The 134999-nt window shown below is 59.7% G+C and overlaps 7 protein-coding genes across 13 annotated transcripts; 4 read left to right on the forward strand and 3 right to left on the reverse strand.

Moving 5' to 3' along the window:
- Window positions 1–9132: 9132 nt before the first annotated feature.
- Window positions 9133–68413, forward strand: HDAC7 (histone deacetylase 7). 4 transcript variants are annotated; one of them, XM_071418907.1, is made up of 25 exons: window positions 9133–9542; window positions 53245–53435; window positions 54776–54866; window positions 55550–55661; window positions 55748–55863; window positions 56399–56521; window positions 57076–57185; window positions 57471–57587; window positions 58025–58223; window positions 58806–59014; window positions 59730–59939; window positions 60779–60989; window positions 61388–61521; window positions 61977–62097; window positions 62234–62283; window positions 63190–63297; window positions 63667–63722; window positions 63868–63955; window positions 64162–64281; window positions 64783–64880; window positions 65059–65177; window positions 65400–65533; window positions 65655–65739; window positions 65952–66090; window positions 66331–68413. In XM_071418907.1, exons 1-25 carry the CDS (start codon window positions 9524–9526, stop codon window positions 66374–66376), a joined length of 3006 nt encoding a protein of 1001 aa, XP_071275008.1. In that variant the 5' UTR covers window positions 9133–9523; the 3' UTR covers window positions 66377–68413. The 4 variants fall into 4 exon arrangements, with proteins under 4 accessions (XP_071275008.1, XP_071275009.1, XP_071275007.1 ...); XM_071418908.1 differs by lacking the exon at window positions 9133–9542 and adding an exon at window positions 26014–26125; XM_071418906.1 differs by lacking the exon at window positions 9133–9542 and adding an exon at window positions 33710–34160.
- LOC139585889 (twist-related protein 2-like) lies at window positions 67972–73889 on the reverse strand. The gene is made up of 2 exons (XM_071418910.1): window positions 72583–73889; window positions 67972–69175 (listed from the first exon to the last, which is right to left on the reverse strand). Exon 1 carries the CDS (start codon window positions 73059–73061, stop codon window positions 72588–72590), a length of 474 nt encoding a protein of 157 aa, XP_071275011.1. The 5' UTR covers window positions 73062–73889; the 3' UTR covers window positions 67972–69175; window positions 72583–72587.
- SLC48A1 (solute carrier family 48 member 1) lies at window positions 67972–87685 on the reverse strand. Of its 3 annotated transcripts, none has more exons than XM_071418914.1 (4): window positions 87371–87685; window positions 82895–83062; window positions 81346–81495; window positions 67972–69175 (listed from the first exon to the last, which is right to left on the reverse strand). In XM_071418914.1, the coding sequence occupies exons 1-3, from the start codon at window positions 87507–87509 to the stop codon at window positions 81359–81361; spliced, it is 444 nt and encodes a 147-aa protein (XP_071275015.1). In that variant the 5' UTR covers window positions 87510–87685; the 3' UTR covers window positions 67972–69175; window positions 81346–81358. The 3 variants fall into 3 exon arrangements, with proteins under 3 accessions (XP_071275015.1, XP_071275014.1, XP_071275013.1); XM_071418913.1 differs by lacking the exon at window positions 67972–69175 and adding an exon at window positions 74037–74431; XM_071418912.1 differs by lacking the exon at window positions 67972–69175 and having other exon boundaries at window positions 80083–81495.
- LOC139585886 (uncharacterized) lies at window positions 87508–91631 on the forward strand. The gene is made up of 4 exons (XM_071418905.1): window positions 87508–88059; window positions 89233–89360; window positions 90039–90151; window positions 91161–91631. The coding sequence occupies exons 1-3, from the start codon at window positions 87508–87510 to the stop codon at window positions 90076–90078; spliced, it is 720 nt and encodes a 239-aa protein (XP_071275006.1). The 3' UTR covers window positions 90079–90151; window positions 91161–91631.
- Window positions 91632–95064: 3433 nt separating this feature from the next.
- RAPGEF3 (Rap guanine nucleotide exchange factor 3) lies at window positions 95065–106923 on the forward strand. 2 transcript variants are annotated; one of them, XM_071418865.1, is made up of 27 exons: window positions 95065–95382; window positions 99307–99360; window positions 99580–99686; window positions 99760–99881; window positions 99955–100129; window positions 100303–100387; window positions 100627–100687; window positions 100800–100876; window positions 101123–101269; window positions 101359–101468; window positions 101777–101868; window positions 102728–102806; window positions 102981–103131; window positions 103239–103321; window positions 103685–103724; window positions 103843–103924; window positions 104014–104160; window positions 104251–104348; window positions 104483–104608; window positions 104928–105109; window positions 105187–105277; window positions 105555–105605; window positions 105766–105853; window positions 105933–105997; window positions 106167–106221; window positions 106339–106410; window positions 106788–106923. In XM_071418865.1, the coding sequence occupies exons 1-27, from the start codon at window positions 95164–95166 to the stop codon at window positions 106904–106906; spliced, it is 2778 nt and encodes a 925-aa protein (XP_071274966.1). In that variant the 5' UTR covers window positions 95065–95163; the 3' UTR covers window positions 106907–106923. The 2 variants fall into 2 exon arrangements, with proteins under 2 accessions (XP_071274966.1, XP_071274967.1); XM_071418866.1 differs by having other exon boundaries at window positions 101780–101868.
- A 2263-nt stretch (window positions 106924–109186) lies between these two features.
- On the forward strand, window positions 109187–117117 carry ENDOU (endonuclease, poly(U) specific). Its single transcript, XM_071418874.1, has 9 exons — window positions 109187–109244; window positions 112897–113031; window positions 113142–113177; window positions 113739–113910; window positions 113998–114197; window positions 115330–115443; window positions 115793–115899; window positions 116184–116326; window positions 116916–117117. Exons 1-9 carry the CDS (start codon window positions 109187–109189, stop codon window positions 117028–117030), a joined length of 1080 nt encoding a protein of 359 aa, XP_071274975.1. The 3' UTR covers window positions 117031–117117.
- Window positions 117118–129124: 12007 nt separating this feature from the next.
- Window positions 129125–132046, reverse strand: NEUROD4 (neuronal differentiation 4). The gene is made up of 2 exons (XM_071418871.1): window positions 131893–132046; window positions 129125–130542 (listed from the first exon to the last, which is right to left on the reverse strand). The coding sequence occupies exon 2, from the start codon at window positions 130540–130542 to the stop codon at window positions 129550–129552; it is 993 nt and encodes a 330-aa protein (XP_071274972.1). The 5' UTR covers window positions 131893–132046; the 3' UTR covers window positions 129125–129549.
- Window positions 132047–134999: the final 2953 nt, after the last annotated feature.

Genomic DNA, 134999 nt, shown 5'->3' on the forward strand with positions numbered 1-134999 from the left:
CATCCGGAGCTGGAGCTCAGCAGCCAAGCAGAATTTCCTTTGAGCTGCAGATAAGCAGATCCTGGTGATAGGGAGGCCCTGCTCAAGCTGCCCCTGGGCTTCCAGCTTTGAGAAAAGCCTCGAGGGCTGAAGGGGAAGGAAGTGTTTAATGCTGTGGAAATAGGAGATGAAGAGAAAAACAACACCCAGGGATGCATCGGCCTTAAACACATTCCCTGAGTGGCCCAGGGTGGGCATCCCAAAGCAGCCACGGGAGCTGGCAAATGCTTTCTAAGCTGTGTTTGGTGAGAATTCCTCAGGAACTGGCAACAAAGAGTCAGCTCATTGTGCAGGAAGCCTCAATCAGCCGTGGAGAAAGCGGATCACATATTGAAAAATCAAGTTGTCTTTGTGAACAACATGAATGGTCAGATTACAGAAAGCAAATCCCTGAAAAAAACCCCAACCAATTCCAGGCTCTTCACTGAAGGCTCAGAGCGCAGCTGAGTGCTGAGACATGAAACGTGTCAGGGCATGCACAGCATCGCTTCTTAGAAATCACAGCTCCTCTCAGCATCAGCAGAATTTAAAAATGTAATCATTTCCACCTCCAGAGAGCAGAGGGAAATGGCACCCAGTGTTATCAGAAAGATGGAGCAGGATAGCAGAGTTGTGGTCAAACCCAGCAGAAGATACTTTCAGTCAGACTGGCCTTTGAAAGAAAATCTTAGAAAAATCGATAGCAAATCAAGCTCAGCAAAAACCAATAGCAAATCAAGGCCAAACAGACCAAGGACTTCTGGAGAATACTCCCTGATTTCACAGATCCATATGTGCCCCAGCAACACAAACTAATGGAGGGCAGAGAAACCAGAGAAACGTGGGCAGAAAATTGCACCATGGTTGCAAATGCAAAGATTGGAGGGAAAAAAATGTGATCCAAGGATCCCAGGGAACGGGAGAGAGACTGAGTGTGGAAAACTCTCATTTTGGGACCACCTGCCTGAGCAGCTGATGACTGGGCAGAATATCCAGGAGCAGACTTGGTCAGAGAGAGGCAGAGCAGGACAAGGATCTGCAGCTCAGGGACCTTGAATCCCAGGTCCTGCTGTGCCCTGGTGGGATGGGAGCTCCTCATGGAGGGTCCCTGGTGATGGGCGTCACCCCATAGAGGGGACAGAGGGACAGCCGCGTCCCCATGCCGGGGAAGGTGTCGCAGCTCTGCCCACGCCTTCCAGGAGCTGCCTCCAGATGGTGCTCCAGCCAATTCTGTGGGATTTGAAAGGATTAAATTGTGCCACGGGTGGCTTTTCTGGGCTCAGCAGTAGGGAAGGAGGGTGGCCCGTGCTGAGCTCTTGCAGGGAGCCTTCGGCTGCCTCTGCCAAGCTCTTCCTCGCTGTGAGCAGCTCCTCATTCCCAGCTCATGCACTGGGAGCCCCCGAGGCTGGCCAGGAATGAGTCACAAACACGGTCCCTGTAGGAAAAGAGAATTATGGATTCATAACCTTGACTGTTCTGGCTAGGAAAGGTTTATTTGTGCAGTTTGCTTTATAAATAACCCAGAAAGCTGCAGCTTTGTTTTTCATGGTCTCAGACCCAGCGTGTGGAGGAACCTCATCCAAGCCCTGCTCTGGGAGTCCTGGCCAGGCAGAGCAGTCCCTGTGTTTGTTTAATGACTCAGAATGCAAAACTCACCATGAGATAAGGCCCAGCAGTGGGGTCAGTGACTCTGTGGCTGTGGGGACAGCACTGAGGACCCTCCTGGCCCTGGGGTCTCACCAATTATCCTCCATCCCTTCTGGGGATCCCACAGAGCCTCCTCATGGCCCTCACTGTGTTGTATCTTGAGGAGAAAAGGGTTAAAAAGAAACTGGAACGATTTAGTGGAGAAGGGAAAGATTTGAGGTCAAAGAGCAAAATGTTCCCAGAGGGATTCACGAGGAAACCTGTGGAGTCACCAAAGAGAGGACTCCAGGGAGAAACTGAAATCCTGAGAGGGAAATGAGCCCTGTAGAGGCAAGGTTAAGCCTGGCATTTGAAATCTGTCAGCTGGGATGATGCTGTAGCAATCCCGTTCAGCAGGGGTGAGGGACCAGGGGTGTTGTACCAGGAAAATCATTGCTGGCCAGGCTGGGGGAGGCCTGGCTGCCTGGCACAGGCAGGCAGAGATGCCACAGCCAGAGGGGAGCCACTCCTGAGTGCTGCCCCACAGAAAGCTCCTTGCTGCTCCATTCCAGCCCTGGAAACGGGACAATCCCCTGTGTTCCTGTGCAGGTGGCTGGGGACAGAGAGCAGCATCAATGAGGAGTTTTTCATTTTGTGGGATTGTTTCCATCTCTCCACCACACAGTGTTGTTCTCCCTTTCACAGGAACAGCTCCAGCTGCTTTTTTTTATCACAGGACCTGAGTGCAGGAAAGGGGCAAAGACTCCAAGGATGATGCTGAGAGGTCTGGCAGGGATGAGCCAGGGTCTGACAGGAGAGTGCAGAGCCTGCTGGTGAGCAGCTGATGAGCCTGGAAACCCTGCCAGCCTCAGGCACTGAGAGCTTTGCAAAGTGAGTGGAAAAAAGGCAGGGAGTGAATAGAAAGGCCGTGCTCAGCACTTGGGGGATGTTCAGCCTCTTTCTCCCATTGCAAAGGGCCCTTCCCCAGGTGGTTTTGCCTTCCCTCATCCTGATTTGCAGAGCGCTCAGGATTCCAACAAATCTGTAAAACTGGATCCTTCCCTCGCCCGGCCCACTCTTCCTTCAGCCCTTATCTGCCCTTACCTGTCTCCACTAGGTCGCTTTAAAAGTCCCAGACACTTCCTTCCTTTGTTTGTCTTGGCCTGAAAGGGAAATGTCTTGTGTGTCAAAGGTTTAGTGCAAATTCCTGTCCAAGCTCTTTACTACCTCTGGCCTTGGTAAATCAAACTCCTTCTCCCAACTGGGGATTTGCAGAGTGAATCAAATTCTCTCCCCACATTCCCCCTCTCCTGTCTGCACAGGGCATTGAGATGGAGCAGCAAAACAAGGGGTTAAATCCCTCCAGGCTGCTGCAAGTTTGGGATGGAAAAGAAGTTCTGGGTTTCAAATGTGTTTGCACAGAGCCGGAGTTTCTCAAGGGCTGTGCCACTGTCACGGCTCTCCTTTCTCTTTAGGAAAATCACCTGGGCTCAGAGACCCAAAGCAGGACAGGGGGCACAGACTTGCTGAGCACTGCCCCACTCTGAGGAAGGATTTCTCCATGGAAAGGGTGGCCAGGCCTTGGCAGGGGCTGCCCAGGGGGGTTTGGAGTGCCCATCCCTGGAGGTGTCCAAGAAAGGCCTGGAGGTGGCACTCAGGGTTCTGGGGCAGTGATAAGGTGGGCACTGGGCACAGGTTGGGTGGGCTCTGGGAGGGTGACAAGGTGGGCATTGGGCACAGGTTGGGTGGGCTCTGGGGTGGTGATAAGGTGGGAATTGGGCACAGGATGGGTGGGCTCTGGGGTGGTGACAAGGTGGGCACTGGGGACAGGTTGGGTGGGCTCTGGGCTGGTGATAAGGTGGGGATTGGGGACAGGTTGGGTAGGCTCTGGGCTGGTCACAAGGTGGGCATTGGGCACAGGTTGGGTGGGCTCTGGGAGGGTGACAAGGTGGGCATTGGGCACAGGTTGGGTGGGCCCTGGGGTGGTCACAGGGTGGGGATTTGGCACAGGTTGGGTGGGCTCTGGGGTGGTGATAAGGTGGGGATTGGGCACAGGTTGGACTCAATGCTCCCTCAGAGTTTTTCCAGCCTCAGGGATTCTGGAATTCTGTGACCTCAGTGCTCTTTCCCCAGGGCACACAGAGGGACACTGACAGTTCCTGCCACCCTGGAAGAGTGAAAACCACGGTGAGCCTGAGATGGGAGAGGGAATCTGATCTCCCACTTCCATCCCAGCCCTTTGCCCGCGCTTGGCTGGGAAGCAAAGGAGGAGCTGTCCCTGGGAGGAGCACTGGAGGCAGCAGGTGCAGAAGCAGAGCGCGGGGCTGGGGCTGCCAGGGAGGGCTGGGCTGGGTCACCACAAGCAGGAGCTGCTTCAGTTGGGAGCCCCTTCCTCTGCAGATGAGCACCTTGATGTCAGCTCCCCGCGCTCCCGTGCGGTCGCTCACACCTGACTGCGGCAGGGCCGGGGCTGGCAGCTGCTGAAACCACAGCCTGGGGGAAGCCAGCTCCCCGAGAGAGCAGCCTGTGCTGCAGCAAAACAACCCCTGCCAGCCCTTCCCACCCCGAGCCCCTGGGCAAACAGGAAACTGCTGCAAGGGTGCGAGGGCGAGGGTGCAGGCCCCAGGAATGGACCCCCAGCCCCAGCTGTGAGCGATTTCCAGGTCAGCACTGGGGTTTGCCTGCCCAGCTGATGCACTGGCATCCCAAGCCAAAGCAGGGCATGAGCTGGGCACTGGCATTGCCTCCCCTGAGCTCTGCCTCCAGAGGAAACGTTAAACTGCTGCAGCACCTGCCCCAGCAGTGCCTCAGGTGCTGGTGCTGCCGTTAGAGGCACCAGGAAAACTGGGGAAGAGCCAAGAGATGGGTTCAGCCCTGGTTTCCTCTATGCCAGGGCCACTCTGCCTGCTAGCAGGGCTTCAGAGCGAGTCACGTTCCCTTTCCTGCCCCACAATGCCCCTTCCAGCTCTGAGCTCCTCCAGGAATGTGGAATAAATCAGAATCCTAGAATAGTTTGGGTTGGAGGGGACTTCAAGCCCATCTCGTTCCATGTCCCTGCCATGGACAGGGACAGCCCCACCTTGCCTGGTTTACCCCTCTCTGACAGCTCCAAAATGAACCACGATGAGGAAGAGCAGCCTCTGCTGCTGCTGCTCTGTGCCAGGATCTGAGGCTGGAGGGGGCAGGAAGAGAACTCTGATCTCAGCAAGGCACCTCCAGGTTTCTCCACCTCTGTTTTTCCATCCTGGTCCTGTCCTGCACTCCCTCAGCACACGAGAATGCTCAGAGTGTTTCACCACCACTGCTCAAAGCTTTCCATTGTTGAAATTCCCAAAACCTCCCCGGAGCTCCCTTGGTTCAGCACCTGCCTGTTGGTGACATTTAATCCATCTGTGGTGATTTGGGACTGTCACAAAGGCACAGCAGGACCTTGTTGATGGCAATGCAAGAGCAAACAGCCTCTTCTGTGGCTGCTCCTGCTGAGCCCAGCCCGAGATGCTCCTGGCCCTGGCACTCACAGGCTGTGGCAGGAGCCAAGAGCCACCACGGGACACAGGGGGGATGATGGATTGCAAAAGTGGCCGGGAAATTTCTCATACATTTCCTGCAAGGTTTGAAGTCAGTCCTCCCTGTATGACACCTCATCCCTCCTCTTCACAGCTGCTTCTCATTTTCCAACCATAGTCTTCCTGTTTTGTTAGCTTTTTATTTATTTTTTATTTTTAAATCATTTTTTGGGAAGGTGGGGGTCTGTGTTTAACAGCTGCACACAATTCCCCCCCGGCCATGCCTGCACCCATCACTAAATATAGCCTCAGACAGGCCAAACAAATGAGCAGGGCTGGGGTTAATAATCATAAAATGGAGTTCAGCTGTCTCTGAACTGTGATTTACTGGGACCCAGGCCAGGCAAGATCCTCCTCACGCCCTCGCTGCAGAGTCCTCCACAGGGACCAGCCCCTTCAAAAGGGGAGAAATGGTTGGAAATGCCTTTTCTGCAGCTGGAACTCGAGATGGGAAATGGCTCAAGCAGATTTGCTGCTGGGTGAGGTCTCCGGGGCGGTGCTGGGCTGGATGCTGCTGATGCCTCCTCCATCCTTGGAAGCTCAGAGCTGGGAGAACAGGTGAGTTTAACCTGCCTGTGCTCCCCTCTGGGGCTCCTGAATGAACAGTGGAACATCCCTGAACCAGGAATCTGTGCCAGGCTTCTCCAGTCACTGAGCGCATCCCACTGGGGTCAGAGGTGTGAGGGGCAGGGATGTCTCATATCCAAAACCTTCTTGGTGTTTGTCACACGGACAGAGACTGGGGACACTGAGCCCTTTTCTGAGCAGCTGGGGCACCCTGAGAGTCCCCCTGGGGTTGGTCACTGTGTTCTCTGCTCAATGCCAACCTTGGTGTGCAGCACCTGCAGAGTTTAAATTGTGCCCCAACTCCCAGCAAAGGCTGGGCCAGGCTGCTGCCTGCAGAGCCTCAAGCAGGGGCACAGGGCAGGGCTGTTTGAGGGGCTGGGCCGCCCCAGTTCTGCCCCTTGGGTGCCCTGAGCACCCTCCCTGCAGTGGCTGGCAGGAGGCCACGGTGCCACACGTGTGGCACTGCCACCTCTGCCCCAGACACGCACAGGGCCTGGGTCTCTCCCAAGTGACCTCCCTGCTCCTCAGGGTATTTTTAGCCACCGTTTCTTGCAGCCATAACTCTTCCCCTCCTGCAGAAACAAACCTGCTCCTTCCCTGCCTTCTATGGAGAGATGTGGCTGCAGGCAGCTCCCCTTCCCTGCCTGGGCCATCTGCTGCCCACGCTGCTGCTGCAGCCCTCAGCCACGGCTGCTCTGCTTTGTGTCTGGGCGCTGCTGGCAGCTCCCTTCTCCCCGGGCTGGGAGGGGATCTCAGGGCTCTGGGAGCCAAAGCTGGGCTCTTGTCAGCACCTGGGGTGGGTCTGAGCAGGCTCAGGACCCTGGGGCACAGCAGCACAGCTTGGTCCTTGTGCCTGGACTGGGAGGGAGGAGGCCCTGAAGGAGATGATGGGCATCGGGGTTTTCAGCAAAGCTCAAACTGTTACCCAAAGGTTTTCCAAACTCCATCTGCCCCTTTATGCTCCTAAACACCATCTGGGACCTGCTGTGGCCTCGTTGGTGACAGAAATAACAGCCTGGATTTTCCACCTGCTGACCACAGAACGGTTTGGGTTGGAAGGGACCTGAAGGCCCATCCAGTCCCACCCCTGCCATGGGCAGGAACACCTCCCACCTTCCCAGATGAGCTCTCCTGGTCTCTTCACCTTTGAAACACAAAGATTTCCATCTTTCACCCTCTTTCTTCCTCCTGGGAGACTTTGGTCAGCCACCTTAATTAGCCAGGATTGCCTCACTTCCTCAGGTCTGGAAATGTCTCTTTGTTGAGCAGGGCAGTGTCTCTTATCTGCTCCTGGCCTTTGAGCAGCTCTGCTTTTGGCAGCTCCTGCCTCTCCTTACACCTAACGTGCAGATGATGCAAAGGTCCAAGTAGGCAAAAGTTTGGAGCTCATTACAGGAGCTGCCTCAGCCCTGGAGAGGAGTGACCCTGTCCTGGGCACTCAGTCCAGCGTGGCTGGTGGCCAAACTCCCTCCTCAGCACATCTTGCCCATGGCCACTGCCTTTCCTCTCAGATCTTTCCCTGGGATCCTTATTTTATCTTTTTTTTCCCTCCTGTTTCAGAATATCAGGTTCTTTTATCTGAGAACAGTGGCATAAAAATGCCATGAACAATTTTGGTCACCCGTGGGACTTCTGCAGGGCTGGCATCACTTGGTTTTTAGAGGTGGGAGGAGGATGACCACGGTCCTTCTTTCCCACTGCCATTGTTCCCGTTGGCATGAAAGGATAATTAGTGCTTGGGCTGGAATTTGCCAGGACAGGTTGACTGTGATTCTCCAGGCCAGGAGCAGGGCAGGGAGCCCAGCTCCTCTCCCGGGAGAGTTTCTGTGCTCTCTGCACAAAGCAGGGCAGCCTCAGCGGATGAGGTGGAGTCTGTCCCTCTGCAAGGCTCCCGGGAGGATCCTCCTGGCTGCTGGAGATTTTCCTTCCCTCACACAAAACCTGCAGCCAGCCCCACATGAGGCCAAGGCTGTTGTTGGACAGGGCTGGGTGAGGCAGGAAGAGCATCACCGTCTCCTCCTGGGGCTGAACCCCGAAGGTCCTTGAGCAAGGTGAGGCCTACACCCTTGGGAAGGTTTTGGGGGCAGGAATTCCAGGTGGAAGGAGCCACCTCCTGGAAGGGCTCAGGCTTGCAAGCACGGCAGGACAGTCCCTCGGCTTCCTCCCCTCTCTCCTGCTTTCCTTTGGGCACTCATCATCCTCACGAGCTCTTCCCATTTGTGCTCCCACCGTGAGAGCAAAGCTCAGAGTCTGGTCCCAACTCCCATCAGATCCAGCAGATGTTGCTGTGCCCCTGTCCCTCAGCATTTCAGATCTGATGCTGCTGTGTCCCTGTCCCTCAGCATTTCAGATCTGATGCTGCTGTGTCCCTGTCCCTCAGCATTTCAGATCTGATGCTGCTGTGCCCCTGTCCCTCAGCATTTCAGATCCAGCAGATGCTGCTGTGTCCCTGTCCCTCAGCATTTCAGATCTGATGCTGCTGTGTCCCTGTCCCTCAGCATTTCAGATCTGATGCTGCTGTGCCCCTGTCCCTCAGCATTCCTGCAGGCTCAGAATGCTGTCTGGAAGAAGCTGGGCCGAGATTTTGCTGTCTTGGGTGGAAGTTCCCATCTTGGGCCAAACCCCAGGACTATCAGATGAGGAAACAGCACTTTTCTGACCCCCAAATCCCAAAGCTCATGTTTGGGAAGCTGAGTTTCAGGAGCTGAGGTCTGTCCCTGCCTGTGCCCTGGGATGGGGCTTGGAACAACGTGATTTAATGGAAGGTGTCCCTGCCCAGGGCAGGGGTGGAACAAGCTGAGCTTTAAGGCCCCTTCCAACCCAAACCATTCCGGGATTGTGTGTCTGGACGCTTTTATTTCTCTCATTTCCCACCTGCTCTCTCAGGCTGCCCCGTTTCCCTTCGTTTCTCACCGAACAGCACAATTTCCCTTCCCACTGGGACCGGGAGCGCTGGGTTAAAGCCGCCGTCATCGGGTGTCAGCGCTGCACAGCCACTTAACCCTCTCCGCGATGGGAAAAACAAAAGGAAGAAGAGGAAGAACCGAATTCTGTGCCGGTGACACTTTCTCCCGGCCAGCAAACAAAAGTTTTACGAGCTGAACCCTCTGGATGCTGCATTCCAGCTTGGTAACATTTCGGTAACACATTGCAAACGTTTGACTCATAGAAACTTGGACGGCTGCAGCCGGGGGAGGGGGAAGAGCGTCACATTCCCATTCCCGGGCAGGGTTTGGTTGTCGGATTTTTTTTTTTTTTTTTTTAAAGAACTGAAACTTCTCTCTGTTTAATGAAAAAAAAAAAAAAGTGTTTGAGCCTGACGATTTCCACCGGTGCTCTCATTGTGTTTGGGAGTGAGGGGCTGGGGGGGAGGGCTCTGCTGCCAAGGGAGGGACCCGGGGCAGCTGAACTCGCTTTTCTTCTGCAAGTTTTTTTTTCTTTCTTTCTTTCTTTTTTTTTTTTTCTTTCTTTTTTTTTTTTTTTTTTTTTTCTCTCTCCCTCTGTGTTCCCAGGGCAGGGTTGGCTTTCTAGGTTTGATAAAGCATTTCCTTCCATTGTCATTCTATACGGCCTCTGGGCCCTGCGCTCAGTCCCTCCCCTTTGCCGTCCCCTCTCTTTCTCTCTCTCTCTCTCTCTCTCTCTCTTCCTGAACTTTAGTGAATCTTGAGATATAAAGAAAGCAGCTGCCTCCCTTAAGCACAGCTTGAACAATGAGACCTCCTCTCCAAGGGCTTTAACTCCTCTGGATGCAAGGACAAAGCCAGGGTGAGTAGCCGCCGGTGCCTCTGCCGGTCCCGCACCGGCCGCTCCCGGTGTCCGTTCCCGGTGTCTGTGCCCGGCTCCGGAGGGATCAGGTAGCCCTGGAGCAGATGCTGCGAGTGTGAACCCCCCAGACCCAGCCACCACGGCCCGGGGGAGCGCTGGCGCTGTCCCCACGGCCGCTGTCCCCATGGATGCTGTTCCCAGCCAGCTCCTGCCGGAGAGGCTTTGCCGCCCGGCCGTGCCCCGGGATTTGGGTCACCCCGGGCTCCCCGCCGAGCGAGACCGGGCAGAACCTGGCTCTGGGCAAGGTGGGAGGAATCGTGACCTCAAAGGCAAAGAAAAACAAACATGATGCAATCAGGCGTGACTGAGCCGCCCTGCGGGAGGAAGATCTTCCCCGGGGGATGCTGCACTGGGATGTGGGAATCGCCGAAGGGGAGACACCTCGGGCTTCCTGCGGCTTCTGGGCGTGCAGAAGGAGGGCAGGGGCGCAGCGTGTGCCGCGGGGGTCTGGCTTTGCCCTGGGGGTCCGCTTGGATCATTTCATGCGCCAAAAAGCAGGAGGCGGAATCGGGCAGAGCTCGGCGCAGCCTGGCGCGTGTTAATTAAGGGGATTCGGGTCAAGCGATGAAGCTGCTGCTGGATGGGCATCTCCAGGATGGGATCCCACCCTTTACCCTCCCTGGAAGCTGTAACTGGTTCACACGGGGCCTGTGGTGGGCTGGTGGATGGCACAGCCCGAGCGGGATGAGCCCCGGGCTGAAGAGGGAATCTCGTGCGGCCAAACACAGCCCAGATGTTGTTATCTGGTGGCCCCCCCTGCCCCTCAGTTTCTCCTCTTCATCCCGTGTTCCTCCAGTGTCTGCTGGCTGGGATAAAACATGATTCACAGGATCCTGGGCCTCGTAAACAGGGAATGATCAAACAAGGCATAAAAGAACATTTTTATTGCTCGTTAGGGCTTCACTAAGACCGTCTGGGGCTCTGTGTCGGTTCAGGTAGCTGCTGGAGCACAGCGTGTTCTTGTAGTACAAATGCAAAACTTCTCCCGTGTTCTGCAGCACAAAACTGCTCAAAACACGACTGGAAGTTCTTTAGGGGCCCTGCAGAGCTCGTGGTTTGTGCAAAGTCCTTCGAGAGCCTGTGCAGTTCATCGTGGGGCAACTCAGAGTGGGTTTGATAGAGTTTTGAGTTTTTTCCTCCATAAAATCCCATTTCTGGTTTAACTGGAACCAGCTCCTTCTCCCCCAGGGCAGCTGTGTTTGTTTGTCTCACTTGTTCTTGATCTCAGCTAAATCCAGCAATTTTGGGCAGCTCTCTGGTTTCTCAGACAATGGACAAGGTGTTGTGGGATTTAAGGTGAGTGTGCCAGGTTGACCTTAAATCCCATGGACTAAGCTGAAGGACGTGGATAAAATTGGGCTTTAAAGTAGAATGAGGTGGGTGAAATGAGCGTGTCCAGGTTTGTCACTGAACAGAGCTCAGGTCTGTGGCTGGAGGAACCCTCCAAACCCCTTGTGCTTCTGCTGGGATGGGCATTTCTGATGCTTGGACCTCGGGTGCTGTCCCTGCCAGGCTCCCCATCCCTGGGAACACTTGGGGTCCCACCTGGGGAAGCTTCTTGGCATCTTGAAGGACCACAGGGATTTTGTCGCTCCCTTCCCGTGGTGAAGCTGAGCTTGGGGTTGTCACAGGTGGGTGGGAAATGGAGACAAAGCACTTGGAAATGCCCACCTGGAGTGGGGTTGAGGTGATAGGAGGTGTCTGACCTGCACAGGGACAGGAGGCCACAGCTGGACTCGATGGTCTTGGGGCTCTTTTCCAACCTAAATCATTCCATGACCCTATTTCCATCTGCCCCTCGGTCTGTCTCTTCTGGACAGACACAGCCTTGTGTTTGCATCATCAGGACGATGCACTTTAAATAAATTTTAATTAGGCTTGGCTAATTCATCAGGAAGTTTACTTTCAAAGCAAATAAAACCAGTGAGCAGCCATAGAGCCAGGAAACAGGTAAGGTTATTTATTGCCCGAACAAACCAGGCGGGTAAGGCAACAAAAATCGTGTCTGAGCTCAGCCTTTAGTGGTGGTGGCTGCACCTGATGGTTCTCAGATCACCAGCAAACTACTAAATAATGAGGTTTTGTGTGGTGGCCACACAGAAAGACCCTCGTGGCCACACGCATTCCCCCATCCTTGGAATTGGCTGTGCAGGACATGGCGGGGCCGACGGTGACTCTGGAATAGTTATTGCCTCAGTCTGGAGCTGGATCTGCTTTGCTGTTGTTTTGGCATCTTTCAAATGCAGAACTCACGGGAGAAGAATTCCTCGTGCCTGTAAAACCCATCCTGGGACAAACCTACAGCAGAGCCAGGTGGGATTTGAGGGGCTGCCCTTGCACCCCTGGGTTGAGGGGGGAGCAGGAGGAGATGGAGCCTCAGGGGGCACCAGGTGCTGCTTGGGGGATGGAGAGATGCGAACACAATCCCAGCACAGCCTTGGCTTTTCCATGTCTGTCTTTCTGTGCTCACTTCCATGCTGGGAGGGCAGTTTTTCCAGCCAGACCAGATTTGGAAAAGCTCAGAGCACTGGACACATGGGGAATGAGCAACGCTGGAGCTTTGGGGCTCGGCCTGGGGGACCACAGGATGGACACAGGGATGGATGGATGGGTGGATGGATGGATGGATGGATGGATGGATGGATGGACACGGAGGTGGATAATCCATGGATCCATGGATGGATGGGTGGATGGACATGGGGATGGATCCACGGATGGACAGACAGACGTGCTTCTTCCCCAAACCCAAGAGCTGGACCCCCTTCCCCATCCCTGCAGTGGCATCCCAGCCTGGAGGTGCCGGTCCCTCCCGCTGCCCGGGGAGGGGAGCCAGGGCCTTTCCAAGGTTACAAACTTCTTATTTTTGGATGCGTTTCCCTGCGCTGGAGCCGGCCCAGGCTGGAGCTGTTGAAGTTTTCGGTCCTTTGTTTGTTTAATTGAAGTGCTGTTTGTTTTTGATCACGGGCATGAGATAGGCGCTTCCTCTGCAGGCAGGAAGCAGTGATTTCCTGTTCTGTCCCCGGCCAACTCTCACTGCGCAGGAAACCTCGCTCTGCTGAGTGGCCACTTTTCGTGCAACATTTTTGGAAGGTTTTACGTGGTGTTGTTTTGGTTTTTTTCTCTTTTTCTTTCTTCTTTTTTTCCCTCTCTTCCCCTGTGAGCGGCGCTGGCGGTGTTGGGACTCTGGGAAGGACGTGTGGAGGGCCTGGAGTCAGCACTCAGCAGGCTGGGGATGCTGTTTGATGAAAATGGGTCCATTTAGCCTCAGATCTTTGGTTCTGTTGAGAAGTTGGTTGGTTCACCTTGAAGTGAACCTTTTTTTGTTGTGTTTTTTGGGGGGGGGCACTGCCCAGGAAGGTGTGTCTGTCCCACATCATTCAAACCAATTCCCTGATGGAGTCACATGGAGCCTCAGGGCAGGACGAGGAGTTAAACCACACCTGGGTCACCCCTGCCAGCTTTACCTGCTTGTGTCCTTGCTGTGCTGGAGGACCTTTAGGCAGAATTGGGGTTGTTCATCCTGGAGAAGAGATGATTTAGGATGACCTTTAGGATGTTGTGGCCTTCCAGTCCCTGAAGGAGCTGCAGGAGTGATGGAGAAAGACCTGGACAGGGGAGGATGGCTTTAAATAGTCAGAGGGGATTTTGGGAAGGAATTCCTCCCTGTAAGGGCTGGTAAAGCCCTGGCACAGAACGTGGCTGCCCCATCCCTGGGAGTGTTCAAAGCCAGGTTGGACAGGGCTTGGAGCAACCTGGGATGATGGGAGGTGTCCCTGCCCATAGCAGGGATGGAATGGGGTGGTTTTTAAGGAACCTTCCACTCACATGCCCAGGTCAGTCCCACAGACCATCCGAGAGGAGTCAGGGACAGGGTTTGAGCCGAGGTCCCACACCTGTGGAGGTGTTTCTGGGGTGGAAAAGGGACACTCAGGTTTTCCTGTGGAATCCCAGAGAGGCGGAGCCGCCGCTCCTTGGCAGCTCCCAGCGCACAGGGATGTCGTTACTCAGCGATGTTGTTACTCAGGGATGCTTTACTCAGCGATGTTGTTACTCAGGGATGTTTTACTCAGCGTGTTTATCCTCCAGCAGCAAACCCAGACAGGCTCTCACTCAGCACCCTGCCCAGAGGTGAAGTGCTGCAGTATCAGATGGCTCCAGCCACAGGAAGCCCGGACAGACAGGACAGACAGACAGACACTGCAGCACGAGAGCCATGGGAGCCCCAGGGCAGCAGATGTGACCACGAGCAGAAAGAACTTCTCTGCCCGAGGTTTTAATTGTCTGGCAGTTGTAAAGGGGCTCCCCTGTGGGGAGGGGGTTTGTAAGGGGAAAAGCAGCGGCTGCAGGAACAAAGCAGGGAGGGGAAAGGCTGGGGAAGGGGGAGCAGAGCTGCTCACAGCCCCCAAATCCTGCAAATGCCCCACATGGAGAGGGGATGGTGAGGAGAGAGGATGGTCAGGAGATGAGACAGTCAGGAGAGGGGATGGTCAGGAGAGGGGATGGTCAGGAGAGGAGCTGGTCAGAGGGTTTAGGCAGAGTTGTGCAAGAGCAGCTGGCTGGGGCCGTTTGGCTGCAGGAGGATGAAAGGGCTGGGGATGCACAGAGGGAGGGCTGGGAGCTGCAGGAGCAGGGAGAGGGCAGGACGCTCCCGGCCGCAGCTGCTCCAGCCCCGCAGCAGTTGGGCCACCATTTGTGCTCGGAGCCATCCAAGGAAAACTTTGCTCGGGCCGCTCTCACGCAGCCCCAGCCCTGTGCAAGCGTGTCCCCCACCAGCTGAGCCCCCTCCCCTGCCCCATTCCTGGAGAGCTCCCCGTTCCCAAGGCCCCTCCGGATCACTGCACGTCGCTGACATCAGCGCCGGTTGCCATGGAAAAGCCAGGTTGTCCAAAACACGACCCCTTGGCCTGATCCCATGTGTGTCAGGAAATGAAGGTTTTATGGCCCATCTCTGCAGTGGAGCAGAAAGAGCCGGGCAGGAACCGCAGCCCCGGCACCGGCAGAGCCCCCCCGGTCACGACTGCTGGTCTGGGACTCCTGCCCGAGGGGACACGGGACCTGCGGCAGGGGCACTGCCTGGTTTGTGCCTCCTGAGCCACCTCCGGTCTCTGAGATTGCTGCTGGGGGCTGGAACACCCCCAGGAGAGGCAACCTCCCCCTTAAATTCCTCCCGGTGAGGGTGGGCACAGGGTGGGCACAGGGTGGGCACTCCCTTCTCTGGGTGCAGGGTGCCCAGGGAAGCTGGGGCTGCCTCAGGATCCCTGGCAGTGCCCAAGGCCAGGTTGGACAGGACTTGAGGCCACCTGGGACAGTGGAAGGTGTCCCTGTCCAGGGCAGGGGGTGAAATGGGAGCTTTAGGGTCCCTTCCAACCCAACCCATGCTGTGACTTTGTGCATTCTGGGGAGAGGCAGAGAATGGGAGGAAAGGTCCCCAGGGGCTCACACTGGAGCAGTGGGAGCACAAAACTCTGCTCACACCTGAGCTGGGGGCTGACACTGCCTTTGGAGGGACTGTGATGTGCAGGGAGGGAGAATCCAAAAATATTTGGGAGTCCTGGCCACAGAGATTTTCCTAAAGCTGTCCCAGAAGTGATGGAGCCAAAGGCCTCACAGACCTTTGGTGTGAGGGCTTTGGGAGGGAAACCTCAGGTGTGATCCCATGGCAGGGAGGGGATGCTGCTGTTCCAGGCAGCCTTTGTTTGGCCACGGTCAGATTTGGGGGATGTGCTCGGAAATGAGAATTTGGTGTTTGGTTTTGCACACCCTGTGTGGGGCACAGGGAGTGCTGGGCATGGCAAGTGCCTGCAGGGCTTGTCCTGGTCTGGCTTTGGCTGAAAATTCGGCAGTGGCGTGGCTGGGTCACCCCAGTGAGTGGCACCAGGAGCCAGCTCGGGCTCCAGAGCGGGGCTGGCAGTGCCACCCTCCTGTCCCCGCGGTGCCAACCGACCCTCGCCCCGCTGCAGCCTCCCCCCCTTGCCGTGGGTGTTTTGGGGTTAAAAATAGACTCCAGATTTCGGTTGGTAGAGGCGGAGGCAGGGAGCAGGAGCTGTTTATCAGTGCCAGGGTTTCCCCTGAGACGCTGAAATGACTCAGATAAGAGATGGGCACAACGTGCACGTCCTCCCCGAGCTGGTGCCAGGGCTGAGGTGTCCTGGATGTCCCAGTCCTTGTGGATGCTCCATGGAACCCTTGTTCCTGCCAGACTGGGATGCTCTGCAGCATCCTCCCCTCAGCCCCTTTTGGAAATGTTGCTCTCTGCTGTTAATCCTGGCCCAGCCACAGAGCCATGGAAAGGTTTGGGTTGGAAGGGGCCTTAAAGCCCATCCTGTCCCACCCCTGCCATGGGCAGGGACCATCCCGTGTCTTGGACCTTCCCTTCCAGCATCCCAGGCTGCTCCAAGCCCTGTCCAACCTGGGCTGGAGCTTTCTGATGCTCTGGAGCCCTTTTCCCACAGTGTCAGTGCATTCAAAAGCAGCAGCTGGGGTCTGAATCAGCCAAATCAGAATCAATCAGCCAAACCTCGTTTTTCACAGGGGGTGGCACAGGCACTGCTGGGCCCTGCAGGGTTTTTTATTCCCTAACTGTTCATACATCTCTTAAACCACGTTAGCCCCCTAGCTAGTCCACACACTAACTTTATAATTTAACCTAATGTTATCTCATCATTTTAAGTATTTTTCAGAGTTCCAAGAAAAAATATTTAAACTTCATTGGAAGCCTTCTCCGAGGAGGAGGAGGAGGGAGCTGCAGGGTGTGGGCAGCATGCCCTGGGCAGCATCCTGAGCACCCCAGGCTGCTCAGTGCCTCGGGCAGGGCAGGGCAGTGGGGCTGGGTGCTGCCAGCTCATCCTGGGCACATTTTCAGGGGTGCTGAACCCCTCTCTCCACACCCCAGGCTGGCCAATGCCTCGGGCAGGGCAGGGTTGTGGGGCTGGGTGCTGCCAGCTCATCCTGGGCACATTTTCGGGGGTGCTGAACCCCCTCTCCTGCTCAGCAGCAGCAGCAGCAGTTTCCTGTTTGACTCACACCTGACACAAGCTGGGGCCTCTCGCGCTGGGGAGCGACTGAATGGGGCTGTTTACAATTAGAGAACGTGGGATTCCCAGAAAGAGGCTCAGACCGGACGTCCTGAAGCGAAATACCCCGGGCGTCAGCAGCTAAAAATACCCGCGGCAGAGCCGTCCCCGATCCCGATCCCGCCGCGCTCCGGCCGCTCGGACCCGGGGGCACAGCAAACAAAATTCCAGCTGTTCACCCCCCCCCCCGGGGCACAGCAAACAAAATTCCAGCTTTTCATCCTCCCCCTGGGGCACAGCACCCAAATTCCAGCTCTTCATCCTCCGCATGGGGCACAGCACCCAAATTCCAGCTCTTCATCCTCTTCCCTGGGGCACAGCACCCAAATTCCAGCTGTTCAGCCCCCCCCTGGGGCACAGCACCCAAATTCCAGCTCTCCATCCCCCCCCTGGGGCACAGCACCCAAATTCCAGCTCTCCATCTCCCCCCAGGGCCTTTTTTTGGCAGAACTTGGTGCTCTCCATGCTGGTGGATGCCCCTTGCAGGGATTTCTCTTGGTTCCTGTGTTATTTGTGGGAGGGGGGCAGTAAGGCAAGGGTTAAAGTGTGAATAATCAGAGTTTCAGCCAGAAGTGGCGGATGGGAATCAGTTCAGCTCGGATGGGAATCGGTTCAGCTCTTTGGAGGGTTGGGGTGGGTGGGAGGTGAGGCAGGAGCAGCTGCTCAGGGACAGGGACAGGGACTTGGCTGGGCAGCTCTGGAGCCCACAGGTGGGCACGTGTGGTCATGGCCAGCACCAGGGAGGCTGAAATTCCCCAGGACCTGAATCAGAGCTGGGGTAGGGAAAGGTGCTGAAGGCAGAGAATCACAGAACCACAGGATGGTTTGATTTGGGAGGAAGCCTAAAGCTCACCCAGTGAGATTTAGGGTAGGGACACCTTCCCCTGTCCCTGGGTGCTCCAAGCCCTGTCCAGCCTGGCCTTGGACACTTCAGGAATGGAGCAGCCACAGATTCTCCGTGCCAGGGCCCTGCCACTCTCATATGCAGGAATTTCTTTCAAATATTTCAGTTTGGTCGCTGGTGCTTGGTGCAGGGCTCAGAAAGGGACCAGGCTCAGCCTGAGCTGAGCTTTGCTGCCGCCCCAGCCCAGAGCTGGGCCCTGCTGCTTTTGTGCCTCTGCCCAATGCTCACGGGCTGGAGTAAGAGACAAAAGATGGGTGAGAGCAAAAGGGCACAGAAAGAATCCTCCAGAGCCGGCCCTGCAGCCCAGTGACCCCTTCCTGACAGAGATTTTGGAAGGCAGAGCTCCCGTTAAGGCACTTATGCAATAGGTTGTTACCAGAGGAAGTTTCTCTTTAACCCCAGGCAGTTGGTGGTTGATTTATGTCCTGCAGCTTTAGATTTTCTAGGTTGCAGTGGTGTTGCATAAGAAGATAATTTGACCCTGCATTTCTTAAAAGTTTTTTTTTTTTGGGGGGGGGGGATTGTCTCTTTCATCTGCCTCTCATGTACCTGGAGATGTAAAATGAAGGACAATTCTATGGCTTGTCTTCATATGAGAGTGAATCCCTGAGTCTTCTCAGAGGTGGGGTTGGATTTGGGTGTTTCTTCACACCAGGACCGGACACTTTTCCTCGTGAGTTTTATGCCCAGAATAAGAGCAGCTCCACTCTGTTTGTGCCTTCAATTTCTCCTGCTCTCTTCATGCACCAGGTTACTTTTGCTCTTAGGCAATAAACACAGCAGTGGGGAATGCTCCAGGAATGGGATGTGGGGATGGACTGCAGGGACAATTTGGAACCATCTCAGCTCATGGAGAGATCAGCCCTGGACTTAATGGCCCTTGGAAGCCCTTCTAGTGCAGGTCTTTGCTAGGGCAGAGCTGTCCCTGAGTGGGAGTGAATTCATTTCATGGCAGGGGAGACAGACGGGTCCTGTGCCTCGTGGCAGCTCCCCTTGGGCTCTCTCCTGATTTGCCATTTGCCTTTAACCTAAACTAAAAGTCATTTAGACTGAAAGCACACATTAGTGTTTGTGAACAGAAGGGCAATTTCAGGGAGAAAACCAATTTCCACCGGCGTGGTGGGGGACATTGTCTGAACCACGGGGTCCTGCCAGCAGAAGGACCAGCCCAGGTTCTCCTCCTCCAGCAAGGAGAGTTGGGACGATTCCTGCTCTTTTCCAGCCTCCCCTGGTGGCCTTGAGGAAACCCTTTGCACTCACCCTTGCAGAACTGGGGGCACAGTGACCCCTTTCTCCTTCCTTATCTCAGGAATCTGAACCATTCCTGGTCCTGGTGGTGTCTGTGGGAAATCTGAGCTGAATTTCTCGAACTGAGGGATTTTTCCCATCCTGGGTGAGTGTGGGTGGCTCCAAGGCTGCTCCAATTTTAGCCTCCACACACCACCCAGATGTTAAACTGGGCATCTTCTGCATCTGCTCCCGGGACATTCATTGTCCGGGAGTCCCCGGGTGGCCGATTGTGCCAGCGGGAGCTTTCATGGAAACAGCCCATTTTTTTCTGTGGCAGCTCCAAGTGTTTGCAAAAAGCTGGTAGAGCCCCAGGAGCTTCTGGCAGCTTCATTTTATTTTGAAACCATTCAGTCCCCAGCTGGGTGCGAGAGTAAAACGAAAGGATGCGAGATAAAGGCGCCGGTGCAGCGAGCGAGGGCAGCCCGTCATTCTGAAACCAGGCATGGAAACTGTGCCGAGGAGAAAAGCTCGAGAGCAGGGCTTGGCCCCCTCACCACACACACCCCGCGCACGCCAGAGAGTGCCTCTGCCTGGGGACAGGCACGTGTGGCCACGGGACAGCGACGGGAGCCTCGAGGGCAGTGGTGCCTCTGACCGGGCCCATGAGCGGCGACAACAAAGGTACCGAAAATGACCCGTCCTGTCCTGCTCCCCTCATCCAACCCATCCCTTGTGCCCAGGTAGGCCTGGGGAGTCCTCTCCAGGCTCCCCTTGTCCAATCCACCTCTTGTGTCCTGATGTGTTTGGGGAGTCCTGTCCAGCTCCCCTCATCCAACCCATCTCTTGTGTCCAGGTGTCTCTGGGAAGTTCTCTCCAGTCTCCCCTCGTCCAACCCACCTCATGTGTTCAGGTGTCTCTTCATCCTCTGCCTTCTCCTGAGCATCTCTGTCCCCTGCTCTCCATCACTGCCAGGGGGTTTGGGCACCTCCAGGCCTGAGCTGCTCTGGAGGCCCAGGAGATGTGGAGGTGGAGGGCAGTGAATGGTTTGGAGAAGAGGAGGTTCTGGTGGGTTTTTGGGGTGGTTTTTGTTCCCTTTGCTGCTTGCCCAAGGGCCTGGGTGGCCTTTGCCAGGGGACAGGGGCACTGTGCCCGGGGCTCCCACACTGGGGCACCCAGACCATGCCCTGTCCAGAGCACACAGGGATTTTAGGGACCTTCATTGTAGGAAGTTTGGGTTGGAAGGGACCTCAAAGATTGCCCAGTTCCGCCTGCCATGGACCCGTTGTGTCCGGTCTGTACCACGGTGTCCCTGCTCTTGCCTGCACAGCCCGGTGTCCCCGTCCCCTCTGGTGACAGCCCAGCCTCTGGCGTTTCAGGCAGCTCTGAGGTGCTCTGAGGGACAGTGAAGGGCTGGCTGTGGAGATCTGGGTGACACCAGGGAGGGGATGGGTGGCAGGGCAGGTGCCTGCTGCTCGTTGTCACCGCTGGTTTCTCACCACACGGACCTGGGGGCACAGCACCCAAATTCCAGCCTGTGACAGCCTCCTCACCCAGCTCCCCTCACCCACTGGAGCCAGGACATGGGGGGCATCCCTGCTTCCTTCGTCCCAAGGCTTTTCCAGCTTGTGTCCCTTCTCTTGCCACCTCCTGGCACTTCCTGGCTCTCTTTCTGTGGGCGGGTTGGGAAATGGGTTGAGAAGTGCAGCTCCCAACACCACAGCTCGGGGAGGGATGCTGTGATGGAAGAATTTGTTGAGTTTTGTCCTATCTCAAAAGTGCTGAAACTGGTGAAACGCTCCCACACCCCCTCCTGGGAATTTCCAGCTAAACCCAACTGGTTTTGGTTCTCTGGACTGTTGAGAAAGCTGAGCTCAGGCTCGGGGGCCCTGGCTCAGAAACCAGGATGGGAACTGGAGATTTGGCACCTTAGAGCTGAGTCCTGTGACCTGCAGACCTCTGCCTGCAGATGCCTGTGAGCTTTGGAGGATTGGCTTGGCAGCACAGCTCTGCTTTGAGCACCTCAACCCCTGTTTGAGGGACAGAGAGGGAAGGACACAGCCCAAGAACTGAGCCTGTCCTGGGATGCTCAGGGGGAGAAAGGGGAGGCACTTCATAGACTGTGACAGGAAAACTTTCAAACCCAGGGCTCCTCCAGCTGCTTCTAGGCTGAGAAAACACCTCCAGGGCTGTTCTCAACAGCTGGGAACAGCAGCAGATGGGAGCCTGATGGTGGCCAGCAATTAGTGCAAATTAGGGTCAATCACAGCCTTTGGAGGAGCAGAAGAGGTGCAGCCAAATCTCTGCTCTTTCCTCCCCTTTCCTCCTGTTTCAAAGTGCAGCAGGGACCTGGGGGGGACTCTGGAGGTGGCTGAGGAGGTTGTGCCACACCTGGGGCGTGCCAGTCTCTGCTGCCAGCATGCCCAGCAGCCCAGAGCAGTGCCCAGAGCGTGCCAGACGCTTTTGTTCCTTCTCCTGGTGTTCAGAAAAACAGAGTTTTGCCGGTTATTCTTCCCTTCTCTGGCTGCAAACCCTCTGGGCTTTAAACAAAGGGAAATAAACAATTCCCAGTGACATTTGCAAAGCTTCTACAGCCCGTCGCAGTGAAACTGTTTGGTCTGAGATTCTCTAAAGAAAAAAGTGAGGAAGAGGAGGGAGTGGTCCACGTGCAGGTGTGATGGATTTGCCATGTGGGAACTGGTTTTAGGTTGTATTAAAAAGGCACAAATCTATAAAAACCCAGTAAAAGCCCTGTCCAACCTGGCCTTGGGATCCAGGGGCAGCCCCAGCTTCTCTGAGCAGCCCTCAGCACCCTCACAGGGAGGAATTTCTCCCTAATAACCCATCTAAATCTTCTCCCTGTGATTGCCCCTGTCCTGTCCCTCCCTGCCCTCGGGAAAAGCCTCTCCGAGTCGGGCTGTGCCTTGCTGAGGGTGCAGAGAGGAGCCCACCAGGTTCTTCTGTGCCTGCAAACCCCACCGGGGATGCCTTGGGGGGGATTTGGTACCCCGTCATCAGGGAAACCTTAATTAAAGGCTCATTAAAGGCCACCGAGTCCCGGCCGGGGCCGGGAGGGGGCGCGGGGCCGCCCGGGCTCGGCGCAGAAACTTTGAGTCACTCGCGGGGTGTTTTGGAGCGAAATTCGGAGCCGCCGCGGCCCCTTCCCGGCCCATTGTTGTGGTTTGACAATCACATTTTCCTGTTTTTAAAGCAAATGTTTTTCTCTACCCCGGGGACGTAACCGAAGCCCCGCAAGCGCCGCGGGGGAAGGAGAGCGGGGGGCTCCGGACCCTGAGGGAGCCCGGGGGGCTCCGGACCCTGAGGGAGCCCGGGGGGCTCCGGACCCTGAGGGAGCCGGGGGGGACCCGGATGTGGAGAGGACCCGGGGGGCTCCGGACCCTGAGGGAGCCCGGGGGGCTCCGGGCTTTGAGAGACCCCGGGGTCTCCTGACCCAGGACGAGCCCCCCGCCCCCCGGCATCGCCCCTTCCCTCCCATCTCCGTTCTCTTTGTGCAACGGTGGCAGCAGGAGGGTGAAGGAGGCAGAAGTGTGCTTATTTTTATTTTTTACTCTTTTTTTTTTTTTTTTTTTTGAAATTGACGGTTCCTCTTTGCAGCGCTGTGGTTTCACGCCCTGCTGTGGCTGCAGGACATGGGGGTATTTTTGTAGGTCTTATTCAAGGAGTGTCTATTTAAAACAAACTTTTGGGTGGCTGAGCACATGTTACCCCTCAGTTCAAAGCAGAGGACGGGGCTCGTGGGGAAATTGGGTGGTTGGTGGCAGCCCCCCAGAGCCACTTGGGCTGTCTGAGGATGCTGGAGGTCTCCAAGTCCCCACAGAGGATGGACCCACTGTGGCATGGGTGGAGGTGGGCCAAGACAAGGAGAAAACCCATTTATTATTCAAGTTCCTGTATGCAGGGTGTCTGCACGCTCCCAGATTTGCATTGAAATAGGAATAATTTGACTTTTACTGAATGAAAGTTGTGAAGTTCTAATGCTGAGTGGTGGCCCTGCAGTCGTGCCCAGTGTTTCCAGGCCAGATGCAGCTGGGACTAAAAACCACCAGGAGTGGGCTTATGCTTGTCCAGCGTGGCCAGGACCTGCTCAATGCTGCTTTAGCCCCATTTCCTTCTCTCAGAGCTGTGCTGAGCCCCTGGGATGTGACACAAACCTTTGGTGCTCAGGAGCTGAGTGTCTCCTCCCGTGTGTTGCCCAACACAGGGTGTGAGCTGTTCCTCTCCTTTCCTACATCAGCAAATAAAAAAGGCACCAAGCTCTCTTGTGCCCCAATCAGCAACTCACCCACCTGCCTGCCATCCCATCCCATCCCATCCCATCCCATCCCATCCCATCCCATCCCATCCCATCCCATCCCATCCCATCCCACCCCATCCCACTGCTGAGCCTGGCAGGATCAGCAGCTTGGCCTCCAAGCATCCCAAATCCTGCCTGTGCCCCCCATGGCTGGCTCATCTCCTGGCACATCCTTGTGCCTCCTGCCCTTTGGGAGGCCAGGCCAACCCTGCAGACATCACCAGCCTTGTCCTTGTCTTTCCCAGCTCTCTGCCTCGCTGCATGGCTCAGGAGCAGAGCAAAGCAGAGAAATGGTTTAGGTGGGAAACCACCACCCTTTGCCACCCATTTCCCCCTCCTGGCAGCCCCAGACCTTCTCCTGACCCTTGTCCACCCCTTCCATCAGGGCTGAGCTCTGGGGGTGCTGTGGGAGCCCCCCTGTTTGCCCTGGGCTGGCTCTGGGAGCCCGGAGGAGCCCGGGCAGCCTGGAGCGCCTTTGTCTGCCCCGCCGACGGTCGGAGGGTTGCACAACGTGTGGGGGTGAAGCACATCCATCTCCACGGATCCAAATAACCCCTTCCTTTCTTCCTTTCTTTCTTTTCTTTCCCAACCGGCAGCGGGTTCTGCAATATCCCCTGCCCGGCACAGCAGAGCCCCGCCTGGCCGGCCCCGGGAGGGAGGAGGGACTCCAGAAAGGGAAGCGGTGCCTCCTTTTCCAGGCTAAAAATACCAGCCGTGCTTCCAAAATAATCTCGGTTCGATGATCTCCATTGCCCCCCGGGGCTGCTGAAATTCCCCAGTAATTCAGCCTGAGCTCCTCACCCCGATGGAGGAAGGTCTCAGTGGGATCTGTTTGCTCCTGGAGGCAGGTTTGGCTCTTGGTGTTCGCAGAATTTTTGAATGGGATTTCAGTGGGATTGATGGGAGAAGCCAGGCTGCTGCTCCTTCTACTGCTTCTAGTTCAAGATGGGATTGGGAAAAATTCACAGATTTTGAAGTTGTATACAGGGACCAGGAAAACTCTGGTTTTCCAGCCCATCCCAAATCTGATCTGTTAATTTGTAGGGGAAAACCACAAGTTTCCTCCAGGCTGTGCTGGGGTAGATTTCCATGGGTTGTGGTGTGGTTTTTGGGGGTGCCCTGTGCAGAGACAGCGGCTGGACTCGATGATCTATGTGTCTCCCTTCCCACTCAGGCTGTTCCGTGGTTCCTTTCCATGACTCTGCACCAGAATTGAATGATCTGCAGGAATTCTGGGGCTGGCTGAGCCCAGCTTGCCCTTCCTGATGAGTTTGAGCCTTTGGAATGATGAATTTAAGGGAATTCAGGGCACTGGACAGCAGAAAGAGCTCAGTGGGGAGGGTGAATCCCCTTCTCCAGCTGCTGTTTGTGGAATAGTCCCCACTCTCACCTCTTGTTGGCTCCACTCAGTAATATGCAAATTTATGCAGAGCAGGGCCCACTGGGACTGAGTTGTGAAGTTATTGACGGGTCTCAGAATGAGGTGTTAGTCACAAAAACCTTGTCAGGGCAATTTGGGTGTTGCTGGGGCTCTGCAGGGACCAGGGCTGAGACTTCTGCTCTGGTGCTATTTTCCAAATCAGAGAGGCATTAAGCGTAACCTCGGTAATTCTGAATTATTTAAAAAGCTGCTGTCACTGCTCTGGACTGAACTGCCAGGTGCTGTTTGAGGGCTGTGCCTCTCCTCACCTGAGGTTTCACTGTGGATCAGCGAGGCTTTGGAAATGAAAGGGAAGGAAAGGCTGGTCTTGAAGAGAACAGACATAAATTAAAGTGAAAGAGAAAGCCCTGGAGGTGGGTGAGATGCACCCTGGAACCTCCCAGCTTCAGCAGGTGCCGAAAATAACCACTCTGTAAGCAGGGTTACGAATGTGCCAGCCCGTGAGCTCGATGTGTAACTTCCCAGAGCTGTTTTGGTATCACAAAAGCGAGCAAAATAACTCAGCAAAAGCACATCCCTGCCCACCCGTGTTTCGGTGCCGTCTCACTGCACCCAGTGACCCCAGAGACTCCGGGGCTGCAGCTGAGCAGGGCTCCTCACCCCGGCACTGGGCAGGGCTTTGCTCTGCGTCCGAAATGATTTCTTCCTTGGAAAAGAGAAGTGTGATTCCGTGGTTGGAGAATCCCCCCGCGCTTTGGGGTTCCTGGAAAAGCAGCTGTTCCCCCGCCGGCAGCGCGGGAACCTCGGGGTCTCGCTGTGCTTTTGGGCAGGATTTGAAGCCCGTGAGCACAGGCACCTCCCTCCTTGGCTCTGAACTTGGTTCTGTTTCTTTCTTTGTGGTGCTCGGCGCCCCTGGTCACTGTGTGGGGATGTTCCGGTGTCCTCTGCTCAGCTCATCCCGGGGGATGCTCCTGCCTGTCCTGGGCTCAGCTCAGCTCATCCCGGGGGATGCTCCTGCCTGTCCTGGGCTCAGCTCAGCTCATCCCGGGGGATGCTCCCTCTCTCCTGCCCCGGCTCATCCCCACCCGCCCCGGTGCGGTGGGAGCTGCCCCGTCCCGGTCCCCCGGGGGATGGAGGAGCCCGGGCAGGGAGCAGACACCTGGAACGGGCAGGTGCCAGGTGGAAGCGCTCGGCTCCAACTCAGTGCCCGGAGCTCTCCCCAGGCTCGGCCGTTCTGCCGCCCCTCTCCCCGCACTTTGGTGGCTCCGCCACCGGGATGAACGGGCTCGGGGTCAAGTTTGGCATCCAGCGACCCGCGCTCGGCCGCGATTCGCGCTGTCCGGGTCTCTGCAGCCGCTGGAAGTCGCCGCTCCCGGTCCCTCGTGTCGCGGAGCTCCGACCCGGAACGCGCCGCCCGCCCCCGGCCCGTCCGGTCCCGGCCCGTCCCGGGGGCGGAGCGGCGCCGCCCGCAGCTCCCGCCGGGGCCGCCCCGCTCCGCCCGCCCGGTTCCGGAGCGGCGGCGCAGGTGGAGCCGGAGCCCGCGGAGTCCCCGCGCGGCCCGGCCGGGGCCGCCCCCGCCCAAGGACGCTCCGGCATCGCCTCGGCTGCCGCCGCCAGCACAAGGTAGGCACCGGGACACCGGGACACGGGGGCACCGGGACACCGGGACAAGGGGACACCGGGACACGGGGGCACCGGGACGAGGGGACACCGGGACACCGGGACACCGGGACACCGGGACACGGGGGCACCGGGACAAGGGGACACCGGGACACCAGGGCGGCGGCCAGGGGCAGTCCCGGGTCTGTCATCCCCGGAGGTTGTGGGGTCCCCGTCCCCTCTCCGCATCCCGGCTCGGCTCCGTTCCCGCAGGAGGGAGCAGCCCCCGCTCCGCTCGCCCCTCCCCAGGTGTTTCGCCCCCTGCTCCCGCAGCCCCCGGGGCTGGCAGGCTCCTGGGAGCGGGGCGGGCTGGGCGAGGAGCGCCCATCCCGGGGGTGTCCAGTCCCGGCAGTGCCTGCCCGGGGTCTGCAGCTCCAGCTGGGGTGGCGGTGACCCCGTACCGAGGGACAGCTCTGGCAGGGCTGTCACAGGGACCGGCGGTGCTGCGCCGGTGCCGGGGGATGGCGACTCGCAGAGCAGCTGATGCAGCCCGTGTCCCCTGGAATGTGTGCGTGTGGCTGCGGGGCTCGGCCAGGACCGGCTGCCAGAGCTGAGGGAGGGAGCTCGGGCTCACGAGGCCCGCGGACCCGCGGCTGCCTTGGAGAGCGAGCGCTCAGATGTGGCAAAGCCGAGCCTGTGGTTTGCTGGAATGTTTTTGTGCTGATCCGGTTGCCTTTCCCTTCGGAAGGGCCGGCGGCGCGTGGAGGGAGTGCGAGGGCAGAGGAGCAGCAGCAGCACTGCTGGGCTTGCATTTGCTGCGAGGGCACCTCCCTCTCTCCAAACACCTTGTGGGAAAAGGATGTGCGCTGGGAAAAGAGCCGTGGATGCCCCAGATACCCCGGATCCGTCTGCCAGTGCCACGAGCCAGTGCAGCCCACAGATCTGTGCACCGTCCAGGGTTTGCCCCGTGCTGGCAACCCCTGGGCTCCCAGACAGCAGCTTCCCACACCTTTCTCCACGGCAGAGGTGTTATCTGTGCTCCGGAGGCTTTGCTGAGTAATGGGACGTTGGGAGGCTCCTGCGGAGGAGGTGTGGGATGTGCTGGACACGGCTGGGCCGGGAGAGGTGAGGCGTCGCTCACGGCACAGGCAGGGAAGCGAGTGGCCGCAGGGTTTGGATTCTGCCGTGGCGTTTGCAGACAGGATGAGCTGTGAGTGGTCCTGCCCCGGGTTTGTTCCAGCAGACAGGGCCCCGGGAGGCCGGGGAGCGTGGGCCCCGCTCCGAGGGCCCGGATGCAGTGCCTCTGAGCAGATGTTTGCAGAGGGTTCCAGCCTGAAATCTCAGCCTTTCTCAGCGGATCTCAGGCGCTTCCTGGTTTGCAGCGAGGGTCGGAGGATTTCAGCACTTCCTACTCTCTGCCTGGTGTGAGCAGGAAGTGGGAGCATGAAAATGGCAGCAGAGGCTCTGGCAGTGGGGCTGGAAGCTCAGCAGGGAGCGTGTGGGGTGGTTACACCTGTCCTGAGCAGGGTCCTGAACCCTTCAGGCGTGTCCTTTGGGAAGGGCCAGGTCCCAGTGTCAGGGCTGGTCCCACAGTGAGTCCCATCCTGCAGCTCAGGGATGGAGCTGAGCGTGGACGGGCACACGGGAGCGTGTCTTTTCCTGCAGTTATTAAATGGCTTCATTGGGAACCTCCCCGGGGCAGGGAGAGGCTTTGGCTGGTGCTGGCTGCTGTGCTGGGCTGCTCTGAGCTGGCAGGGGCGTTTCAGAGCGACACCGAGTTCTCTGTGGAGCAGCAAAGGGAGGAACTCCACATCCTCCTGCCACTGGGGGCCTGGATTTGAGTTGAGAGATGGGGAATTTGGGTGGCTGGAGCACGAGTGGCTGGCCCTGGCTTCTGTGTTCACATTTGGCTGGATGGGAATTGGAGTCGAGGCCCAGCTTCCATCAGGGGTTGGAGGCTGGTGGCTCAGAGTCCTCTGAGGCTCTGGGGATGTGAGTGGCCACATCAATGGATTTGGGACTCTTGATGCCAAAAAGTTCCCCCACCGTGGGACACTGGGATAGGAACAATTCTGGGGAAGCTGAAAGGCAGTGCTGCAAAACTCTGAACCATTTAGAAACCGTTGAAAGAAAAATGAGGTTTGAAAACGTCAGTTGTAAGGAGACCTTGTGTGTTTGGAGTCTGTGGCTCAGATTTTCAGGCTTTTTCCTGTTCCAGCAGTGGGACACAATGGCATACGTGCTTTTTCAGTGAGTCTGGGAAATCCTGCAATCATGGATTTAACAGCTGGGACCTTGAGGAGGGGAAAAAACAAACAAGTGTGTTGGCAAGGCTCTGAAACCAGGCAGCTCCTTCTGCCCCGCTGCCCGACTCCAGCAGGGGAGGTGGCGAATCTCCTCTTCCATCTCTGGTTCAAACATCAAACCTGAGTTGTTCTGATCTGATTTATTAGCTTTTGATCTCCATCCAGCCCCGTCGCTGCTCTCCGGGACAGCTCAGGAGGGAGGTGAGTCAGTGCTGGAGCTGGAGCTGCCGACTCCTCGCCGTGTCTGCCTCATCCCCTTGCTATGCTCCCCGAGGGCAGGAATGCATCCGTCCCGTTCAGGCTCTGCCGGCTCCCCATTAACAGCTTCCCTGCTGACTCGGGTGTCCCTGCCGAGGCGGGGAGGGGACACACAGGGGACACACGGCCACCACGGCAGCGTGTCCTGCCCGTCCCGAGTGGGTGCCAGGCTGGGGCTGCTGCCCTGTGAGTGCGGCTCCTGCCTGGCACGGCCGGTCCTGCTCTGCGGCTCCGAGTGCCCTAAAAACACCTCAGGGAGCCCTGCTGGGAGCAGCCCCGCGATGTTTTCCTGCCTTTGTTGGTGCCCTCACACACGGGGTTTGTTTCTGGTCACCCCACGCCCGCCTCCTTGGAGCGGCTGCTCTGCTCCAGGTGCCCTTCCCGAAGAGCAGGGTTTGTTGGGGACAATTCTGTCACTCGGGGAAGGTCTGAATTGGCACATTTGCTGTTTGATGTGATGGAGCCACGAAGCTTCCGAGGGGGTGGCCAGAGTTCAGGGATGTGCAGCGCTGGTAAATGTTCACTTTTCAACACAAAAACCCCGGGTCTCGTTAAGCCGAGCCAAGCCAAGGAAATTTAGGAGAGCAGCTCTGGCCTGCAGACTGCAGGCGAGGGATTTGTTTTCTTTCTGTGTCCTGGAGAGCTCTGTCTTCCCCTGAAGCTGCCTTCCTTCCCGATATAGCAGCAGTTGCTAACTCTGAATGAATGTGCTGAATTCCGGGTCCGGCCGCTTGCCTTGGAGCTTGGGCAGAGCCAGGAGGCCTGGGTGGCACTGGGTGGCACTGTCCCAGCCTCCTGCCACTCTATAAATAGCCAACAGAGCCCAAGTGCCCGTTGGAGAGAGTTTGGAGCTTTCCCAGGCTCACCGTGGAGGCGGCTCAGCGTCGCTGAGGTGGCAGAGCCGGGGGTGCACACGTCCCTGTGTCCCTGTCACTGTCCCTGTCACCGTGTCTCTGTCACTGTCCCTGTCACCATGTCCCTGTCACTGTCCCTGTCACTGTGTCCCTGTCACCGTGTGGTGCCTCTTGGGCAACACCCGAGGATGCTGAGGAAAGAGCCTTGAGTCAGCGCCACGCTGTCACCCAGGGAGGCCCCCAGCAGGGAGGGGACATCCTAAGGGTGGGACTGCATGGAGGTCCCGGCCCCACGGAGGGGCTGGAGTGGGGCAGTGGCCTCACATCTGACCCCTGCACACATCCAGCCCAGCTTTGGGCTTGTTTGTGATCCCTGCACAAATCCAGCCCAGCTTTGGGTTTGTTTGTGATCCTTGCACACATCCAGGGCTTGTTTGTGATCCCTGCACACATCCAGCCCAGCTTTGGGTTTGTCTGTGATCCCTGCACACATCCAGCCCAGCTTTGGGTTTGTTTGTGATCCTTGCACACATCCAGCCCAGCTTTGGGTTTGTTTGTGATCCTTGCACACATCCAGCCCAGCTTTGGGTTTGTTTGTGATCCCTGCACATATCCAGGGCTTGTTTGTGATCCCTGCACACATCCAGCCCAGCTTTGTTGGTTTCTTTCACCTAAAACTTCAGTCTCAAGGCCAGGTGTGGTGTGTGGTTGCTGGAAGGAGAATTAGGATGGTGTTAATGGGCTTTTCCCTGGCTGCCCTGCCCCTCAGCACAGTGACAAACCACCCTGACACCCGCATCCATCGGGTTTTGTCCCGTGAGCTGTTGGTACCCAGGAGCAGGAACGGTGCCAGAGGGAGAACTGGCTCTTCCACGGGGCTGCATTGCAGAGCTGGATCAAAACATGGCTCACAGCAGGGCCAAACAAACCCTGCTGAGCTGGGCACGCTCTGCCCTGTGCTGGAAGGTGGCACCAAAGGCAGGGAACAGGAGGGCAGAGGTGCAGGAGCTGGGGGAAGAGCTGAGAGCTGGGGGTGGCTCATGCTGCTCTCCTTGTTTCTCCTCATGGAGAGAATTTTGGTGTGTGTGGGGTGAACCTGTCAGTGGTGCTGGTCCAGAGCATCCTCCCAGTGTTTCCCTGGGTCCTCCCGTGTTTCACCTGGGTCATGTGCTGCTCTGAAAGATCTCAGCATGCCCAAGGAGCCTCTGGAGCATCCTGCAGCCCTGGAGGTGCCCTGGAGCTCAGCTCCAGAGAGGCGCAAGCAGGGCAGTTCTCCCGGGAGGAGCAGCTCCCTGGTGCTGCTGGAAGGAGTCGGGATGTGGTGCTGGGGTCAGCGCTCTGGGGGTGTTCTGGAGCCTTCAGGGAGGGAGGATCTGCCACGGGAGGAGGATCGGCCACGGAAGGAGGATCTCTCATGGAAGGAGGATCTCCCGTGGAAGGAGGATCTCTTACAGAAGGATCTCCTATGGGAGGAGGATTTCTTAGGGAGGATCTCCCACAGAAGGAGGATCTCTCATGGAAGGGGAATCTCTTACAGAAGGAGGATCTCTCATGGAAGGAGGATCTCTCATGGAAGGAGGATCTCCCATGGAAGGAGGATCTCCCATGGACAGAGGATCTCTTACAGAGGGAGGATCTCTTACAGAGGGAGGGGAAAGCTGCTGATGCTGAGGCTGCTTTTTCATCAGCTGCTCTTGCGTAAGGGGAGCCCTGGGCAGCACAGAAAATGTGGAGAACTTCCTGGCACTGCTGGAGACAAAGCCAGGATCGCTCTCTCAGTTTCTTTCCTCCTTTATGCTTTCCTGAACTTCAAGGCTTATGTAAATTGCCCAGGTTTGCCCAGGGCTCGATGCACTGATGATAACTTTCATTTGTAGCCTGGGGGTGCAACTTCCACATGAAAATTGTCTCTTCTGCCCCTGCCTTGGCCTCTTTGCCCCATCCAGCTGCCTTCAGCAGCTCTGGGGAGGCTGCTGGAAGCAGCTCAGGGTTATCCTCAGTGGCTGCAGGGTGGAATATTCACAGCAGAGCTGGCTCTGAGGTGGGCTCTGTCCCTTCTCCCATGCCCCTTGCCTTGCTCACCCCCGGGTTTTGCCATGTCCTTCCTCTCACCTGTGTGTCACCCTGGCCTCTGTGTCCTGCTCTGGGGGCCTGGCACTGGCTCCTTGCTGTCCCATGATGGAGGCACCACAAAATTCTGATCATTTGCAGTATGCATTGTTTGGCTTCCCAGGTGTTTGTTCTGTTCATTACCCAACTCACAGATTATTGCAATCAAAATTGAGTTTTAGAGAGAAACCTAAGTTAAGTGAAGAACCTTTAAACGCAATAACTCTTCACTGATGGCTCTGGCAAAAGTCACAAATCAGTCGTAACTTGGTTGAACCAATAAAACTAATGCTTAAGAGTCAGATGTTCCAATAATAGGAGAATCTCCTCAAATTGTTGAGCTTGCTGCTGCAGTTCAGGCTTTTCAGCTCTTTCCACAACCTCTTAATTTAATCCCAGATTCTGCTAATGTAGTTGAGAGATTAGAAAAGTCAATTTTAGAAGATGTTAGCAATGACACTTTGTACCCTTAGCTTTCATGTCTTTATGCAACTTTGCAATCTAGAGCTCATCCATATTTCGTTTCTCACATCAGAGAAACAAAACAGCCTTTTCCATCTTCCAGGCCTGCACCCAGCCCTCTCTGCAGAGGTGGGCGCAGAGCTCAGGTGGCAGCGTCCCGGGGAGGGTCCCCATGCCAGGGGACAGTCCCTGCCATGGCTGCCTTTGCCCGGGCCCTGTCACCTGCTGGCACGGGGACAGCAGTGCTGGGATAATGGAACTGCACGTTCAGCAGGCCTGTGCCTTGTGGTGCTTATTCAGCCTTTGGGAGCTGGGTTTAACTGGAAGGCCTGAATTGGCTGTCGCTGTCTGGGTGAGGGATGGAATCAGAGGTGCCCCTGTTCCCCCCGTGCCCTGGGGAAGTTTTGAGGGTGTTTTTAGAGCAGACTGTTTGGGGGATTCAGTTATTTCATAGAATTTTGGGGCGGTTTGGGTTGGGAGGTGCCTTAAAGCATCCAGTGCCACCCCTGCCATGGGCAGGGACAACTTCCCCGGTCCCAGGGTGCTCCAAACCCCATCCAGCCTGGCCTTGGACACTTCCAGGGATGCAGGGCAACCCCAGTTTCTCTGGGCACCCTGGGCCACAGCCTCGCCACACTCCCAGGCAGGAATTTCTTCCTGATTAGCACTGTAGACTCTGTCAGTCTGGCTGGTGACTTACTCCTGACAAAAACCTAGGAAAAAGCACATTTCTGGGATGTGAGTGAGCTGGCAGAGTGCAGTGGCATCACGAGGGATGGACACACTGTGAACTGGCAGGGACTGGTTTCAGGCGCTGAGTTTGATCTCCACAAACTGCAGCTTGTGTGGTTGTTTTCCCGGTATCTAAGGATTCAGAGATCTCCCAGAGCTGCCATTGAAATTTCCCTGCATTAATCTTGATGCTGGTTATGAACCAGGACCAGATCTTTCCACCCCACATCTGGTGGCTGGGTGCAATCCCAGCCCTTCCTTCCAGGGGTGAGCTGAGCCAGGAGCTTGAAGGGCTGCTTGGGCAGAGCTGAGCTTTGGGCTTTGGGCTTTGGGATTTGGGATCTGAGCTTTGGGCTTTGGGATTTGGGCTTTGGGGGTGCTCTGGGTGCCTCAGCCCTGTCGGCTCCCTTTGAGGCTCCTTTGGCCACAGCAGCACCTCTGCAATTCCTGCTCCGTGGAGGTGCCTGGGCAGGCTGAACCTGTGGCAGCAGGCTCGGCTCGACGTGGGCTCGGGGTGGTTTGTGCTGGGGTTTGGCCTCATCCCAGTGCGGAGAAGCCGCGGCCACACTGGGCTGCAGCCCTGCACTTCCCTCTGGGCTCGGCCCTGGGGATGCTCGGGGGGCTTTGGGGTTGGGGACAGCCCAAAGGGGTCCCGGTGCTGCCCCTTGGGGGGACAGGGGTGGCCTGGGGGCTGTCACAGCTGTGGCCTCCCCCTGCACGGATGCTCCCATCAGCCCTACCTGCTGCGACCCGGCTCTGTCTCGGCGAGGTGAGAGTTGTTGTGCAGAGTTTCCTCTTTTATATCCTCTTATGTCACGCAGCCCCGGCGGCTGAGCTGCCCGAAATAGCTGCCAATCCCGGGAGGTTTCACTTCAAGGTCTCTATTCTTGGCTCGCCGGCGTTTCTCAGTCATGAGCTCAGGGAGCGCGGCGTGAGGAGCAGCAGGCAGTGCCATGCAGGGATCCTGCCTCTGGCCCGGGGCGGCTCTGAGGGGACAGGGTGGGCACAGCCCCGCTGGGCAGCTCTGAGGGGACAGGGTGGGCACAGCCCCGCTGGGCAGCTCTGAGGGACCCCGGCTGGCTGGGGATGCACTGAGCCCTGAGGAGCCGCTCTGGGACGGGATGAGTCAGTTCTGAGCGGCTGCTCCACCGCCCCGGCTGTGTCTGACCCAGCTGAGCACGGCTCAGACGCTCTCCCTGCTGCTGAGGATGGGCTGGGCGGCAGGCATGGAGCAGAAGTGAACGGGGGATGCGGAGCTGTGGCTTCCCAGGAGCGGAACTCGCTGGATGTTCTCAGGCTGGGAGATCTGCACCACGCTGGTGATGTTCAGCCCGTCCTGTAAGTGCCTCTCCCATCCCTGGGTGTTTGTTCCTTCCCTGCACGGCTGTGAGCCCTGGCGGGGCTGGGGGAAGGTGTGAAGGGAGCATCCCTCAGGATGCTCAGGGATGGGGAACAAGGCTGGGCTTGCTCCTGGGCCTGGGGTGGAGCTGCTGCCAGTGTCTGGTGGGCACAGCCACCAGCGGGGCCAGCCCAGGGCACTGGGGGTTGATGTCCCATCTCGGGTTGTTCTGCAGCCTTGGAGCCACGGGAGGGGAGCCACAGCATCGGTCCCAGCTGCAGCAGCAGGCACAGGACAGGCTCCTCTGTCTGTCAGCCGCATTTTCTGGCTGTTTCAGAGCAAACTCAGGAGTTGCCCACCAGCTCTGCTCAGATCTGTTGAAGGCACTGCCTGAGGGGATGCAGGAGTTGTGCTTCCCCAGGACTTTGGCTGGTTTTGAGGGTGCTTCTTGGGAGGAACCTCATTTTCCAGACTTCCTTTCAATTCCTTTAACACTTTCAAGCTCTCCTGCCTGCCTCCAGCCTTGCTGCATTAGGTGCATTTCCACCCCAGACCAGGTCATGCCCAGCTTGGGGCACAGCCAGCATCCTGCCCCTGGGGCACTTATGGCACAGGGGAGGAAAGGAAAAAGCCCTTTGAGGGTGGGGAAGGTGCTGTGGTGGCTTTGGCTGAGCTCTGGGAGGTGCTTGGGGCTCTGTACGTGGGGTTGCTGGGGAGGGAGTGTTGTGTTCCGAGTTCGCATCCTGCCTCCGCTGCGGGGAGCGGTCACGTGCGCGCGCGAGGCCTTTGTCCTGCGCCTCGCTGCTTTTTTTAAAATTTATTTTTAGGTGCTCTCTGGCTTCCTCTTCCTCCTGCGCCGCGCTGCACTCCCTCTTTCTAGCTCCCTCTTCTAGGATTGCTTTTTTGAACAGTCAGTTCCTCCTTAGAGCCATTTTTGCAGGCCTTTGTCTGCGCTTGGGAGCCGGCCCAGCTTGGCGTTAGCAGCTGCTGGCTCCTCTGGGTAAGCAAGAACAAATAAAGGTTTACACTGAATGAATCATTTGAGCCTTATCTGTCCTTCCCAGTCGGGACAGCTGTGCAACTCCTGCTGCAGTGCCTGGAGGGCACGGAGGCTCCTCAGAAAGCTCCTCCTGCCACTGGCCAGCCCTCACGGGTTTGTGCTGCTGATCCCAGGGCTGCCTCAGCCAATCCTTCCTATCTCCAAGCTCCATTCCATGCTTGGTTGGGAAGCTCCACTCTGTTCTGGCTCCTTTTCCAGGAGGACTTGCTCTGTTCTGGTTCCTTTTCCAGGAGGACTTGCTCCACTTGGCTGCTTTGGGCTCGCGGGTGCTTTGGGTGGTTTGGTCGCTGGGTGAAAATGCAGAAGCATCATGGTGGGATCCATGTCATGGTGGGATCCTTGTGGTGGTGGGATCTTGATGGTGGTGGGATCTTCATGGTGGTGGGATCCATGTCATGGTGGGATCTTGGTCGTGGTGGGATCCTCATCCTGGTGGAATCCTGGTCGTGGTGAGATCCTGGTTGTGGTGGGATCCTCATGCTGGTGGAATCCTCATGCTGGTGGAATCCTCATCCTGGTGGGATCCTCATCCTGGTGGGATCCTCGTGGTGGATGAGTTTGAAGGCAGACAGGGTGTGTGGCGATGAGCTCCTGGCATCCCCCTGGGTGTGGGACACGGTGTGGCACTCAGAGCGTGGCTTCGCTGGTTTCAGAGGCAGGATTTGCAGATAAGTGGCTGTAGTTTAATAACAAGTAACAAATGTTTAATAACAAACGTGGGAGGAGGGAGGGGACAAAGGCAGACAAAGCCCTGGGCTCGTGCCTGGGAAGTTTGGATCTGACACCAAGGTGAGGAGTTGACCAGAGCTCGTGTTGGACCCTGGGCATGGAGGGTTCCTGAGGATGCCCTGGCAGCCAGCAGGGGCCTGGATCCATCACCCCTTCCCCTCCCCTGGCAGCCCAGAGTGCCCCGTGCCGGGCTGAGCAAACAGAGCCTGCACAGCCCCACCAGGCTGGGGTGGAACCTGCTTTTCTCCTATGGCAGAGCAGCTCTCAGCCTTTTACCACGAGTGTGCCCAGCCAGGGCTTGGCTTCTCTGCCCTTAACTCATTTTTTAGCCATTAGGTGGGCAAAAGTCCTGCTGGGTTTGTCCAGGCAGTGTTTGTGGAGCTGTGGGGTGGGCTGCGTTGTGAAACCTCATCTCCTGTGGTGGGTCCATCCCAGGCCATGCAGGGATGCTGAATCCCCCCGTCCCCACCAGCTGCAGGCTCCACAAAGTGAGCAGGAATAATTCACCTGGATTAAACCACCGATCTTCCCTCTCCTTCCAAGGCTCTGCCGCTGTAAACAGCCGCGGGCTGGGGTAGGTGAGTGGAGGCAGCCAAGGCCTCGTGTCCACAAATGACTAAATCCTGCCTGAAAAGTCAAAGTATGAAAACATTATTTTTTGGGTTTGGCTGAGCCTCACGGATTGCTGGGATCGAGCCACCTTGGCTGCCTCTGGACACTGCCTGCAGCTCTGCCCACCTTGCAGCCAGAGAGGAGGGTGGAGGAAGGCTGGCCAGGGCATGGGGGGGTCTGGCAGGGATTTGAGGGTGCCAGTTGTCACCTGAGGGCTGGGTCAGGAGCCTGGCCAGGCCCTGAGGTGGGTCTGTCACCCTGGGCTTTGAGCACAAGCAGGGCTGGACCTGCCTCTCTGCATCCCTGCTCCCAAATTGCTTCTTCTTCCTGTGCTCGCATCTCTGGCTGCCCGGGCTGGGGAATTTCCTGCTGCTGGGATGGATGATGCTGATGTGGGGCTTTGGGTAATGCTGATGTGGGGCTTTGGATGACACCAATGTGGGACTTTGGATGACATTGATGTGGGCTTTGATAACACTGATGTGGGACTTTGGATGACACCAGTGTGGGGCTTTGCATAACACTGATGTGGGACTTTGGATGACACCGTTGTGGGGCTTTGGATGACACCAATGTGGGGCTTTGGATGACACTGATATGGGACTTTGCCTCCCATCGCAGCCTCCCGGGGCAAGCCAAGCTCATTCCCAGCTCCTTGGGCTCTCACAGCTCTGACCCACTGGCAGGGCCAGTGCCTGGCTGGATCCCTGGTGGTTTGTGGGTGGATCCCTGGTTTGGGATCCCTGCACTGTTCCCAGGTGCCCGGAGCCGCTGGCACAGGACTGGCAGCCGCCAGCCCCCGGTGCAGAGCCAGGCCCAGCGGTGAGACGCTGGTATGTGAGATGTAAACTCAATCCCAAAGTTTAGATTACAGCCCTGTGAAAAACATCAGCTCCCCTAAATGGAGCCCAGATGGTGGCGGAAGCCTCGAAGCCGAGGGCCAGGAATTGCAAGAACCGTGTGAGCAAAGGGCCCGGGGCCGTGGGGGAGGAGAGGGAGGGAGCTTGGGTTAAGGCATGGAGGGTCAGCTCCTAAACCAGGCTGGCTCCTCAGAGCTGGGGTTACAGCATCCAGGGTCATCTCCTAAACCAGGCTGGTTCCTTGGAGCTGGGGTTACAGCATCCAGGGTCAGCTCCTAAACCAGGCTGGCTCCTCAGGGCTGGGGTTACAGCATCCAGGGTCAGCTCCTAAACCAGGCTGGCTCCTCAGGGCTGGGGTTACAGCATCCAGGGTCATCTCCTAAACCAGGCTGGCTCCTCGGAGCTGGGGTTATGTAGGGACACAGGGCACCTGCAGGGACACAGGGCACCTGCAGGGACACAGGGCACCTGGGACACCTCCAAAATCCCTGCAGGACTGAACTTCTGCTGACTCTGTGCTTTTGGGTGGTGCCAGAAAGCACCAGGTGGGAGTGAGGAAATGGGACACTGGGTGGGAGTGAGGAAATGGGACATTGGGTGGGAGTGAGGACCGGTGACTTTGATGTTCTTAATGCAGTGTCAGCACTGCACTCCCCACTTGAGAAAGGCTGAAAAAGCTGCAGGAAGGAGGCCCTGCCTGGCAGGGAGAGGCGATGGTGAAGCCCAGGCTGGTTGGTTGGGCAGAGCACACTCGAGGCCTCGGCTCCTGTGGCGGCTGAAGCAGAGCAGGAGGTGCTGCAGGCAGGGGCTGAGCTGTGGTTTGTGCGTTGGCCTCGTCCCTCCTGCGTGAACCATCCCGGTGACGCCACATCTGATCAGGGCTTGTGTCAAATCACAGCTCAGGGAGTCCCTGGAGCAGCATTGCAGCTGCCTCTGGCCCTGGCCAGGGCTCCACGAGTCTCGGTTGCCGTTCCTGCGGGTTCCTTGGCCGCCTCCCTGTTTGTGCTGCGAGCTGTGGATCTCTATCAGTGCCGATGACGAACCCCTGAACGCGAGCAGGGAGCTGGGAGGGTTTGAATTGTTTTTGCCTTGGTGGGACCTTGCTGTCAGAGCTGGATCCTCGGGGTGCCTGCCCGCTTTAGTCACAGCACCGAGCCTGGGTGGAGGCTCTGTCCCAGCTGGGGCTGGGCTGGGCCAGCCCTGGGGACCAGGGATGGGGCCGGGCTGGGGGAGGTGGGTGCTGGCATGGGGGGACATCAGCTCCAGCACAGCCCAACCAGCCCAGCCCCTCACAGACGTGTCTGGGACACGGTGCCAGGAGAGCCCAGAGGGCGCAGGGCGTGCCTGGGAGGGGCGCAGGGTGTAGGACGGGGTGCTGGCACATCTGGAGGTGGGACAGAGAAACTTGCAGAAGGATTTGTGGGCTCAGCCTGGTTGGAGCTGGGGCGTGTGCTGGATCTGCACGAATCCCTGCGTCCTCCCTGCTCCTCCTGGGTCTCCTGGCTTGCAGGGGGAGCCGGAGCAGATCCTTGCAGGGCCCCGCCACATTCCCTCTGTCCACGTGGCTTCTGTGGTCATCCCCTCGCAGCAGCTCTTGCACATTCCTGACCCTGGGAATGAGGGATGAGGCTTGGCTGGAGCTCTCCCACTGTCCAGCCAGCCTGACCCCGCAGCCCAGCTCAGGGCAGAGGTTCCCATCCCCATGCTGGGATCTTTCTGCATCCCATGGATCTCCCCAGTCATGGGGACACCCCAAAGCAAGACCTGTGGTATGAGCAAAGCTCCCAAAGTGCCGTCTCACCACAAAACCTGGTGGTTCTTATTTTGTCAGATTACCCAAATTAACAGCAGGAACACTGACTTAGGTTGATTTCATGGCAGGGAGGAGGAATCCCACCCCACAGGTCTGGCTGGGAACTGGGGCTTTCGTGCAGGACAAAAAGAGCTCCGTGAGGCAAAGGCTGAGCAGGGAATTGAGTTTGGGGCTGGGTCGGTGGATTTGAGCCTGGATGGGGCAGGGGGGGCTCCGGGGAGGGTTTGTGCAGCCTGTGCTGCTGCTGGCTCGGGCTCCAGCTCTGGCAGGGCTGGGCTGAGAGGAGCAGCCAAACAGCTGGAGAGAGAGGAGGTGCAGCTCCGGGAGCCAGGCTGTGGGAGCTGATTGCTCTGGGAAGATTCAAATGTGTTTTATCTCGCTGCAATCGTGGCCCCTCGCTCCAGACCCCTCCGAGGCAGGAATTCACCCAGGCACTGCCCCACGTCTGCAGCAGCCACAGGGTCTGCAGGAGCAGCCACAGCCCCTCCAGAGCCCCCTCCTTGGTGTCACCACCCAAAATCCCAAAAACCCACCGGGGCTGGGGGAGGGATGATGATGGAGGAGGGGTGGAGGAGGGTTCCCTGGATGGAAACCATTCCTGTGCTTCCATGTTTTCCACCCGTCCACAGCAAAACCTCTCCCCTTGCAGGGGTTTCAGCATCACTCAGCCCTTTCTCTGCTCATCCCTGTTTGCTGCCATTCCAACCCTTAGGGCCGAGCTTGGGCTCCCCATTTTCCCTCCAGCAGTCCCTTCCACATCCCACACAGGATTTTTTCTGTAGGGTTGCAGGAGCCCTGGCAGTGGGATGGCAAAGCAGAGCTCCCTGCCAGGCTCTGAGGGTGGATAGACCAGCTTTTCTCCTTCCCTTATCACCCTGAGCTTGGCTGCACGGCTGCCCACCACGAAAGGCCTTTCCAGTTCTCGGCAGCAAGGGGAGAATCGTGGAATTGTTAAGGTGGGAAGAGACCTCCAAAATCATCAGGTTCAGCCTCTGAAGGGTTGGAATGGCTGCAGAGGTTGGCAGCAAACAGCAAGGTTGACTGATGCTGAAGGGGAAAGGTTTTTCTGTGGAGGGGTGGAAAGTATGGAAGCACAGGATTGGTTTCCATCCAGGGAACCCTCCTCCACCCCTCCTCCATCTCCCAGCCCTGGGGGCTTTTCAGGATCTTGGGGGAAGAGTTTGGGTTTGGTTTTGCAGAGGGGCTGAGAGGAGCCCTGGGGTGCTCAAAACCAGCGAGGTTTTAGGAGGAGATTTACAGAGCAAACTGAAATTGTTCTTCTTGCCTCCGCTTCCGTGGTGTGCCTTAAATCTTCTTGAGAAGGTTTTTAATTGGAGCACGCCACGCTAAAGGAATAGTCCCAGGTGTGAGTGGAGTCTGTCCCAGTTTAGCTGGAAATGTTCAGCAAGCTGGTGAAGTTCTGCCAAATTCTCAGGGGGCATTTGGAAAATGCTCCCAGGGATGCACAGGGTGGGATTTTTGGGCTGTCTGTGCAGGGCCAGGGCTTGGACTGGATGATCCTTGTGGGTCCCTTCCCACTCAGAATATTCTGTGATTCTGTGATTCTATGAAAACATTTGTTCCTGAAATTGGAGTCATTCCTGGGATTGCAACACCCAGGCTGTGTTTCCAATTAATCTGCTGAAGTCGTCATGTATTTCCAAGTGCATTGGCTCAGCAGAGAGAAATCTGGCACTGGCTGGGGGCTGAAATGCCAGCTGGGATGTGCAGGGAATGAGATGAGGGAATGGCCCCCGGGGCTGGCCCAGGGCACCTGGCTGGGATCAGCGAGGGGCTCTGCTGGAGGGGGGACCGGGGCAGAGCAGGCTCCTCCTGGGAATGGAGCTGCCTGCAATTGCTGTGGAGTCCCTGCCGTGTTTTTCCTGACCACTTCTGTTTCTGGGTGTGTGTTTTGTTGTGGGGAGGAGGGGAGGGGGTGCAGTGAGCTCTGCTCTGTGCGCTCCCTGCCCCACATCCTGGGGGGGGCTCGGTGGGGATGTTTGGGGTGGTGGGGTGGCCTCTGCAGCCCAGCTCCTCCCAGGCCTGCCGGGGCTGCTCCTGCAGGGTTGCTCTGGGAGGGAGCCATCCCTGGGGTGCTGTGGGGCAGTTTTGGGGTCAGTGCTGGGGTTTGGAGCCAGCTTGGTTTGGGATCCGGGGTCTTTTAGCTGCACCCCCACATCGGAGCCGTGCCCAGACACCCCTGGCCGTGCATTTCCCCTCCCTTGCAGCAGCTGGATGTGACCCTGCCGCATTCCTCTCCTCTCCCCAGGGATTTGCTGAGGAACAAGGCTGGATCTGGAGCCGGGTCCCAGCTGGGTGGGAGCGGCCCCAGCGCTGAGCACAAACACTCACGGAAAGGAAAGGCCGGGATTGCGTAGAAATCTTCCTTGTCCAAAAAAACGAGGTTCAGGCTGAGGGCCCCCTCCCTCTGGAGCCAGCAGGGAAAGGGATGGGAGCAGGGAATGGGGATGGGAATAGGGAAAGGGAGCAGGGAAAAGGGAGCAGGGAAAGGGATGGGAGCAGGGAAAAGGGGACGGGAATAGGGAAAGGGAGCAGGGAAAGGGATGGGAGCAGAGAAAAGGGAGCAGGGAAAGGGGATGGGAGCAGGGAAGGGGGATTGGGACAGGGAAAAGGGATGGGAGCAGGGAAAAGAAATGGGAGAAGAGAAAAGGGATGGGAGAAGGGAAAAAGGAAAGGGGATCCAGGAGTAGGGAAAGGGGGATAGGAGTAGGGAGCCTGGATAGGGCAGGGAGGGCTCCGGAGAGGGTTTGTGCAGCCTGGATGGGGCAGGGAAAGGGATGGGAGAAGGGAAGGGGTCAGGAGTAGAAAAGGGGGAAGGGAGCAGGGGAGGGGTCGGGGAGGGCTCAGGGCGTCTCCTGCTCCGGGGTCAGGGTTGGCTCTTCCCTTTCTGTGAGCTGCCTTTGGAACGGGGACGTGCCAGCCGCTGGGAGCTTTGGGAAGCAGAGCAGGGATGGGGTTTTCCTGCTGCAGCGCCTCCCTGGGAGCTGGGAAGCGCTGACGGGGACGGTGGTGACAGGACCACTCCCAAACTGGATCGGGGCCGTTCCCATCTGCGAGGGCAGCGCTGGGGCAGCGCTGGGAGTGCCGTGCAAGCCCGAGCACCCTCCTCGAGCCTGAAATCCCGAACAAAACCCCGGGGAAGCCGGGACAGGAGGGGGAAGGCGAGTTTTCCATGGATGTTTAGCGCTGCAGTGAGTCAACATCACGAATTTCGGGATTCTGTTCAAACTTCCCAAGTTCCCCAGTCCCGAAATAGAGCTGTCCCCTGTGCCTGGGTTTGAAGAGGTCCCTGCTGTGTCGTTTTCCAGCAGGGAGGATGTGATCTTTCTATATTTGCTTGCAGGACAATAATACTGATGGTTTCTATTTTTAACCCGTCAGCAAGGCAGAAATGCACTTGGGAATGTTCGGGGAGCAGAGCAGCCCTGGCCCAGCAGCCCAGAGAGGGCCTGGCCCCACTTTTGGGCCGGTAAAGAGGGGCCAGGCTGTGCTGGGATGGTCCCCCTGCTCCGGGGGACTCTGGGGGCGGTGGCAGGAGCAGGGACAAGTGGCATCATCCATCCTCTCATTTCCCTCCCTCTGGAAGCGTGGCTGTGGCCACAGCTCTGTGCTGCTCATCCAGGTATCGCTGCTCCTGAAACCCCAGCTCTAAAACCACCTCAGACCTTGAAAATATGTCTGGTTTTGGAGTGTTTTAAAAGAAAAACAGCTTCTGTCACCACCTTGATCATGTAGAAGGGCTGCAAGTGATAACTTGCTCTCCCCGAGCCCTCAGAAATGGGAGGTGAATACCAAAACCGGCACCGACTTGAGTGGCAACCCCAAATTTGGGGGCTGATTGGTGGCTTGGAGCCGTTCTGCTCCTGCCACCCTGCCCTGCTCAGCTGCCGTCAGCAGCGTCCTCGGCAGGCCGGGCTTGCGTGGGTCCTCGCAGGCTTTTCCAGCTGCTGACGTGAGCCGGAGCAGCTGAACTCGCGCACCTCCCATCTGGAGGGGAAAACAGGGATTTAGGGCGGCACCCGCTCCCCGGGGGCTCCAGTTCACCCTCAGGGCTGGGGCTGGAGAAAGCATCTTCTGCCGTCTGGGTGTCCTGGGTTTCTCCCTGCAGTGGAGAACCCTGCCAGGCCTTTGGGGTGGGCTCTGTGCTGCCGTGAAGCGGCTGAGGCCGAGCAGCGACCGCGGCGGATTTCGCACCGAAATCCGAAATCCCCGCCTTGCGCGGGGTCCTGGGTGAAGGTGGATGGGGCAGTTTGGGTTTGGGGCCGCTCCTTTGGGGGCTCTGGCTCTGCCGTGGGGGGCTGCAGCTGCTGGGCCGCTCCTGGCCGGACAATGGGCGGAAGAAGCCGGGCCCTGCGCGGCTCCCGCGGCCGCTCCCGCTGCTCCCGGGCTATTTCCATCACATTGTCCCCGTGCAGGAAGGATGTCTCCAGCCTGCTTCCTCTGTGCCTCAAAGGGATGTGGGGCGGGCAGGGAGAGCAGGGGATTTGTTGTGCAAGAGGCACAATCCTGCTCCTCGAAGCTCCTCTGCCTGAGGAGGGAGGGGAAGGTCTCATCTTGCTCCGCAGTGGAGAAATACGGTCACGAAAGGGGGTTCTGGCTTTTGGGGATGTGTTAAGTGTGGGCAGGGCTCAGATGGTGACAAAGGAATGCTGCAAAGCCCCCCCTGGGTTTTTGCACAGCTCCCGCTGCTGTGGTGGGGCAGAGTTGAGGCTCCTTGCTGCGGCAGAGGAGGCCGAGCTCCAGCGTGCCAGGAAGTGAAAGTAGAATTAATTAAGACGGGAAATGATCCTAATTTGTTCTGGCTAAGTCCCTTTAGCAGCAGTGAGCCCCAAGTATCTGAAGCAAGGCTCTCTGTCGGGGCATGGCCCTGCCTCAGAGGTGGCTGTGATGGATCTCTGGGGTTTGTCTGGGGGGCAGAGCCTTTCCTGGGGCTCTTGGTGCTTCCTGCAGGAGCCAGACTGGGAAATGCCCATCTCTGCCTGGCCTGGATCACCCTGGGACAGCCCCAGGAGTCCAAACCCAGCTCTCACATGTGCTGGCATCCAGTCTGCCCTGGGACAGCTCCAGCTGATTTTTCCATGGGGGAGCAGAAAGCTTTAGGGATCCCTTTTGGCTTTTTCCCTTGTCCCAGAGTGGATGGGGATGGAGCGGGGCTGTTTTACCCCGGGAGTCCCCGGGACTCCCTCCCCACCCCACCCCAGAGCTTTGTGACAAAGCCCAGGGTCAGGACCAGCCCCTGTGACCTGCCAGGAACACCAGGAGCTCGTGGATTTCGCTGCTGACAGGAGGTGTCCAGCGCTGCCAGGGCGATGGAGCAACATCCTGGCGGCATCGAGGGAAAATCTTGGATGGGCTGCGGCCTCCTGGGGGCCCCTGGGGCTTGGGGTGATGTTCTGGGGCTTGGGGTGATGTTCTGTGTGGTTTAAAGCTCCCCAGTGTGTGTTCTGGGTGTGTCCTGGCCCTTTTGGGGTCCCCAGGGGAGGAGGGATGGCGTGGAAGGAGGAGGGGATTGGGCACTTCTGCTCTCCCTTCTCCCAGGTTTGGGGCTGTGGAGGGGCAGCAGTTCTGTAACCAGCTTCCAAGTGATGCTGGAGGAGCTGCTGCAATGAAATCCCACTTCAGGCTGGCGTGGAAGCTTTTCCCTGTGGTTTTAAAATCCCAGCAAGAGCAGGGGAGCAGCTTCCTTAGAGTTTATCCCGTTCCATGTTCCTGTTTGCAAAGGGGAGAGGGTCTGGTGCTCCCCTCCGGGCCAGGGGGGCTGGAATGGGCACCCCTGGGAGCAGCAGGAGGGCTGGAATCGGGGCTGGACCCTGATTCACCTCAGCACTTCCACCTGCTGCTGCTGCCCGCTGCTGGCACCTGCCCGAGCCCACGCAAAACCTCCCTGTTTATTTTGTCTAAAAGCAAAATATCCCCCAGAGGGGCGGGGCGGGGAGGGGAGGGATGCCCGCTGCGCCTTAATTGCACTTAATGAGCCTGATGAGGCCGGCTGCCAGCGAGGGCTTTGCCAGGGCTCGATCTGCCCGTGAGAACTGCAAGGGAGCGGCGGCGGCCGCGCCCGGGACCGCCCGCACCGGGGATCCGGGAGCTCCCGGGGCCGGGGGCCGCTCTTCCCGCAGCCCCGGCGGCCACGGGGACCCCGCGGGGCTGCGGGGACACGATGCCATCCGCGGGTGAGTGTGCCGGGCGGCTGGGGGGCTGGAGCAGGCGGGTTTGGTGTGAGGGGCACCTGGAGCATCTCCTGCCCGGGGCGGGGTCCGTGGGCTGGAGCTGGGGGTGGGCCCGGTTCTTTGGGTGCCAGGTGGGCTTTAAGGGCCTGGATGTGTTTGGGGTTCTGCTGGGCTGACGCCAGCTCTGATCCCGAGAGGTCTGAGGGCTCAATCCCCGCCATGAGCACTGATTCCTGGGTGTCCGAGTCATTGCTCCTCTGCTGGGCTCACAGGGAGTTTCTCTGCTGGTTCTTTTTCCTTTTCCCCCATCTCTGGACAGTTCAGCAGCAGCAGCAGCTCCTCTTGCTGGGTTAAAGCCCCAGGGCAGCGTTGCTCCACGCATGTGGAGCGCTCACACACCCACCTGCACCCTCAGTCCTGCTGGCCTCCTCCAAGGCTTCTCTTCGGGACTCCAGGTGCTCCTGGCGTTCCCTCCCACCACGAATCCTGCCTGCTTCTCTCCTGTAGCTTCTCCATCCCGGATGGAATTCCCAGCATCTCCCCACAGCTTCCTGCAAGCCCCAGCACCAAGCCAGGTTTGTCTCAGGGTGGCTGTCCCCGCTGTCCCCACTGTCCCTGCTGTCCCTGCTGTCCCTGCTGTCCCCGCTGTCCCCACTGTCCCCACTGTCCCTCCTGTCCCCACTGTCCCCACTGTCCCTGCTGTCCCCACTCTCCCTCCTGTCCCCGCTGTCCCCAGGGTGTGGCTCCTCAGATCCAGGCGGGTTTCATCCTCCTCTGCACTGAGGATTTGACACCTGCACCTTTCCCAGCCTCGCTGATGCCAGCCCTGAGCTTTCCCAGCTCCTTCCCCAGCAGCCAGGGAGGGGAGGCAGCGCCCGCCGGGCCCGTGGGGAAGGGCACCCCAAGTGTGTTTGTGCAGGAAACTGAAAATGCTGTGGCTTCCTCCCTGTGACAGAAATAACTCAGGCTGGGCCCCAGGTCTGCCCTGGGGAGCTCCTCGGTGGCTCCTCAGATGCCCGAGGGTCAGCACGGGGCAGGTTTGGGCTGAGCCCCAGCTGGGCCCTGCCTGCTGGAGGTTGAGCAGTGCAGGGGTTGCTCAGGGAGTTGAGTTTGTGCCTCTTTCCCTTTGTTCCCGTGGAGCTGGGGCTGCCCGTGCTTCTCCCAGCTCCTTCTGCTTCTCCTGAGCCTCGGGTTTTTTTCTTAAATTTCCTTTTCTGCCCTCCAACCCAGCCCTGGACTTTGTCCAGCGTTTGCCAAAGGGATTTCCTTCCTGCGGCTCTAATTAGCGGGCAGGTCGCCTTGAGTAGCCACTTGCCGGGTGTGGGTATTGAGTGATTCCAGCTTTTTTTTGTCTCGGCGTTTCCAGATCAAGCACGAAGCCGCTCCGGGCCGCGCTGAGCCTTCCCCGGGGGGTTGTGACTCAAGCCGGGCTCTTGCAGCAGCAATTTAAAGCATAAATCAGTGCCGTGCCGGCAGCCCCGGGCTCCAGCCGGTGCCCGAGCAGCTCCCGGTGGATGCCCCGGGGAGGGAGGAGCCGCCGAGCCCTCCTCACAAACCGGTCGGGAGCGCTTGGGTAACCCAGGAGAGAGAGCTGCTGCAATCCTTTGATCTCTGCTCCTCTTCCCTTGGCATCCTCCCGGGCTGATGTCACCTTCCCTGGGTCCTGGGAGCGCAGGGCTGCGTCCCGGGGCATCTTCGACCTGCTGGGAGAGCAGGGACCAGGAGAGCACAGAGCTCATCCTGCAGGGAGAACGGGGAACAGGAGAGCACAGAGCTCATCCTGCCCAGAGAACAGGGACCAGAAGAGCACGGAGCTCATCCTGCCCAGAGAACAGGGACCAGGTGAGCAGGGAGCTCATCCTGCCCAGAGAACAGGGACCAGGGAGCTCATCCTGCCCAGAGAACGGAGCTCATCCCACCAGGAGTGGGGCCAGAGCCTCTCCCAGAGCGGGCAGGAGGTGATGCCGAGCTCTGGGCAGTGCTGGTGTCCCTTGCTGGGAGCCTGGGGAGGAAGATGAGGCTGATGGAGGGCCCTGGGTGTTCCAGCTTGGCCAGAGCTGGGGGTTTGCCAGCCCAGAGGTGCTGCCTGTGTCCCAGTCCATCCCTGCCAGGAGGTGCTGCAGCTTTTTTCACCCAGGAACCCCTCAAGGAGAGGAGCTGGGCGGTGTGGAGGAGCAGCAGCTCCCCAGGGGGTGTTTGCTGCAGGGAAAGGCCCCGCAGGAGCATCAGGAGGGGCAGATTTGCCTCCCCACCGGTCCAGGGCGATGTTTGGGGCTCCCCAGAGGAGTTTGGGGCTCCCCAGAGTCGGGAGGAGCCGGCAGATCCCAGCTGGGCTGGGTGAGGGATCCAGCGGGGTGGGATGTGCTCTGGGGCAGGTTTCTCTTCTGGGAAAGGAGGATTTTCCCCAGATCTGGTGAGTTTCTGTGATTTGAGGCTGCCTTGGCCCCCTTCAGCAGAGCCCCTTGGCCGCGGCATTCCCGGTGCTCCTCAGGAAGCCGCGGTGGCTGCGAGGTTTCCTGGGGACACCTCTCCCTCCTCTCCCTCCTCCGCTCTCTGGGATGGGCTGGGTGACCCGTGGGGGTGGGAGGGGGCAGGAAATGACTGCCAGAGGTTTCCAGCTGTGCCAGGGCTGCGGTGGGGATGGAGCCACTCGCCGGCCCTGCTCTGCCCTGGCCCGGCTGCGGCTGCAGGAGATGAGTGAGCCCTTTGATCCCCCCTGCTCCCTGGGGCTGCCCACGCTCAAACCACATTTTGTGGGACCCGTGAGGCAGCTCCATCCTGCCTGTGCCCAGAATTTCCTGTGGTTTAGTACCTGGAGATCCCTAAGATCTCAAATTTAGGCCCAAAAGCTTTTGCTGGGGGATTTTGCCTCAGCACGTTTAGGGTTGGGTGCTCTGAAGGCTTTCAAAGCTCATCCCTGTACCCAGGGAGCTCCTGCAAATCCCTCCAGCTCCTCTGGGAGCAGGAAGGAACAGGAGAGAAGTTGTTTGGGCAGTGCCTGAGGTGAAGCTCGTGTCCATGTCAGGTTTGGGGTAACTCTGGATGTGGAACTACCTTGGGATCCTCTCACCACCCTCGCCCTGGGGGCAAAACCCTTCCAGGGCTGATGGACTTGAGAGCATGTGGAAAACCTGCCTTGGAACACAGACCTGGCTCACCTCCAGGAGGGTCTGATTTAGCCCTGAGGAGCTCCCTGTGCCTGGCCCAGGAATCCTGCCCTGGGTGCTGCGGGAGCAGCGGGGTCCCCTCGGGTGGGATGGGAACAGCAGAACCGGGATCTGGGCTGGAGCAGGGAGTGTTGAAACCAGCAGCACACCCAGGCCCAAAGGTGTTTCCTCCCTGTCCCTGGACTCTGGACCAGCCCTGAGGTTTTTGGGTCTTGGGGCCATGAGTTTCAAAAGGAAATGTGCACATTTGTGGGGAGAAAGTTCCAGAGAGGGCTATTAAATGTCTGACTCAAAGGTCACGAGCTGCAAATAACCAGGGAGAGCAATCAGAGGAAGCATCTCGCCCTGATCTGCCTCCCAGGCCTGATGTGCAGCTCGTTTCTAGGCTCCAGCAGGGAAAATTCCCATTTTTGTGCTTGGAATGCCTAAATAACCACTCTGCTCACAGGTGCACGGCATGGTTGGGTGTGTGGCTGAACCCTGGTTTGTGCCTTTGGTTGTGGGAAAGGTTTTGTGCTGCTCTGGTGACTTTGCCAAACTTTAATCATCGTCTGTCTCAATTTTTTAATTTATTTTTTAAATTTTTTTTTCTGGAAACTTTCTGCGGAAGGAAGTTTACAAGAATCAGAGCAGAAAAATTTGGGTTTACCCTGGTGGAAAAACTCTCAGGGGGCTTTTTCTTGGAGCAGCATCAGCCTCGTCTCGTTGTGGAGCAGGAATTTGCTGTCTGGTGGGGAGGGGAGGGATCCACCCACATCTGGCTGAGGCGTAAAGCCCCTGAAACTCCCACTCCATGAGCTCCAGAAAGAGTTATCACAACTTGGCACCCGGCTGCTCCAAACATTACATCTGCCCTGAGCATCATCTGCTCCCTTATGGCTCCTGCGGGACGTGGCCGGAGCTCTCTCCACGCGGGGACAGCTGAGGGGGTGCAGGGCTCTCCCTGGAGCTGCCATCCCTGGAGCTGCCATCCCTGGAGCTGCCACCCTCAGATCTCCCATCTCTGGAGCTCCCACCCTTAGAACTCCCACCCCTGGAGCTCCCACCCCTGGAGCTCCCACCCTCAGATCTCCCACCCCTGGAACTCCCACCCTTGGAGCTCCCATCCCTGGAGCTCCCACCCCCGGATCTCTGTGCTAAGGAGAGGAAGGAGGAAAATGCCCCAAGCACTGGGATTTTGTGGGATCCTGCAAGGAAACCCTTCAGGGACACACAGGATGGAGGTAGGGGGACAAAGGGAGATGTGGGCACCTGTGGGGGGTCCCCAGTGTCCCCCCAGAAGTGGGGCTGGGTGGGTTTGGTGATTTTCTCTCGTTGTTCTGGGGAGCAGGGTTTGGTCCCTAATCAAAGCCAGCGCCCCAGGGCCCAGCAGGGATAAAAGAGGCACCCCAGCTCCAGGATTTCCTATTTCTTGAGTTCTCCCTTTGTGATCTTCGTGTTCTTTCAACACGGTCCTTTTGGTGTGGTTTCTTATTTAAGTGTTTTTAATTTGAGCTCCCTCCCTCCAGCTCATTCCTTCTCCTCGTGCAGGGCTCTGGAGAAGACCTTTTCCCTTTTATTAGAGAGGAATGTTTTTAATCACCCGCATTCTTCAACCCGCCTGAACTCTGAACCTTTCACAGCAGATCAGCATAAGATGGGAAAGGCTTTTATAAAAGAAGATGGTTTATTAAAAAAAAAAACCAAAAAAACCCAGCCTGGATTTAACTGCTGCTCCACCTCAGAGCGAGCTGTGGGCAGGCAGGGGTGAGAGCAGGGATGAGGGCAGGGATAAATAGAGATGCAGGTGGGGATAAATAGGGATACAGGTGGGGATAAATAGAGATGCAGGTGGGGATAAATAGGGATGCAGGTGGGGATAAATAGAGATGCAGGTGGGGATAAATAGAGATGCAGGTGGGGATAAACAGGGATACAGGTGGGGATAAACAGGGATACAGGTGGGCATGAGGGCAGGGATAAACAGGGATGAGGGCAGGGATAAATAGAGATACAGGTGGGGATAAACAGGGATACAGATGAGGATAAACAGGGATGAAGGCAGGGAGAGACTGGGATAAATAGGGATACAGGCAGGGATGCACAGAGCAGCAGAGCTGGGATGCCACTGCTTTGCTCCTCAATAACCTCCCTGCCCTGCTTTGTTTGCCTCTTTGCTTTATTTCCCCCTTATGTAAGCCCAGCTCTGTTGACGGCTGATTTGCCTCTTTAAAAACAATCAGGAAATGCCATAGCAAAGATTTCTGTGCCGGATTTTTTTTTCTTTTCCGGGATGGCTGGCTGGGAGCAGCGTGGTGGTGTCCCGAGCGACAGCAGCCCTGCGCTGCCACCGCCAGCCTGGGGAACGCGCTGCCACCAAAGTCCCCCTGTCCCAGAGCTCCTCAGGGAGGTGCTGCAGGGCAAAGTGGGGCTCCCCTCCCTCCCTGGCTGTCCCGTGGCCCCTCGGCCGCGTTCCCTGCTCCGTGCTGTGCTGGCAGCCTGGAAAATGCTGGTAAGGAGTGCTGGTAACGGGGCTGGAGCACAGAGCCCTCATTCATGGCCAGGCGCTGCAGGGAGACTCCGTGTCACAGCCTCCCCTTCCCATGGAGGATCCACGGGCTGGAGCCGCAGCTGCTGGCCCAGGGCTGGTTTGTGTGATGGGCTCCTGGCCCCGCGGCTTTGTGGTCCCAAACTGGGCGTCCTGGTCACAAATTGTGTATCCCGGTCCCAAACTGTGATCCCAGTCCTAAACTGGGCATCCTGGTCACAAACTGGGTATCCCAGTCCCAAACTGGGCATCCTGGTCACAAATTGTGTATCCCAGTCCCAAACTGTGATCCCAGTCCCAAACTGAGTGCCCGTCCCAAACTGTGATTCTGATACCAAACTGTGCATCCCAGTCCCAAACTGGGCATCCCGGTCCCAAACTGGGCATCCTGATCCCAAACTGTGATCCCTGTCCCAAACCATGCATCCCCGTCCCAAACTGTGATCCTGGTCCAAACTGGGCATCCCAGTCCCAAATTGTGCATCCCCATCCCAAATTGTGCATCCCAGTCCCAGCCAGGTGTCCTGGTGCTGGTGGCCTCTGAGGGTCCAGGCTGGGTTGGGGACAGGGACAAACCCCCAGGAGCCTCGGTGGGACTTCACTTTTGGCTTTTTTGGGGCGGGGGGAAGGGGAGGAGCCGAGGGCTTGGCCGCCAGCCCCTGGATCATGTGGGAGGGGGTTGTTTACTGTAACTCCTGGCCCAGGGCCCGGCAGCAAACCCCAAATGAGTTCAAGCTGCACAGGGAGGTCACAAACAGCTCCTGGGGCAGGAGGGGCTTTGCCAGGGGGGTCCGGAGCTGAGGGCTCTGGAGCATCCCTGAGGAGGTGCCAGTGCAGGGCTCTCACACCCACATGGGGACAGTGGCTCCTGCCCAGAGCCCGGCTTTCCCTCCCAGTGCCACCAGCCTGGGTCCCTCTCACGCTGCCCTGGCACCCAGCATGGGACGTTTTGTGTTTCCAAGCTCTGGAAAACTGCCCTGAGTTTGGTGGCCTCATCCTGGCCAGGAGCATCAGGGCTGGGACACCAGGGTCACCCCAGGGCACTGCCAGGCCAGGCTCTGCTCCCAGGGTGCCTTTTCTCATCCCAGCCTCTCTGAAAATGCACTCAGGCATCCCCAGCACGGGGTGGGCAGAGCTGGGGGCCGTGGTAGGAGCAGGGTCCACGCAGCCTCTTCTGCAGAGCCTCTTGGCCCTGGGGATGCTCCACAGCTTTTTCCTGGCTCCAGGCGAGTGCTGAGGAGTTGTTTTGTTTTTCTGGCTGCTGCCCGGCCTCCCTCTCTCCCCCAGCAGCCCCCATCCCTCCCTGCTCCGCTTCCGCCGCCTCGCCGTTTGTTTTTGTAGGGACTGAAGCAAATGATGCAGAGAGAGATTCCCGGAGCTTCCCCTGGGCTCTGCTCCCTCCTGGGGGTGTCTGGAGCAGCCCCTCCTTCACCTGGGCTGCCCCAAGCCCGTCCCACCCCTTTCTGCACGCCCCAAATCCCTTCCTACCCTTTTTTTCCCCGAAAATCTCTTCCCACCCCTTTTCAGGTGTGTAACTGGCACTGTTTTGGGGTGTAACAGATGATTTCACGTGTGTAACTGGTACTGTTTTGGGTGTGTAATGAACAATTTCAGGTGTGTAACTGGCACTGTTTTGGGGTGTAACTGGCACTGTTTTGGGGTATAACATATGATTTCAGGTGTGTAACTGGAACTGTTTTGGGGTATAACAGATGATTTCAGGTGTGTAACTGGCACTGTTTTGGGGTGTAACTGGCACTGTTTTGGGGATGTAACAGATGATTTCAGGTGTGTAACTGGCACTGTTTTGGGCTATAACAGACGCTTTCAGGTGTGTAACTGGCACTGTGTTGGTGCCCCCATGGGGCACTGCTTTGGTTTCACCCCTCGGGGAGCCTGTGCAGGGAACACCTTCACTCCAGAGCCCTTCTCCTCCAGCACGATGCCAGGGGGAGGCACCTGCAGCACCCTGGATCCTCCCCAGAGGAGTGACCCTTGCAGGAACCTCCTTCCCCAGCTGCCCGGGGAGGGAGGCTCTGCAGGCAGAGGATGCTCCGTGGCCGGTCCCCCTGGCTGGCAGGGCAGCCCCGTGCCTGACCCGTGTCCCTTTGTGTGTCCCCGCAGCTGCCGTGAGCCCGTGCCCCTCCCCGCGGGTGCCCCAGGCCGTCCCCATGGACCTGCGCATCGGGCAGCGCCTGCTCAAGCCCCAGGACACGGCGCTGCTGGCCCTGAAGCAGCAGCAGCTGCAGCACCAGCTCTTCCTGGCCAGCCTGCACCAGCAGCAAGTGGAGCAGCTCGCCCACCAGCACGTCAGGGTATGGGATGGGGCAGGGGGGGCACGCACCCCGCTCCTGGCAGGGTTTGGGGCGGGATTGAGCATCTTGGAGGGGCAATTTTGCCCCCAGAGTGCACAGCAGTACCAGAATCAGGGCTGGCTTTTGAGTTCCCCTTCTCTGGGCAGGGATTCAGAGGAAAAGGCTGGAAATCCCACTGCCAAAATAACATTCCCAGGCGAATTCCTGCTTTTCCCCGAGCTGGAACATCTGGAGGGGTTTCCAGCCAGCACAGGGACCTCAGTGACGCAAGGAGGCTGCTTGGGGAGGCAGGTGGAGGGCTTGTGTCTCAATTCCAGGCCGAATTCCAGGGCTGGAGCTCCAGGGTGGCTGCAGGGGATCCCTGCGGGCCGGGGCTGTCCCTCCCTGGCCACTTGGCTTTTCTGGGAGGTGGCACCGAGCTCCGGTGCCACCCGCAGCCCCTGCCCCGAGCAGGAATTCACTGCCAGGTTTCACTGGCACGAGAATCCAGCGGGATTTGGCAGGGATGGCTCCTCCGGGAGGCTTCAGAGGGAGGCAGGCAGGAGGACACGTCCAGGGAGTTGTGACCATGCCCAGGGAGCTGTGACCACATCCAAGGAGTTCTGACCATGCCCAGGGAGCTGTGACCACATCTGAGGAGTTGTGACCACATCCAGGGACTTGTGACCATCTTCAGGACTGAAATCCCCCCCTGCCTGTCCCCAGGGCTGCTCCAGGCTCAGGCCAGGAGTCAGTTCCATGGATCAGCTGAGATTTCCCTCCTATCATAGATTACTTTTTTCCCCTTCTGTGCTCCACAAAGATTTTTATTTTTTGCCGCGTTGCAACACGGCAGACATGCCCAAACACCCTGAGAGGAGGCAGCAAGTGGGAGCAGACAGGTTTTGACTTTTACAATGTCCCCAGGGAGAGCAAAGCGTCCCTGGAGACCAAAACGTGTCAGGTTTGTTGTGATGGAACAACTTCACACGTTCCAGTGAGCCAGAGTGACACAAGGGACTGTCCCAGACTGCTCTGTCCCCGTGTCCCCCTGCCTGGGGCCAGGGAGGGGGTCACAGGACTCAGGCAGGGCTGAAGGGGGGGTTATGGGGTCCTGTGCCCATGTCCCTGTCCCACAGGTGGCCATGAAGGGGTCAGAAGGCTCTCAGAGGGGGGTTATGGGGTCCTGTGCCCATGTCCCTGTCCCACAGGTGACCATGGAGGGGTCACAGGGCTCTGAGGGGAGTTGAGGGGGGTTATGGGGTCCTGTGCCCATGTCCCTGTCCCACAGGTGACCATGGAGGGGTCACAGGGCTCTGAGGGGGGTTATGGGGTCCTGTGCCCATGTCCCTGTCCCACAGGTGGCCATGGAGTCCCCGCACCGTGAGGCTGAGCCGGGCCAGCAGGAGCAGGAGCTGCGCCAGATCCTCAACAAGGACAAGAGCAAGAGGAGTAAGGGGGGCTCAGGGGAGGGGGCTCGGGGGGTTCTGCCCTTAGCCAGACCAAGCTCTGCTAAGGGGGAAAGGGGTGGAGAGCATCCACAGAGCGGGGCTGCAACCCCTCTGGGACCCCTGGGCTGGCTTACAGACCCCATTCAGGTGACAGAGCCCGGTGGGACCCCCAGACCAGGTTTTCAGGCCCCCCAGATTGAGCTTTCAGACCCACAGACTGGGTTTACAGACTCTCAGATTGGGTTTTCAGACCCCAGTCTGGGTTTGCAGCCCCCAGTCTGGGTTTTCAGACCCCAATCTGGGTCTCAGCCCCTGCCAGCCGCGGTCTCCCGGCGCCCTCTGGTGCCGGCGCTGGAGGAGCCGCCGGGGGCTCGCTCCCGATTTTGGGACGCGCAGGGCTCCACATCGCACCTAATTAATGATTTATCAGTTAATTAACTGGCGCTCGGAGGTGCTGAATACCGGCACAGGTCCGCAGAGTGTCCCTGCTGTTAGCACAGAGCATTCCTGCTGGGACAGACAGACGGGGAACGGGGCGGGAGCAGAGCCAGCTGTGATGGGGGCAGAGCCAGCTGTGCCCCTCGGGGGTCCCCGAGCCCTGGGGTCGGGGTCCTGCCCACGGGGACCCTTCAGAGCAGCTCTGAGCCCCGTGGGGTCACCGTGGTCACTGTGGTCACCGTGCAGGTGCCGTGGCCAGCACGGTGGTGAAGCAGAAGTTGGCCGAGGTCATCCTGAAGAAGCAGCAGGCGGCTCTGGAGAGGACCAGCAATCCCCCCACTGCAACCCTGCCCTACAGGTAAAGCAGCTGCCCCCAAAAGGACCTGCCCCTGCCCCAGACCTGCCCAGGGGCAGCTGGGAAGGGGCTCTGGCTTCTCCCCGCAGGTCTCTGGAGCCCCTGGAGCCCGAGGGTCCCTCCCCTGCCATGCTCAGCACGTTCCTGTCCCCCGTGCCCAGCACGTCTCTCGACACCCCCGAGCACTTCCCACTGCGGAAAACAGGTATGGCCTTGGGGATGTCCCTGTGTCCCTCATGGCCTTGGGAATGTCCCCGTGTCCCTCATGGCCTTGGGAATGTCCCCATGTCCCTCATGGCCTTGGGGATGTCCCCATGGCCCTCAAAGCCTTGGGAATGTCCCCGTGTCCCTCATGGCTTTGGGGATGTCCCTGTGTCCCCTCATGGCCTTGGGAATGTCCCCGTGTCCCTCAAAGCCTTGGGAATGTCCCTGTGTCCCTCAAAGCCTTGGGAATGTTCCCATGTCCCTCAAGGCCTCAGGGATGTCCCCGTGGCCCTCATGGCCTTGGGAATGTCCCCATGTCCCTCATGGCCTAGGAATGTCCCCATGTCCCTCAAAGGCCTTGGGGATGTCCCTGTGTCCCTCATGGCCTCGGGAATGTCCTCACATCCCTCAAGGCCTCAGGGATGTCCCCGTGTCCCTAAAGACCCCTGGGGTTGTCCCGGTGTCCCCGGCTGGAGCTGGCACTGGCCCCACAGAGCCCACCCAGGTGTGGCCAGCACTGACCCCTGTCCCCGCAGCGTCCGAGCCCAACCTGAAGGTTCGGTGCAAGCCCAGGAAGTGCCTGGAGCGGCGCAAGAACCCCCTGACCCGCAAGGAGAGCGCCCCCCCCTCGCTGAAGAGGCGCCCGCCCGACGCCATCGGTGAGGCCTGGACGGGCTCGGGGGGACCCCGGGGCTGGGCTGGGCTGGGACAGCTCCTGTGTCACCCCTGCTTGGGGACAGTGACACCAGGCTTTGGTGTGTCCTCCCCAGGGGACAGCTCCAGCTCCTGTGTCACCCCTGCTTGGGGACAGTGACACCAGGCTTTGGTGTGTCCTCCCCAGGGGCTGGGCTGGGATGGTTTGGGATTGGGGAGCCTGGAGGTGCTGGTGTGGGATGGGAGGTGCTGGTGTGGGATTTGGGAGCCTGGAGGTGCTGATGTGGGACTGGGGAGCCTGGAGGTGCTGCTGTGGGACTGGGGAGCCTGGAGGTGCTGCTGTGGGATTTGGGAGCCTGGAGGTGCTGCAGCTGCTCCTCCTGCTGCTTTTGGGGCCCAGGCTGGACCTGCAGGGCTGGAATTGCCCCAGGTCTGGTGTGGAGGGTTCCCACCATGGAGTGCTGCCTTCCGAGGGGGATTCAGCCCCAGAAGGGTGGGGAGCAGTGGTTGGAGGGGCTGAGGGGGGCTGTGCCCTCACCCCATGTCCTTTCCCCCCCAGACTCGTCCCCCAGCAGCAGCAGCACCCCCGTGTCGGGCTGCAGCTCTCCCAACGACAGCCTGCCCGCCGAGCACGCCGCGCTGCCCGCTGCCCCAGGCGGGGCCCACGAGGTCAGCCCGGGGGCTTTGGGGGCCCCTCTGGGCTCAGGGGGCCCAGCCCTGAACCCCCTGCCCAAGGGTGGGCTGCCCTGGGGTGTCCTGGGATGCCCTGGGATGCCCTGGCATTCCCTGCTCCGGGATGCTCTCCCCAGCCCAGCACCTCTCCCACACCCACCCTCCTCCAGGGTGCATTTCCCCTCTGCTGTCCTGTCCCGTGGGCGTCCCCAGGCTGTCCCCATGTCCCTGTCGCTGGTCCCTGGCTGGGAGCAGGGCTCTGATGGCTCCTGTTTGCTGCAGACACCGCTGGCCCAGCGGCTGCTGATGCAGGAGAGCTCCCTGGCCCAGTTTGCCCTGCAGAGCGCGGCCTCCCTGCCGGCCATCACCCTGGGGCTGCCGGCCACCACCGGCGCCAGGGTAGGTGCCCAGCTCCGACCCCAGCACTGCCTCCCTTCCCTTGGCGTTTGGGGCTCCTGGTGCTGCCCATGGGCACGGTGGGGACAATCCTGTGCCCTCCCGGTGCCATGTCCCTGTGTCTGTCACTGTCCTTGTCTCTGTCCCCTGTCTCCATCCCTGTCCTTTTCCCCATCCCCGTCCCTGTCCCTGCCCCATCTCTGCCCCATCCCTGTCCCATCACTGTCCCTGTCCCCACAGGGTGACACCGAGCGCCGGGCGCTGCCCAGCCTGGCTCACCGTGTCCTGGTGCTCCCATTGCTGTCCCTGTCCCATCCTGTCCCTGTCCCTGTCCCCACAGGGTGACACCGAGCGCCGGGCGCTGCCCAGCCTGGCTCACCGTGTCCTGGTGCTCCCATTGCTGTCCCTGTCCCATCCTGTCCCTGTCCCTGTCCCCACAGGGTGACACCGAGCGCCGGGCGCTGCCCAGCCTGGCTCACCGTGTCCCGGTGCTCAATGGGCCGGTGCTCCCGGGCTCGCACCCGCCCGTCTTCATCCCGGCCAGCCTGGAGCAGCACGAGGCCGGCAGCGCCCTGTCCCCCCGGCTGCAGCCCGTCATCATCCTCGAGCCCTCGGTCACCCACGCGCCGCTGGTGGCAGGTCAGTGTCTACGTGGGGATGTGGGGACAGGGACAGGACAGTGGCAGGGACAGTGACAGTGGCACCCAGGCTGGGAATAGATTGGTTTGGTTAACAAACTGCTCACAACAGGATTACTTTCACGTGGGAACTGCAAAATGCTGGCTTGAAGAAATGACTTCTAAAATCAGCCAGAGAAGACCTGATTTTGAGAGGCCTTTCTTGATAATTTTTATATTTAGTAACATTTTTATTAATTATTATTTTATATTATTATTTGTATATCATTATATTATAATATAAATATAGTATAATATAAAATATAGTACAATATAAATAAAATAATATGATACCTTTATATTATTAATATTTTGCTATAATATATATTATATATATTTATATATATAAATATAGATTATATATATTTTCATATAAATAAATATATTATTGCTATTTATATTAATTTATTACATATTATTTTATTATTTTTATTTTTTAAAAATGTATTTAATTTTTAAAAAATATATTTGACACCTTTACATTTTCTAACCTTACTGCAACCCCTCACTGTGCCCGCCTGCCGTGTCCCTGCTGTCCCTGCAGTGCCAGGCCTGGGGGCTGTCCCCTTCTCCTTCGCCCCGTCCCTGGTGCCCGCGGAGCGCCTGGCACTGCCCGGCCAGCACAAACCGCTGGGCAGGACCCGCTCGGAGCCGCTCCCGCCCAGCCCCAGGGCCGTGCAGCAGCACCTGCTCTTCCAGCAGCACCACGCCCACTTCCTCGAGAGGCTCAAGCAGCAAACGCACCTGGGCAAGGTGAGACCTGCGGGGCAAAGAGAACGGAAATGTGGGGGAAAAATTCATTGATCTGTCTTCTTATCTAATTGCAAAATACTGCTTAAACCTGGGAAGAAGGAGGTAAAGAAGAAGGATTAGCTTCTGCCTTAAAAGTTCAATTTTATTTTATATATATAATATATAACACATAATATATATTATATAGTGTATAGTATATAGTATATAGTATATAGTATAGGTAATATATAGTATATATTATATATTACATATTACATATTATATAATATATATTACATATTATAGTTTATATATTATAGGTAATATATAATATATGTTATATATCGCATATCATGCATTATATATTACATATTACATACAATATATAATATATAGTTTATATATATTAATAATACATAATACAGCTATCTTTTAAAACTTGTTTTTAGTTTCATTTTTCTCTCAACAACACCTGTCTTATTCTATAACATTTCTAAGTCAGTATTTTTTTTATCATACATAAAAATATATATAAGTTTATATATACACACATACATATATATACATACACACACACGCACATGTATATATATATATGATTATATACATTATATACAAATATATATAAAATTATATATATTATATACAAATATGTCCTCTGTGAGCGTTTGTTAGACTTGAGGAATTTCCTAGCCATGTGTTTTTCACGGCTCTGGTCGCTGTCCCCCGGCTGCAGCGCATGGCCAAGTCCAGCGAGAAGCCCCGGCTGCGGCAGATCCCGTCCTCGGAGGACATGGAGGCCGAGGGGACCCTCCCGGAGGCCGCGGCCGAGGCTGCGGACCCCGGCAGGGCCCGGGTGGAGCCGCCCCGGCCCGGCAGCAGCGGGAAGGAGCCCGAGAGGACGCAGAAGATGGGGCAGCCCCAGGAGGAGCTGGTCCTGCAGCAGGTACGGCAGGGAGGGGAGCGCTGGGGACCCGGGACCGGACTGTGCCTGCTTGCACAGTCCTCACTGGGACAGGGGCAGAGCTGCGGCCACCGCTGGTGGCAGCACAGCCGGGTTTTGTCCCCGAATTGCCGGGTTTTGTCCCCAGATTGCTGGAACTTCGTGCTCACCTTGCCAGGCATCCCCGAATTGCCGGGCTTTGTCCCCAAATTGCCGGGCTTTGTCCCCAGATCGCCGGGCTTTGTCCCCGAATTGCTGGAACTTTGTACTCCCCTTGCCAGGCATCACCCCCGAATTGCCGGGCTTTGTCCCTGAATTGCTGGAATTTTGTGCTCAAGTTTTGGGCTTTGTCCCCGAATTGCCGGGCTTTGTCCCTAAATTGCCGAAACTTTGTGCTCACCTTGCTGGGCATCGTCCCGAATTGCCGGGTTTTGTCCCCAAATTGCCGAAACTTTGTGCTCACCTTGCTGGGCTTTGTCCCCGAATTGCCGGGTTTTGTCCCCAAATTGCCGGCTCTGTCCCATCGCTGCTGTCACTGCCAGGCTGATCCGGCAGGGAGCAGCAGATGCCGGGAGAGGCTTTCCTGCTTGTCCTGCCTGTCCTGCTTATCCTGTCCTGCTTTGTCCTGCTTGTCCTGTCCTGCTTGTCGTGCTTTGTCCCGTCCCATCCTGTCCCATTTTGCCCTGTCCTGCTTGTCCTGTCCCATCCTGTCCTGTCCTGTCCCAGCTCCGAGCCCGGAGCAGCCGCTGGATCCGCTCAGGACACGCCAAGCAGGGCTCTGTCCCCTGTCCCCCGTGCTGGGGACACCGACCCCTGTCCCCTGACGCTGTCCTTGTCCCCAGGCCCTCCTGTGGGACTCCTTCCAGCGGGTGCAGCAGCAGCTCCTCAAGCGCCAGCCCTTGGCCGACCCCCCCGTGCTCCCCCCCGGCCACCGGCCCCTGTCCCGGGCCCAGTCGTCCCCGGCCACGGCCACCGGGTCCCTCCCTGCCCAGGACACCAAGGCGCTGGCCCTGCCCGTGCAGGAGCAGCCGCCCAAGCCGCACTTCACCACAGGTACGGTCACACCTGCGGGGCTGTCACCGCTGGGCAGGGACAGGAGGGGACCTGGGGGTGTCCTGGGGTGGCTCCACATTGATCCCGGTCAGTCCTGGACCTGGGAGTGCCAGGAGAGAGCCAGGGGGGGCCCCTTCTCCTTATCTTGGGGGGCTTTTCCAGGCAGGGTTTGCCCACCTGGGCCCTGGCTGCATTCCTGGGGTTTGGGGCAGAATCTCCCGTGGTTTGGGGGCAGAATCTCCCGTGGTTTGGGGGCAGAATCTCCCGTGGTTTGGGGGCAGAATCTCCCATGGTTGGGGGCAGGATCTCCCGTGGTTTGGGAGGGATTTTGGTCACTATTTGGGGTCTCGAAGCCCCTGCAGAGGAGCTGAGGGAGCAGCTCTGGCGGTGCCTGGCAGGGCTGGTTTATGACTCGGTGATGCTGAAGCACCAGTGCTCCTGTGGGGACAACAGCAACCACCCCGAGCACGCGGGCAGGATCCAGAGCATCTGGTCCCGGCTGCAGGAGCGGGGCCTGCGCAGCCGCTGCGAGGTGAGCTGGGAGGGCTGGGCTCTCCTCCATCCCTCCTGATCCCATTCAGTCCCTCCTGATCCCATTCAGTCCCTCCTGATCCCATCCCGTCCCTCCTGATCCCATCCCATCCCTCCTGATCCCATCCCACCCCTCCTGATCCCACCCCACCCCTCCCAATCCCATCCCTCCTCCCCCAGTTTGTCACCATGTCCTTGGCTCGTTCCCTGCTCTGCCCATCTCCCTCTGGGATTTGGGCTCTGCTGAATGCTGGGCACAGGGAAGAGCTGATCCCCCCAGACCAATGAGTTTTACCAGGCCCAGCCTAACAAAACCCAGCTCTGGGCTGCCTCTGGCTCCCTGCCTGCAGTTTGGGGGTGCTCAGCCCTGGGGGTCCTGCCACGGCTGCAGGGGGACAGCAGGACAGGGTTGGGGGATCCCCTGCGTGTCCCCCCGGTGACAGCCGTGTCCCCCAGTGCCTGCGGGGCCGCAAGGCCACCCTGGAGGAGCTGCAGTGCGTGCACAGCGAGCGCCACGTGCTGCTCTACGGCACCAACCCCCTCAACCGCCTCAAACTGGACAACGGCAAGCTGGCAGGTGGGTGCCCTCCCTGGCACCTGTCCCTGGCCCTGGGGATGGCTCCCAGCAGCTCCCCTGGGTGCTGGGCACAGCCTGGCCCCACCCTGCTCCTGCCTGCCCAGCCCTGAGGCCCCGCTGGCCCCTCTCTCCACAGGGATCCTGTCCCAGAGGACGTTTGTGATGCTGCCCTGTGGAGGGGTGGGGGTGAGTGTTCCATCCCTGAGCCGGGTTTTGGGGTCACTGCTCCATTCCTGATCTGGGTTTTGGGGTGTGGGGACACTGTCGAATCCCTGCTCTGGGTTTTGGGGTCCCTGCTGAATCCCTGCTCTGGGTTTTGGGGTCCCTGCTGAATCCCTGCTCTGGGTTTTGGGGTCCCTGCTCCACCCTGCTCTGCCCTTTGGTAGGGCTGTTCCTTTTTGGCCCCTCAGGATCTCAGGGCAGCTCCCAAAGCCCCTGGGCTGCCTGGGTGGGGGTGTTTGATGGAGCTGTTGGATCAGAGCAGCCCGGGGTCCTTGGGGGTGTCTGAGGATCCCACTCTGCAAGGGGATCCTGGATCCAGAGCCCCTGAGGGGCTGGCAGGAGGGGGGTCCCCATGAGGGAGGGCAGCAGTGACACAGGGACAGCAGCTCATCCCTTCTGAGGCCTCTCCACTCCCAGCTTTCCCTCCTGGTTTCTCTGCATTCACTGCCTTCTCCTCTCCTCCTGTCCCTGTCCCTGTCCTGTCTCTCTCTTTCAGGAAGGGGCTCCCTCGGTGCCTTCCTGCTGCCTCTTCTGGTTCTGCTCCTCTCCCTGCCCGCTGTGCTGGGCACCAGCTCTGCTTTCCCTGCTCTGCCTCTTTCCCTGCTCTGTTCCTGGGTGCCCCCCTGGGCACGGGGAGCTCTCACCTGGCCCCCAGCAGAAGAGATTTTTGACTTTGTCCGGCTCTGACGCGGTGCTGATGTTTGGTTAAACACTAAAATGAGATAAACCAGGTAAAGGAGGGCGCTGGGCAGGGAGGAGAGAGTGGGGTGGCCAATGTCACCCTCGGCTGGCACAGGACACCAACCCCTGCTGGGTGAGGCTGCTGTCCCCATGTGCTGTGTCCCCCTGTGACCCGTGTCCCCTCTGCAGGTGGACAGTGACACCATCTGGAACGAGCTGCACTCGTCCAACGCCGCGCGCTGGGCCGCGGGCAGTGTCACCGAGCTGGCCTTCAAGGTGGCCACCAGGGAGCTGAAGGTAGGGGGGGCCTGGGCGGTCCCAGGGCTGTGTCCCCCATGGTTTGGGGTCCCAGGGCTGTGTCACCCCATGGTTTGGGTCCCAGGGCTGTGTCCCTCCATGGCTGGGGGTTCCTGAGTGGTGTCACCCCATGGTTTGGGGGTCCCAGGGCTGTGTCACCCCACAGCTGGGCTGTGTCACCCCATGGCCAGGAGTCCCTGAGTGGTGTCACCCCATGGTTTGGGGTCCCAGGGCTGTGTCACCCCATGGCCAGGAGTCCCTGAGTGAGGTCCCCCCACATCCAGGGGTCCCAGGGCTGTGTGACACTGGGGACAGGGGCTGTGTCCCCCTGGGGTGGCAGCTCTGACCTGGCCCCTGCTCTGTCCCCAGAACGGCTTTGCTGTGGTGCGGCCGCCCGGACACCACGCGGATCCATCCACGGCCATGTAAGGCCCCTCCCTCCCTGAGGCACCCGGGGAGCCCCAAAAGCAGCTCCAGGGCTCAAAACCACCCCAAAACCCCCCCTGGGAGCCACCCCTGCCCAGGGGGAGCTCGGGAAGGGCCCGAGGTGACTCCCACCCCTCTTCCCAGGGGATTCTGCTTCTTTAACTCGGTGGCCATCGCTGCCAGGCAGCTGCAGCAGAAGGGGAAGCTCAGCAAGATCCTCATCGTGGACTGGGTGAGTCCCCCCCGTCCCCAGGATGTCCCCAGGGCCAGTTCCTGCTCCAGCTGTTGTGGGATTGTGGCTGGAACCCCTCAGTGCGCTCAGGACTGGGGAGCAGGAGCAGATCCTGACCTGGGGGACCCAGCCCCGCCTGCTTTGGGCTCTGTGAGGTTCTGGAGCCGCCCAGCAGCTGCCAAAATCCTCTCTGGGTGTCCCTGCAGGACGTTCACCACGGCAACGGGACCCAGCAGATTTTCTACAGGGACCCCGAGGTTCTCTACATCTCCCTGCACCGCCACGACGACGGCAACTTCTTCCCGGGCAGCGGGGCTGCCGACGAGGTGGGAGGGGACAGAGGGGACAGCTGGACACAGCTGGACACAGCTGGACACAGCTGGACATGGGCTGAGCGGGGACAGGGCCCTGGGGGCTCCTTTCCCACCCCTGACCCTGCCTGGGCCGCCCAGCACGGGGATGGAGATGGATGGGAAGGCAGGAAAATCCCGGGGTCCTGACCCCGCTGTGGCACCGGGCAGGGGGGACAGGACCCCCAAACACCATCCCATGGCACAGGACAGAGGGCTGGGAGCCCCAAACACCCTCCCATGGCACAGGACAGAGGGCTGGGACCCCCAAACACCATCCCATGGCACAGGACAGAGGGCTGGGAGCCCCAAACACCCTCCCATGGCACAGGACAGAGGGCTGGGAGCCCCAAACACCCTCCCATGGCACAGAACAGAGGGCTGGGAGCCCCAAACACCATCCCATGGCACAGGACAGAGGGCTGGGACCCCCACCTGGCTCCCCCAGAGCCTCACCCTGTCCTTGCTCCCTCCCAGGTGGGCGCTGGCCCCGGCGAGGGCTTCAACGTCAACGTGGCCTGGGCTGGAGGGCTTGACCCCCCCATGGGGGACCCTGAGTACCTGGCTGCCTTCAGGTAATGTCCCCATGCCCGTGTGCCATGCTCTGGGTGGGGCTGACCCCGTTCCTCATCCCCCGTGTGGGGCTGACCCCACTCCCCATCCCCTTTTCCCCCCATGTGGGGCTGACCCCATTTCCCATCCCCTTTTCCCCCCATGTGGGGCTGACCCCATTTCCGGTCCCCTTTCCCCCAGGACCGTGGTGATGCCCATTGCCCACGAGTTCTGCCCCGACGTGGTGCTGGTGTCGGCCGGATTCGACGCAGCCGAGGGCCACCCGCCCCCCCTGGGGGGCTACAAAGTCTCTGCCAAGTGTAAGGAGGTGGCTCAGGGTGGGCTGGGACCCCCTTGGGGTCAGGTGTCCCCCCTTGGGGTGGGGTGTCCCCCTCCCACCCAGGCTGGGACCCCCGGGAAGGGGCAGCCACTCCTGGGGGAGCCATGGGAGATTTTGGGGTTGGGTTTGGGCAGGGGGAGGTGACATTCCTGGTGTCCCACAGGTTTGGGCAGGGGGAGGTGACACTCCTGGTGTCCCACAGGTTTTGGCTACATGACCAAGCAGCTGATGAGCCTGGCAGGGGGGGCCGTGGTGCTGGCACTGGAGGGGGGGCACGACCTCACGGCCATTTGTGACGCGTCCGAGGCCTGCGTGTCCGCCCTGCTGGGCCACGAGGTGAGAGCCAGGCTGGACTGGCACTGACCCTGTGCCACTGCCCTGGCCTGGGCACAGCCCCCCATGAACCTCCCATGTCCCCCAGTGCCACCACCCTCCATGTCCCCCGTGTCCCCCACAGCCGGAGCCACTCCCCGAGGACAGCCTGAGGCAGAAGCCCAACGCCAACGCCGTGCGCTCCCTGGAGGCCGTGATCCAGGTCCAGAGTGAGTGGAAACCTGGGACACCCCTGTCCTGGGACACCCCTGTCCTGGGACACCCCTAACCTGGGTTATCCCTAACCTGGGTTATCCCTGTCCGGAGCCACCCCTAACCTGGGACACCCTGTCCCGGGCTATCCTTATCCTGTATCCCTGTCCCTGGCTATCCTGGGCTATCCCTGTCCCGGTGTCCCCAGCCCCGCTGTCCCCTCCCACAGGTAGATACTGGGTGGCCGTGCAGCGCTTCGCCTCCAAGCTGGGCTGCTCCTTCCTCGAGGCTCAGCACCACGAGGCCGACGAGGTGGAGACGGTCACGGCCCTGGCGTCGCTCTCGGTGGCCGTGATGGTGGAGAAGAGGTGACATTCCTGGGACTACCCTGTGCCAGGGGGGTGGCAGCAGGGCAGGGCAGTGTCCCCACCCTGGATGAGGCTCTGGGCTCCTGGGAGCCCCGTGCTGGGCTCATCCCAAATGGAAACCCAACCAAACCCTCCTGCCTGGGGGTGGGGGTGTCAGCCCTGCCAGCAGCGTCCCCTCCTGTCCCCTCCCTGTGTCACAGCCGTGGGATGTGGCCCCTCATGTGTCCGGTTCCCTCGCAGGGCACAGGAGGAGCCCATGGAGCAGGAGGAGCCCATGAACCAGTGACGCTTGGGGACATTCCCGGCGTGGCCGGAGCCCCCGAAGATCCCGATCCCGTTCGTCCCCCTCGCTCCCGAGGCCCTGGGTGGGCCTGGACTCCTGGAAGGGACATTCCCACATCCAACAGGACGGGAGCACGGAGAGCCCCGAGCCTGGACTGTGCCCAAAGCACCCCCCCCCCCCCCCAATTTTGGGACCCCTCGAGGGGGTGAAGCCCCCCCAGCCCTGCGGCACTGACCCCCCCATCCCGGGACCCTCCTCAGCGGGAAGGGCCGGACGTTGGGATGGACGCTCAGACCACCCTGGGGACAGCTCCCAGAGCCCAGGAGGAGCATCCTGGGGTTTGCTCCAGGGGATGGGATCCCTGTGCCCTCTCCAGAGGGTCCCTGGCTCCTCTCACCCTGCTGGGGCACAGGGACAGAGTGGCAGGGACAGGGCTGGCAGCTCGGAAGCGTCCCCAGGAAAGTTTAGGGCATCCCAAGGAAGGTTTGGAGGTCCTCAAGGAAGGTTTGGGGCACCCCAAGGAAGATATGGAGCACCCCAAGGAAGATTTGGAGCATCCCAAGGAAAGTTTGGAGCTCCCCAAGGAAGATTTGGAGCATCCCAAGGAAAGTTTGGCGCTTCCCAAGGAAGATTTGGATCCTCCCAAGGAATGTCTGGAGCCCCCCAAGGAATGTCTGGAGCCCCCCAAGGAAGATCTGGAGCCCCCCAAGGAATGTCTGGAGTCCCCCCAGCGAGGACAGAGCGGGGCCGGGTGCGGGCAGTGCCCGGGGGTCCCCCCTGCCCTCGCTGCCCCCTGCCCCAGTTTGCACTATGGACCCTGCCAGCCCTGATGTGAACCCCACTCCTCTTCCTGGGGGAATTTTGGGTGCCTCGAGCCCCTTCCAGCCCCCCGAGGCCCTGGCTGGGTGGGGGTCCAGCCCCTGAGCCCCTCCCCAGCCCAGGCTCCCCAATTCCCACTGGGGATCCCCCAGGGATGCCCAAACCCCCTCGGTCCTGTCCCCATCCCTGTCCCTGACCTGGGGTGACAGGGGCAGATCCAGAGCCTCCAACCCGAGGCTTCCACCCCAATTTCCCCTTTCCCATTTCCCCAAAAGCCTTCCCTGCACCCTGAGGGGCCCCAGGAGCAGGCCCTGTCCCGGGGCTCTGGGGACAGAGGGGACACAGCCCTGGGGACAGAGGGGACACAGCCCGGGCTGAGCTGGGCGTGGGGAAGCTCCGGCCGCGGTGGCGGGAGGAGATTTTGTATAAAAACAAAACAAAACAAAACAAAAAAAAAGAAATTTTAAAAGAAAAAAGAGGAATCAAAACCCTTGGTGTGGCTCAGGGTGGGGGTCCTTGGGTGGAGGGGGGTGGAGGGACCTCCCAAGCTCCATCCTGCTGGAATTTACCAGGAGGAATCCACCATGCACAGGATGATGTTTTCCTCATTTTAAGGGTTTTTGGCTCATTTTAAAGTTTTTTTTTTTTTTTCATTTAAAATGCAGGGATTTTTTTTTAACAAACAAGATGCACCAAAATACTTGAAAATATTCTTTTAAAAATATATTTCACCTTTAAAAAAAAAAAATTGGTTGGAAGCTGGAGTCTCACTCCACAGATAAGTTTTTGCCCTTTATTTTTCAAGCACAATTTATTATTTTTTGAAAGAAGATTTTAAGTTCTGAAGCCGATTTTGTTTCTCAGCTGTAAAATCCTTCCCATGAGGCACCGAACGAAGCCACCACAGCCTTGTTTTTAACAGAACTCTGATTTTTTTTAAGCACCTCCAGGTTTTTTTGAAGGCTGCAGTCGACTCCCCAGAGCAGGGAATCCACTCCCACTGCACATAAAAATTGGGAATTGGGTAGGAAAAGTCACTCTGGGCCTTCCCGTGGCTCCTCCGTGGATTCTCTGGTGCGCCCCAAACCTGATCACAACTGGAATTCCTCTCCCATGGAATATTTGGGGGCTCAGGTCTGTTGCAGCCTCCCTGGAAGGGATTTCCCCCCCTCTTTTTTCTGCTGTAACAGGCAAAAAAACTGATTTTTTTTTTTCCTTATTCCAATAAAAGCGGCCCAGCCGAGGGAGGTGCAGGGGGGAGCCGGCAGCACCATTCCCTAGGGAAAACAAGGATTGAACCCTGGAAAATTCCCCTTGGGCTTTATTGGGGTCATTTTGGACACCCCAAAATCTCCATCGTCCTTTCCCCACACCCCCAAAAGATCCCAAACCCGTTCACAGAGTTCCCAAAACGGCTCCAAAATCCCAAAATTCCCAACGGCTCCGTCTCCAGCTTTGATAAATCCCGAGGAATTGGGAGCTTCCACCGGGGCTTTGATGAGGCCCATCCGTGGGGCAGGGGGTGCCTGGGGGGTTCAGCAGCCCCCAGATCCCCCCAAATCCTCATCATCCATGGGAACACAATCCATGGGATCGTCCCGGCGTGGAGCCTCCGGAGCGGGATGAAAGTGGGGGGACCCCCGAGGTCCTTGGGGGGCTCCAGCCCTTCCCCTTCTCCTCATCCTGGAGGAATTTTCCTGCTCGAGGCAGCTCCAGGAAGGGCTCGGCTTCCCAGCGGTCCCGCAGGAGGAAATTGGGATCTGGGGGTTCCTTACCTGCGAGCCCACAATAAATCACAGCCCTGAGTTCCTCCAGAGCATCTGAACCGACTCAAACCTGCTCCTGCTGCGGCTCCCTCGGGCTCATCCCTAAAGTTTTTGGGGTCCCTGGGGCTGTCAGGGGTTTGGGGGTCATTCCCTCCTCTCTCCAGGGAGGTTCCTGTGGAGTTTTGGGTGCTGGAGCTGCTTCCATCGAGGCGGAGACCTGGGGGGAGACAGTGGGGTCAGGCTGGGCTCAGCTTCCCAAAATCCTACAAATCCATGCCCTGGAGCCAGCAGGTTTATTCCATCCCCTCCCACTTTGTCTCTGGCTTTTTCCTCCTCACCGAGAGCTTCCCCTCTCTGGAGAGGAGCCTGGGAAGGGATAAATCAAATCCTCCAGGAATTCGGCCCCGGGAAGGGCTGAGGATAGAGGGGAAAATCCCCCAAAGGCCGAGGTGTGAGCCCTTGGAATGGGTGATGGGCACATCCAGGGGCTCGAGCACAATGAGCAGCCAAAATTCCAGAGTCATGGCCAGGCAGGACCATCCCAACCCAGCCCATGGGAAAATGGATCAGCTCCCTGAGCCCAGCGAGCTCTGATCCCAAGAAAACCCCTCCGGTGGGATTTTGGGAGCCTCTGGAGGGTTGGAGAAGGTTTAACACCCAAAACCCTCCCGGGGGGACTCCAGGGCTGCCCGAGGGCTGTGGGAGCTTTGGGAGGAGCCCAGCGCTGCAGGATTTGGGATGGAGAAGCTCATGGAGCTCCCTCCTCGCCCTCCCTCGGCATCCCCGCCCCAGGAACGGGGGCTGAGGCGGGCACGGGCGCTCCCGCAGCTCCTCCCGCAGCTCCTCCCGCAGCTCCTCCCGCAGCTCCTCGTTCCCCCTCTGCTGCCGGAACCTTCCCTGACAGCCGGGATGAAAAACGGGCTCGTTCCCGAGGCATTCCCGGGGCCCAGGCAGCTCCAGCGAGCTCCTTGCAGGGGCCATAAACCCCGAGATATTTTCTCCTTCCCCAGGGCTGGATCCGTGATTTTCTGTCTGGATTAATTTTAACTAATCCTCAGCAGTGCAGGGACTCTGCCATGGAGAGCAGCTCCGTCCCTCTGGGTGGTTTTTTCTGTATTTAGTGAAAATGTGGAGGTTTTTGATGGAAAAACGAACCCAGCAGCTCTGGTCGTGCCCGTGACAATTCGGGGGATTTTGGGGAATGTCCCACATCCCTCACCGGGGCGGCTCCTCCAACACCTCCCCTTCCACCCCGAGTGAAAACACAGCTCTGGGAAGAGCAGATTTTGGGGAACCCTCCGGCCTCCAAACCTGCTCTGTTCCAGGAGGAAATCCCAGGAGCACCAAATCACCCAGGAACAGATTTCCCGGGATTCCAGCAGCTCCTCACCTCTCCTGAGAACCCAGCCCCAAACTGAGGGTCCCGGACCACCCTGAGCACTTTAACCTGGGGGCTGGATCCACTTTGGAGGGACAGATTTGGGGTGGGAAGGGATCCCTTCTCTCCTGCCCGGCTGCAGAGGGATCCGGGGGGTTTTAAAGCAGCTGGAGATGGATTTCCTGAGCAGGGAAATAATGGGGAATAGGGAACAGGGATGGGAGCTGTTCCCGAGCCCCCCCAGTGCCTCGGAGCAGCGAGAGGTGTTTATAAATAAAAGCAAATGAAGCAGCCGCCAGACAAAGCCGATTCCAGGCGAGAGCAACAGTCCCCAAAGGGAAGATTTATCCAAGGTCTTTCAGGAGAGACAATTAAGTGAGGGCAACGCGAGAGAGGCGATAAATCCAGGGAGACAAATGAAGGGCAAGGAACATCAGCCCTCAGCCTCTCCCCCCGGCAGTTCCAGCTCCCAGCCTCATTTTCTCCTCCAGCAGGGAAAGAAACCATTTTAATGTGCTCAAGACTCTGCCGAGAAAAGCTGAGCCGGGGGAACTTCAAACGTGATTTCTGTTGCCTGAGGGCTCCATCTCTCTTTTTCCCCGGCTGATGTCTCCTGGTTAACAAGGGCACATCCAGCTTTTCCAGCCCCCTTTGATATTTAATAGGCTGAGTTCCACCATCCAGGGGCTGCTTTCCATTAGGAAATCCCAACCCCGAGCTCCGGGGTCGTTCTCAGAGCCTCCCCAGCCCGGCACCGCTTCCCCCGCGGCTCTTCCCTGGTTTTGGGGCTTTGCTGGGAGAATCCCCGTCCCTCTCCGTCCCTGCCTGGCTGGGATTGTTCACCGGGACCCCAAAACGCCGCAGGCTTGCCCGGGGAGCACGATTCCCTCCCCAGCTGGAGGATGCAGGCGCGGAGACGCTCGGGGTGGATTTTAACGGGAATGATGATCCCGCTGTGCTCACGGGAGCTCTCCAAAGTGACTGAAGGGTCTTTAATCCCTCTGTTTATCCCTCGGTTCTGCCAAGAACTCGGCTTAAATAAACAGCTCTGGGAGCCGCGTCGGGTTCCGCACACAGAGGGAGCAAAAATGGGTCTGGGGGTGCTGGGGAGGGGGCTCAGCCTCCCCCACCTCCCCAGGGCAAAGGGATTTTAGTCAGGCTTTGTAAAATTCGGGATGAGGTCGAGCCAGGCAGCTTCCCTGTCTTTGGGGAGAGCCCCCACAACACCCCCAAAACCGGAGAATCCAACCCCAAAGTGCCAAACCCAGAAGGGGGTGCCCAGAAGAGGGTGAGGGGTCCGGGGGGCACGGGGGGCTCAGCATCCCCACTGGTCCTGGTGGATTTTGGGCATCCCAAAGTGAGGACAAGGGGCCACCCGCTCCTCCTCTGGCCAGCCCCGAGGGGAGGTGACCCGGCAAGGACAGGATTTAATGTCTGAAACAACAGGGTCTGCCCCTAAAAATTGATATTTTTACGTGAATTTAACAAAATGCCAGATTTCCTGCTGGCTGGGAGGGATCTGGCTGGCAAAGGGAGTCTCAAGGTGGCCCATCCTGAAAGGAAATCATCCCCTGGGAGATGCTCGGCACCCCGAGCCAGCCCTGGCACCTCCACAGCCTCGAGTTCGGGGCTGTTCAGTGCCTGAGGAGAGGCAGGAGGAGCCCAGGTCCTGTCTGGGGGCAGCGGGGCCCCTCGGGAGCCGGGCTCCCGTGAGGCATCCCCGGAGCTCCTGGCTCAGGAATGTCCTCTGGAACTTTCTGTTCCTGCTCTGCGGGAAGTGCCGGCGCCTCGTTGACCCCGCTCCTCCCATTCCCGATTCCTCCCAGCCCTAAAACTCTGAATTTTGGGTTATTCCCCTCTCAGCATCCTGAGCTGAGTCCATCAGATTTCCCCACACAGTGCAGGATTCCCATGGATCCAACGGGATCACGGATCCCATCCTGAGTGCAGAGCTCTGGGAGAGGAGCAGGGGAAGCCAGGCAGGCTGCAGGACACGAGGCCACCCCAGGGCAGGGCGGGTTTGACACCTCAGCAGCTCCAGCAAGACCAGGATGGGATTTGGGAATAAATCAGATTTTTAAAACCCCCTTTGGAACCTTTCCTACCCCTGCTGAGTGGGATCAGCTTGGGAACCGCCACCTCCTCCCGCTCTGGAGTCTGCTGGGACAAATCCCTCGTCCCCAGAGCGCCAGGGGGGCGGCCACGATTCCCAGCGGGTGACACGGCGGTGACGCGGCCACACGTACCCGGCTCAGTGCGACGCCGACATGGACCAGGCGCCCTCCATCCTCCACACGGAGAAGGCGTAGCTGAGCCTCTCGTGGGCCAGGAAGTTGCAGCTGGTGGCGACCTTGTGGTCCAGCTCGTCGCTCTGCAGCACCTGGCACAGGAAGTCGATGTAGCGAGCGGCCAACTTGAGCGTCTGGATCTTGCTGAGCTTGTCCGAGGGCAGCGTGGGGATGATCTTGCGCAGCTCGGCGAAGGCGTCGTTGAGGGACTGGGTGCGCTGGCGCTCCCGCACGTTGGCGATGACGCGCTGGGCGTGGGCGTCCTCGGGGGGCTGCGGGGCCGGGCTGCGCCGGCTGCGCTTGCCCTGAGCCTCGGGGGCTCCGCCAGGGCCCTGCCCGCGCTTGCGGCCGCTCTTCCTGGGCAGCCGCTCGGCCTCGTCCTCGCTGGTGGCCGCGCTGCCCTCGGGGGACTCCGGGGAAAGGTTTTCCTCCTTCATCTCCTCGGCTCCCCGGGCTCCCGAGGCGCGGCCCGGAGCATTCGCCCTGGGGCTCCCCGGGCGCCCCAAGCCCCGCAGAGCCCTCCAAGGAGCTCCTTGGCTTTTCCTTTGGGCCAGGAGAGGAGGGCTCTGGGATGACTTCGGGAACGGCTCCTGCTGATAGGGCGAGCGGGGCGGGGGCGGACCAGGCGCAGACCAATGCAGGGGAACGCCAGCGGCTCTGGAGCTTATGGGTTCCAGATTTCCTCTCTCCCTCCCCACCGCCACCCCGAGCCCTCCGGCACAGATGCTCCGGCTGCCGCCCGGATGTCAGGGACGTTCTCGGTGCCAAGGGAGCCCCAGCCATGGAGCTCGGCGGTGGCTTTGGGGGGTTTTTAAAATGATCTTTCAACCCAGTTGACCCCACAAAGAAATATCCCCTTGTTTGGGGTGGAGGAGGAGACTTTCACCTGTGACAGAGCCAGGTGGGGATGTGGAGCCACAGGGGTTGCAATGAGCGGGTCAGGAACTCCCAAAACCCAAAGGAAGAAGGAACCAAAGGGAGATCGGCATTCGTAGGGCTCTTGAGGAAAGGCTTCGGTCAAAATGAGCTTGAGTTTGTGTCCATTTGTCCATCCACCAGGCCATTTGTCCATCCATCCATCTGCCCATCCATCCATCCATCCATCCATCCATCCATCCATCCCCCTCATCTCCCTCATCACCCTCATCCATCACCAAATTCCTGTCAAGTAAATCCAGCGGCTCCTGGGTGGAAGTGGAAAAGGAAGAGGAACAGGAAATGGAAGAGGAAGGGGAGCAGGAAGAAGAAGGGGAAGGGCAGGACCTCTCTGCTCTCTGGGAATGCCCCAGGAGGACGGGACTGGGGCCGGATCCGGAGCCCCCTGCTCCTGCAGTGCTGCCGAGGGCTGGGGAGCTGCCACCACCAGCTCCAGCTGAGGCTCGGCCTGTGCCTGGCCTTTATTCCTTCATTAATTCTTCTCTTTTTTTTTCTTTTTTTTTTTATTGTTTTCCTTTTAAAAGAAAATAAAATTGAATTGAATTTCGCCAGGAGAAGGGTTCTGGCCGGGGGAGGGGAGGTTTGGGATCGGGGCTGGGATCCCGGAGCGAAGGGAGGAACACAATGAGCTTTGAAGTGCAGGAAGGAGCAGCCCCACACCCCAAGGGGCTTTTGTCCCCACATTTGGAGGGGTTGTGGTTTTTCCCTCAAACATTTCAATTTGTTCTTTCAGTGAGTGTTTTTTTGGGAGGATATTCATCCAAACTTCTCATGGAAAGGTCACGAGGCACCAAAGTGGTTTCAATAACTCCTCCAGCTCGCTGGGGGTTTTTCTGGTGCTGCTTTTGACACATCGGGGAAAATTTCAAGCCTTAAAGAAAAAGAAAACAACTGAGCCAAGCCCAGCTCACTTGACTCAGGGAGAAGTCACCAGATGGGAGATTTGAATTCCCAATTCCCACCAATTCCTGGCCCCTCTGGACACGTCCCCTCCTGGCTTCCCTCTACCCCCTCACATCCATCGCCCCCCAGGAGGATTTTGGGGGGTTTTTGGGGGAATCTCCTCCCAGGGGACAAGGGGCAGGACAGCAGGAAACAGCCTCGAGTGGTGCCACCAAGGGTTTAGGTTGGACGTTGGGAAAATTCCTTGTGGGCAGGACCCTCCAGCCCAGGGCAGGGGTGGGGTCCCCATTCCTGGGGGGTTTCAAAGTGGAGGTGGCACTTGGGGACATGGTCAGGGTGGCCTTGGCAGTGCTGGGGAAGCATTTGGTGCTCTCAGAGGGTTTTGTTTTGCTTTGTTTTGAGATTTTCTTTCCAAGCTCCTTTTCTTTGTTCCGGAGGACAAAAATAATCCCCGTTTCATCCCGCATGAAGGGAAAAAAAAAAAAAAACCCCAACAAAAAAGAAGAGGATAACGCTGATAAATGGGGAAGATGAAAGGGAGCTGGGAACAGCCGCTGCCCCTGCAGGCCGGGAAGCGCCTTGAGACCCGCAGGTTTTTCCAGTTACGGCGGCCCCGAGTGGAAACAGCTGCGGGGCGGCCAAAACCGCGCAGCATCCCCGCCCGTGTGGTTGCCGCAGCAACCGCGGGGAATTTGGGGCGCCGGGATCGGGCCGGGAAGGGGAACCCGCGGGGCTTTGATCCCGGCTGATGGATGGAGGCCCCGCCATCCTTTCCCCAGCACGGTGACCTCGCGCTCCTGGAAGGCGCCGGGGTCTGTCAGAACGCGGAGCTGGAGGTGGAACGGGGGGCCAGGGGGTCCCGGGGGTTCCTGGGAGGGATCCCAGAGTTTTCCTGTGGGATGGGGTCGGGATGAGCCACGGGAGGGACCCCACGGGTGCTGCCCCCCATGCCTGGGCTGGGCCCATCCTGTTCCACTTAATTCCGACACGTGAAAGTTTCTTCTCCCTTTTCTCCCCCATCTGCTCCCATCTGGCCATCAAAGCAGCCAGGAACTGTCCTGAGCTCTCCCAGCATGGAGCTGGGAATGTTGGGAATGTTGGAAATGCTGGGATGAGCCCCTCTGAGCCCTTCCTGACCTCCAGAGCTGCCCTTGGGTCGGCACCGACCCTGAATTCCTGCCATGGATCCTTCAGGATCCTGCTGAGGAGAAAAGGTCCCCAGGAGCTTCTCCCATTTCCTCCAGGTCTCTCCTCCTGCTTTGTCCCCCCGGAGCTCCCCAGGGAGGAGTCCCCAGGGGCTGGGGATGGGGACAGGAGGGACAAACAAGGATTCCTGGGAAATGGGAGCAAGGGAACTCTGCAGGCCAGGAAGGGAACGGGAAGGAGGGAGCGGGAGCTGCTGTCCTGCACCTCGGGAGCGAATCAAAACCCCTGGGAGTGTCCAAGGCTGGGCTGGGATCCTCCAGCATCCAACTCCTGGGCACCTCTGGCACCTCTGACTCCAGTTCCAGGCATCCAGAGGAGCATCCATGCCCTTTGTCTCCCCACTCTCTCCTGCACATGATCCCCAATCCCAATAAAAATCCCAATAAAAACCCCAACAAGGCCAGAAAATTAGATAATTTTTCCTCCCTCAATGCACTGAACCTGGTTCACTTTAAAGGGAATTGGATTTGGGAAAATCTGTGTGGTTTGTGTGCAGAGAGCTGGGGCAGATCCAGAAAAAATCCCAAAAACTCCATCCCGCCCTCGGCCTGCCCCACGCTGAGCCACAGGATCCTCTGGTGGAGCATCAGCTCAGGAATTTGTGGGAATCAGCACCCGCTCAAGAATTTGTGGGAAAGAGGAGTCCAGGAGTGCCCTTAGCAACCAGACAAACATTTGTGGGGGTTCTGTTCCATCCTGGAGGGAAAAACCCTCTGGAAAAATCCAGGAATGGCGGTGTTGGGAGGGCAGGAGGTGAATTTGCCCCAGGGGTCCCTTCCCAGAAGATCTTCCCCATGGAGCAGACCTTGGATGCTGCTCCCACACAAACTCATCCCTCATGCTCCTGCTCACAGCAAACCTGACCGGAATTTGGGGTTGGGAACTGGGAGGAAGCAAAAATGGGAACAAAATTTGGGGTTTTTTTATCCCGGGGGCAACCAGAGCTGGGTCCCATCCAGGGGAAGAGGGAGACACTCTGGAGAACCTGCAGTAAATCCCAGTTTTCCTTGGGATGTTATCCAAGAGAAGCAGAGCCTGTGAGCGGGATGGGGATGTGGAGAGGAGAGACGGGTGGAGGGATGGAGGGATGGGTGGATGGATGGATGGATGATGGATGGATGATGGATGGATGGATGGATGGATGGATGGATGGATGGATGATGGATGGATGGATGGATTCATGGATGGATGGATAGATGGATCCATAGGTTCCACAGATGGATCCATGGAGGGATGGAACCACATCCCAGAGGAACGCTGAATTATTTCTGTGGGATTTCTGTGAGATCCCTCAGAGCTGCCTCCAGTTCCTGCCTCTCTGCTGGACCAAACTGGAGCCCAAAGGGGGCTCAGAAAAGCCCCTGGAGCTGCAAACCACGCCCAGAGCCACTGCCCATGGATGTCCCCAGCCCCTCAGACCATCCAGGGTAGGGGTTCCTGGCAGGAGCAGGGCAAGGACCCCACTGTCCCAGAGCTCTCCCCATCCCAGAGCCGCCCCCACCCCCTCGCAGCCCCGCAGCACATCTGGGACACCCCTGGAGCCTTCAAAGCCGTGTCTGGGGAGAGACGAAAGGCCCGGCTCAACTCCTGGCCGGAGATGAAAGGAAAGCTCTCCCTCGGCGGCTGGAACGAGTTCGCGGTGCTCCGGAGCGGGGCTGCAGGGGCCCATTTCCTGCCCGCCTTTCCAGAGGGACTCCGCAGCACATTCCCGGGGTGGCCAAGCCCGAGAGGGCTCCGGGCTGCCCGAGGGGCTCCCGGGATGCTCCGTGGGCTGGGGGGGATGAGGGGCAGTGGGACGGGGAGGGAAAAGCTCCTCCAGGACCAGCCCGGGGCGGGGGAGCGGCTGCCGGGCGGATGCGAGCGACAGATTTTCCTCATTTCGTCCCAGGAAATTCTATTCCGATTAAAAGGCGTTTGATCTGCGCGGAGCGGGCGGGGGGAGGCCGGGCTGGGGTTGGGTTTCTCTGCCATTGTTGGGCTTTATGGGGGTTTGGGAAGCGGCTCAAAGCTCCCAGGATTTCGCGGCTGCAGGATGCGGAGTTGAATTTTGGGGTTTGTGAAAAGGTGGAGGAGGAAGGGATGGAGCCATGAGCGTCCCAGGGCTCCTCCTCTGCCGGTTTTCCAAAGGGTTGATCCCTCTCCATCAGGGAAGGGGAATCCTGCAGCTCCTCACCCCCTCCATCACCAGGAATTAAAGGAATAGAAGGGTTCTTCCCAGGCTGCAGAAATGTCCCAGTGTCCTGGGGACTTGGGGGTTCTCAGGGGGACCCTGGGGTCTTGTGGAATTTGGGAAGGAGTGAAGGGAAGCAGGGACCCTTCCTTGGGAAGTGGTTCCAGCCCAGCTCCAGGCTGGGAAGGAGCAGAGGGACCCCCAGAGGGGCCGGGACCCCACGATGACCCCTTTGCCTTGGCCCCTTTGGGCTCTCCACAAACCCCAAACCCCATCCTGAAGGCTCTTCCCAGCTATCCCAGCCTGGGGATTTTCAGCCTCCTCATTAAGCACTGGGCCCATATTGAATCGTTTTATCCCTTTGGTTGCTCTCCAAGCTGAGAATTGTCCTAAAAATAACCATTCCCAGTTCTGTGTGTGATGTTCCCCCCGCTTCTCCCAGCCCCTGGCTCCGTCCCAGCTCCCCCAGCTCCGGTGAGTTCATCCTGACACCAAAACTGCTCCGCTGGGGATCTCTAATCCCAGAGCTGCTCTCACCCAAAGCCCGGCTGGAGCACGAGGATTCCCTCGGCAATGGCAGCAGACTGGGCTTGTGTCCGAGCGTCCGGCGCTCTCCCAGCTGGACACGGCCCTGGGAGCCAGGACACTCCTCTGGGATTCCTGGCTCCAGCCCCAAGCTCCTCCTCAGGGACTCTTCCAGATCCCCAGGATGCCGTGAGTGAGGTGGAATTTGGGGGATTTTCTGATTTTTCCCAGCTGGGGAACAAAGGGCAAATCCAGGCTGAGCCAGCGCCGTGTCCAGGGAGCAGGGACACCACGTGTGGTGACATCCCCGTGTCCTGGAAGGTTTGGGACACACTCCTGTCCGTGCCTGTGCACTTCACCCTTCTAGCTCCAATGCCCAGGGAATGGCACAGACTTCCAGGGGAAGGATTCCCTGGGAACAGCAACCTGCAGGTCCCTTTAGGTCTGTCCCCAAGCCCAGCCTGTCCCCAAGGCCAGCACCACCCTCTGGAAGGCCCAGGACCCCTCTGCTGCAGCCCCAGAGCCACTCTGGGGACACCCAGCCAGGATTGGTGTCCCTGCACACGAGGACAGTGTCCCCAGCACCTTCCTCCCCCCAAAGCCACCTGGAGGGTCCCCAGCCCCACGAGGCTCATCCGGAGCCTTTGAGGCGCCGCTTCCGCCCTCGCCACATCTTGAGAGCAGATTGGGAAAATGCAAAAAACCTGTGCTTCCCCTCTGGGTGCCTTTGAATCCCTCCACGGGCAGGAAAAGTGGGACTGGAGCCACTGCTGGACCTTGGGAGGTGCTGAGACCCCCCCAGTGGGAGCCACAAGGGCCCTCCATGACCCTAAATACCCCCCAAAATCCAGCAGAGGCTCCCCAGTTCCTGAAGATTCCTCAGGCTGCCCAGCATTAGGGAGTGAGGAATGCTGCAAAGGGAAAAATGGGCAATTCCATGAAAAATGGGGCTGGGAAAGGCTGGTGCAGGCAGAGAATGGGGTGGGGTGGCTGGGACTTTGTGGGGGCTGTGGGGAGAGAAGGGGTCAGGGCAAGGGGATGGGTTTGACTCTCCTGGGAAGTTTTTGGAGCCACCAGGGCCTCTGTCCTCCCCTGTCCCAGTGCCAGGGGACGGGAATTCCAGCTGGGATCCTTCCCTCACCCCAGGGCTGGGTCCTTGTGGGGACTTGGGTCACCCCTGCAGGGCCACGCTGAGCTCCTTGGTGGCCCCCAGGCACAGGGATGTCGCTGTTTTGGGGATGTCCCCGGTTTTGGGGTGTCCCAGGTGGTTTTGGGGTGTCCCAGGTGGTTTTGGGGTCTCGCTCGCCCCCCCCAGCCCGGGCTGTGCCACTGCCGCCCTCTGGCGGCTCCTGCGGGCCCTGCACCCGGTGTCCCCAGGGTGTCCCCAATGTGTCCCCTCCCCTGGACCCCACTCCGTGGTCAGTGATGGGATTGGGATGGGACTGGGAATGGGAACTCACTCGGGGCTGGCCCCAAAGCCCCCCTGACGCCCCCCTGCCCCTCACCCGTTTCCAAAGAAAAGGGATGGAATCATCAGCACTTCCCCAAAAATCCCTTTGGGATGAAATCCCCGAGTCCCAAGGGATTTGTGAGGGGAAAATCCACCTCAGACTCCCTGTGGATGAGGAAGTGAGGGGTTGAACACTCCCCATCACCCCAAAAGGGGCCATTCCCACCCGTCCTTCCCAGGATCCCAGGGAACTCCAGTGCAGCCAGGCTGGTGAGGGAGGGCTGTATTTGTGGTGGCACACGGTGACAGCAAGGGTGGCACCGAGCCCGGCACCCCCGAGGTGCAAACCAGAAGGAATCCATGTAAAAATAGAGGGAATATTTACACACAGCATCCTTTAAAAAGCTGGGATGTGGGGTGGAAACTCCAGGGCTAGAACACGGCCCAGGGCTGGGTTTAGGGACTCCAGCACGTCACAGCCTCACCCCAAAGCTGCTCCTCAATCCCTGGGGCCACCTGAGCAGCCTCTGTCCCCTCCCCTCTCCTCCTGCTTCCACAAAAATATTTTCTCCTTACTTTTTTCCCCAGGAATCCTCTCCCTGAGGCTCAGGCAGGTCAAACCTTGGCCCTGTGCCCCTTTCCCCCCAAACACCTTTTCCCTACACCTGCTGCTGCAACATCAAGCATTAAATACAGCATTTATGGTTAAACATGGGACCCCCATTCCTTTTGAAAACCAGCCTGGGGAGCAGCCAGGGGCAGCATCCCCAGCCCTGGGAGCTTTGGGATGAGCTGAGCTCTGCCAGGAGCAGCATCCCCAGCCCTGGGAGCTTTGGGATGAGCTTTGGGATGAGCTTTGGGATGAGCTGAGCTCTGCCAGGAGCAGCATCCCCAGCCCTGGGAGCTTTGGGATGAGCTGTGCTCTGCCAGGGGCAGCATCCCCAGCCCTGGGAGCTTTGGGATGAGCTTTGCTCTGCCAGGAGCAGCATCCCCAGCCCTGGGAGCTTTGGGATGAGCTTTGCTCTGCCAGGAGCAGCATCCCCAGCCCTGGGAGCTTTGGGATGAGCTTTGGGATGAGCTTTGGGATGAGCTTTGGGATGAGCTTTGCTCTGCAGGCGCAGCATTCCAAGCCCTGGGAGCTTTGGGATGAGCTTTGCTCTGCCAGGAGCAGCATCCCCAGCCCTGGGAGCTTTGGGATGAACTTTGCTCCTCTGCTGCCCCCAAACCCCAAAAGGGTTTCTGTTCTGTTCTGTTCTGTTCTGGACAGGCAGAACCTGGCTGGGAGCTCAGCTGGGCCCTTCCCACGGAGCAGAGAGGGGACACAGGAGCAGGGCAGTGACAAAGGTGGGGACCGCCACCCCTTTGACAGCACGCGGGGCACAGGGAGCCCTTCCCTTCCCCTCCCTTCCCTCCTCCCAGAACGAGCAGCGATGAGTGAGGAAAAGCCAGCAGGAAAAGCCCTCTGTTCTGTTGGGACAGACAGACAGACAGACTGACAGACAGACAGTGTCTGTGCCCACGCCTCTCACACCTTGCCCGGGCGCTCAGAAGTCGCTGAGGATGCTGATGTCGGCGAACTCGGCGCGGTACCGGTGCGAGTAGAGGCTGAGCAGCAGCGCCCACTTGAGCGCCATGAAGCTCCACACACAGGACAGGTAATAGCTCTTGGGGTCAGTCAGGGCTGTGGGGGCAGAAAAAGGGGATTTGGGGGGAATTCGGGGGGAATTCCAGCCCCTGGAAGCTCTGCACAACCCCGGTGCTCCCTGGAATTCCACTGGAATGGGACCATTTCTACGGCTCTGCCAGCCCCACCCCGAACTCGCCTGGTTTGGGGATGGGATTTGTGGGGATTCCTGGGTTTGTGGGGATTCCTGGGATTTGTGGGGATTCCTGGATTTGTGGGGATTCCTGGGATTTGTGGAGATTCCTGGATTTGTGGGGATTCCTGAATTTGTGGGGATTCCTGGGATTTGTGGAGATTCCTGGATTTGTGGGGATTTCTGGATCGTGGGGATTCCTGGATCGTGCGGGTTCTGGGATCTGTGGGAATTCCTGGATTTGTGGGGATTCCTGGGATTTGTGAGGATTCCTGGATTTGTGGGATATTCCTGGATTTGTTGGAATTCCTGGATTTGCTGGAATTCCTGGATTTGTTGGAATTCCTGGATTTTTGGGGATTCTTGGATTATGGGGGTTCTGGGATTTGCGGGAATTCCTGAATTTGTGGAAATTTCTGGATTTGTGAGGATTCCTGGATTTGTGGGGATTCCTGAACTTTTGGGCATTCCTGTATCGTGGGGCTCCCGCATCATGGGAATTCTTGGATCATGGGGGTACCTGGATCGTGGGAATCCATAGATTTCCCTAAAAATTGTGGGGCCAAGACTTTCCCTAACACCCCCAATTTTCTCCCCAAACAGTTTTCCAAGAAAGGCGGGGATGGCAAACATTTGGTTTTCCTTCCAAATCTGTATTTTTAAGGATTCCACACGTGGATTTTCATCCCCTTGCAGCAGGAAAACTCCACGGGAAGTTTCTTTAGGCTGAGCCAAGGGAAGTTTTTGGGGTTGTGACCCCACACAGCTTCTCCACCCCTCCCAGGACAAACCCCGTGGGGCTTCTGAGCAAACAACAAACACAGAAAACCTCCAAGAAAACAACCCCCAAACATTCTCCCTTTGGTCTGGGGCCAAGGAAATCACGGCAGGGATTTGGGGCCATTCCTTGGGGAACCTTCAGGGGTTTGGAACTGGGAATGCTGAGTCAGGGCTTGGAGCTGCTCCAAGAGGGATGGACTCAACCTTTGTCATGGAAACTTGGAAATTCCCAGGTTTTTGGGGGGCTTTGTCATGGAAACTTGGAAATTCCCAGGTTTTTTTTGAGGGGCTTTGTCATGGAAATGAGGAAATTCTCAGGTTTTTCTGGGGGCTTTGTCATGGAAATGAGGCGATTCCAGGTTTTTTGGATGTCACAGCGAGGCAGGGAAATGCGGTGACATCCCTGCAGGCTGTCCCCAAAGGAGGAGGTGGCAGGAGCACCCCCAGGCCTCCCCAGTATTCCCAGTCCCTCCCAGTACTCACACTGGTGCTGGGTGATGGCCAGGGCCAGGAAGGCGCAGAAGCCCAGCCCGGAGAGGGCAGAGAAGAGGATCCCGACGGAGAGGAAGAACCTCAGCCCTTTTAACCAGGTCCTCCAGTAATCCTGCAGGTACATCACATGCGTGATTAGGGCCCAGAGCGCCAGCACACCTGTCCAGGTGACAGCAGGGACATCAGAATGGTACCTATGGCCAGGTAAAACACAGCCCAACCCTCCCAGAACAGCTGGGAACAGCAGCACACCTGTCCAGGTGACAGCAGGGACATCAGAATGGTACCTATGGACAGGTAAAACACAGCCCAACCCTCCCAGAACAGCTGGGAACAGCAGCACACCTGTCCAGGTGGCAGCAGGGACATCAGAACAGCCCCTCCTGCCCACCCCCTCCCTGCAGCTGCCAGGCCCTGCTGCCCCCCTGCCCACATTCCTGCTCAGGACAGGCTGGGTTCCCACCCTGGGAGCCCCATGGGACACCCCCTGACCAATCCCCCCGTGCTGGGGGTCCCCAGGCCGGCAGGAGGGATTTGGGAGCGGGCAGATCCCGTGGCCAGAACTGCAGAGTCATCGCGCCCCAAACTGTGCCAGGGTCTGGTGACAGAGCTGAGGCCTCGAGTTCCCCAAAATCCGCCTCCCCCACTTCCTGCTGCCCCGGGTTCCAGCGCCTTTGAGGCACATTTCAGACAGAAATGGGGAACTTGGGGTTTGGAGTCAGCAAAAAGCTGCTCCCTGCTGAGCCTGCCCGGATGACGCAGCAGAACTGCCCTGAATGCTGAGTCAAGGTTTGCTGCTCCCACCCGACATCGACACCGACATCAACATCGACATCGACACCGACATCGACATCAACATCGACATCAACATCGACATTGACATCAACATCGACATCGACATTGACATCAACATCGACATCGACATCAACATCGACATCAACATCGACATCGACATCGACATTGACATCAACATCGACATCGACATCAACATCGACATCAACATCGACATCAACATCGACATTGACATCAACATCGACATCGACATCAACATCGACATCAACATCGACATCAACATCGACATCAACATCGACATCGACATCAACATCGACATCGCTGCTGCTGCTGCCCCAGCTCCGGGGGGAGAGCAGCACCAGAGCCCCTCGAGCTCCCCTGACCCCGACCCAAACCCTGACCCAAACCCTGATCCAATTCTAATCCAAGCCATGAACCCAAACCTTCACCCAAACCCTGATCCAAACCTGATCCAAACACTGATCCAGTTCCAATCCAAACCCTGACCCAAACCTGATCTAAATCCTCACCCAAACACTGATCCAATTCCAAACCAAATCCTGATCCAATCCCTGACCCAAACCCTGATTCAATTCCAGTCCAAACCCTGACCCAAACTCTGATCCAAACCTGATCCCAACCCTAACCCAAGCCCCAGTCTAAACCCTGACCCAAACCTTGACCCAAACCCCAACCCAAACCCCCATCCAAACCCTGATCCAAACCCCGATCCAAGCCCAATCCAAGCCCTGATCCAAGCCCAATCCAAGCCCTGATCCAAGCCCAATCCAAACCCCAATCCAAGCCCAATCCAAGCCCTGGCCCAGCTCTCCAGAGGCAGCTCTGGGCCAAAGCACCACCTGAAGAACTCAGGGTTTGAAACCCTTTTGACTGGGAAATGAAATACAAGCTGTGACTTCTGAAAGCTTGGGGTGTCTGCCTGCAGGAGCTGCAGGTTCAGAGCTCAGGGACTGCCCCAAATCCAGCCCTCCTGCCCTAAAGCTCCTTGTCCCTAAAGCCTGAGCCAGGGCACAAAACCCCAGAGCAGCAGCAGAGCCTGGACAGCTCCAGTCCCGCCCAAACCCCTCCATAAAAACACAAATCCCCGTGGATTTACCCCAAACCCAGGGCCCTGGAGCAGGAGCTGCTCCATCAGACACAACCCAAGGATTTCCAGCAGGGAATGCGACCCAAATTATCCCAGGATTCAAAAAAAGGGAAAACAGCCCCAAGGAGAGAGGAGCTGGCAGGCACCAGGGCAAGATCAATTCCTGGGTAAAAGACAAAAACCTCCCAGCACCCTTGGAAGGAGCTGAAATAAACCCCAGGAGTTCAAAGCAGGGCTGGGGAACGATTCTCCCCCACCAGAGCCAAATATTTGGATAAAATTTGGGCTGTTTGAGCTCAAGGGAAATGAATTTTCCCTCTCTGCAAACATCCAAACAAAAACTGGGACAAACACAAGGTTTTGTCAGCCTCCTGCTCCTCCTGGAGGGATTCCTCAATCCCAGAGGAGTTTTTTTGGGAATGTTCCACGTGTCACACATGGAAATCCTGGGGAAAAACAACAAATCTGCAGCAGAGGCCAAAAAAAAAATAATCCTCAAAACAAACACAAAAATTTCAGATTTATTCCACAAGGAGCCCCCTAACTCCAGCATTCCTGCAAGGAGCACCCTGATCCCTGCTCCAAACGTGTGGTGATGGCAAAGAAAATGAGGGTAAAAATGAAAAGTAACATTAAAAACCCCTGAAAATGGGGACCAATTCCAAGACTGGGTTTTTTGGGGTTTTTTTTTTCTGTGTGTTTACAAAGCCTTCAGTCCCTTTCCAGCTAAACAATCCCCTTTTATCCACTCCAGCTGCAGCATCAGCTGGAAGGAGCTGAAATCCCCACTCCAACAGGAGCTGGAGCTTTGCCGAGTGAAATTTTGCCATTTCCACGTTTGCCAAACTTTTGCCTCTCCTGGGGGAACCCGGGAGCCTCAGCTGGGTTTGGAACAGGTCAAAAATGGGGGGGATTTCCCTGCCAAAACTGCTGGGGCTCCACGCTGAGATATTTTAGGAAAACAGCCCTGGGAGGAGAGGAACCTTTGGAATATTCTGGGGTTGTACCAGACCCCATGCTCAGCTCCCATTCCTTCCATTTCTCAGGGTGTTTTTATGATTCTCCAAGAGCCTCCCAAGCCCCTGTGGGTGGGTGGAAATGGAATTAAGTCCCTGGGACATAAGGGGTTTCATTCCATAAACAACAGCCCCAGCATTGTTTTCCCTCCATGGTACTTCAGGCTCGAATCAAGTTTTGACTGTAAATAACAGAGAATTAGTGAAATTTAGGGCTAATTCCCAAGCAGGAAAGGTTCTCTGGGAGATAAGGGAAATATCAACAAAGTGATTGCAGAGACAAAGCTGGAGATCCGTCAGAACCAGGAGGAATTCTCCCAGCCAGGAAGCCTGTGGATAAACATCCTCAAACACAGATCCAAAGGCACAGCAGAGGCATTAAAAAATGAGATAAACATGGACCAACAGGCAGAGCTTGGCTTAATCAGGGCACTTTGAGGAGGACCTGCAAATTCCGCTCTCAAAATTCCACTCTCAAAATTCCACTGTCAAAATTCCTCCCTGAGCAAAAACACAGCAGAAAATACCTTCATTTGCTCTTTCTCCTGCATTTCTGGTTCAAGATCCCCCCCCGCCCAGTTTTGTGCCACCCAGCAAAGCAAAGTGTGGGAATTCTCTGCTGAATCCCAGCTCCAGCTGGAATGAAAAGCTTTTTTTTTCTTTTTCTTTTTTTTTCTATTTTTTTTCTTTTGAGGGAGAGGAAGCAGAGACAAGCCCAGCCATGCACCTCGCCCCTGGATCCTTTCTAAATTTTAACTTCACTTTCTACTGTTCGTCTGGCAGGAATTCAGCCAGGGAAGCCCTGGAGCTGCAGGACTCTGTCCTGCTCCACCCCAGTCATTAACCCAGAGCCACAAACCCCCCAAACCTCCCAGATTTCTGGGCACATCAGGCGCAGTTTCACCCCTGAAACCCAAACCCCTCTTCCCGAGGGTCTGCTTCCAGCATTTGGGGAAATCGGGAGGATTTCTTTGCTTCCCTGAAAACTTCAGGCCCCAAGGAAGGGGCTCCTTGGCCCCACCATGGCCCTTACAGCCCCTCAGTGATGAGAAATGGGCTCCTCACATCCCTCACTCCCCTCATGGCTGAGGAAGGGGCTCCTCTCACCCCTCACAGACCCCTCATGGCCGAGGAAGGGGCTCCTCACATCCCTCATTCCCCTCATGGGCTCCTCACATCCCTCACTCCCCTGATGGCTGAGGAAGGGGCTCCTCACTCCCCTCACAGCCCCCTCAGCCACGGGGAAGGGGCTCCTCACATCCCCTCAGTCCTCACAGTCCCCTCATGGCTGAGGAAGGGGCTCCTCGGCCCCACGGCCGCCCTGACCCGGTCCCTCCCTCACGCCGATCCCGCTCAGCCCTCCCGGCCCGGCCCGGTGCCCGCTCGTCCCCCGGGGCCGTACCCCAGAGCCCTCCCGGCCCGGTGCCCGCTCGTCCCCCGGGGCCGTACCCCAGAGCCCTCCCGGCTCGGTGCCCCCTCGTCCCCCCGGGGCCGTACCCCAGAGCCCTCCCGGCCCGGTGCCCGGTGCCCCCTCGCCCCCCGGTGCCGTACCCGAGAGCCCGCCGGCCGCAGCCGTGCCGGGCTGGCGCAGCGCGGGCACCACGCTCCAGGCGCAGAAGGCCGAGAGGCCGCTCAGGGCGCCGAAGGACGCGTAGGCGACACGGAGCGCCAGGGCCCCGTTCAGCGCCATGGCGGCCTCGGCGCGGCCCGCCCACGGCACCGGGACACGCCCCGGGAACGGCGACGGCACCGGGACACGCCTCGGGACACGGCACCGGGACACGCCCCGGGACACGGGACTCGGGGACGGGACGCGGGAACGGGATCGGGACACGCCCCGGGAAGGGGGACAGGACACGGGACACGGCACCGGGACACGCCCCGGGACACGGGACTCGGGGACGGGACGCGGGAACGGGATCGGGACACGCCCCGGGAACGGGACAGTCCCTGGGACACGGTACCGGGACACGGCACCGTCCACCGGGACCTGGACACGCCCACAGACACCGGGACACGCCCACAGACACCGGGACACGCCCACATTACCGGACATGCCCACAGTACCGGGACACGCCCCCCCCCGCCCCGTTCCAGCGCGCCCCCTGGCGGGCGGGAGGACCGAGGAGGGGGCACGAAGGGACGCGGACACCGCGTGGGGGGACACGGGAGGGACCCGGGGGCGTGGGGACACCGCGATCCCGCGGGACGCAGCTGGGGGACACGGGCGGCACCGGCAGGTGGGGAGCGTGTGGCGCTGGGGACATCTCCGAGTGGCTTTCGCTTCCCCCCGGCCCATCCTGTGGGATTGCGGTCTGGGGACACCTCATCAAAATCCTCGAAGACTCTCTGGGGCTTTTCCGTTCCCTTTTCTCCCTTCCCCTTTTTATTTGTTTATTTTTTTAAACATTCTTCCCCTTTCTGAGCCCTTGGCTGGGTCCGGCTCTGCTTCATCCGCGGGGGCAGAAATTTCCAGTGAGGACTGGGGTGAAAATGGGATTTTCCCATCATTAATTAATTGTCCTGCGAGCGCCACGGGGACAGAAATTCGGCTTTTCCCGAATTTCCCGGTTCAGCCTCCCCCAAGAGGATCTTTGGGAGCGGGGAAGCTCGGCTGGGCTGCTCTAGGTGGCAGCAGCCTCCTTCCCTTTCCCGAGCCATTCCCCGCTCTTCATCCGCCTCCCCACCCCTCCTCCTCCTCGTCCTCCATCTCCCTTCCCCCCTCTCCATCCATCCCTGGGTGTCTCCCCCTGGAATTCAGGTTTTGGGGGGGTTGGACAGGGCTTGGAGCGCCCTGGGACGGGGGAATTGTCCCTGTCCTTGGAACGGGACAAGGTTCCTGTTCCTCCACCCAGCCCGCAGCTCCCACCCTGCTGAGGGACCCAAAATTCCACCCAGTTTGACCCAAAATTTCCCCCCAATATGACCCAAAACTCCACCCAGTTTGACCCAAAATTTCCCCCCCAATATGACCCAAAATTCCGCCCCAGTCTGACCCAAAATTCCCCCCCAGTCTGACCCAAAATTTCCCTCCAATTTGATCCAAAATTCCCCTCCATTTTTACCTAAAATTCCCCCCAACTTGACGCAAAATTGCCCCCCAATTTGACTTAAAATTCCACCCAGTTTGACCCAAAATTTCGCCCCAATTTGACCAAATATTCCCCTCCAATTGGACCCAAAACCCCAGTGACATCCCTAAAACTCAGCGACACCCCAAAACCCAGTGACACCCCAAAAACCCCAATGACACCCCAAAAACCCCAATGACACCCCAAAAACCCAGTGAAATCCCAAAAACCCCGTGACACCCTAAGACACAGTGACACCCCAAAACCCTGTGAAACCCCAAAACCCCATGAAAACCCCAAAACCCCATGAAAACCCCAAAACCCCGGCTGTCCTTGCCCAAGGACTCGCAGCTCCCGCCCCGCCGTGGGATTTTGAGCGTAAAAACCTCGAGAGCAGCGAAGCAAAAATTCCATTTCCTGCTGCGGCTGCAGGAATGCGGGAGCGGAACCAGCGGCGTCAGCAGCGCCAGGTGAGATCAGAGATCGGCTCCTCCTCGCCCCGTTCTCCCTCTCACGCCCAATTCCCCCCGGGAATTCGGGGCCGATTTTGTCATCCCGGCTCTGCTGACTCTGCCCGAGCCTTGGAGATGCTCTGGGCTGATTTTTGTGCAGGTGGGAAACGGCTCAGGGCTGAGGAGGGGCGAAGTCTGGGGTTGTTTTTTTGATTTTTTGGGGTGCTTTTTTGTTCTTTTTTGGAGTTTTTTTGGGAGATTTTTTTTTTGGTTTTTCGGGGTTTGTTTCAGGGTGGGTTTTTTGGTTTTCTTGGTTTTGTTTTGTTGGGTTTTTTTTTGTTGGTTTGGCTTTGGGGTTTGTTTTTGTTTTTTTTTTTTTGTTGTTGTATTTTTTTATTTTTTGGTTCATTGGCTGATTGGGTTTTTGTGGGGTTCTTTTGGTTTTTTGGTTTGTTTGGGGTGTTTTTGTTTTTGTTTTCACTTTTTGACCCAAAATTGGCTTCCTCAGCACTGCCCACCTCAGGCACCTGGATTTTCCAAAGGTGGATGGGATGGAAATGAGGATGGGGAGAGGAGGAGAAGGAGGAGGAACCGCTCCAGGTGGGAACAGCGATGTTCCTGCTCCTCCACCCCATCCTGGCCCAGCAGTTCCCACCCTTTTTTTTTCCACTTTTTGACCCAAAATTTGCTCCCCAGCCCCTCGGCACTGCCCACCTCAGGCAGCAGCTCCAGGTGACACCGGGATTTTCCAAAGGTGGATGAGATGGAAATGAGGACAAGAAGAGGAGAAGGAGGAGGAACCGCTCCAGGTGGGAACAGTGATGTTCCTGCTCCTCCAGCCCAGCCCAGCCCAGCCCAGCAGCTCCCACCCGTTTTCTTCATTTTTTGACCCAAAATTGGCTTTCTCAGCACTGCCCACCCCAGGCAGCAGCTCCGGCTGCCACCTGAGGTGACACCTGAGGTGCCACCTGGGTTGCCAGGGCTGTGGACCTTGGCCCCGCTCCCCAGCACCTGTGGCCGGGTTGCCCGGAGCTTTCCCGGTTATTGCTCCTGCCCGAGCCTCGGGAACAGCTGGGAAACAGCCGGATTTACCGGATGAGGGATCCTTCCTCCTCCTCCCTCCTCCTCCTCCTGCCGGGGCTGGAGCTGGGAACAAAAGGAGGAAAATCAGCCGGGATGGGGACAGCCCTGTTTGCTTCCCGACAGCTGGGAACAGCCCGGAGTTCTGTGCTCAGGGTTTGGCCTTGAGGACGTTTTGTTTTGCCCCTTTTAAAGGAACATTTCAGCCATGGGAGGAACTGGGACTGAGACCCCAGAAATGCCAAAGGCCCAAAGGGGAAAGGAAGAGGGAAAAGTTGAGGAAATGGGGAGGTCCCAGCTCGTCCTGGTGTCAAATCCCATCTTTGGGAAAACCAAAGCCCATCTTTGGGAAAACCAAATCCCATCTTTGGGAAAAAGAAACAAATCCCATCTTTGGGAAAACCAAAGCCCATCTTTGGGAAAACCAAATCCCATCTTTGGGAAACAGAAACAAATCCCATCTTTGGGAAAAACAAATCCCATCTTTGGGAAAACCAAAGCCCATCTTTGGGAAAAAGAAACACAAATCCCATCTTTGGGAAAAACAAACAAATCCCACCTCTGGGGAAAACAAATCGCATCTTTGGGAAAAACAAATCCCACCTTTGGGAAAAGCAAATCCCACCTTTGGGAAAAGCATCGCTTTTCTTTCTCCTCTCTCTGGGTTGCTGGTGGGACTCAGTGACCTTAGCGGGCTTTTCCAACCTGAACAATTCCACTTTTTCCACTTTTCCACAGTTTCCTGGCCGCTCGGCTCTTGCTGGACTCAGATCTGAGGCGTCTGCAGCTCCTCGGAGACGCAAATCTGGGAATTGTTTCAGGAAGGAGCCGAGCGGGCACGGAAAGACCGGGAGAACAAGACCCATCACGTTCCCCGGATGATAATGAGGGAATGAAATTAAACCACCTGGGAGACCAAAACTCTCCTTCCTTCCTCCCTTCCTTCCTTCCTCAGCAGCAGCTTCTCCTTCACAGCAGCAATTCCTGCCTGAGCTATCACCCGTGGACGATCCAGAAATGAATCACACCCAGAATTGGGGAACGCAGCTCAGATAATTCCTAAAGCTGTTGTTCCAACCCAATAAAACCCCGTGTAACAACAAGGGGTGTCCCATAATTTGTGTTAATTCCGGAATTGCTGCTAATTCCGGCCCAATTAGGAGATAAAACACGGCGCTGGAGCCGCTTATTAAATTACAAATCATCCCAGCTAAATCCGAGGATTATTTAACACCGAGGGTTTGGGGGAACTGCGCCGGAATAAGGATGTCAGGGGAGCAGGGGCGTTAATCAAAGTAATGAAAACATAAATTAGGGGAGGCTGGGCCAATAAACAGGAAATAAATAGGGTTGGAGGGAGAGAAATACATAAACCAGCAGCATTAAAGGATAAACCCGCGCTGTTTGGAGCGCTGTAAATTCCCAACCGTTTTCCCCAGGATTGGATTTTCAGGGCTGATTTGTGGCCGTGTCCCGGTGAACCAGGGAGATGATAAATATGGGAGATTTCCTGCACCCCCAGCTGCCAGCCAAACCTCCTGGGGGACACCCAGAGCTCCCAGGTCCCTCCTGGAATTTCTGCCCTGCCCAGGGACGAGACCCGGCAGCTCATTCCCAGGAAATGGAGCCAAAATAGGGGACGGAGTGAAAATATTGGGATTTAACTCGGATTTCACTCCGTTCTGCCTTTGGGGGGGCTGAAGGACAGGGAGCAAGGTCAGCTGGATCTGCAAACCCAGTTTAGGAATTGGGAGTGGGGTCAGATGGATCTGCAAACCCAGTTTAGGATTTGGGAGCGGGGTCAGCATTTGCTGCCCTGTGGATCTTTTTATCCCTTTGGGATTTGGGGAAGAGATTCCTGCCAGGAGGGTGGCGAGGCCAGGACTGCCCCAAAGCCAGCGGAGCTCGGCCGGGACCCGCCGTTAATTAACGATCGTCCAAGCGGAGCCGAACGAGCGGGGTTAAAGGAGCGATAAGAGGCTGATAAGGCAGAGCTGGTGCGCAGGAGCGGCTGCTCCGGGCGATCCGGAGCCGGGCAGCCCCGGGGAACGGCCGGGACCGGTGACCCCGCACCCGCACCGGGCACGGCCGAGGCTCCCGAGGGCTCCCGAGCCCGGCAAGGGCAGCGCGGGCACTGGGAGGGGTGGGAACGTCCCTGGAGGGGGATGAGGGACCAGGGACACCCCAGGGACACCTCGGGGATGCGGGAAATGCATTTGTGGAAAATTTGACGGGCCAAGAAACGTTTATATTATGTATTATAATGGTATAATACATATAATTATATCATATTTATATAATTCATACATATAATTTATATATCTCTATACATATAATTATACATTATTTTAAATTAAATAGGTTATATTTTACATATTAAAATTTAAAATAGATTATATTAATTATATTATATTATATTATATTATATTATATTATATTATATTTTGTATTATAATTAAGAAATAGTCGGCTTCTGATTGTGATAGCATGAGTTCTAACATCTGTACTGTCTCACCCTTCTCACAGGACTAAAAGTAGAAAAATGGGAGCCATTCCCAGGAATGAGGGGTGGGGGGACCCTCATTGCTGGGTCTGAAATGGGATTGGGAATGGGAGTGGGATGGAAAGGGTGGGATAGGATAGGGTGGGGTAAAATGGGATTGGGATGGGATGGGATGGGATTTGGATGAGATAGGATGGAATTGGAATGGGATGGAAAGGGTGGGATATGATAGGGTGGGATAACATGGAATATGACAGGATGGGATAGGATGGGATTGGGATAGGAATGGGATTGGATAGGGTGGGATAAAATGGGATAGGGACGACATTGGGATGGGAATGGGGTTGGAATGGGGTGGGATAAAATGGAATGGGACTGGGATGGGGAACATTGGGACGGGAATGGGGTTGGAATGGGGTGGGATAAAATGGGATAGGGACGACATTGGGATGGGAATGGGGTTGGAAGGGGGTGGGATAAAATGGAATGGGACTGGGACGGGGTACATTGGGATGGGAATGGGGTTGGATAGAGTGGAATAAAATGGGATAGGGACGACATTGGGACGGGAATGGGGTTGGAATGGGGTGCTGGAGCCTCATCCAGAGGAGGAGCCGCCCGCAGTCCCCCCGCGGGGCCGGGGCAGGTGCCTCTGCTCTCCTTGGGCTGCCGGGGTGGGGCTGCCCGGGCCCCAGGGGCCGCTGCCTTCCTCAGGCCTCTTCCTCCTTCCCTAAATGAGCTCTGATTTGCATGGGGGGACGTGTCTGTGCACGGCCGGGATGCCGGGCCCGGCCGAGGGGAGCCCGGCTGGGAGAGCCCTGGGAGCAGCTCCTGGGGAGGGGGAATCCAGCCCGGGGAGGTTCTGGTGCTCCCACAGCCTCCAGGAATCCCAGGAAAAGCGTCCTGGGCCTGCAGAGGCAGAGGGGGAGGAAGGTCAGGATCTGTCCCTGTCCCGCTGCTCAAGGATGTGCCCAAGGGAGGCCCCAGCTCGGAGGGACAGATTGGGGACCCCGGTGTGACCCCCAGGGCCGCTCGGGTGCCTGGGCAGGAGGGGGAGCAGGGGAGGCTCAAGGATCTTCCCCAAATTCCTCAAATCCAGCTGAGGATTCCCATCTCTGCTCTAGCTGGGGTGGGGGCCGATTTAAAGGCAGATTTGGATTTTAAAAATCGGGATTTATTTCTGAAGCTGAAATTTTTGGCAGAAACCCCTCTCCTTTTTGGCCAAAAACCCCAGTAAAAGCTCTCCCAGAACCGCTGGGCCCCACCCCAGCTTTGCTCCAGCTGGGGGCTGGGGGCCACGTCCCCAGTATGAACCATTCCCAGTATGAACATTCCCAGTATGAACCATTCCCAGTATGAACATTCCCAGCATGAACATTCCCAGTATGAACCATTCCCAGTACAATCCATTCCCAGTATGAACCACTCCCAATACAAACCATTCCCAGTATGAACCGTTCCCAGCACGAACCATTCCCAGTACAATCCATTCCCAGTATGAACCATTCCCAGTACAATCCATTCCCAGTATGAACCACTCCCAATATAAACCATTTCCAGTACAAACCATCCCCAGTGCAAACCATTCCCAGTGCAATCCATTCCCAGTACAAACCATTCCCAGTACGAACCATTCCCAGTGCAAACCATTCCCAGTATGAACCATTCCCAGTACAAACCATTCTCAGTGCAATCCATTCCCAGTACAAACCATTCCCAGTATGAACCATTCCCAGTACAATCCATTCCCAGTACAATCCATTCCCAGTACGAACCATTCCCAGTACAAAGCCCCTCCCTCTTCCAGCCTCTCTGGGTCCCCCCACCAAGCAGGGCAGGGCAGGGCAGCCCCCCGTGACCCCCCCAAACCCCCGGGTTTGAGGTGCTCAGGGACTCCTGGAGACCCCCAAAACCCAGTCCCGAGGATCCCGGGGGTCCCGGGGGTCGGGGCTGTGCCTCCCCCATGGCCGAGGGCGGGTCCCGGGGGTCCCGGGGGTCCCAGAGGGTCCCGGCTGTGCCTCCCCCGTGGCCGAGGGCGGTTCCCGAGGGTCCCTCCCCCCGCTGGGTCCCGGTGCGGGGCCGTGGGAGCCGGGGAGGGGCCGCGGGCGGAGCTGCCGTGCCCGGGGCGGGCCCGGAGCGGCGGCGGCGGCGGCGGCGGAGCCGCTCCCGAGCCCGGCCCCGTCCCGAGGAGCCGCGGAGCAGCCCCGGGGCCGCGATGGCCTCGGCCCCCCCCGCCGCATGAAGGTGCGCGGGGCCGGGCCGGGGGCGGCGGCCGGGGGGGCGCGGAGGGGCGCGGGGCCGCGGCGAGCGGGGCTGGAGCCCCCCGGGGGTCCCGGAGCGGACGGAGCCCGGCTCTCGGGGCTGCTCAGGAGGATGCACTTGTTCCGGAGCTCCAGCTACGACGTGCGGCTGGAGGGGGCCGGGGGGAGCCTGCCCCGCATCCAGGGCATCCGCTGGGTGAGTGGGGCCGGGGGGAGCGCGTCCCCAAATCTGCTGGGCAAGGGGGGGTGCGTGTCCCCAAATCCGCTGGGTCAGTGGGAAGAGCGTGTCCCCAAATCTGCTGGGTAAGGAGGGGAGCGTGTCCCCAAATCCCCTGGATAAAGGGGGGAGCGTGTCCCCAAATCCCCTGGGGGAGTGGGGTCGGGGGGAGCGCGTCCCCAAGTCTGCTCGATCAGCGGGGCCGGGGTCTCCCCAGCCCCGGGAATCCAGGAATGAGAGGAGGGGAGGGAGTCCAGGAGTGCAGGGATCCAGGTGAGGGTGGAAGGAGCCAGGTGAGGGTGGAAGGAGCCAGGTGAGGGCACGGGGAGTGAAGCCAGGCGTGCGGGGAGCCGGGTGAGGGAGCAGGGAGTGAATCCAGGCGTGCAGGTGAGGGCACGAGGAGCCAGGCGAGGGTACCGGGAGTGAACCCAGGCGTGCAGGGGGCCAGGTGAGGGCACAAGGGGCAGGTGAGGCTGCAGGTGAGGCTGCGCAGGCTGGGACGGGCGGAGCGGAGCGGAACGGGCGGCCAGGCGTGAAGCCAGCCCGGTGCCAGGTGCCCGGCGGCGCATCCCAGCAGGAAGGACACTCCAGGGGGACACTCCAGGGGGACATTCCAGGGGGACATTCCAGGGGGACATTCCCGGTGGGACATTCCCGGTGGGACATTCCCGGTGGGACATTCCGGGACACGCAGCGTTCCCCCGCCCGTTCCCGCTGCAGGGATTTGTCCCCTGGCATCGCGACCTCCCCGCCCGGCTCCGCGCTGGCCCCGGGAGCTGGGGGGAGCCCCCGGGGTCCCGGGCCCTGCTCTCGGCCCCTCCTTGTCCCCTCCAGGCAGGGAGGTGACCCTGGAGCCCTGGCAGAGCTTCCGGAGCTTTGCGTCCCTTCCCCTTCCCTCACTGCTTGGCCTGGGACACTTTTCAAGAAAAAAATGGAATTATTTTAGGGGGCAAACTCCCCTTTGGGCATTTCCACAGAGCACAGGGGCTCCCTCCCAGAAAAGTTTTCCTCGCTTTTTCCCTTTCTTCCTGATTTATTTTTCTCTCCAAAACTTTTACGAGCAGACTTTGGGGAGGGCTTAGGAGGGGCGCTAAGCCTGGGGAGCCCGGCAAGCAGCAGGCCTGGAGCACTCCTGGGTTAAACTGGGATCAGTCCCACCAGCCCTGCAGGCAGTGGCACCTGTGGCACGGCAGGAGTGTCCCCTCTGTGGGGGACACCTGGGGATTGAGGGCACTGGAGCTGCTACCAGCAGGGAAAGGGGGATTTTGTCCCAGCACAGCCACGGGTGAGGGGCAGGGAAGCGCTTCAGGGGCCACACAGGTCCCTTGTCCCCATCGCTGGAAGCTCCTGGAAACTCCTCCCGGTCTCACAGCTCCATCTCATCCCCCTTGGGGACCTGATCCCAGCAAATCCCCCCCAGCTCCAAAGGACAGCGGTGTCCCCAAGCGGCTCTGTCCTACCCAGGGGACAAGTGCCACTGTGCCAGTGACAAGTGCCACTGTGCCAGCCCCCGCCATGTCCCTGGGGAGGACAGCAGAGCCGGAGCAGGTCCCCGAGCCCATCCCAGGGGGTGCTGAGCCTGTCCTGGAGGATGCCCAGCCCACCCTGGGGATGCCAACCCCATTCCAGGGGATGCCAACCCCATTCCAGGGGATGCCCAACCCCATCCCGGGAGTGCTGAGCCCATCCCAGTGATGCCCAACCCCATCCTGGGGGTGCCCAGCCCCATCCCAGGGCGTGCTGAGCCTGTCCTAGGGGTGCCCAGCCCCGTCCTAGGGGTGCCCAGCCCCGTCCCGAGGGTGCCCAGCCCCATCCCGAGGGTGCCCAGCCCCGTCCCGGGGGTGCTGAGCCCATCCCGGGGGTGCCCAGCCCCATCCCGGAGGATGCAGTGCCGAGCCCCGGCCTGCGGAGGCTGCGGAGGCTGCGGATGGGCGAGGACTTTCTCCGGAGCCCTGAGGCCCGAAATAGCCGCGCTTGTTTTCCTCGGGATCCCAAACAAAAGCGGCCGCGAGCGCGGAACGGCCGCTGGCGGCCTTGGCCGGGCGCCCGGCGCTGCCGGAATCCTGGAGAAAGGCAGGATCCCGGCGTGTCCCGTGGGCAGGAAGATGGAAAAGGCAACTCCTTAGGAAGCTGCTTGGAGCCGCGCCGTCACGAGGAGGGGGCCGGGGGCGTCCTGCAGGTCCTGACCCGGGGCGGATGCTCCAAGGAGGGGGTTGGGGACAGCGGGGGGGTTTGGGTGATTCCAGAGCTGTCCTGGCAGTGAGGAATCCCGGGAAGGAGGAATCTGATCCTTGAGCGGGGTTTTTGTGTCTCTTTCGGTGTCCTTGGAGCACAGGCTGGCTCTGGGCCCCAAGGACAGAGGGGGCTCTGTGCCAGGGGACAGCAGAGGCCCTTTGGGGACCTGGGCAGGGGGACACACCGGGTGTCACCTGCACCCATGGGGTGGCACAAACCTGCTGCACCCAGGAGGTGACAGGGACCTCCAGCACCCATGGGGTGACAGGGACCTCCTGCACCCACAGGGTGACAGTGACCTCCTGCTCCCACAGGGTGACAGGGCCATTCTGCACCCATGGGGTGACAGGGCCATTCTGCACCCATGGGGTGACACAGATCTCCTGCTCCCACGGGTGACAGGAACCTCCGGCTCCCACGGGTGGCACCTCCATGTCCCCAGAGCAGCCCCGTGTCCCCAGCTCCTCCCGGCTCCCGTTTGCAAACATTTGCTCGGAGCGGTTCCCGCTCCCCGCGGCCGTCACGGGGCTCGGCAGAGTTTGCAGAGCGCCTGAGTCACCGTGTCCCTGCCTTGGGGACACTGTGGCCGCCTCAGGAGCGGTGTCCCAGCCTGGGTGACGCTGTGGCCAGGTGACACACGTCCCTGCCGCGTTCCCAGAGCCGCTCGTGGCTCCTCCAATCCCTCCTGAGCCGTTGCAAAGCGCTGGGAGCAGGCGGAGGCTTGGCCTGAGGATCCTGCACTAATTAACTCCTGCGCTAATTAACTCCTGCCCTCCTCAACTGGAAATCCATCCGGACCGTCCCCCTGCCCTGGGATTGCCCCAACCTCCCCACCCAGACCCCGGCAGGATCCCTGCAGACGCCGCTTTTGGCATCCCCACAGCCGGAGAGGGGACCCCAGAATCCCCCTGGGGGTGCCCCCCGTGCGGGTGGGCAACCCTCGGAGGGCGCCCCGGGCCGGGTGAGCGCTCCCGGTGCCGGGAGCTGAACTGGTCTGACGGGTGCGGGCCGGGCTTGTTTATCCAGGGCTGTGGCCAGGAGGGGCCCGGGAGCCTCGGTCCCCGCGGGCAGCGCCGCCACCGGAGCTCGGCCACCTTTGCCCTGCGATCCGGGCGGGGCCGCGGGACAGGCGCTCGTCCCTCCGTGCGTTTGGTTTTACCTGGAGCATCCCCGAGGGGGAGAGCTGGGAGAAAAATGAGCTGGAGAGGGGCACTGGAGTCAGGAAATGGGTCCTGGATTCAGGAAATTGGTGCTGGGTTCAGCATCTGGGTGCTGGGTTCAGGATTTGGGTTCAGGATTCAGGAAACTGGTGCTAGGGTCAAGAATTAAGTGCTGGGTTCAGGATTTAGGTGCTGGATTCAGGATTTGGGTTCTGGGTTCAGGATTTTGGTGCTGCGTTCAGGGTCTAGGTTCTGGGTTCAGGATTTGGGTTCTGGGTTCATGATTTGGGCTCTGGGTTCATGATTTGGGCTCTGGGTTCAGGATCTGGGTGCTGGGTTCAGGATTTAGGTGCTGGATTCAGGGTCTAGGTCCTGGGTTCAGGATTTGGGTGCTGCCCCCTCCCCTGGTGAAGAGCTGGGGCTGCTCTGGGGGTGCCAGGGCCCCTGCCCCAGCTGTGTGGGGCGATGGGGTCACAGCAGAGCCACCCCCTCCCCTTTGGTTTTCCAGACCCCGCTCCTGGACTCGGAATCCAGCCTGGACTATGGCCACAGCATCACCCAGGTGGGGGGGCCGGGCAAGCCCCCGGGGAGGTGAATTTGGGGAGGCTGGGGGGGGGTGGGGGGGCGAGGGCTGGGGCACCCCCACACCCCTGAGCCCTGGGGATGCTCCTTGGGCTGGGCCATTCCCAGGGTGGGTGGTGGCGATCCCAGGGCACTGAGGGGACAGGGGACAGCCCAGACCCCCCCCCCAGGAGCTCCCTTGTCCCCCTCCCACCCTCAGGCATCCTCGGAGAAGATCTGGAGGGCGGGCAAGCTCCTCTTCGCCCACCTGAGCAGCTCCCGGCCCGGCCTCATCCGCGACCACAAGCACCACCTGCGGCACCACCGGTGGGCTGGGGGGACCCTGGGGGGCTCCGGGGGGGCTGTCCCGGGGGGTTCTCACCCCCTGTGCCCCCCCCAGGCAGTGCTGCTCGGGGAAGGACTTGGTGGATTGGCTGCTGAGCGCCGGCGCGGCCGTGCAGACGCGCGGCCAGGCCGTGGGCATCGGGCAGGTGCTGGTGGACAGCGGGGTCCTGACACACGGTGAGGGATTCAGGGGGTCTCTGGGGGGCTCAGAGGGGCACAGAGCCAAACTGACGGCCGCTGTACCCTGCAGTGAGGCAGGAGTGGCACTTCCAGGACAAGGACACGCAGTTTTACCGCTTTGCCGAGCTGGAGCTGAGCCCCGAGCCCGGCGCGGGGCCGCGGGACCCCGAGGAGCTGCTGGAGGCTCTGGGGTTCCTGGCACAGCTGGGCCCTGACGCGCTGCTCTCCATGGCCCTGCGCAAGCCGTGAGTGCCCCAGGGGCTCCTTTGCACCTTCTGAGCCCTTTTTGGACCCTGCCTGGGGGGCTCTGGAGCAGCCACGGGGCTGCTGAGGGTGGGGGGACCCAACAACGTCACTCAAAGAGGGGAAGGGGCTGGGGAGGGGGGCACAGGGAGCCGCTGACCCCCGGCCCCCCCAGGCCTGCCCAGCGCACTCAGGACGAGCTGGAGCTGATCTTTGAGGAGCTGCTCCACATCAAAGCCGTGGCTCATCTCTCCAACTCGGTGAGTGTCCCCAAACCCTGCGGGGTCGGGGTGTCCCCTGGGCCCCAAACCCTCCTGAACCCCATCAGCTCCTGTCCAGGCATCCTCCCCTGCTCCCCAAATCCTTCTGCACCCCTTTCCTTCCTATTTAAGCATCTCCTCTGATAATTTCTGTGCCTCCCTCGGCCCTTCCCCGCCATTCCCCACCCCCGTGTCCCCTGCTGGCCCGGCCGGGGGTGACAGCACTGTCCCCTGTGCAGGTGAAGCGGGAGCTGGCGGCCGTGCTGATGTTTGAGGGGCACCAGCGTGCAGGCACCGTCCGTGAGTCACCCTGGGTCCCCCGTGAGCCGCACTGGGGTGTCCCCAGCCCGGGGACACCGGAGCCATTCCCAAAATTGTGAATTTTCCCCCCTTTTCCCGGGCGCTGTCCCAGTGTTCAGCCAAGGTGACAAAGGCACCTCCTGGTACATCATCTGGAAGGGCTCGGTCAACGTGGTCACCCACGGCAAGGTGGGTTTGTCTCTGTGCTGGAGGGACACTCTGGGGACACCCCAATGTCACCATCCCTCACCCCCCATGCTGTCCCTCTGGCTTGGTGGCCACCCTGCACTATGGGGGACACTCTGGGGACACCCCAATGTCACCATCCCTCACCCCACTGTGCTGTTCCTATGGCTTGGTGGCCACTCTGCACTATGGGGGACACTCTGGGGACACCTCAGTGTCGCTGTCCCTCACCCCCTGTGCTGTCCCCAGGGCTTGGTGGCCACCCTGCACGAGGGGGATGATTTTGGGCAGCTGGCGCTGGTGAACGACGCCCCGCGGGCGGCCACCATCCTCCTGCGCGAGGACAATTGTCACTTCCTGCGCGTGGACAAGCAGGACTTCAACCGCATCCTCAAGGTGGGCCCTGGGGTGGGGGGGATTTTGGGGGCGATTTTGGGGTGAATTTTGGGGAATCCTGGCCGGGCTGACGGCGGGATCACCCCCAGGACGTGGAGGCCAACACGGTGCGGCTGAAGGAGCACGGCAAGGTGGTGCTGGTGCTGCAGAAGGACCTGCAGGGGGGCAGCGGCCAGGCGGCCTCGGCACGGAGCAGCAGGTGACACTCCTGTGCCCCTGGTGGCAGGTGACACCCCTGTCCCTTCCCTGTACCCCTTTGGCAGGTGCCAAACCTGTCCCTATCCCCCTCATGGCAGGTGACACCTCTGTCCCCCTCATGGCAGGTGACACCCTTGTCCCCTGAGCCACCCCTCTGCCCTTTCCAGCCTCCCTCGGAGCAGTTTTTGGGAGGAACAAGGGGACGAGGAGCAGGGACACCAGCCTGTGCTGTCACCAGCCCGTGCTGCCACCAGCCCGTGGTGGCCCTGCCCGCGGCCACGGTGTCACCTCCGTCCCTCCTGTCCCCAGCAGGTACCTGGTGATGGCTGGGACACCTGAGAAGATCCTGGAGCACCTGCTGGAGTTCATGAGGCTCGATGCCACCCTCTATGACCCCGTGGGTAGGTGGGGGTGTCCCCATGTGCTGGGGACTGTCCCAAAGCCACCCAGACAGGCGGAGGGAGCGGCACCAAGGGGGCTCCTCATTCCCAGTGTCCAACCCCAAATCCCGCTCGTGCCACCCTGGGCTCGCTAAAAACCCCAAAAGCCGAGGCCGGGAGAGGGCGGCGGCTCCGGGCGGGGAGCGGCTCCTCGGCGCCTCTCGGTCTCCCTCTGCCTTCGGAGAGGGGAAACCCGGGTGAGCCGGGAGCCAAGAGGTGTCCCCAGCGGGTCACAGATGCCAGGAGGTGTCCCCAGCGGGTCATGAATGCCAGGAGGTGTCCCCAGCAGGTCACAAATGCCAGGAGGTGTCCCCAGCGGGTCACGAATCCCAGCTGGGGACAAGGTGCTGCCTTGGGGCCGATCCTGGGGATTTGTGATCCCACCCCAACAATCCAGCCCCTCCCGCGGGCTTTAGGAACAAAATCTGCCCTGCCACCAGCGGGGTCCCCATGGTGGGGACACCCCAGGCCATCCCAGGCAGGGCACAGGGGTTCCTTGGCCAGGTTGCCATGGTTGGGACACCCCAGGCAGGGCATGGAGGATCCTTGGCCAGGTCCCCATGGTTGGGACACCCCAGGCAGGGCACAGGGGATCCTTGGCCAGGTCCCCATGGTTGGGACACCCCAGGCCATCCCAGGCAGGGCACAGGGGTTCCTTGGCCAGGTCCCCATGGTTGGGACACCCCAGGCAGGGCACAGGGGATCCTTGGCCAGGTCCCCATGGTTGGGACACCCCAGGCAGGGCATGGCGGATCCTTGGCCAGGTCCCCGTGTCCCCACGGTGCTGGGGACAGCAGTGACAGTGCCCTGTCCCTCACAGACACGCTGCTGGGGGATTTCCTGCTCACCTACACCGTGTTCATGCCGACCTCGCAGCTCTGCCGGGCCCTGCTGCACCAGTATCCTTCTGTGCAGGAGCTGGGGGGGACTGGGCTCAGCCCCGTCCCTGTCACCTCGGGGGGAGCCCCAAATCCCCTTCCAGTGCCCTTGGGCACATCCCCATCTCCTGGGGTGCCATCCCTGGGGGTCCCCGCCCCTCTCCACGTTTTACCGGTGCCCTTGACTGGTCCCAGTTTCCGCGCGGAGCCGCTGGAGGGCTCGGAGCAGGACAAGGCCTCCTATTCCCTGCGGAAACGGCGCAAAATCCTGCGGCTCGTCAGCCAGTGGGTGCTGCTCTACGGGCGGCTGCTGCAGGGCGACCGCAGCACCATGGCGCTGCTGCAGGTACGGCCGGGGTGGCACCGCCAGGGTGGCACGGTGACACTGCCAGGGTGGCACAGTGACACTGCAGGGACCACCCCGTGCTCAGCCCGGGCCCCCTGTCCCTGCAGAACCTGGCAGACCTGGCGAGCCAGGACCCTCAGCTGGGCGGGCTGTGCCAGGAGCAGGGCCAGGAGCGGCGGCGACCCCGAGCGTGAGTCCCCCCGGTGTCCCCCAGTGTCCCCCAGTGTCCCCTGATGTCCCCCGATCATGGGTGCCCAGGGGGCTGCGCTTCCTGGGGGACGAGATTTTGGGTGCTACCGTGTCCCCAGTGTGGGGGTTCCTGGCTGTGGGGAGGGTGGCACACACAGCTGGGTGGGTTGGGGGGCTCGGAGGTCACCGGAGGGTGGCCCAGGGGTGGCCACAGTCCCTTTGGGTGGCCGCAGTCCCTTGGGTGGCCACAGTCCCTTTGGGTGGCCGCAGTCCCTTTGGGTGGCCGCAGTCCCTTTGGGTGGCCGGTCCCAGTTCCGTTCCCACCAGGAATGGCATCTCCATCCTCCCCCTTCCCTTCCCGCAGGCTGGAGAACGGTGATGGCAGCGTGTCCCCCCAGCCCAAGGTAGGGACCCCCTGAGGGGTGACAGGGCAGGATCTGGGTCCCCTCTGCCTTTTGGGGACACGTCACGGGAGGGGTGGTGGCTGTGGCCGTGTCCTCCTGTCTGTCCCACCTTCCCCAGGCGCGGAGCTCGGGAATGTGGCTCGGGAGCCCCGAGGAGGCGATCCTGGAGAGCACCTGCGCCCTGCGAGCGCAGGACAAAGGTAGTGCTCCCTCAGCGGGACTGTCCCCAGCAGCACGGGGACCCTGAGGTCCCTTTTGTCCCTTTGACGTCCCTTTTGTCCCCCCCCAGTGCCCTACGAGATCTTCAGGGCCGACCACTCGTGCCTGGTGTCGGTGCTGCCCGTCAACGCCGCCGTGCGGGACGTGCTGCGGGCGCTGGCGCCGCGGCTGCGCCGGGACCGGGAGCACGTCCTGGTCAAGGTGAACTCGGCCGGAGGTGAGGGGACTCCCCCGGGGTGGCCTTGTCCCCGTGCCCAGCTGGGGTCTGTCCCCTCGTCCGTGCCAGCCCGCCCTTCCCTCCGCGCAGAGCGAGCGGTGCTGCCGCAGGACGCCGTGGGGGTGTTCACGGCGCTGGGCCTCAACGAGAGGCTCTTTGTGGTCAGCAGGGATGAGCTGGGCAGCCTGGTGAGTGTGGGGGGGTCTGGGGTGGGCAGCCCCGGGGGGACCCCCCAGGAGGGGTTGGGGGCTGCGGTGCCTCGGTTTGGGGCACCCGTCCCTCCCGGGGGCAGGAGGGGTCAGGGGTCCTGTCCCGTGCCCAGACCCCCCACCCTGAGCAGCTGGGCCCCCACGCCGGCGCCTCGGACACCCTGGACCTGATCAGCTCCAAGGACCTGGCCAGCCACCTCACCGACTATGACTGGAACCTCTTCAAGAGCATCCACCAGGTGTGGCCCACGCGGGGAGCGACTGGGAGGGGGGTCAGAACATCCCTCACCTGCTGGGGAAGGGGCTTGGGACACCCCTCACCTGCCAGGAAAGGGGGTTCAGGACACCCCTCACCTGCCAGGAAAGGGGGTTCAGGACACCCCTCACCTGCCAGGGAGGAGGTTTGGGACACCCCTCACCTGCTGGGAGGGGGCTTGGGACACCCCTTAGCTGCCAGGAAAGGGGGTTCAAGACACCCCTCACCTGCTAGGGAAGGCATTTGGGACACCCCTCACCTCCAGGAGGGGTCCAGGACACCCCTGACCTGCCTCTCTCCAGGTGGAGATGATTCACTACATCGTGGGGCCTCACAAGTTCCACGAGGTGGCCACGGCCAACCTGGCCCGGATGCTGCGGCGCTTCAACGAGCTGCAGTTCTGGGTGGCCACCGAGCTGTGCCTGTGCCCCGAGCTCGGGCGGCGTGCGCAGCTCCTGCGCAAGTTCATCAAACTGGCGGCACAGTGAGTCCCTGTCAGTGTCCCTGTCACCGTCCCCGTCCCCATTGCCACGGCTGACCCACTCCTGTCCCCGCCTGCAGCCTCAAGGAGCAGAAGAACCTGAATTCCTTCTTCGCGGTGATGTTTGGTGTGAGCAACACGGCCGTGACTCGCCTGGCCAAGACCTGGGAGGTGACAGAGCGGGGACAGCGAGGGGAGGGCCTGGGGGTGGGACAACACCTGGGGAGGGACAGACAGGGGTCTGGAGTGAAGATGGGGGTCCAGAATGGGGATAGTGGCCCATAAGGGAGATGGGGGGGTCCAGAGAAAAGTTGGGGGCCCAGAATTGGGATGGGGGCCTGGAATGGACAACACCTGGGGAGGGACAGCCAGGGGTCCCTGGGGTGGGACAGAGGGGTCTCTGGGGTGGGACAGGGCTGTGCCAGCCTCTGACCCTGTCCCTGCACAGAGGCTGCCCCACAAGATCCGGAAGCTGCATTCAGCCCTAGAGAGGATGCTGGTGAGTGCAGCCCCCCTGCCCCATGTCCCCTTCCTGCCCCATGTCCCCTTCCCTGCCCCATGTTCCCCCTTCCCAGTGGGGTTTGCCCCTGGAGCAATGGGGAGGGGGTGCCGCTGTCCCCCCTGTCCCCCCCAGCCCCCGTGTCCCTGCCTGTCCCCAGGACCCCTCGTGGAACCACCGTGTCTATCGCCTGGCCGTGGCCAAGCTGAGCCCCCCCATCATCCCCTTCGTGCCCCTGCTGCTCAAAGGTGGGTGTCTGGTTTTGGGAACCCCCTGGGTGTGCCCAGCACCCCCGGGGGCCCCACTCTGACCCCCAAACCCCCCCAGACATGACCTTCATCCACGAGGGCAATCGCACCCTGGCCGAGAACCTCATCAACTTCGAGAAGATGGTGAGAGTGCGGCTGGCGACCCCTCCGAGGGCCCTGCTGTGCCCTTGTGCCCTGGCAGAGCTCTGGCACTGCAACAGCCAGGGACGGTCACAGCCATGTTGGGGACAGAGATTTTGGGGATCCAGGTGGGGCCAGGTGGCAGCAGGTGACCTCTGTGCCTCGCCCACAGCACATGATGGCCAAGACCGTGCGAGTCCTGCAGCGCTGCCGGGGCCACGCGCACGGTGAGCGCTCCAGGGAGCTGGGGAGGGGGCCTGGAGGGTCCCCTAAACAGGGCTGGGGACCTGGGGATGGGCTGAGACCCTGGGGACGGGCCTGAGCCCCCTCTCTCTGTCCCCCAGCACCGCTGTCCCCACTGCGGAGCCGCTCCCCGCACCGGCCCGAGGATGCCAAGGCCGTCAGGATCTCCACGTGTACGTCTGGAGCTCCTCAGTCTGACCCCAACCCTGCCCCGGGGGACCCCCAACCCTCTGCGGGGTCCCTGAGCTGGGGAGAGGGGATGGAGGTGGAGAGAGCCAGGGAGGGATCCAGGGAGGGATCTATGGAGGGATCCATGCAGAGATCCATGGATGGATCTATGGAGGGATTCATGCAGAGATCCATGGATGGATCTGTGGAGGGATCCATGGATGGATCTATGGAGGGATCCATGAGCCAGTCCAGGGCAGTTTGGGGAGGGTTGGGGGTGACACAGGGGCTCCGTGGGGTGATCCTGCAGGGCTGGACAGGCTCAGCAGGCTGTGCCAGGGGAGGGAGGGGACCCCAGCCTTGATCTCATCCTTCCCCACAGGCTCGGAGCAGTCCCTGAGCGTGAGGAACCCCGTGTCCACCTGGGCCTACCTGCAGCACCTGAGGGCCATCGACAGCCAGAAGGAGCTGCTGAGGCTCTCCCGGGAGCTGGAGCCCTGAGGGCAGCGGGGCTGGAGCGGGGACGGGGGCCTGGAGTGGGGATGGGGGCCTGGAACAGGGGATGGGGGCCCGAAATGGAGATGGGGGGTCTGGAGCAAGGATGGGACCCAGAATGGGGATGGGGGCCTGGAACGGGGATGGGGGTCTGGAGTGAAGATGGGGGTCCAGACCAAGGATGGGGGTCCAGACCAAGGATGGGGGCCAGAAGTGAGGATGAGGGCCAGGAGTGAGGATGGGGATCCAGAACCATGATGGGGACCCAGAGCAGGGATGGCAGTCCAGAGCAAGGAAGGGGGCCCAGAACAGTGATGGGGGTCCAGACCAAGGATGGGGGCCCAGAATGGGGATGGGGGCCTGGAGCAGGGATGGGGGTCCGGAGTGAAGATGGGGGTCCAGAATGGGGATAATGGCCCATAAGGGAGATGGGGGGTCCAGAGAAAAGATGGGAGCCCAGAATTGGGATGGGGTCACAGAGTGAGGATGGGGGTCCAGAACTGGGATGGGGGCCTGGAATGGGGATCAGGGCCCGGAGCAAGGATGGGGGTCCAGAGCAAGGATGGGGGTCCAGAGCAAGGATGGGGGCCCAGAATGGGAATGGGGGACTGGAATGGGGATGGGTCCCCAGAGCAAGGACGGGGGCCCGGCTGCCGGCGGCGGGGCAGCCCCTGGCTCTGCTCCCAGTGGCCCCGGGCTGTGCTGGAGCCCCCCAGAGCTCGGCCCTGGACTCAGATCCGGCCCCGCTGAGCTGCGGGCAGGTGAGGCAGAGCAATAGAGGTATTTTTGTACTCATGGCTGTGCTCCCCGTTCTTCCCCGAGCCCGGGGTCACCCCCTGCACCTCCACCCCCGATGTGACCTTGGGGACGGCCCCGGAGCTGCCCCAGGGGAGGTGACACAGCGCTGGCACCAGGAGGGGACAGGTCAGGAAATGACTGAGGGCTGAGGGAGAAGCCAAACCCGGCCCTTGTTGCACCAAACGCCGCTCCCGTGCCAGCTGGCACCGCCCGGGGCACAGCAGGGGCCGCTCCCTGCTCCAGGAGGGATCCCAGCACCACCCCAGCATCCTTGGGAGCTGTTTGGGGCTGGATCTCACCTGCCCAGGTGGGGGGCACAGGGTCTGAGCCTCTCCTTGGCAGGGACACCCTGTCCTGGGGCTGTGGCTGCTCCCAAATCATCGGGGTCGGGTGCCAGGTGAGCCCAGGGCTGCCCCAGGAGCCCCCAAATGCTGCCCCTGCCTGGAACTGCCCCAGGCTAGGCCAGAGGGACCTGGACCACCAGGACCAGCCGGGGTTGGCCACCCCTGGGCTGGTGAGGGGGTGGAGAAGTGTCCGGAGCAAATCCTGCAGGCTTTGGGATGAGGTTTCCCAGGAAAACACAGCAGGGAGTGAGGAAGAGGAGGCAGAGCCTGGTGGTGCCCCTGGGGTCCCTCCCAGCGCTGCTGGGGCTCCGTTATCCCCCTGAAAATTCCCTGCTCAGCTCTGGGCTGGGAACATTTCCCATCGGGGTTGGCTGGGAAGGGAAGGGGCTGTGACCCCCCCCCAGGCCTGAGCCCCCCATGGCTGGGGAGGGTCCCTGGGGCAGCTCTGGGCTCACCCTGGGAGTGGGACCAGGCTGGGATGACCCCAAACCTCCCCGCGGGGCTGTGCAGGAGTTTTGGGCTTTTCTGGAGGCTCCAAGGAGGCTGATCCGTGCCGGGGGGGGTCACAACCTCCAGAGCTGAGCTAGGAGAGCTCATTACTCCCAATTAACGCTGCTCCCAGTTCACACCAGTCCCCCGGAGCGCGAGCCCCAGTCCGGGACCCGGCTGTGCCCCCGGTTCTGGGGGAGGGGGGCAAAGCCCCCCGGGACCGTCCCCCCACAGCCTCGGCCGCCCCCGGGGCTTGTGGAGCAAGCCCGGGATTCTGGATTTACCGGCCCTCCTCCCACTGCGGGCAGCCTGTAATTAGCCGCGCGCCTAATGAGTTCTGGGGAAGTTGGGGTGCAGCCCGCCCGTGGAGCCCTCGCTGCCATCACGCCCCTCCCTCCCTCCCCCCCCCGCGGGACCCACAAAAAGCCGAGAGCTCCGGGGAGCTGCGGCACTCCCGACCCGGTCCCGGCACTCCCGACCCGATCCCGGCGTTCCCGACCCGGTCCCGGCGTTCCCGACCCGATCCCGGCACTCCCGACCCGATCCCGGCACTCCCGACCCGGTCCCGGCACTCCCGACCCGATCCCGGCACTCCCGACCCGATCCCGGCGTTCCCGACCCGATCCCGGCACTCCCGATCCGGTCCCGAGGGACGATGGAGCCCTGGATGCTCCTGCTGGGGGCAGGAATCGCCCTGGGCTGCGTGTCCGGCCGTGAGTAACCAGCCTGGGGGCAGCAGGGGATGGGCCGGGAGCGCTGCCCTCCACCAGCAGCTCAGCCCTGCTGGGAGAACTGGGATGGAGCCGCCGGGCTCTGCGGGGCATTTTCCACGCTGGAAACCCAGCCCGGGCTGGGGGTGGATTGTCCAACTCCCCTGGTCTGCAGCCTGGCCTGCAGCGGGGTCTGTCTGAGCCTGCTTTGGTCCTGCAAAGCTCAAGGAGCCTTTTTCTGGTGCCTCCTTTCCGTTTATCCGTGGAAAACCAGCTTGGGGTGTTTTCCAATCCCAATCCCGTATCCACCCTCCCCCTGTGGCCACTCAGGTGGCAAATGGAGCCCAGACCCAGCCCTGAGGTGCCCAGGAGGGGCTCAGGGGGCTCTGGGTTTAAGGAGGAGCTCGGGGCCCCCAGGATTTGGCAGCCAGGATCCACGGGGGTGAGGAGGGGCTGAGTTCTTGCACAAAGCCTGAACTGTGATCCCCTGGCGCTGAGGACGGGATTTCATCAGCCCCGACGCCGCCAGGAGCTCCTATCTGATGGCCCAGGAGAGGATGAGTCCCCCTGGGATGAGAGATGAGGAGTTTTGCAAGGCCAGCTCACAGGAGAGGCTCCAAACCTGCGTGGGGCTGGGAGCAGGAGTTTCCCAAACTCCTGAGTGAGTTCCCAAATTTCCTGTGTGAATCCATAGTTTCCAAACTCCTGAGTTCCCAAATTTCCCATGTGAGTTACCAAATTTCCTCTGTGAATCCTGAGTTTCCCAAACTCCTGAGCTCCCAAATTTCCTGAGTGAGTCCTGAGTTCCCAAACTCCTGGGTGAGTTCCCAAATTTCCTCTGAGTTCCCAGATTTCCCACGTGAGTCCTGAGTTCCCCAATTTCCTGTGTGAATCCTGAGTTTCCCAAACTCCTGAGCTCCCAAATTTCCCGTGTGAGTCTTGAGTTCCCAAACTCCTCTCTGAGTTCCCAAATTTCCTCTGTGAGCTCCCACATTTCCCGAGTGCATCCTGAGTTCCCAAACTCCTGAGTGAGTTCTGAGTTCCCAAACTTCCCGTGGTGAGTCCGGAGCTGTTCCAGAGGGAAAACCCGCGGTGAGGGTGGCTGGGAAGCTCGGCTGCCTCGTGGTCAGTGCTGGCCACCTGCTGGACCTGTCTGCTGGCCCTGGAACCCTCCACCTCTCCTCGTGTGGGCAGTGGGAGATTTCCCCCGCTTGTCCCACAGGCAGGGCTCACCTGTGGGTTTGGAGACAGGAGCTGGGGCTTTGGGAAGCTCAGGCCGTCCACGGCTCTGTCCCAGGCTAGTTTGTCCTTCAGATGGTCCCTCCTGGAGCTGGGCTGGGTTTGGATTTGTGTTTTCCTGCAGGAACGAGGTCCTGAGTCAGGCCAGGGGCTCGAGGACGCGGCTCTGGCTGAGCTGACTCATCCCCGTGCCCGAAACCAAATTGGGAGCACTGGGAGAGCTCCGGCACCTCCCCAGTGCTCGGAGGATGGAGCTGGGCAGGGAATGACCCCCCCTTCCCTGAGAAAGAGAAAGATTTCTGTGCTTTGTGCACCAGAGGAAATCTGGGGGCAGGATCAGCCAAAAAATCTCCTCTGGCTGGACCAGCCAAAACCCCCGGGGTGGCTGAGTGCGGATGAGCCGTGTCCTTGTGTCCTTGTGTCCTTGTGTCCTTGTGTCCTTGTGTCCCAGGCCACCACCCCTGTGGCGTTTCCAGCTCTCCCCACAGCCCCAAAAAGCTCCCAAGAGTTCCAACAGCCCCTCCTACCCCCCCACCAGGTATAGCTGAGGACCCTACCTCAATTTAGGGTTGATTTAGGGATGTAGGGTCGATTTAGGGATTTAGGGTCGTGTCTGAGTGAGGAGGAGGAGCCGTTCCCCTGCCCTGAGACCGCTCAGGTTCCCGATGGCGTTGGGGATTTAGGATTTGGGGATTGGGGATTTGGGATGATGCTGAGCCCGCCCTCCGAGGGCTGAGTCAGGGTCGGGGCCCTGCTGGGACACGCTCGAGCTGCTGTGACACGCTCGGGCCGCTGTGACAGCCCCGGGCCACACGGGACCGGCACCGGAACGGGCTCGGCTGTGACGGGGGAGCGTGGGCAGCTCCTGCCTTGCACAATCCCGCTGGGATTGCGGCTGGAAAAGGAGCGGGATGAGCAAACTGGGGGGGTTTGTCCCAGTGCTGCTCCGGGAATGGGGCTGGGGCTGGACTGGTCACACCGGGAGGACCTGGGCAGCGCTGAGCACCCCATCCATGGGATGTCCCTGCCCTGGAAGTTCTCCCAGCTCTTCTCAGCGGCTTCGGGAGAACCTCGAGACCCTCCCTGCTAAAATAATCCTGTTTAAAGGATTTACAGGGGATGGGAAAACCAAGGCAAGGACACCACCAGGAGCTGGGATTTGGTGGGGAGAGGGAGCCAAGGGGCCCCTCAGAACCTGCAGCACCGGGGTGACATCACCAAATAATTGGGGTGAAGTGACAAAGGGGACAAACAACGAGGGAAGGTGGCAGGAGTTTGATGCCACCCTCATGGCCTGGATGTCACTGTCACCACCTCGATGCCACCCTCACGGCCTGGATGTCGCTGTCATCGCCTGGGCGTCCCGGGACAGGATGAGCCGCATCAGGATTTGCCCCGGGGCCACCTTTCACCCGAGTTGGGCAAGCCCGCGGTGCCTCAGATGTCGGGAGATTGCGGCAGCTCCGCCAGGGAGGGCAACGCCCGCTGCTCCAGGGCTGCCTTTGCCAGCTGGGACAGGGACAACCGCTGGGACAGGGACACCCTGTGGGACAGGGACAACTGCTGGGACAGGGACAACTGCTGGCACAGGGACACCCTGTGGGACAGGGACAACTGCTGGCACAGGGACAACCGCTGGGATGGGGACAACTGCTGGCACAGGGACACCCTGCTGGCATGGCCTGGCACAGGGACACCCTGCTGGCACAGGGACACCCTGTGGGACAAGGACACCCTGTGGGACAGAGCCACTCTCCAGGCACAGGTCACCCTTGTCCCTCTGAGAGTGTCCCTTGTCCCCTCCAAGGCTTCACCGCTGCTATTTTTAGCTTTGCTTTGCGTCACAACGCAGGTGCTCAGCAGCTCCTGTGTTATGAACAGCTGGGGAAGGAGTTTTCCCAGTTTTCCCAGCACGATGCAAACGAGGCTGCCTGGAATGCGGCAGCTCCTCTGGGGGGACAGGGGCTCATCCTGGGATCCTGGGGTGAATCACAGGGAGCAGTTCCAGGAGTAACCCAGGGCACTGGGGCTCATCCTGGGAGTGAATCATGGGGAGCAGCCCCGAGGGAAGCCCACGAGCCGTTCCCCGGTGTCACCTTGAGGTTGTGACAAACACGGCCCAAGAGGAGCAAAAAAAGATCCTGGATGGTTCCTGGGCTGCCTGGGGCTGGCCCGGGGCCCTGGAGCTCATCCTGGGATCCCGGATGAACCACGGGGAGCAGCTCCCGGGGGCCGTTCCCCGGTGTCACCTTGAGGTTGTGACAAACACGGCCCAACAGGAGCGACCCTAGTGACAAAGGTCCCCAATGGCTCTTAGGCTGTGAGGGGACAGAGGGTGACACACGGGGGTGCTCCGGGGTGGCGGTGGCCACACTCAGCCCCTCCTGAGTGCCACCCCCTGTTTGTGTCCCCACAGATCTGTACACAGCCCCCGACTCGTGCGAGGGACGCTGCGGGGAGCCCTTCAACGAGGAGGACGAGTGTCACTGTCACCCCGGGTGCGAGGCAGAGCACAACTGCTGCGAGGACCACGAGAGGCACTGCGGGCCCGGTGAGAGGGACTCGGGGTGTCCGGGGGGTGCTTCTGAGCCTCTGCAGGTCCCCAAGGTGCCCCCAAGGTGTCCCCAACCCCCTGAGCTCCTCTTCCTCTCTGCTCCGCAGGTGGGGAAGGCGCCGAGGGCGGAGCTCGAAGCCGCGGTGAGTCCGGAGGGACAGAACCGTCCCCAGGTGCCTTGGGGTGTCCCCCCTGTTCCTCGGGGTGTCCCCTCTATTCCTCAGGGTGTCCCCCCTGTTCCTCGGGATGTCACCCTCAGGTGCCTCGGGGTGTCACCCTGTATTCCTCAGGATGTCCCCCTTTATTCCTCGGGGTGTCCCCCCCATTCCTCGAGGTGTCACCCCTGTTCCTTGGGGAATCCCTTCCCCTTTCCATGGATCCTCTGGATCCTCTTCACTTTTCCATGGATCCCAGAGCTGTCCCCAGCCCCTGCAGTCCCCACAGGGACATCCTCACTTTTCCATGGATTCTCTGGATCTCCCTCACTTTTCCATGGATCCTTCACCTTTCCATGGATCCTGCTGGTTCCCGCTCACTTTTTCATGGATCCTCTGGATCCCCCCCACTTTATCATGGAACCCCCTCACCTTTCCATGGATTCTGCTGGATCCCCTCACATTTCCCTGGATCCCCCTCCCTTTTCCATGGATCCCTCACCTTTCCCTGCACCCCAGAGCTGTGCCCAGCCCCTGCTGTCCCCACAGATGGATTCTCCAGCAGCAGCGGTTCCATCTCGGAGCAGGAGCTGCTGGAGCTCTCGGAGCAGCTTTACGGGCTGGATCACAACAAAGCCCGGCCCAGCGACATCGCCCTGAACCCGCAGCACCTGGCGGGCCCCGACGAGACCAGGGACAAGCAGGACCGGTCCCCGCAGCCGTGAGTGGCACCGGGGAGGGACAGCGGGGAGGGACAGCGGCCCCGGGCTGCGGGAAGGGAGCTGCAACACCAGCAATTCTCCCCCAGGCTCTACAGATACGTGAACGAGGAGCTCTTCTCCAAGCCCACCTACGCCAGCTTCATTAAGCTGCTGGATAATTACCAGAGGGCCACGGGCAAGGAGGAGGAGGTGACGGCCGAGGAGCTGCGGGAGCAGGGGCGATTCCTCGAGGAGGTGATGAAAACGGAGCTCATGAAGAAACTCTTCGTGTTCCTGCAGGGAAAAAGTGAGTGTGGGGCAGGGCAGGGCCGGGGAATGGGGGAATCCCAAAGGGAGACAATCCCAAAGCAGCACACTCCATTTTCAGGAGGCTTTTAAAATATTTTTAATTTTTAATTTTAATTTAATTAATTAATATAATTAATTAATTTAATTTTTTCTTTATTTCAAAACCCCCATTTTTATTTTAGCATGCATGCTTTTTATACATTCTTACAAAATTCCCAAATTCATGCTTTGCTCATTGGTCACGAAAGACAAACAAAGTGCTCATCGGAATAATCGCAGGTTTCTCTTATTTATCCTTTTCTTTCTTGGTTTCTATGTCAACGACCTTGGTAGGAAATTCTTTCAGGGCTAAACACGGATCCTCTTATCAAATTCTCTCTGGCTCTCAGGAGTTGCTGTAAAACCCAACCTGGGATGGGCATGGGGGGAATCCAGCAGGGAGAATTCCCAAGGGGCAGGGTGGAAAAGGGATGGGGAACCCTGCTGGTTCCCAGCTTCCTTTTTTGAGGTCGGGATTGAAGGCGTTCGAGATGATATTTCACATTCAGACTCAGGTGTTTCTTGTTTCTAATCCATGTTATGATAGTTCACATTCAGACTCAGGTGTTTATAATTTCTTATCCATGTCACAGTCTCACAGCAGTGAGTTCTGCAGTCCTTCATTAACAAGGCACAAAATGGCCAACAATCTCTCGTTACAAGGTGTTTTAAGGCTAAACCATCTAATTAATAAATGACACCTAAGTTATTTTCATTTTTAACCCATAACTAATCACTCAAAGTCCTCCAAGCAGATTTTTCTGTCCAATTACAAAACACCACCCAAACCCACGAAGAAGAAGAAGAACAACCTAAAGCCTCCATCTTGCTCCGTATTTATTTCTATATTCTAAACCCTTAAACTCTAAGTTTCCCATCCTGTGACATTACACACTTCTAATCAAACCACACACCCGTAATCCCAGTGCTATCAATCAGTTTTGGAATTGATTGATGGCACTTCTCCACGGCCTCAGGTCAAATGCAGAGCTCTCCTGGGGGTCAGAGTGTGTCACACGGAAAATCTGAATTTCTCAGCACCCAGCAGAGCCCAACTCTGCCTCTCGCTGTGCCCCCTCCTCTCCCTGCAGATCGCTACAGCTCCGAGCAGGAGTTCCTGCAGGACCTGAACCAGATGTGGTTCGGTCTGTACTCCCGAGGGGACGGAGAGCGCGATTCCAGCGGCTTCGAGCACGTGTTCTCAGGTACGGGCAGTCCTGCCCCAATTTCCAGCACCTGTTCTCAGGTACAGCCTCCCCAGGTGTTCTCAGGTACAGCCCTCCCCGGGGTGTTCTCAGGTACAGCTTCCCCAGGTGTTCTCAGGTACAGCCCTCCTCGGGGTGTTCTCAGGTACATACAGCCCTCTCAGGTGTTCTCAGGTACAGCCATCCCCAGGTGTTCTCAGGTACAGCCCTCCCCGGGTGTTCTCAGGTACAGCTTCCCCACCTGTTCTCAGGTACAGCTTCCCCACCTGTTCTCAGGTACAGCCATTCCCGGGTGTTCTCAGGTACAGCCCTACCAGGGGCTCATCCCAGCATCCCCTCTGTGTTTCAGGGGAGGTGAAAAAGGGAAAAGTGTCTGGATTTCACAACTGGATCCGCTTCTACCTCCTGGAAAAGCAGGGGCTCCTCAACTACTTCAGCCACAACTTTGACGGGCCGGTGAGAGCTCAGGGGGCTGCACCCACGGGGATGAACCCCCAGATCAGGGGGGCTCCTGCTGCCCCATCCCTGCTGGGGGGTGGCAAGGGCCAGAACCCACCGTGCCAGGGGCAGGAGGGGCTCCCAAGCCTTGAGGGAGAGATCTGGGGCCGGGGGGCTCTGCTGGGACCCCCCAGCCCGGCTGGGAGCTGCTCTGGAGCCTCCCTGGAGGGACTGGGGGGGCTCCTGGCTGGGCTGGGGGGGGGGGATCCCACCCTGCTGAGCCCAAACCCCCTCTCCCCCAGTGGGACACGTACCCCGACGTGCTGGGGCTCCAGTTCAGCTGGGACGGCTTCTACAAGGAGGTGGGCTCGGCTTTCATCGGCTGCAGCCCCGAGTTCGAGTTCGGCCTCTACACCCTCTGCTTCCTCGCGCGGCCCGGCCGGGCGTGAGTGCTGACCCTGCATCCTCCTGTCTGTCCCGTGTCCTTCTGTCCGTCCCGAGTCCTTCTGTCCATCCCGAGTCCTTCTGTCTGTCCTGAGTCCTTCTCTGCCCGTTCTGTGTCCTTGTGTCCATCCTGAGGCCTCTCTGTCCATTCTGTGTACTTGTGTCCCTCTGTCCATCCCAAGTCCTCCTGTCCATCCTGTGTCCCTCTGTCTATCTCAAGTCTGGCCCTGGGGCCAGTGGGGCCTCCCTGACCCCGATCAGGGCTGAGGCTGGCCCTGAATTTGGGGAGGGATGGGATTTATGGGATTTATGGGATGAGATGGGATGGGATGGGATGGGATGGGATGGGAAGGGAAATGGAAATGGAAATGGGAATGGGAATGGAAATGGGAATGGAAATGGTGATGGGGATGGAACAGCATTGGCTGGGAATGCCAAGAGCACCCTGGAGATGGGGTTGTGGGATGAGGGGCTCAGGGCAGGAGCACCGTGGGTGTGGGGACACCGAGAGCCCCCTGGAGCCCCCCCTGTGGGGCTCAGACCCCGAGCAGGGCGGTGACAGGCGGTGACAGGCGATGGTGTCCCCGCAGGTGCCACCTGAGCCTGGGCGGGCACCGCCTCAGCGTGCAGACCTACCCCTGGACCAAGGCCACCTACGACGGCGGCAGGAGGTTCATCGCCACCGCCTACGTGATGTCACCCTGAGCGGTGATGTCACCCTGAGCGGTGTCACCACGAGGGGGCACGGCTGGGGGGCGAGCACCGAGCACCGGGGCCGCCCCCGCGCTGCTCGGGGCCGCGGGACGGGAGCGGCTGCACCGCGGGCCCGGCCCGGGAGGGGCAGCGGGGGCCGAACGCCGCGGGGAGGGGACGAGGGGACACCCCACGAGGGGCCACCCCACGAGGGGACACCCCCAGACCCCGCCGCGTGTGGCGGGCCCGGGCTCGGCAGAAGAAGAGCGGCGAGAAGGGAAGGATTTGGCATGGAAAGGAGGATCCTGAGCGGAATAAACACTGCCCTGGCTGGAGGAGCGCTGGGTCCCCCCTTTATCCCCCCTTTATCCCCCCCTCGCCCCATTTCTCCCTCCGTTTGTCCCCCCAGCCCCGCTCTGAGCCCCCCCCCCCCGGGGCCTTGTCCCCCCCGGTCCCGGGGGTTCTGGCCCCTGGAGCCCCTCCCCGGGAATTCGGCTCTGCCCCCGCCCAGCTGAGCTCTCCCCGGGGCCGCGGCTCCCCAGAGCCCCCAAATCCCCCGGGCTGGGGCTGCTCGGGGCTGCAGCTGCTCCAGCACCGCCCCCAGGGGCTCAAAGCAGAGCCCGGGGGGCAGCGGCACCCCCAGGCCGGCACCCCCGGACCCCCGCGCTGCGGAGACGGCGCCGCACGCTCGGGACAAGCCCCCCGCCCACCCTGAGACACGGGGACCCCCCAGCCTCCTTCTCCCGCTCAGCCCGGATTTGGGGGGTCCCAAGGGGGGGTGACAGCCACCAGCTCCCCCCGCTGTCCCCGTCCCCTCCTCCTGCAGCCCCTCCTGCAGCGGGGCCGCGGCCGGGGGGTCCCAGGGCGGGGAGCTCCGGAGCTGGAGCTGCTGACAGATGGTCCCGGGCAGGGCCGGCGGCCCCGCGCCATCTGCCGGGGGTCACAGGTGACCCCCGAACCCCGCGCGGGGAGGGGGGGATGCCACAGCTTGATTTATAGAAATGAGCTGGGAAAGCGGGGAGGGGGCGGCTTTGGGGGGACCCGGGGGTGGGGTGACACGGGGTGGACACGGGGGTGACACGGGGAGGGGGGACACGGAGCCGGGGTGACACGGGGGTGACACGGAACCCTCAGAGGGTCCAGCCGGGGTGACATGGGGGGGGACACTGGGGTGACACGGGGGTGACACGGGGTGGGACACGGGGGTGACACGGGGGGGGTTCACGGAGCTGGGGTGACACGGGGGGTGACACTGCGGTGACACGGAGCTGTTTGAAGGGTCCAGCCAGGGTGACACGGGGGTGACATGGGGGTGACACGGGGGAGGGATAGGGAGCCGGGGTGACACGGGGGTGACACGGGGGGGGTGACACGGGGGTGTCCCCGCAGCCGGGGTGACACTGGGGGGACACGGGGGGGGGCCCAGGGCAGGGCAGAGCTGCGGGACGGGGACGCTCCAGGCGCCCCCAGCCCGGCCGGGAGCTCTCGGGCGGCTCCAGGGGTGGCTCCAGGGGCGGCTCCTGCCCGTCCTGGCACAGGAGCGGCCCCGGTCCCTCCTCGCTGCCATCCCTGCCCTGCCAGCGGCTCCCGCAGCCTCCCGGCTGCCAAATCTGCCCCTCGATGGAGCCAAACGAGCCCGGTGTCCCCAGGGTCACACAGAGCGCTGGGAAATCCCTCCCGGCTCTGACAGCGCAGGAAATAATGCGGAAATATAAAATATATAATTAGATAAAAATATATAATATATTAAAATATATAATATATAAAACATAAAAATTAAATTATATATAAAATATATATTATAATATATGGAAATAATCAATATATATTTATACATTATAATATAGGATATATTCATATGCTATAAATATATTTTATCCAATCACATATTATACTCGATGGTGCATTTATATATTTTATGTGTTTTTCTACATTTATTAAATCCCATATAATAAGTTTTGTTCGTATATGTATGTATTATTATCTATACATTATACTATTTATTTATTCAATTATTAGTTATTACACCAATATTTATTAAACTATTGATACACTCTATTATTTTATACATATAAATATCTATTTTTTTCTATATATAAGTGTATTAAAGCTATATATAAATATATGTTTATATATAAATACATGTTTATATATAAGCATACATATTTATATTTATATATAAATATATTTTCTGTATAAATATAAATATAAATAATATATATTATATTATTTATTTATATTATTTATATATAATATATAAATATAATATAAATATATGTATTTACATTATATATAAATAAATATATTTTTAATAGGTGTATTAAAACATATATATATATAAATATATATATTTAAACAAACATATATAGTGTATTAAAACATATATATATATAAAGTACATTATATATATATATGCACATGTATACATATAGTATATATATATAAAGTATATTAAAATATACTTTAATATAGATAAATATATATAAAATATAAAGTATATATATATATATATATATAAAAAGTATATTAAAAATATTTATATTTAACATCTTTCATCTATTAAAAATACGCTCCCAAAGCGCGCATTCCAGCCCCTGCTCCCCGGGAAGTTTGAAGCCATGCGAGGATGACGCCGCGCGGGGAGAGGAGACAAACGCGAGCGAGGGCAGGGCAGGAGGGGAGGGCCAGGTGCGGGCAGGCTGCCCCCGGCCATCTGCTGCCAGCCAGAGCCCCCGGGGCCCCCCAGCTCCTCCTCGGGCCCCCAGCTCCTCCTCGGAGCCCCGAGCTCCTCCTCGGAGCCCCCCAGCTCCTCTCGGAGCCCCCAGCTCCTCTCGGAGCCCCCCAGCTCCTCCTCGGGCCCCTCAGCTCCTCCTCGGAGCCCCCAGCTCCTCTCGGAGCCCCCCAGCTCCTCCTCGGGCCCCCCAGCTCCTCCTCGGAGCCCCCAGTTCCTCCTCGGGTCCCCCAGCTCCTCCTCGGAGCCCCCCCAGCTCCTGCTCGGGTCCCCCCAGTTCCTCCTCGGCCCCCAGCTCCTCCTCGGAGCCCCCAGCTCCTCTCGGGGCCCCCCAGCTCCTCTCGGAGCCCCCCAGCTCCTCCTCGGGCCCCTCAGCTCCTCCTCGGAGCCCCCAGCTCCTCTCGGAGCCCCCTAGCTCCTCCTCGGGTCCCCCAGCTCCTCCTCGGAGCCCCCCAGCTCCTCCTCGGAGCCCCCAGTTCCTCCTCGGGTCCCCCAGCTCCTCCTCGGCCCCCCAGCTCCTCCTCGGGCCCCCAGCTCCTCCTCGGGCCCCCCAGCTCCTCTCGGAGCCCCCCAGCTCCTCCTCGGGCCCCCCAGCTCCTCCTTGGAGCCCCCCAGCTCCTCCTCGGAGCCCCCCAGCTCCTCCTTGGAGCCCCCCAGCTCCTCCTCGGGTCCCCCAGCTCCTCCTCGGGGCCCCGCGCGGCTCTCGGGGGGCCCCGGCCCCACCTGAGCCTGCCCCGCTCCTGCCGGGGGCTCCCGCCCAGGTGGGCCCGGCCCAGCTGAGCTCGCCGGGACACTCGGGGGGCTTCGAGCCCCGCTCCCACCTCGGGGAATGTCGGGGTTTGCCCTGGGCTCTCCTGGAAGGGCAAACCGCGTGGTTTTTACCGTTTTCCCCGTGTTTTCTTGGGTTTTTCCCGTTTTCCCCGTGTTTTCTTGGGTTTTTCCCCGTTTTTCCCCGTGTTTTCTTGGGTTTTTTCCCCGTTTTCCCCCGTGTTTTCTTGGAGTTTTTTCCCCCGTCTTTCTCTTTTTATTGAGTTTTTTTTCCCGGGGTTTTCCCCTCGTTTTTCTCCATGTTTTATTGGGGTTTTTTTCCCCCGTGTTTTATTGCATTCCCCCCCCCCTGTTTTCTTGGGTTTATTCCCCATTTTCCCCCGTGTTTTATTACATTTCCCCCCCTTGTTTTTTGGGTTTATTCCCCATTTCCCCCGTGTTTTATTGCATTCCCCCCCCTTGTTTTCTTGGGTTTATTCCCCATTTTCCTCCGTGTTTTATTGCATTTCCTCCCCCTTGTTTTCTTGGGTTTATTTCCCATTTTCCTCCGTGTTTTATTGCATTTCCCCCCCCTTGTTTTCTTGGGTTTTTCCCCATTTTCCCCATTTTTTTAATTGCATTTCCCCCCCCCCTTGTTTTCTTGGGTTTTTCCCGTTTTCCCCGAGTTTCCCGCGCTCTGCTGAGCACAGGGAGCCGGGACAGAGGCAGGAAGGAGCGGCCGCCCATGGAACCCGGGGATCACCCCCTGCCCAGCGCCAGGAGAGACCCCCGAGAGACCCCAGGGACACAGGAGAGACCCCCGATGGTTTTAGGGGAAATTCGGAATATTCGGGCTCCGTCCCGAGAGATCCCTGCGGGATTCACCCCGGGCAGCGCTTCCCCAGCCGCCCTCCAGTGAGGATGAGGAGGGTTCCGGCTCCAGCTGAGCCCCCGCCAGGCTTTAGGCCCTAATCCGAGCCCTGGGGAGCGGAGCCTCCCTAATCCCGCCCGTAACCGATCCGGCCCTAACTGCCCCGATGGGCTCCGGCCGCATCTGCTGCGGCAGCGCCCGCTCGGCCTAAGAGGATGAGGATGAGGATGAGGAGGGGCGTTTGCTAAACCATTTAGGGCCGTGGAGCTCCTCATCAACGGGAGGGGACGGGATCTGCAGCTGGATCCAGCCCCGGAGCAGCACCGCTGGGCCGAGCCCGAAAAACCACTGGGACCACCCCAAAAAACCGCTGGGATCACCCCAAAAAAACACTGGGATGATCCCCAAAAAACCATCCCCAAATACCACTGAGCCGATCCCAAAAAACCCCCCGGGGGGATTCCTGCGTTTGGGAACGCCCCAGGAGTCTCAGCACCATCTGGCACAGCCCTGAGCACCAAATTCACGGAGAAACGACCCCAAAATCCCAGCCCTGAGCTGGGAGGGACCCCCGGAGCATCCCCCGGGCCAGGGGCGCAGCCGAGGGCATGGGGTTGGGCCCCACCATCCCAGGGTTTTGGGGTCCCAGGGTTTTGAGGTCCCAGGGTTTTGGGGTCCCGGGGTTTTGGGGATCCCAGGATTTTGGGGTCCCGAGGTTTTGGGGTCCCGGGGTTTTGGGGTCCCGGGGTTTTGGGATCCCAGGGTTTTGGGGTCCCGGGGTTTTGGGGTCTCAGTTTTTTGGGGTCCCAGGGTTTTGGGATCCCAGGGTTTTGGGATCCCAGGGTTTTGGGGTCTCAGGTTTTTGGGATCCCAGGGTTTTGGGGTCCCAGGTTTTTGGGGTCCCAGGTTTTGGGGTCCCGGGGTTTTGGGGTCCCGGGGTTTTGGGGTCCCAGGGTTTTGGGGTCCCGGGGTTTTGGGGTCTCAGTTTTTTGGGATCCCAGGGTTTTGGGATCCCAGGGTTTTGGGATCCCAGGGTTTTGGGGTCTCAGGTTTTTGGGATCCCAGGGTTTTGGGGTCCCAGGTTTTTGGGGTCCCAGGTTTTTGGGGTGGCAAACCCAGGGATTTAGCCGGGGGATGGAAGGGGTGGGGGAGGCAGAGCAGAGCCCCCCCAGACCCCCCAGCAGGGCTGGCAGCTGGGCCGGTGTCCCCCCGGAGCGGGGGTTAATGAGGGAGCGGCGGCCGTTGGTCCCAGATGGACACGGGCACGGGGAGGGGGCGGCTCCTGCGGGGTCCCGCCCGCCTTTTGGGGCGGGGGGAGGCACAGCCCCCACCCCACCCCCCCTCGGCTGCCGAGAGCCCCCCCGAGAGGGGCAGGGGGAGGGCGCTGATCCCCCTCCCCATCCCTCCCTTTCCGGGGGTGTTCCGAGGATCGAACACCCACAAAACCAAACCCTGGGGGCTTCCAGCGCCCCAAACCTTGTCCGCGGCGGTCCCAACACCCCAAATTTCATCCTCCGGGGCATCCAGCGCCCCAAACCTTGTCCCGGCGGTCCCAACACCCCAAATTTCATCCTCCGGGGCATCCAGCACCCCAGATTTGCCCCTCAAGGGCTCTGACACCCCACAGCGCATCCTCTGAGGGGTCCCCCAGGTGGGGACATGGGGGGACCGCGGGGTGGGCACTGCACTCACCCTGCCCCTGGCACAGTGGGGGCACACCCGGGCCCCTGGAGCTCACCACGGTGAATCTGGGGATGCCCAGGGGGTTTCGGGGATGCCGAGGTGGTTCCAGGGATGCCAAGGGGTGCTGGGGATGCCCAGGCGATCCCGGAGATGCCCAGGGGGGTCCCGGGGATGCCATGGGGGTTTCGGGGATGCCCAGGCGATCCTAGAGATGCCATAGGGGTCCTGGGGGTACCCAGGGAGTTTCGGGGATGCCCAGAAGGTGTCGGCGATGCCCAGGAGGTGCCCGCACCGCCGGGGACCCAGGGCGGGGTCGCGTCCGTTGCCCCCCGCGCTGCCGCTCGTGGCCCGGAGCCCCCGGGGCCCCCCGGGCACCCCGGAGCCGCCGCCCCGGAGCGGTGCGGAGCAGCCAACTGTTCCCCGGCGGGGCCGGCGGGCGCAGCCCCCGCTAATCCAATCCATCAGGGGGGTAATGAGCTATGAAAGTGTGGATTCAATTAAGGGGGATTGCGGCGGGAGGCAGCGCCCGGCGGCAGACGGCGAAAGGAGCCCGGGTCCCCTCTGAAAGGCTCCATCTGTGCCGCCGGGGCCCCTTTGTGCTCCCTGAAAGCGCCGCGCAGCCACAAAAGCCGCCGCGTCCCCGCCGGGCGAGGTTTCGGCGATTCCCCGGGGGAAACTGAGGCACGGGAGAGGAGCTCGTGGAGGGTTTGGGAGGGGGGGGAAATGGAGGAACCGGGGCTCGGCGCTGGTTTGGTTTCAGGGATTGATTTATGGGGTTTGTGCGGGGATTTGGTGGGAATCAGCAAAGCCGGGGGTGCTCGGATCCAGGATTCAAAGCGCAGCCAGTGCCACCCCTGCAGGGTGACAGGGTCACCTCCCCTTGTCCCTCCACGTGCTCTGACACTTCCAGGCACCCTCAGCTCCTCTGGGCACCCCGTGCCAGGCCCTCCCCACCTCCACAGGGAGGAATCTCTCCCCAGCCTCCCCCACAGCCCCTCTCTGCCTCCCCCCGACCCATTTGGGCTGGAAGCACCCCCGAGGCCTCCCCACTCCCCCCATGACAACTTGGGAGGGATTGGCCCGGGGACGAGTTTAAAGATGGGATTATTGCTGTACAAATTCTGATTAAACCGTCCCCAAACCCTCCTGCAACATCGTTAAGCCGAGCTCTAATCTCGCCCGAGCAGAGACTTCGTCAATAACTCCAAATCTCCGCGCTGTTGGTTTATCTGGCGCGGATTAAGCCGGGAGCTCCCTGAACTTGTATTAGAGCAGAAAAACCACCCCGAGCCCGGGGTTTGGGGCCGTTTGCCTTGGCAGCTGCCAGCTCACGAGTCCCAGCCTGGGATTCCCAGGGTCTCCAGCACTGGGAGGGCTCCAGGGGTGTCCCAGGAAGGGGAGAACAGCCCCGGTGCCACCCTCACCTGGATGGGTTTGGGGGCAGGTCTGGGGCCAGCCCTCGGTGGCATCGCAGGGCACAAGTCCTGCCCTGGCTGGGGAGCGTGGGATGCAGGGGATGGAAGGATGGACAGAGTGAGGGAGGGATGGAGGGAGGGATGGACGGACACAGGGATGACGGATGGATGGACGGATGGATGGATGGATGGATGGATGGATGGATGGATGGATGGATGGATGGAATCCATGGATGGATGGATGGATGGACACAGGGATGGACGGACACAGGGATGGATGGATGGCTGGACAGATGGATGGATGGATAGAATCCATGGATGGATGGATGGACAGGGATGAATGGACGGATGGAATCCATGGATGGACGGATGGATGGATGGACGGACAGATGGACTGATGGATGGATAGAATCCATGGATGGATGGATGGACAGATGGATGGATGGAGGGAATCCATGGATGGATGGATGGATGGAGGGAATCCATGGATGGATGGACGGATGGATGGAATCCACGGACAGACAGACAGACTGATGATGCCGCAGGAATGGCACACCCCACACAGGAGCCCCCACCCTCACAGACTCACCCTGGACCAACTCCCTGAACTGATGGAGAGCAGGAGCCTCTCCTGAGCCCACCAGGGTGACAGTGACAGGGTTTGCACCTGGGGGGGGTCACAGCCTCGCACGACCCCATTTAACCCCTACATCCCCAGAGCGCCGCCACCTCCATCCTCCCGGGACCCGGCGGCTCCTCTGCCCCCTCCCATCGCAGGAAAAGTTCGTTTGCCAAAATCCGCCGTCCCCACGGGGAAAAGACGATTAACTCGAGAGCCCCGAGCCCGATATCCCAGCTTAGTGGGAAAATCCACGCGGTTTCCCGAGCCGGCCACATTAGGAGCTCATGGCCGGCGGTGTTATCAGATTACAGACAAATATCAGAATTACAGCCCTGAAAGCCGGGCTTTAGGGGGGCTTAGCAATTATCCAGCCCTGGGCAGCCCCACCCTGCCGGGGAAACCAGGGCGACCCCGAGCTGAGACCCCCGGGGCTGGGGGGAGGTGGGACAGTGTCCCCTCTGTGGGTCAGTGTCCCCTCTGTGGGTCAGTGTCCCCTCTGTGGGTCAGGGTGTCCCCTCCATGGGTCAGAGAATCCCTCCATGGGTCAGGATGTCCCTTCCATGGGTCAGTGTCCCCTCCATGGGTCAGTGTCCCCTCTGTGGGTCAGGGAGTCCCCTCTGTGGATGGGTGTCCCCTCTGTGGATGGGTGTCCCCTCCATGGGTCAGAGAATCCCTCCATGGGTCAGGATGTCCCTTCCATAGGTCAATGTCCCCTCCATGGGTCAGTGTCCCCTCTGTGGGTCAGGGTGTCCCCTCCATGGGTCAGGATGTCCCTTCCATAGGTCAGTGTCCCCTCCATGGGTCAGGGTGTCCCTTCCATTGGCCAGGCCCTAACACCCCTCCCAAGAATTGCCCAGGTGGGATGGGAGGAGCAGCTGCCCCCTGACCCCACCTGCCCCATGTCCCCCCACCTGTGGGACCCCTGGGGGGGCTGTGGGGTGTCCAGGGACCCCCAGAGGGGATGAGAGACCCTCCCCACGACCCCCTCAGCTCCTCAGCAGTGCCACCCCCGCCCCGGTGTCCTGCAGGGACACGGGGACACCCCCACCCCCGGGTGCTCCGCGCCCCCTCCCCACGCAAGCCGAGGGCCAGCTGTGCCCTGGCAGCGCGGGCCTGGCACGGCTCCTGCCCTGCTGGCACGGGCCGGGGCTGCTGGAAGGGCGCACACGTGCCCGGGGGAGCTGGCACCGAGCGGGGCTTGGCCAGCGGCCAGCGGGAGAGGGGCCGGGGGCACAGCTGGACCCTGGGCCCGGCGGGCGGCGGCCGCTGTGCTCAGCCCGGGGCTCCCAGGGCATCGCTGGGGAGGGGTCCCGATGGCCCCGGGGGGTGCGAGGGGGCGTGGGGGGCTCACAGGGGTGTCCCAGCTCGGGGTTTGTGTTCCAGCCCCGTTTGTGTCACACTCCCCTGTTTGTGTCACATCCCGGGGTTTGTGTCCCAGCCCGGGGTTTGTGTCCCAGCTCGGGGTTCGTGTCCCAGCTCGGGGTTTGTGCCACATCCCCCTGGTTGTGTCACATCCTGGGGTTTTTGTCACATCCCGGGGTTTGTGTCCCAGCCCGGGTTTTGTGTCCCAGCTCGGGGTTTGTGCCACATCCCCCTTTTTGTGTCACATCCCCCTGTTTGTGTCACAGCCCCCTGTCCTTGTCACATCCCCCTGTTTGTGTCACAGCCCGGGTTTTGTGTCCCCTGTTCGTGTCCCTCCGTGCCCATGCCGCCGGGTGACACTTTGGTGTCCCGTGGTCCCCCCACCTCCCCCCGGAGCGGGGCAGGCCGAGCCCCCTCCCCAGGTGAGCTCAGTCCAGGCAGGTCCATCCCAGGCACTTCCACCCCCGCCCTGCGCATCCCTGTCCCTAAATCCCTTTTTTTGGGGACGCACGAGGTCCCCCTCGCCCCCCGCCCGTTCCCGGCCCAGTTCTCGCTCGGAGCGGCCCCGCAGGGCCCCCCCCCGGCCCGGCTGCAGCTGCGGGGGCCCCGGGAGAGCCCCCCGCCCTCAGCCCGAGCCGGGCGCAGCTTGCGGGGCCGAGCGGCGGCGGCTCCCCCGGGCTCCGGCACAGCCGGCGCGGGGCCGGGGGACAGCGGGGACAGCGGGGCGGGGGACAGGGGACACCGGGGACAGCGGGGACAGCGGGGCGGGGGACAGGGGACACCGGGGACAGCGGGGACAGCGGGGCGGGGGACAGGGGACACCGGGGACAGCGGGGACAGCGGGGCGGGGGACAGGGGACAGCGGGGACAGCGGGGACAGCGGGCGGGACGCGAGCGGGGTCCCCGTGCGAGGGGACGCGGGGGGAAGGCGGGGGGGACGCGCCCCCACGGCCGCCAGACGCTGCCGAGGGGTCGGGGCGCAGCTGGGGAGGGACGGGGGGAGCCGGGGGTGCCACGGGGGAGGAGCCGGGGTGAAGTCAGGACGGCCGCGTCCCCTCCGCGCTGCAGTCGGGTCAAATCCCAGCTCCCCGAGTGTCCCTGTGCTCCCAGGGCTGTGCTGAACCCCCATTCCTGGGACCCCAAATCAGTCCTGGGTACTGAGCCCCCATTCCTGGGACCCCAAATCAGTCCTGGGACCCCCAGGGCTCTGCCCTGCCCCATTCCTGGCACCCCAAATCCCCCCAGTCCCACAGAGCCTCATTCCAAGGGCAGGGATCCCAGCGCAGGGAGCTCAGATCCTCTGGCAGCCCCCACCCTCACCCCAGCACCCCCCCCAAAAAAAGGAGACAACAGCCCCCAGGAAGCTGCTTGAAACAAGACCACGACTTTATTTGAGCTAAAAACCCCAAATCTGCTCTCTTTACAAAAGGATAAAACATTTTCAGTACAAAAGGGAAGAAGCCCCAGGACCCAGGGGCTGGGCAGGGACCTCAAATCATCTCCAAATTCCCAGCTTTATTCAAAACCAGGGAGATTTGGCCAATGGGGCTCGTGAGGCAGTGGGACATCAAAAATAGTTGCCTGGATTTTCTTTGAAAAACAAAATAAAATCGTTGCATAGCATTTAGAAGTTATTGCTTGTCTCAAAATGCACAGAGGAGTTGGGAGCTGTTGGCAGGATCCCAAATCCATGGGATGGCAGCTAAATACGGAGTTTGGCATTAAATATGGAAATATTGGGGGAAATATCACCAGCGAAAAAAAAAAATCAGGTGGTGAGGGAAATAAATTAAATAAATAATGGCTAATAAATAACCCTGGAGCACCAGCACGGCAAAAACCACAAGGTCTCCAGGCAGGGAATTCCCACTACGAGCCTGGAGGGCAGAGGGGGAAAATCCTTGGGCACATCCCAGATTTCTGTGGAAAACGGGAGGAAATAAATTAGGACTCCTCACACACAGTAATTAATAAATAAAGCAGGAATTAAGACAGGTTTTTGTTGGCAGGAGCAGCAGAGGGGACGCTGTGAACCCAGAGGAGAGGCCCTGGAAGGGAGAGGGGTGGGGGGCTCCTGTTCCAGTTGGGATTCTGGGAGGGATCAGTGGGATCCCATCCAGATCAGTGGGATCCCAGTGAAATTGGGATTCTAGGAAGGATCAGCAGGATCCCATCAGCGGGAACCCATCCAGATCAGTGGGAACCCACCCAGATCAGCAGGACCCCATCCAGATCAGTGGGAACCCATCCAGATCAGCAGGATCCCATCCAGATCAGCGGGATTCCAATGTAATTGGGATTCTGGGAAGGATCAGCAGGATCCTGTCCAGATCAGTGGGATCCCAGTGAAATTGGGATTCTGGGAAGGATCAGCAGGACCCCATCCAGATCAGTGGGAACCCGTCCAGATCAGCAGGATCCCAGTGAAATTGGGATTCTGGGAAGAATCAGCAGGAGGGGTGGCCACAGGGCCTGGCAGTGACCCCGGCTAAGGGACTGGGATAAGCATGGACAATGGGCCACCATCACAGGGCAAGGGACCACTGTCCCTGGATGCTGTCCCTCCATCCTGGACACTGTCCGTCCATCCATCCTGGACCTTGTCCTTCCATCCCCAGCGTCCCCCCATCCCTGGCCGCTGTCCCCCCATCCCTGGCCGCTGTCCCCCCATCCATGCTGGCAGAATGAAGAGGTTCTCCCTGGGGTGGGAATTTCCACGTTGGTTTCCCACAAGTGTCCGGCTCATTCCCACCTGGGCACCACAGGACTGGGAAATCCATGAGCCCACGAGGGGAAGGGACAGTGGCCACTCCAAGGGGCAGGAGGGGCTGTGTCCCCACACCAAGGGGGGGACAGGGAGAGGATGGGCAATCCAAGGGCTGGACCTGGTGTCAGGATGGACGTCCTGGGGGTGGAAACACCTTTGGGAGCATCTCTGGGGGACGCAGCAGTGACCGCCCAGAGTCCAGGACGGTTCCTGTGGCTCCTGGGGACAGCTGGGACAGCAGCGGTGGCAGCGGCCACCTCAGGGCCACGTCCTGCAGAGATGCTGGGTCCATCCTGGGGACGTCTCCCTGCCCCAAGCCCGTGTCCAGCCCCGCTACTCGTTGAAGATGGCGCCGAGCTGGGGCCCGGCCGCGTGGGGCGGGAAGGACTCGAAGGCGACGTCCAGCGGGATCTCATAGCGGGGCACGGAGCCCTGGAAGTGCGAGCTGTGCCCATGGGCTGCGGCCAGGCTGACCGAGGGGTAGTGGGCCATGAAGGGGTAGGGCTTGTCCAGCTCGGGGGAGCCGTCCTGCTTCAGGGAGAAGTTCCCGCTGATGCTCAGGGGCGGCGTCAGGGGCCCCTCGTAGGGGGGCGTGGAGCAGTCAGAGGGGTGGCTCCCGAACGAAGCCTCCACCAGGCTCTTGAAGGCCGGCGGCTTCAGGTGCAGCAGGTGGGACTCCATGGAGCCGTAGGGAGGGCTGGGCAGCCCCTGGTAGCCGAAGGAGTGGCCGGGCAGGCCCGGCTCGCAGGGCTTCTCCTCCTGCTTCTCCAGGAAGAGCGGCTGCGGGCCCAGCTGCAGGCAGCCGGCCACCAGGTTGCTGGTGGGCTGCGACAGCCCCTTGCACAGCATCTCCACGAAGCTCTTCCCCTCGGGCGTCTGCCCGCTCTCCAGCACCTCGGACAGGGCCCAGATGTAGTTCCTGGCCAGCCGCAGCGTCTCGATCTTGGAGAGCTTCTGCGTTTTGGAGTAGCAGGGCATGACCCTGCGCAGGTTGTCCAGGGCGTCGTTCAGGCCGTGCATCCTCGTGCGCTCCCGGGCGTTGGCCTTGACCCGCCGCGCCCGGAACCGCTCCAGCCTGGCCTTGGTCATCTTCTTCTTCTTTGGGCCCCTCCTCTTGGGCTTCTCGCCCTCCTCTTCTTCCTCCTCCTCCTCCTCCTCCTCGACGCTGTCGCGCTCCTCGGGCAGGGCCGGCAGCAGCGCGAAGGGAGCGCTCCTGGCGTCCCCCTGCTCCTTCAGCTCAGCCTTGGCTCCCGGCATTTCGCCCATCCAGGCCTGGCTGCTGACGAGCTCGGCCATGTCCGAGGGTTTGGGGCAGCTCTGGGGCATCTGCAAGGGAGGGACGGGGACGTGGGGACGGATCCCGGAGGGAGAATCCTCAGCACGGTGGGAAAACCTCCCTCCAGACACAGCAGGAGCTTCTGCCCGCTCCCAGCACCTATGGATTCCTTTTCTCCACCTATGGATTCCATTTTTCCACCTATTTCCCTCTCAATTTCCAGCGGATTTTATCTGGGAGATGCTGACGCCTCTCCCTGAGCTCCAGCAATGTTCCCAGAGCCTCCAGCCGTCCCATCTCGGGGTTATTCCCACTCCTGAATCCCTTCTTGTTACAACCTCCACCCCGACTGTCACACTGGGGGTGACAAAAGGGGGCTGGCAATTCCCGGTGGGAAATTTTCCTTCCCCTTCCCCGAGCCCCCCCTTGCCCTCGGTGGCGGCCCCGGGTCCCCGTTAATCGGCCCCCCCAAATCCCATCACCGCCCCTGGCTCATTCCATAAAGCTTTAGCCCCTAAGCAGCTTTGCTGGAAGTGCTGCTCCCCTTTCCCGAGCATCCCACGCGGAAAATCCCACTTTTAATATGCGTGATGGGGCTCCCGGGCGGGATTAGGGTGTTAATTGCTGTCCTATCCCCAAAGGACCACGCGGCCCCAATTAACTCCTGGCGGAGCACCGGGGGTCTGGCGGAGGATGGGAAATCGGGGTGGGGGGGGTGAGGGTGGGGAGGGAGCGTTTTCGGGGTGAGGGGATGGCCCCGGTGAGATCTGCCCCAAAACGCTGCAGATCTGCCCCAAAACCCCGCAGATCTGCCCCAAAACCCCCCCAGGCTGCAGCCGGGGGTCCCTTTCCCCCCATCCTCGGGAATCTTCCCTCTCCTCGCTGCCCCCGGGAGGAAATCCCGAGGTTTGGGGCTCCCTTCTCGAGGGGACCCCCGCGCCCCCGCCCCGCCCGGCGTTTCCAGGGGAAGTTCTCCCTTTGGAAGTCCCGCCAGAATTTTTAAGGGGATTTTGCTTTCTTCCTACAGAATACTGATTTAAAAATTAAAAAAGGAATTTCACGAAGCGGGAATTGCCTGAGGAAATCGCTTCCTTCGCCACCATCCCCAGCGAGACCCCGGCTCCGCCAGCCCGGGGGTCACCGAACCCTCCTTGTGTCCCCCCCGGCCCCGGGACCGCGGCTCCGTCCCCAGCGGGTACCGGGGGAGCGGCTGTGACCCCATCCCGCCCCTCTCCCCGCAACCCCGGCCGCTCAAACCCCCCCCAGGCCGGGGTCCCGCAGCTCCGCCGTCGGGGCAGAGCCCCCCGGGGGCACCGGGGGCACCGAGCGGCCGCGGAGCCCCCTCGGGGGCACCATGGGAGCGGGGCACGGAATCCCCGCGGGTCCCGGTCCGCCCTTACCTGGGCACCACAGCGAGTCCCCGCTGTCGCTTGTGTCACTCGCCCGGGGACATGGCGGGGTCAGCCCCGGGGAGCGCACCGGGAGCGCACCGGGAGCGCACCGAGCGCCGGCGGCTCCGCGCTCGGGCGGTTTTGAGAGCTCCGCGCTGCCCGCGGCTCCTGCCCGGCCGCGGGTCCCGCGTGGCTCCTCCCACGGGGGGAGTGACTGGGGCCGGCTCCTCCCGCGGCCCCACCGGGACCCCCACGGCAGCGCCCGAGCGTCCCGGGTCTTGGGGACACCTGGATGGGGACTCGGGGACACCCCCGGGTCTTGGGGACCCTTGGGTGGGGACTCGGGGACACCCCCGGTTATTGGGGACCCTTGGGTGGGGAGTCGGGGACACCCCCGGGTCTTGGGGACCCCTGGGTGGGGACTCGGGGACACCCCCGGTTATTGGGAACCCCTGGATTGGTCCCCTTGGATGAGCCCCTGTATGGACCCCAATGGATGAAGCCCCCGATGGGGCCCCCCCGATGTCCCCCCCAGTTTGCCCAGCCCCAGGACACCCCCGTCCCCCAGGACACGATGTGACAATGCCACCAGTGCCACAGTCCTGGGGGTGTCCTCACCTGCCGCCCCCCCTCTGGTGACACCGAGGGTGACACCGCCCCCCCCCATTGCTGGCACTGCTCTGGTGACACCGAGGGTGACACCGGCTCCCTCCTGGGTGCTTGGGGTCGGGGGGGCGCGGGGGCTGGGACCCCCTCGCGGCTGTAACGAGAGCGCGAAGCGGAGCAATTAACGCCCGGCAGAGCCAGAAGGGGCCCGGCCGAGCTGGGGAAGGGACCCCGGGGCTCGGCAGCCCCTGGGAAGGGAGAGCAGGGGCAGGAAATGACTTCCTGAAATTCCGGGGCTCCTGGCTCGTTTTACTCGGCCCGGGGACTGGGGGAGCCCCTCGGACCTGGGGTTCCCCCACCTTAGGGCAGGAGCTGGAGGTGGGGGACAGCGATGACACCCCCAAAATCATCCCCCCTGACCCCCTCCTCATCCATCCGCTGCTCCCCAAACCCCCGCCAGCCCCGCGGGACCCTTCCCCGCTGCCCGGGAGCGCTCGGCATGGCGGCAGGCCGGGATTACGGGGAATACTAATTAATTCATTAGTCGGCTCCGGGCTCCCTTCCCGGCGCGCGGCGCGGGCGGCAGGAACAGATTGCGGCCGATAAATCTGCCTGTTGCGGGCCCCCCCTGACAGATGGCTCCAACAGGTCCCGGCACCCGCACAAAGGGGCCGGTGGGCGCCCCGGGGAAGGGGGGACACGGGCCGGGCTCCCCCGGGGCCGCGGGACCCCCGGGGGGCGCTGGGCATTGTCTGCGCGGGGCATCGCGGCCCCCGGCCATTGTGCGGGGGCCCCGCAACTGTTGGGGTTACGGCGGCCGCGGCCCCCCCGGAACGCTCGGCAAAGATGTTCCCGTCCCTTCCCTTCCCTCGTCTCCTTCTCCAGCCCTATTCCCTCCCCTTACCCCCTTCTCCTTCCTTTCTTCTTCCCCTTCTCCTTTCCCTTCCCCTATCCCTTTTCCCTTCCCTTTCCCCTTCCTTTCTTTTTCCCCTTCCCCTTTCCTTCCTTTCTTTTTCCCCTTCCCCTTTCTCTTATTCCCTTCCCTTCTCTTTCTTTTATTTTTCCCCTTCCCTTATCCCCTTCCCCTTTCCCCCCTTCTCCTTCTCCTTCTTTTCTTCTTCCCCTTTCCTTTCCCCTTTCTCTTTCCCCTTTCCTTCCCTTTCTTTTTCCCTTTTCCCTTCCCTTTCCCCTTCCTTTCTTTTTCCCCTTCCCCTTTCCTTTATCCTCTTTCCTTTTCCTTCTTTTCTTTTCCCCCTTCCCCTTTCCCTTCTCCCCTTCCCTTCTTTCCTTTACTTTTCCCCTTCTCCTTCCCTCATCCCCTTCTCTTCTCTTTCTTTTCCCCCTTCCCAAACCTTCCCTTGCCACTCCCAGGAACGGGCACAGCCCCCTCAGCCCTGCCCGGGTGGGCACTGGGGGTCCCCGCGGTGGCACCGGGGAAGTGCCACCCGTGCCACCCGTGCCAAGGGCTGGGGGTCCCCAAATCTCCAGGACCCCCCCACTGCCACTTCCGGGGACCCCCACAAGGGTAGGGGGATGTCCCCGGAATCCTCCCCCCACCCCATTGAACCCTTTCCTCTCTGCCGGGGGGGCTCTGGGCAGCGCAGACCCCCAGGGATGGGCAGAGACCCCCAGGGAAGGTGAGGCAGGTCCTGAGCTGCTCCTCTGATGGTCTCTCCTGAAACATCCCCCAAAACGAGAGCCTTCCTCAGGGAACCCCCTGAAATCATCATCGTCATCATCTTCATCATCATCATCATCATCCTCAGCCGCGGGGGACAAGAACAGCGCCACCAGGATTTAGGGGGACGTGGAGTCCTCCGGAAGGTTCCAGAAACTGAAACTCGGGATGCTCCACCTGATGGCGCCTCCCGCGGACGCGGCTCCACCCGGGGCTGTTCCAGCTGGAAAAGGGGATGGAGCCTCCCCAGAGCCGCGGCTTGAGCCGAGTTTGGGGTGCTGGGAGCGAGGGGAGCCCATCCCAGCCCTGTCCCCGTGTCCCCCCCCCCGGGCCGGTGCCCCCGGTGCTCCTGCGGGGCCGCGGCCTCGAAGGGAGGAAAATTTCCAGGGTAAATATCGGGAAAGGCCCCGCGGCCTCGAAGGGAGGGCGATTTCCAGGGTAAATATCGGGAAAGGCCCCGCGGCCTCGAAGGGAGGAAAATTTCCAGGGTAAATATCGGGAAAGGCCCCGCGGCCCGGCTGGAATTCCTGGGCCCGCGCGGAAGCGCAATTAGCGCGTATTAACGGGGTCTAATTTAATCCCGGCAGCTGCGCCCGGGCCGCCTCATTTGCATAACACTGGGGAATGCAATTAGGGAGAAATGAGGGGCTGGGGGGCCCCGGGCTCGGGGAGGGCGGGGGGCTGCGGCCAGCGCTCGCTGACCCGTGCTTGTCACTTTGAGCGATGGTGGCACCGGCGGGAGGGAGCACGGGGACAAAGGGACGCTGTCCCCGGGGTCCCCCTTGGCGGAGTTTTGGGGTCTCCAAACACCCCCCCCCCGGGGGATCCAACC

The sequence above is a fragment of the Agelaius tricolor genome, unplaced genomic scaffold (genome assembly GCF_023055355.1).
Source record: "Agelaius tricolor isolate 1412-34295 unplaced genomic scaffold, bAgeTri1.0.p SCAF_96, whole genome shotgun sequence".
Classification (NCBI taxonomy): Eukaryota; Metazoa; Chordata; class Aves; order Passeriformes; family Icteridae; genus Agelaius; species Agelaius tricolor.

What these genes read in the sequence shown, in the direction of transcription:
- HDAC7 (XM_071418906.1), top strand. Translation starts at nt 34,109, where the DNA reads ATGTTCTCAGGCTGGGAGATCTGCACCACGCTGGTGATGTTCAGCCCG. An exon ending in AGGAGCTGGTCCTGCAGCAG is followed by an intron (nt 59,940 to 60,778) that starts GTACGGCAGGGA and finishes CCTTGTCCCCAG; the next exon opens with GCCCTCCTGTGGGACTCCTT. An exon ending in GAGTACCTGGCTGCCTTCAG is followed by an intron (nt 64,881 to 65,058) that starts GTAATGTCCCCA and finishes CCTTTCCCCCAG; the next exon opens with GACCGTGGTGATGCCCATTG.
- LOC139585889 (XM_071418910.1), bottom strand. Translation starts at nt 73,061, where the DNA reads ATGAAGGAGGAAAACCTTTCCCCGGAGTCCCCCGAGGGCAGCGCGGCC.
- LOC139585886 (XM_071418905.1), top strand. Translation starts at nt 87,508, where the DNA reads ATGGCGGCCTCGGCGCGGCCCGCCCACGGCACCGGGACACGCCCCGGG. An exon ending in GACACGGGCGGCACCGGCAG is followed by an intron (nt 88,060 to 89,232) that starts GTGGGGAGCGTG and finishes TCCTTGCCCAAG; the next exon opens with GACTCGCAGCTCCCGCCCCG. An exon ending in AGCGGCGTCAGCAGCGCCAG is followed by an intron (nt 89,361 to 90,038) that starts GTGAGATCAGAG and finishes TTTGCTCCCCAG; the next exon opens with CCCCTCGGCACTGCCCACCT.
- SLC48A1 (XM_071418914.1), bottom strand. Translation starts at nt 87,509, where the DNA reads ATGGCGCTGAACGGGGCCCTGGCGCTCCGTGTCGCCTACGCGTCCTTC. An exon ending in TGCGGCCGGCGGGCTCTCGG is followed by an intron (nt 83,063 to 87,370) that starts GTACGGCACCGG and finishes TCACCTGGACAG; the next exon opens with GTGTGCTGGCGCTCTGGGCC. An exon ending in GGCCATCACCCAGCACCAGT is followed by an intron (nt 81,496 to 82,894) that starts GTGAGTACTGGG and finishes CTGCCCCCACAG; the next exon opens with CCCTGACTGACCCCAAGAGC.
- RAPGEF3 (XM_071418865.1), top strand. Translation starts at nt 95,164, where the DNA reads ATGAAGGTGCGCGGGGCCGGGCCGGGGGCGGCGGCCGGGGGGGCGCGG. An exon ending in CCTGCGAGCGCAGGACAAAG is followed by an intron (nt 103,925 to 104,013) that starts GTAGTGCTCCCT and finishes GTCCCCCCCCAG; the next exon opens with TGCCCTACGAGATCTTCAGG. An exon ending in GGGATGAGCTGGGCAGCCTG is followed by an intron (nt 104,349 to 104,482) that starts GTGAGTGTGGGG and finishes TCCCGTGCCCAG; the next exon opens with ACCCCCCACCCTGAGCAGCT.
- ENDOU (XM_071418874.1), top strand. Translation starts at nt 109,187, where the DNA reads ATGGAGCCCTGGATGCTCCTGCTGGGGGCAGGAATCGCCCTGGGCTGC. An exon ending in CAGGACCGGTCCCCGCAGCC is followed by an intron (nt 113,911 to 113,997) that starts GTGAGTGGCACC and finishes ATTCTCCCCCAG; the next exon opens with GCTCTACAGATACGTGAACG. An exon ending in CTCGCGCGGCCCGGCCGGGC is followed by an intron (nt 116,327 to 116,915) that starts GTGAGTGCTGAC and finishes GTGTCCCCGCAG; the next exon opens with GTGCCACCTGAGCCTGGGCG.
- NEUROD4 (XM_071418871.1), bottom strand. Translation starts at nt 130,542, where the DNA reads ATGCCCCAGAGCTGCCCCAAACCCTCGGACATGGCCGAGCTCGTCAGC.